Source organism: Oncorhynchus mykiss, chromosome 3, assembly GCF_013265735.2.
Source record: "Oncorhynchus mykiss isolate Arlee chromosome 3, USDA_OmykA_1.1, whole genome shotgun sequence".
NCBI classification, from domain to species: domain Eukaryota; kingdom Metazoa; phylum Chordata; class Actinopteri; order Salmoniformes; family Salmonidae; genus Oncorhynchus; species Oncorhynchus mykiss.
The window spans coordinates 84646547-84790725 of NC_048567.1; the positions used below are offsets into that span (position 1 = coordinate 84646547).

At 43.9% G+C, this 144179-nt stretch overlaps 1 protein-coding gene across 2 annotated transcripts; it reads left to right on the top strand.

Moving 5' to 3' along the window:
- The first annotated feature begins 30588 nt into the window (after positions 1-30588).
- Positions 30589-115247, top strand: igf2bp2a (insulin-like growth factor 2 mRNA binding protein 2a). 2 transcript variants are annotated; one of them, XM_036975365.1, is made up of 16 exons: positions 30589-31110; positions 31956-32016; positions 44882-44930; positions 53554-53605; positions 72688-72751; positions 78814-79104; positions 79799-79933; positions 86340-86462; positions 94871-95006; positions 98753-98869; positions 99682-99750; positions 108476-108592; positions 110080-110154; positions 110327-110458; positions 110562-110675; positions 110890-115247. In XM_036975365.1, exons 1-16 carry the CDS (start codon positions 30936-30938, stop codon positions 110986-110988), a joined length of 1809 nt encoding a protein of 602 aa, XP_036831260.1. In that variant the 5' UTR covers positions 30589-30935; the 3' UTR covers positions 110989-115247. The 2 variants fall into 2 exon arrangements, with proteins under 2 accessions (XP_036831260.1, XP_036831259.1); XM_036975364.1 differs by having other exon boundaries at positions 30590-31110; positions 108473-108592.
- The last annotated feature ends 28932 nt before the right edge of the window (positions 115248-144179 follow it).

The following is a 144179-nucleotide window of genomic DNA, read 5'->3' on the forward strand; positions in this document are numbered from 1 at the left end:
ACCAGGTTTAATCTGTTATCCTCACGTTAACCAGGTTTAATCTGTTATCTTCACGTTAACCAGGTTTAATCTGTTATCCTCACGTTAACCAGGCTTAATCTGTTATCCTCACGTTAACCAGGCTTAATCTGTTATCTTCACGTTAACCAGGCTTAATCTGTTATCTTCACGTTAACCAGGCTTAATCTGTTATCTTCACGTTAACCAGGCTTAATCTGTTATCTTCACGTTAACCAGGCTTAATCTGTTATCTTCACGTTAACCAGGCTTAATCTGTTATCTTCACGTTAACCAGGCTTAATCTGTTATCCTCACGTTAACCAGGCTTAATCTGTTATCTTCACGTTAACCAGGCTTAATCTGTTATCTTCACGTTAACCAGGCTTAATCTGTTATCTTCACGTTAACCAGGCTTAATCTGTTATCCTCACGTTAACCAGGTTTAATCTGTTATCCTCACGTTAACCAGGCTTAATCTGTTATCCTCACGTTAACCAGGCTTAATCTGTTATCTTCACGTTAACCAGGCTTAATCTGTTATCTTCACGTTAACCAGGCTTAATCTGTTATCCTCACGTTAACCAGGTTTAATCTGTTATCCTCACGTTAACCAGGTTTAATCTGTTATCTTCACGTTAACCAGGTTTAATCTGTTATCTTCACGTTAACCAGGTTTAATCTGTTATCCTCACGTTAACCAGGTTTAATCTGTTATCCTCACGTTAACCAGGTTTAATCTGTTATCCTCACGTTAACCAGGTTTAATCTGTTATCTTCACGTTAACCAGGCTTAATCTGGTATCTTTACGTTAACCAGGCTTAATCTGTTATCTTCACGTTAACCAGGCTTAATCTGTTATCTTCACGTTAACCAGGTTTAATCTGTTATCCTCACGTTAACCAGGTTTAATCTGTTATCCTCACGTTAACCAGGTTTAATCTGTTATCTTCACGTTAACCAGGTTTAATCTGTTATCCTCACGTTAACCAGGCTTAATCTGTTATCCTCACGTTAACCAGGCTTAATCTGTTATCTTCACGTTAACCAGGCTTAATCTGTTATCTTCACGTTAACCAGGCTTAATCTGTTATCTTCACGTTAACCAGGCTTAATCTGTTATCTTCACGTTAACCAGGCTTAATCTGTTATCTTCACGTTAACCAGGCTTAATCTGTTATCTTCACGTTAACCAGGCTTAATCTGTTATCTTCACGTTAACCAGGCTTAATCTGTTGTCTTCACGTTAACCAGACTTAATCTGTTATCTTCACGTTAACCAGGCTTAATCTGTTATCCTCACGTTAACCAGGTTTAATCTGTTATCCTCACGTTAACCAGGCTTAATCTGTTATCCTCACGTTAACCAGGCTTAATCTGTTATCTTCACGTTAACCAGGCTTAATCTGTTATCTTCACGTTAACCAGGCTTAATCTGTTATCTTCACGTTAACCAGGCTTAATCTGTTATCTTCCCGTTAACCAGGCTTAATCTGTTATCTTCACGTTAACCAGGCTTAATCTGTTATCTTCACGTTAACCAGGCTTAATCTGTTATCTTCACGTTAACCAGGCTTAATCTGTTATCTTCACGTTAACCAGGCTTAATCTGTTATCTTCACGTTAACCAGGTTAAATCTGTTATCTTCACGTTAACCAGGTTTAATCTGTTATCCTCACGTTAACCAGGTTTAATCTGTTATCCTCACGTTAACCAGGTTTAATCTGTTATCTTCACGTTAACCAGGCTTAATCTGTTATCTTCACGTTAACCAGGCTTAATCTGTTATCTTCACGTTAACCAGGCTTAATCTGTTATCCTCACGTTAACCAGGCTTAATCTGTTATCCTCACGTTAACCAGGTTTAATCTGTTATCCTCACGTTAACCAGGTTTAATCTGTTATCCTCACGTTAGCCAAGCTTAATCTGTTATCTTCACGTTAACCAGGTTTAAGCTGTTATCCTCACTTTAACCAGGTTTAATCTGTTATCCTCACGTTAACCAGGTTTAATCTGTTATCCTCACGTTAACCAGGCTTAATCTGTTATCTTCACGTTAACCAGGTTTAATCTGTTATCCTCACGTTAACCAGGTTTAATCTGTTATCTTCACGTTAACCAGGCTTAATCTGTTATCCTCACATTAACCAGGTTTAATCTGTTATCTTCACGTTAACCAGGTTTAATCTGTTATCCTCACATTAACCAGGCTTAATCTGTTATCCTCACGTTAACCAGGTTTAATCTGTTATCTTCACGTTAACCAGGTTTAATCTGTTATCCTCACGTTAACCAGGTTTAATCTGTTATCCTCACGTTAACCAGGTTTAATCTGTTATCCTCACGTTAACCAGGCTTAATCTGTTATCCTCACTTTAACCAGGTTTAATCTGTTATCCTCACGTTAACCAGGTTTAATCTGTTATCCTCACGTTAACCAGGCTTAATCTGTTATCCTCACTTTAACCAGGTTTAATCTGTTATCCTCACGTTAACCAGGTTTAATCTGTTATCCTCACGTTAACCAGGTTTAATCTGTTATCCTCACGTTAACCAGGTTTAATCTGTTATCTTCACGTTAACCAGGTTTAATCTGTTATCCTCACGTTAACCAGGCTTAATCTGTTATCTTCACGTTAACCAGGCTTAATCTGTTATCTTCACGTTAACCAGGCTTAATCTGTTATCCTCACGTTAACCAGGTTTAATCTGTTATCCTCACGTTAACCAGGTTTAATCTGTTATCCTCACGTTAACCAGGCTTAATCTGTTATCCTCACGTTAACCAGGTTTAATCTGTTATCCTCACGTTAACCAGGTTTAATCTGTTATCCTCACGTTAACCAGGTTTAATCTGTTATCTTCACGTTAACCAGGTTTAATCTGTTATCCTCACGTTAACCAGGTTTAATCTGTTATCCTCACGTTAACCAGGTTTAATCTGTTATCTTCACGTTAACCAGGTTTAATCTGTTATCCTCACGTTAACCAGGCTTAATCTGTTATCCTCACGTTAACCAGGCTTAATCTGTTATCCTCACGTTAACCAGGTTTAATCTGTTATCTTCACGTTAACCAGGCTTAATCTGGTATCTTCACGTTAACCAGGCTTAATCTGTTATCTTCACGTTAACCAGGCTTAATCTGTTATCTTCACGTTAACCAGGCTTAATCTGTTATCCTCACGTTAACCAGGTTTAATCTGTTATCCTCACGTTAACCAGGTTTAATCTGTTATCTTCACGTTAACCAGGTTTAATCTGTTATCCTCACGTTAACCAGGCTTAATCTGTTATCCTCACGTTAACCAGGCTTAATCTGTTATCTTCACGTTAACCAGGCTTAATCTGTTATCTTCACGTTAACCAGGCTTAATCTGTTATCTTCACGTTAACCAGGCTTAATCTGTTATCTTCACGTTAACCAGGCTTAATCTGTTATCTTCACGTTAACCAGGTTTAATCTGTTATCCTCACGTTAACCAGGCTTAATCTGTTATCCTCACGTTAACCAGGCTTAATCTGTTATCTTCACGTTAACCAGGCTTAATCTGTTATCTTCACGTTAACCAGTCTTAATCTGTTATCTTCACGTTAACCAGGCTTAATCTGTTATCTTCACGTTAACCAGGCTTAATCTGTTATCTTCACGTTAACCAGGCTTAATCTGTTATCTTCACGTTAACCAGGCTTAATCTGTTATCCTCACGTTAACCAGGCTTAATCTGTTATCTTCACGTTAACCAGGCTTAATCTGTTATCTTCACGTTAACCAGGCTTAATCTGTTATCTTCACGTTAACCAGGCTTCATCTGTTATCCTCACGTTAACCAGGTTTAATCTGTTATCCTCACGTTAACCAGGCTTAATCTGTTATCCTCACGTTAACCAGGCTTAATCTGTTATCTTCACGTTAACCAGGCTTAATCTGTTATCTTCACGTTAACCAGGCTTAATCTGTTATCCTCACGTTAACCAGGTTTAATCTGTTATCCTCACGTTAACCAGGTTTAATCTGTTATCTTCACGTTAACCAGGTTTAATCTGTTATCTTCACGTTAACCAGGTTTAATCTGTTATCCTCACGTTAACCAGGTTTAATCTGTTATCCTCACGTTAACCAGGTTTAATCTGTTATCCTCACGTTAACCAGGTTTAATCTGTTATCTTCACGTTAACCAGGCTTAATCTGGTATCTTTACGTTAACCAGGCTTAATCTGTTATCTTCACGTTAACCAGGTTTAATCTGTTATCCTCACGTTAACCAGGTTTAATCTGTTATCCTCACGTTAACCAGGTTTAATCTGTTATCTTCACGTTAACCAGGTTTAATCTGTTATCCTCACGTTAACCAGGCTTAATCTGTTATCCTCACGTTAACCAGGCTTAATCTGTTATCTTCACGTTAACCAGGCTTAATCTGTTATCTTCACGTTAACCAGGCTTAATCTGTTATCTTCACGTTAACCAGGCTTAATCTGTTATCTTCACGTTAACCAGGCTTAATCTGTTATCTTCACGTTAACCAGGCTTAATCTGTTATCTTCACGTTAACCAGGCTTAATCTGTTATCTTCACGTTAACCAGGCTTAATCTGTTGTCTTCCCGTTAACCAGACTTAATCTGTTATCTTCACGTTAACCAGGCTTAATCTGTTATCCTCACGTTAACCAGGTTTAATCTGTTATCCTCACGTTAACCAGGCTTAATCTGTTATCCTCACGTTAACCAGGCTTAATCTGTTGTCTTCACGTTAACCAGGCTTAATCTGTTATCTTCACGTTAACCAGGCTTAATCTGTTATCTTCACGTTAACCAGGCTTAATCTGTTATCTTCCCGTTAACCAGGCTTAATCTGTTATCTTCACGTTAACCAGGCTTAATCTGTTATCTTCACGTTAACCAGGCTTAATCTGTTATCTTCACGTTAACCAGGCTTAATCTGTTATCTTCACGTTAACCAGGCTTAATCTGTTATCTTCACGTTAACCAGGCTTAATCTGTTATCTTCACGTTAACCAGGTTAAATCTGTTATCTTCACGTTAACCAGGTTTAATCTGTTATCCTCACGTTAACCAGGTTTAATCTGTTATCCTCACGTTAACCAGGTTTAATCTGTTATCTTCACGTTAACCAGGCTTAATCTGTTATCTTCACGTTAACCAGGCTTAATCTGTTATCTTCACGTTAACCAGGCTTAATCTGTTATCCTCACGTTAACCAGGCTTAATCTGTTATCCTCACGTTAACCAGGTTTAATCTGTTATCCTCACGTTAACCAGGTTTAATCTGTTATCCTCACGTTAGCCAAGCTTAATCTGTTATCTTCACGTTAACCAGGTTTAAGCTGTTATCCTCACTTTAACCAGGTTTAATCTGTTATCCTCACGTTAACCAGGTTTAATCTGTTATCCTCACGTTAACCAGGCTTAATCTGTTATCTTCACGTTAACCAGGTTTAATCTGTTATCCTCACGTTAACCAGGTTTAATCTGTTATCTTCACGTTAACCAGGCTTAATCTGTTATCCTCACATTAACCAGGTTTAATCTGTTATCTTCACGTTAACCAGGTTTAATCTGTTATCCTCACATTAACCAGGCTTAATCTGTTATCCTCACGTTAACCAGGTTTAATCTGTTATCTTCACGTTAACCAGGTTTAATCTGTTATCCTCACGTTAACCAGGTTTAATCTGTTATCCTCACGTTAACCAGGTTTAATCTGTTATCCTCACGTTAACCAGGCTTAATCTGTTATCCTCACTTTAACCAGGTTTAATCTGTTATCCTCACGTTAACCAGGTTTAATCTGTTATCCTCACGTTAACCAGGCTTAATCTGTTATCCTCACTTTAACCAGGTTTAATCTGTTATCCTCACGTTAACCAGGTTTAATCTGTTATCCTCACGTTAACCAGGTTTAATCTGTTATCCTCACGTTAACCAGGTTTAATCTGTTATCTTCACGTTAACCAGGTTTAATCTGTTATCCTCACGTTAACCAGGCTTAATCTGTTATCTTCACGTTAACCAGGCTTAATCTGTTATCTTCACGTTAACCAGGCTTAATCTGTTATCCTCACGTTAACCAGGTTTAATCTGTTATCCTCACGTTAACCAGGTTTAATCTGTTATCCTCACGTTAACCAGGCTTAATCTGTTATCCTCACGTTAACCAGGTTTAATCTGTTATCCTCACGTTAACCAGGTTTAATCTGTTATCCTCACGTTAACCAGGTTTAATCTGTTATCTTCACGTTAACCAGGTTTAATCTGTTATCCTCACGTTAACCAGGTTTAATCTGTTATCCTCACGTTAACCAGGTTTAATCTGTTATCTTCACGTTAACCAGGTTTAATCTGTTATCCTCACGTTAACCAGGCTTAATCTGTTATCCTCACGTTAACCAGGCTTAATCTGTTATCCTCACGTTAACCAGGTTTAATCTGTTATCTTCACGTTAACCAGGCTTAATCTGGTATCTTCACGTTAACCAGGCTTAATCTGTTATCTTCACGTTAACCAGGCTTAATCTGTTATCTTCACGTTAACCAGGCTTAATCTGTTATCCTCACGTTAACCAGGTTTAATCTGTTATCCTCACGTTAACCAGGTTTAATCTGTTATCTTCACGTTAACCAGGTTTAATCTGTTATCCTCACGTTAACCAGGCTTAATCTGTTATCCTCACGTTAACCAGGCTTAATCTGTTATCTTCACGTTAACCAGGCTTAATCTGTTATCTTCACGTTAACCAGGCTTAATCTGTTATCTTCACGTTAACCAGGCTTAATCTGTTATCTTCACGTTAACCAGGCTTAATCTGTTATCTTCACGTTAACCAGGCTTAATATGTTATCTTCACGTTAACCAGGCTTAATCTGTTATCCTCACGTTAACCAGGCTTAATCTGTTATCTTCACGTTAACCAGGCTTAATCTGTTATCTTCACGTTAACCAGGCTTAATCTGTTATCTTCACGTTAACCAGGCTTAATCTGTTATCCTCACGTTAACCAGGTTTAATCTGTTATCCTCACGTTAACCAGGCTTAATCTGTTATCCTCACGTTAACCAGGCTTAATCTGTTATCTTCACGTTAACCAGGCTTAATCTGTTATCTTCACGTTAACCAGGCTTAATCTGTTATCTTCACGTTAACCAGGCTTAATCTGTTATCTTCACGTTAACCAGGCTTAATCTGTTATCTTCACGTTAACCAGGCTTAATATGTTATCTTCACGTTAACCAGGCTTAATCTGTTATCTTCACGTTAACCAGGCTTAATCTGTTATCTTCACGTTAACCAGGCTTAATCTGTTATCTTCACGTTAACCAGGCTTAATCTGTTATCTTCACGTTAACCAGGCTTAATCTGTTATCCTCACGTTAACCAGGTTTAATCTGTTATCCTCACGTTAACCAGGTTTAATCTGTTATCCTCACGTTAACCAGGCTTAATCTGTTATCCTCACGTTAACCAGGCTTAATCTGTTATCTTCACATTAACCAGGCTTAATCTGTTATCCTCACGTTAACCAGGTTTAATCTGTTATCCTCACGTTAACCAGGTTTAATCTGTTATCCTCACATTAACCAGGTTTAATCTGTTATCCTCACTTTAACCAGGTTTAATCTGTTATCCTCACGTTAACCAGGTTTAATCTGTTATCCTCACGTTAACCAGGTTTAATCTGTTATCCTCACTTTAACCAGGTTTAATCTGTTATCCTCACTTTAACCAGGTTTAATCTGTTATCCTCACGTTAACCAGGTTTAATCTGTTATCCTCACGTTAACCAGGTTTAATCTGTTATCCTCACGTTAACCAGGTTTAATCTGTTATCCTCACGTTAACCAGGTTTAATCTGTTATCCTCACGTTAACCAGGTTTAATCTGTTATCCTCACGTTAACCAGGCTTAATCTGTTATCCTCACGTTAACCAGGTTTAATCTGTTATCCTCACGTTAACCAGGTTTAATCTGTTATCCTCACATTAACCAGGTTTAATCTGTTATCCTCACGTTAACCAGGTTTAATCTGTTATCCTCACGTTAACCAGGTTTAATCTGTTATCCTCACGTTAACCAGGTTTAATCTGTTATCCTCACGTTAACCAGGTTTAATCTGTTATCCTCACGTTAACCAGGTTTAATCTGTTATCCTCACTTTAACCAGGTTTAATCTGTTATCCTCACGTTAACCAGGTTTAATCTGTTATCCTCACATTAACCAGGTTTAATCTGTTATCCTCACTTTAACCAGGTTTAATCTGTTATCCTCACGTTAACCAGGTTTAATCTGTTATCCTCACGTTAACCAGGTTTAATCTGTTATCCTCACTTTAACCAGGTTTAATCTGTTATCCTCACTTTAACCAGGTTTAATCTGTTATCCTCACGTTAACCAGGTTTAATCTGTTATCCTCACGTTAACCAGGTTTAATCTGTTATCCTCACGTTAACCAGGTTTAATCTGTTATCCTCACGTTAACCAGGTTTAATCCGCTATCCTCACGTTAACCAGGTTTAATCTGTTATCCTCACTTTAACAAGGTTTAATCTGTTATCCTCACATTAACCAGGTTTAATCTGTTATCCTCACGTTAACCAGGTTTAATCTGTTATCCTCACGTTAACCAGGTTTAATCTGTTATCCTCACGTTAACCAGGTTTAATCTGTTATCCTCACGTTAACCAGGTTTAATCTGTTATCCTCACGTTAACCAGGTTTAAGCTGTTATCCTCACTTTAACCAGGTTTAATCTGTTATCCTCACGTTAACCAGGTTTAATCTGTTATCCTCACGTTAACCAGGTTTAATCTGTTATCCTCACGTTAACCAGGTTTAATCTGTTATCCTCACATTAACCAGGTTTAATCTGCTATCCTCACGTTAACCAGGTTTAATCTGTTATCCTCACTTTAACGAGGTTTAATCTGTTATCCTCACTTTAACCAGGTTTAATCTGTTATCCTCACGTTAACCAGGTTTAATCTGTTATCCTCACGTTAACCAGGTTTAATCTATTATCCTCACGTTAACCAGGTTTAATCTGTTATCCTCACTTTAACCAGGTTTAATCTGTTATCCTCACGTTAACCAGGTTTAATCTGTTATCCTCACGTTAACCAGGTTTAATCTGTTATCCTCACGTTAACCAGGTTTAATCTGTTATCCTCACGTTAACCAGGTTTAATCTGTTATCCTCAGGGTAGTACATTGGTGGTTTGAAGATATCCCTCTCGTGGTGTGTGGGGCAGTGCTTTGGCAAAGTGGGTGGGGTTATATCCTGCCTGTTTGGCCCTGTCCAGGGGTATCGTTGGACGGGGCAACAGTGTCTCCCGACCCCTCTTGTCTCAGCCGCCAGTATTTATGTTGCAGTAGTTTACGTGTCGGGGGGCTAGGGTCGGTTTGTTATATCTGGAGTATTTCTCCTGTCTAATCCGGTGTCCTGTGTGAATTTAAGTATGCTCTCCCTAATTCTCTCTCTCTCCCTCCCCTTCTGAAGGACCTGAGCCCTGGGACCTTGTCTCAGGACTACCTGGCCTGATGCTCCTTGCTGTCCCCAGTCCACCTGGTTCTGCTGCTGCTCCAGTTTCAACTGTTCTGCCTGTGGCTATGGAATCCTGACCTGTCCACCGGACGCGCTACCCTGTCCCGGACGCATATAAGGCCCTGCCCCGCCCCCCCTTTCGGAAAAGCTGACCACGACTCCATTTTGTTGATCCCTGCCTACAGACAGAAACTAAAACAAGAGGCTCCCACGCTGAGGTCTGTCCAACGCTGGTCCGACCAAGCTGACTCCACACTCCAAGACTGCTTCCATCACGTGGACTGGGACATGTTTCGTATTGCGTCAGACAACAACATTGACGAATACGCTGATTCGGTGTGCGAGTTCATTAGAACGTGCGTTGAAGATCGTCGTTCCCATAGCAACGATTAAAACATTCCCTAACCAGAAACCGTGGATTGATGGCAGCATTCGCGTGAAACTGAAAGCGCGAACCACTGCTTTTAATCAGGGCAAGGTGTCTGGTAACATGACCGAATACAAACAGTGCAGCTATTCCCTCCGCAAGGCTATGAAACAAGCTAAGCGTCAGTACAGAGACAAAGTAGAATCTCAATTCAACGGCTCAGACACAAGAGGCATGTGGCAGGGTCTACAGTCAATCATGGACTACAGGAAGAAATCCAGCCCAGTCACGGACCAGGATGTCCTGCTCCCAGGCAGACTAAATAACTTTTTTGCCCGCTTTGAGGACAATACAGTGCCACTGACACGGCCTGCAACGAAAACATGCGGTCTCTCCTTCACTGCAGCCGAGGTGAGTAAGACATTTAAACGTGTTAACCCTCGCAAGGCTGCAGGCCCAGACGGCATCCCCAGCCGCGCCCTCAGAGCATGCGCAGACCAGCTGGCCGGTGTGTTTACGGACATATTCAATCAATCCCTATACCAGTCTGCTGTTCCCACATGATTCAAGAGGGCCACCATTGTTCCTGTTCCCAAGAAAGCTAAGGTAACTGAGCTAAACGACTACCGCCCCGTAGCACTCACTTCCGTCATCATGAAGTGCTTTGAGAGACTAGTCAAGGACCATATCACCGACACCCTACCCGACACCCTAGACCCACTCCAATTTGCTTACCGCCCAAATAGGTCCACAGACGATGCAATCTCAACCACACTGCACACTGCCCTAACCCATCTGGACAAGAGGAATACCTATGTGAGAATGCTGTTCATCGACTACAGCTCGGCATTCAACACCATAGTACCCTCCAAGCTCGTCATCAAGCTCGAGACCCTGGGTCTCGACCCCGCCCTGTGCAACTGGGTACTGGACTTCCTGACGGGCCGCCCCCAGGTGGTGAGGGTAGGCAACAACATCTCCCCCCCGCTGATCCTCAACACTGGGGCCCCACAAGGGTGCGTTCTGAGCCCTCTCCTGTACTCCCTGTTCACCCACGACTGCGTGGCCACGCACGCCTCCAACTCAATCATCAAGTTTGCGGACGACACAACAGTGGTAGGCTTGATTACCAACAACGACGAGACGGCCTACAGGGAGGAGGTGAGGGCCCTCGGAGTGTGGTGTCAGGAAAATAACCTCACACTCAACGTCAACAAAACTAAGGAGATGATTGTGGACTTCAGGAAACAGCAGAGGGAACACCCCCCTATCCACATCGATGGAACAGTAGTGGAGAGGGTAGCAAGTTTTAAGTTCCTCGGCATACACATCACAGACAAACTGAATTGGTCCACTCACACAGACAGCATTGTGAAGAAGGCGCAGCAGCGCCTCTTCAACCTCAGGAGGCTGAAGAAATTCGGCTTGTCACCAAAAGCACTCACAAACTTCTACAGATGCACAATCAAGAGCATCCTGTCGGGCTGTATTACCGTCTGGTACGGCAACTGCTCCGCCCTCAACCGTAAGGCTCTCCAGAGGGTAGTGAGGTCTGCACAACGCATCACCGGGGGCAAACTACCTGCCCTCCAGGACACCTACACCACCCGATGTCACAGGAAGGCCATAAAGATCATCAAGGACATCAACCACCCGAGCCACTGCCTGTTCACCCCGCTATCATCCAGAAGGCGAGGTCAGTACAGGTGCATCAAAGCTGGGACCAAGAGACTGAAAAACAGCTTCTATCTCAAGGCCATCAGACTGTTAAACAGCCACCACTAACATTGAGTGGCTGCTGCCAACACACTGACACTGACTCAACTCCAGCCACTTTAATAATGGGAATTGATGGGAAATGATGTAAATATATCACTAGCCACTTTAAACAATGCTACCTTATATAATGTTACTTACCCTACATTATTCATCTCATATGTATATGTATATACTGTACTCTATATCATCTACTGCATCTTTATGTAATACATGTATCACTAGCCACTTTAACTATGCCACTTTGTTTACATACTCATCTCATATGTATATACTGTACTCGATACCATCTACTGTATCTTGCCTATGCTGCTCTGTACCATCACTCATTCATATATCCTTATGTACATATTCTTTATCCCCTTACACTGTGTACAAGACAGTAGTTTTGGAATTGTTAGTTAGATTACTTGTTATTACTGCATTGTCGGAACTAGAAGCACAAGCATTTCGCTACACTCGCATTAACATCTGCTAACCATGTGTATGTGACAAATAAAATTTGATTTGATTTGACCTGCAGTTTTCGACTCTCTCTCTCTACCGCATCTGCTGTTTCTAACTCTGAATGATCGGCTATGAAAAGCCAACTGACATTAACTCCTGAGGTGCTGACCTTTGCATCCTCTAAAACCACTGTGATTATTATTATTTGACCCTGCTGGTCATCTATGAAAGTTTGAACATCTTGGCAAGGTACTGTTATAATGTCAACCCGGCACAGCCAGAAGAGGACTGGCCACCCCTCAGTGTCACGATCGTTTGTAGAAACGGACCAAGGCGCAGCGTACATAGAGTTCAGCATGTTTAATCAAATGAAACTCACAAAAACAATAACCGATACCTGACGCTCAAGCAGTGCTCACAGGCAACTACACAGAACACAATATCCCACAAACACAGCTGGGAACAAACACTACTTAAATATGATCCACAATTAGAGATACCAACTGCCTCTAATTGGGAATCATACAAATCACCAACATAGAAACATGAAAACTAGAACACCCACATAGAAATTATAAACTAGATTATAAACACCCTGACCGACTCCGCCGTAGAAAGTAAGGACTCTCTATGGTCAGGACGTGACACTCAGAGCCTGGTTCCTCTCTAGGTTTCTTCCTAGGTTCTTGCCTTTCTAGGGAGTTTTTCCTAGCCACCGTGCTTCTACATCTGCATTTCTTGATGTTTGGGGTTTTAGGCTGGGTTTCTGTACAGCACTTTGTGACATTGGCTGATGTAAAAAGGGCTTTATCAATACATTTGATTGATTGATTGATTGAGTGACGTTAATCAGGTGTCATGACGTTGGCCTGTTGGGGGAGGTTTATGACCCCCATAAATACCTTTCCCCTTTTCTCTCTCTCTACTCTATAGAGTTGTAAAGCCTTTGTAACAGAGAGTCTGGGAACATCGGAAGGTGGGAAATGGAACCATACTTCGGTAATCCAACCAGTTGAAAATATGTGTTGGTACTTAATGAATATGATCTCAGATCAGCTGATGTCTGAGACATTACTACTAATGACAGGATGACATAAACTGTATCTTGGAAAGCCGACACTGTAAAGGCAGATTTCCTCCTCTTCGTATGAAGAGGAGTAAGGATCGGACCAAGATGTGGCGTGGTAAGTGTTCATGACTAATTTTAATAAGAAAAGCCTGAACACTATGAAATACAAAACAATAAACGATAACATGAAATAAACCAAACCAAAACAGTCCCGTGTGGTGACAAGCACAGACACTGAAACAAACACCCACAAACCAACAGTGCTACCTAAGTATGATTCTCAATCAGAGACTACTAACGACACCTGCCTCTGATTGAGAACCATACTAGGCCGAAAAAGAAACCAAACACAGAAACACAAAACATAGACTGCCCACCCCAACTCACGCCCTGACCATACTAAATAAAGACAAAACAAAGGAAAATAAAGGTCAGAACGTGACAGACACATTCTGTGGGGGCTGTGGTGTGGGGGCTGTGCTTTGGCAAAGTGGGTGGGGTTATATCCTTCCTGTTTGGCCCTGTCCGGGCGTGTCATCGGATGGGGCCACAGTGTCTCCTGACCCCTCCTGTCTCAGCCTCCAGTAGTTTATGTGTTGGGTGGCTAGGGTCAGATTGTTATATCTGGAGTACTTCTCCTGTCCTATCCGGTGTCCTGTGTAAATTTAAGTATGCTCTCTCTAATTCTTTCTCTCTCTTTCTTTCTCTCTCTCTCTCTCTCGGAGGACCTGAGCCCTAGGACCATGCCTCAGGACTACCTGACATGATGACTCCTTGCTGTCCCCAGTCCACCTGACTGTGCTGCTGCTCCAGTTTCAACTGTTCTGCCTTATTATTATTCGACCATGCTGGTCATTTATGAACATTTGAACATCTTGGCCATGTTCTGTTATAATCTCCACCCGGCACAGCCAGAAGAGCACTGGCCACCCCACATAGCCTGGTTCCTCTCTAGGTTTCTTCCTAGGTTCTGGCCTTTCTAGGGAGTTTTTCCTAGCCACCGTGCTTCTACACCTGCATTGCTTGCTGTTTGGGGTTTTAGGCTGGGTTTCTGTACAGCACTTTGAGATATCAGCTAATGTACGAAGGGCTATATGAATACATTTGATTTGATTTGAGTCTAGTTATCAGATTCACATGGGATTGTTGTGCAATTTAAATGTTTAAATATGAAACTATTTGTAAAAATATTAAATGTAATTTTAGCTTTTAAATGAGAGAACAGTTTGTCATAGAGAAATAATTCATATTAATTACAGATAAATTATTTTATAGAATAGCATGTCATATCACTTATTCCGGCATAGCCAAAGACACGACACAGGTTTAATCTGTTATCCTCACGTTAACCAGGTTTAATATGTTGCTTCCCAAAAGCCTTTGAGTTCATTTTCCTCCTGAATCCAAGAAGATACGGGAGACAAGTGCTTTAATCCTCCGAATCATTATAATACAGCAGTCAGTCTCACTGACCTGTCCTTCCCCTGGGATCAGAAATAGAGATAAATCCTCATAAAATAAATCAAATAATAACTTGAATGACTTCCAGGTGGCTCTGACAGATTGTGCCACGTGAGCAATGTGAATAAATGTCCTCTATTTGGAACACAATGATAGGTGGATGTTTTCCTTTTGAAAAATCTAATCTATCAATCTTTGTGTCTACAGTGGGGATGAAGACGACCTGTGTGTCTACAGTGAGGATGAAGACGACCTGTGTGTCTACAGTGGGGATGAAGACGACCTGTGTGTCTACAGTGGGGATGAAGACGACCTGTGTGTCTACAGTGGGGATGAAGACGACCTGTGTGTCTACAGTGGGGATGAAGACGACCTGTGTGTCTACAGTGGGGATGAAGACGACCTGTGTGTCTACAGTGGGGATGAAGACGACCTGTGTGTCTACAGTGGGGATGAAGACGACCTGTGTGTCTACAGTGGGGATGAAGACGACCTGTGTGTCTACAGTGGGGATGAAGACGACCTGTGTGTCTACAGTGGGGATGAAGACGACCTGTGTGTCTACAGTGGGGATGAAGATGACCTGTGTGTCTACAGTGGGGATGAAGACGACCTGTGTGTCTACAGTGAGGATGAAGACGACCTGTGTGTCTACAGTGGGGATGAAGACGACCTGTGTGTCTACAGTGGGGATGAAGACGACCTGTGTGTCTACAGTGGGGATGAAGACGACCTGTGTGTCTACAGTGGGGATGAAGACGACCTGTGTGTCTACAGTGGGGATGAAGACGACCTGTGTGTCTACAGTGAGGATGTTGTTAGCTGTATCAGAACACGAAGTCGTAGGATAAGCTGCTTTTCTGTTATAAAATAATCAAGATTGAGTCAGAGAGAAGCCTCTTTCTCATTTGACAACCTGAGTTGACCTGCACTATGAATTCAACCTCTTTATCTCCCTGCGTTCTTTTTCACTAAACAGTTTGTCTTGAATTTAGCAGAATACAATTAATCTGATAAAACCAGATGCCACCAGATCAGAAGTAAATGTAAAGACATTCCATATACTCCTCCTACTTGACCCAAATGTTTCACATCCGATGGTCAAAGTCTGAGAAATAGACTGTGATTTCAAATCAAATCAAATTGTATTAGTCACAGACGCCGAATACAACAGGTGTAGCTTACAGTGAAATGCTTACTTGAGAGCACCAAACCAACAGTGCAGTTTTAAAAAAATAAGAGCTAAAAGTAACAAGTAATTAAAGAGAAGCAGTAAAATAACAATAGCGAGACTATATACAGGGAGGTACCGGTACAGAGTCAATGTGCGGGGGGCACCGGTTAGTTGAGGTAGTATGTACATGTAGGTAGAGTTATTAAAGTGACAATGCATAGATGACAACAAAGAGTACCCATGGTGTAAAGGTGGGGTGGGGGGGAAGGGGCACTACAAATAGTCTGGGTAGCCATTTGACTAGATGTTCAGGAGTCTTATGGATTGGGGGTAGAAGGTGTTTAGAAGCCTCTTGGACCTAGACTTGGCGCTCCGGTACCACTTGCCGTGCGGTAGCAGAGAGAACAGTCTATGACTAGGGTGGCTGGAGTCTTTGACAATTTTTAGCGCCTTTCTCTGACACTGCCTGGTATAGAGGTCCTGAATGGCAGGAAGCTTGGCCCTAGTGATGTACTAGGCCGTACGCACTACCCTCTGTAGTGCCTTGCGGTCGGAGGCCGAGCATTTGCCATACCAGACAGTGATGCAACCAGTCAGGATGCTCTCGATGGTGCAGCTCTAGAATCTTTTGAGGATCTGAGGACCCATACCAAATCTTTTCAGTCTCCTGAGAAGGATTAGGTTTTGTTGTGCCCTCTTCACGACTGTCTTGGTGTGCTTGGACCATGTTAGTTTGTTGGTGATGTGGACACCAAGGAACTTGAAGCTCTCAACCTGCTCCACTGTAGCCGCGTCGATGAGAATGGGGGCGTGCTCGGTCCTCATTTTCCTGTAGTCCACAATCATCCCCTTTGTCTTGATCACATTGAGGGAGAGGTTGTTGTCCTAGCCCAACATGGCTGAGCTGTAGTCAATGAATTACATTCTCACATAGGTGTTCCTTTTGTCCAGGTGGGAAAGTGCAGTATGGAGTGCAATAGAGATTGCATCATCTGTTGGGGCGGTATGCAAATAGGAGTGGGTCTAGGGTTTCTGGGATGATGGTGTTTATGTGAGCCATGACCAGCCTTTCAAAGCACTTCATGGCTACAGACTTGAGTGTTACGGGTCAGTAGTCGTTTAGGCAGGTTAGTGGTCTTGGGCACAGGCACTATGGTAGTCTGCTTGAAACATGTTGTTATTAAAGACTCGGACAGGGAGAGGTTGAAAATGTAAGTGATTACACTTACCAGTTGGTCAGCGCATGCACGCAGTACACGTCCTGGTAATCCGTCTGGCCCTGCGGCCTTGTGAATGTTGATCTGTTTAAAGGTCTTACTCACATCAGCTGTGGAGAGCGTAATTACACAGTCTTCCATAACAGCTGGTGCTCTCATGCATGCTTCAGTGTTACTTGCCTCGAAGAGAGCATAGAAGTAGTTTAGTAGGCTTGTCGTCTGGTAGGCTTGTGCACTGGCAGCTCTCGACTGTGCTTCCCTTTGTAAGTCTGTAATGGTTTGCAAGCCCTGCCACATCCGATGATCATCAGAGCCGGTGTAGTACGATTCGATCTTAGTTCTGTATTGATGCTTTGCCTGTTTGATGTTTCATCAGAGGGCATAGCGGCATTTCTTATAAGCTTAGGGTTAGAGTCCCACTCCTTGAAAACGGCAGCTCTAGCCTTTAGCTCAGTGGTGATGCTTACCTGTAATCTATGGCTTCTGGTTGGGGTATGTACGTATGGTCACTGTGGAGACGACATCATCAATGCACTTATTGATAAAGCCAATGACTGATGTGGTGTACTCCTCAATGCCATCGGAGGAATCCCAGAAAATATTCCAGTATGTGCTGCAAAACAGTCCTGTAGCATCTGCTTCATCTGACCACTTTTTTTTATTGATCTAGTCACTGGTGCTTCCTGCTTTAATTTTAGCTTGTAAGCAGGAATCAGGAGGATAGAATTATGGTCAGATTTGCTAAATGGAGGGCGAGGGAGATCTTTGTATGCGTGTCTATGTGTGGAGTATAGGTGGTCCAGAGTTCTTTTCTCTCTGGTTGCATATTTAACATGCTGATAGAAATTTGGTAAAACTTGGATTTACGTTTCCCTGCAATAAAGTTACTACTAGGAGCGCCGCCTCTGGGTGAACGTTTTCTTGTTTGCTTATGGTGGAATACAGCTCATTCAATGCTGTATTAGTGCCAGCCTCTGATCGTGGTGGTATGTAAACAGCTACAAAGAATACAGATGAAAACTCTCTAGGTAGATAGTGTGGTCTACAGCTTGTCATGAGATACTCTACTTCAGGCGAGCAATAGCTTCAGACTTCCTTAGATATCAGCTGTTGTTTCCAAAAATAAATACATAGACCGCCGCCCCTTGTCTTACCAGAGGCCGCTGTTCTATCCTGCCGGTACATCGTATAACCAGCCAGCTGTATGTTGATGTTGTCGTAGTATCAGTGTCAGGGCTCTGGGCCCGTATTCATAAAACTTCTCAGAATAGGAATGCTGTTCTTGGATCAGGTCACCCCTGTCCATATAAACTTAATCATTTGATCTAAAAGCCTAATCTGATCCTAGATCAGCATTGCTACACTGAGACACTTCATGAGTATTGATGTACCGATTAGGTACAGGTAGGTACAGGAACAATCAGAGCTGTACCTGTCTCAGTGCCAAGTAGGTATAGGAACTATCAGAGCTGTACTTACCTCAGTGCTAGGAAGGTATAGGAACAATCAGAGCTGTATCTGTCTCAGTGCCAGGTTGGTATAGCTGTCTTAGGCGTCTCACAGTACAGACATTGCCATTTATTGCCCTTTATATCTTATCAGCCACCTGGTGGAAGGGACTGTATGGATCTGATGCTCTTTCACCTGCTGCCTCCATCATGCTCCAAATTCAACCATCATCCACCTCAGAGTGCAACTTGTTTGGGAACATACACACCAAAGCCCGCAACAGGCTGACCAATACAAGGCTTGAAAAATGGGTGGCCATCCAGGCAAATTTCAGGCTTTTTGAGCCTGACAACGAGCCATCCTCAACAGTGAAGATGAGGCCTCAGAGTCTGATGTTCAAGAGGTGGACATTGAGGAGGTCCAGGGAGAAGACATGGAAGCCTACATGAGTTTTCATAGACTACTGTTATATTACACAAAGACAAACCCAGTTGGTCAGATCATCAGTTTTCCCTGGATATTGCTCAGCACACATTCAATCTTCGCATTGAACACATTTAAAGATGCTTTCTGGAACCCATAGTTCTAAAGGTGGCACTTCAAAGACTAAATCTGTCCTTCACAGTTGCACATTGTTCTCTCACTGTCTGTGCTTTGCCCCCTTCCCTGTATCAAAGGGCTGGTAACAACACCTGACTCCATACTTCAGGCCACTGCCACAGATCAGATCCCCAAAGATTATTTTTCTGCTTTACACAACCCATTGGAGCCATACGTTTACCTCGGAAACACTGAGTCAATCTTGTTGTAAGCTGTAACTGAGAATTTCCCTCCTTTTTCTGTATTTCCTGTTATGCAGAATAAAAATAACACCTCCCCCTAGTGGCTAAGACATAAACAGCAAGGCTCCATGAGATCACCACGTGGGATTTAGAAATATATGTAATATGAATTACAATAACTACAGTAGGTACATCAAACCTACATCCAAAGTACATTAACCTCCAGTATCAGTATTTCCTTTTTCCTGAGGTAATAGACTCAACTGTTCAACACTTACAGCCAAATGTTTAATAGCCAGGGTATTCCCAGAACACATTCTGGAAAGTCTCTAGTCACAGTGGTCAGTTTATTAGGTACAACCCCCCATGCATCTGGAGCAGCGTGAATTCAGAACAACTGATGAAGCTGGGAAAGGAGATAGACTGTTTAAGTCCAGTTGGAGTTACAGTCAGTAAAAGCTGAGTGTTGGAATTATTTAAAAAAAAACAGATGTGAAACTTTTCTGAGTTACAAAACACCATCACAGACGGTGCTGTCATTTTGCACATTATAAAGTTCAAACAAACAGAATACCTGAATACTTCTCTGCATGCTTCAGTGTCCAGCAAGCCAAGACCACGGGACTTGATGTATGTAGGAGCAGTTTATTATCGCAAATAGGGTGGTGAACCTAATAAAGTGTCAACTGAGTGTAGATATCACAAACAACTCCTTGTGAGCACTGTCTGTTATATGTTTGATCAATGGGTATAATGGTCAATCTGATCCCCAAGGTCCTCAGACTCACTTGGATATATGAGTTGGAGATAAAGGAGAAAATATGGAACTAGGACATTAAAACACTGGCAGAATTCTTTCATCCATTCACATAAAATGTATTTTAAAGTATAAATACCCTTCTAAGACCACTGTCTTTCTGGATGTTTTAAAAGGTTTGCAAATAGTTATTTCTGCAAGGAATGTGAATTGAAAGGGATTTGGTAATACCTATGTAGGTGACGTAGTTTCTCCACTGGTACAATGTGTGGTAGTTGCACACCTCCCTGCTGAATTATGTAGAGCTGATTTGGCCCAGTTGACTTGTATTTATTTATTTTTTATTTTTCTTTTTTGGACAAACCACATTTTCACGTAGGCTTTGTGCTAGCAGTTTAAAAGAGAGAGAGCAAATAGCATACGGACCGCCTGGTTGAAGTCCTAGTTTTTAATGGTTAGTGCCAGTAGATTGCAGAGGGGTTCACATACAGTTCAGAGGTCAATTATAATGTATACATCTAGGCCAAAAACAAAACATGTACCTTCCATTAAATTAGTGCTTTTTTTGTTATCCACCCTCTGGTATCTTTCAATACTCATGCTAATATATATGTATATATAACACACACAGTAAATACTATGTTATGGTTAACTCTTAGTTTTCCTTATCTCCACTCTGCTTCTGTGGAATGTCTTTGTTGATCCTCTTGGTTATCTTGATCCATCCACCTGTCTTCCTTGTTAGTCAGTCCTGACCCCTTCATCGCGTAGTTTTTTCCTGTAATCTAATTTAATGACTGAAGAAGCAAAATCTTCTGCCAGGTCCCTTCTAGTAGGGTACAACAGATTCGTTAAAACTTCGACCACACGCCCTCTAGACGGACTACATGCCCTCTATCGAATCAAAACGAAAGTGATAAAAGAATGCTAGACATTTTATGGAATATATCATACCTAGTTTGTGACAAACTGTGAATTAGTTATTCATTTTTACTTTTTTAAATGGCTTTTGGATGTCTGAATGTGTGAATATAAAGCCAACTCACCCTCGGTCTTTATCTCTGGGTGGAGGGCGCACAGGCTGCAACGCAGCTTCCAGCGTTTCTACGTGAATATAATAAATCAGTCTCGTGAATATAATAAAAAGTTTAACTTTCTCTTAAATACTTACCGTGATCCAGTCGTGGTGGTTTCGCAAGCCAATTTAACCGTTTCCGAAGTTACTGCTGCTATACGATGTAAAAGTTGGGATTAAACCATTTGAAAATAAAGCAAAAGAGAAAATGTATATTTTTTAAAACATTCTCTGTCGCCGTCGGAGCATGTGCCAGTGTATGCGCTTTCCCCAGTGATTGCCCCGATGCGCTCGACCATTTGGGAGAGCTCCGACGTGCCCCCCTCCCGGTGCCTTAATGCTGCGGTTATGTAGGGCCATTCTTTTCCCTTGCAGTTTAAGGTCAGACAATTTCTTTCTCACATCAGCCACAGTTCTGTCTTGCTGCCCCACCTCGTTCACTGCAGCTCCCATGCTACCTGTTGTGGTTTTGGAATGTCTGATGAATGGCTGTTGAATGTGTAAAACCAACTTCACCTCGGTGGGATAAAGTGCGTGAGGCTCCCAAATCAGCAGGTACCAGGAGTGAAGGGGAATGTTTGACCACAGGTGTCGAGGGTCCATCCACATCTGTGTCCATGTCCTCTGTTCGCGTGTTGACCGCCTTAATCCTGCAAACCCAGAACGAGTTGAACACATCGGTTGGGCAGATTGTGACTGAACTCAGAAGAATACGTAGGGTTTTGATTCATTTACATAATGTAATTGTTGAACGTTTGAGTTGTGGGTAGACCCTGGCCACATTGAGTAGTTGCATACGGGCATCGCAGATCTTAACATTCAATGAATGGAAATTCTTCCTGTTAACGTCCACATGTACATCTACAGACGGTGAGTGTAAGGCAATATGCGTGCAGTCAACTGCACCGATGACCCATGGGAAATTAAATGAGCGGACAAACTCGATTTTGACGCGCGCCTGTTCGTCGGCTGTAAATGGGAAACTAATGTATCTCGTGGACAATATGTGTAGAATCGCCTCGATCACTTGTGGCAGGATGCGGCTGAATGATGGCTGTGATATACCCGACCTGTCACTAATTTCCCTCTGGAATGTCCCAGTAGCGAGGAATCCCAGAGTGGACAGAGTGGACAGTACTTGGACAGATACGGGTATGGTATGCTTACAGGTGTCTTCCTTTCCAGACTAGGGGCTTAATCCGCGCACAAAACTAACAGAACATTTATTGGGAGTCTATAGCGATTTATAAACCATGGATCATAATGCGCAACAAAAAGTAATTCCGGTCTCTGAAAACTCTCTTCCTTCTAAAAGCACGGTTTTCAATGTCTTCCAATAAAACAAGAACAACCATGGTTATGTTTTCTAATTTGACACACTATTTATAGAACACCGCATCCTGTTTTTAATTCAACACACCTTGTGTCTGGCAATTAATTCCTCACACTGATAATTCCGAACAAATTGTTCATAAAGCTAATACAAAGTTCACCACAGGCTTGGATGCATATGCGTCCCAAACTGCAATAACCCGTACATAACCAGCAGGAAAATCACTTCAAGTCCAGACTTTGCATAGAGATAAGATAATTTCCATGTCAAAGTAAAGTTTTATAAATGACTACTTATACAGTGGTTTTCTGCATAAATCCGTTTTATAAATGAGGCCCCTGAAGTGCTGGTACTGCCTGATCTGTGGCAGTGGCCTGAAGTATGGAGTCAGGTGTTGTTACCAGCCATAGCTTTCCACCAGCACCATACCATCCTCCAATCCAAACAGCTGTGAGATGTTGACCCTTGTCACAGTGCTGTCCTTCACAACACCAGCAATCTCAGACAAAGTGTTGACTCTGGTCTTTCTGAAGCGCTGCTTGATGAGGCCGAAGCACCAGATAAACTTGGTGTGGCCTGTGATTAGGAATTTGATTGTATTTGTATTCATTTAACCTTTATTTAACTAGGAAAGTCAGTTAAGAACAAATTATTATTTACAATGACGGCCTACCAAAAGGCAACAGGCCTCCTGCGGGGACGGGGGACTAAAAATAATCAAATAAAAATTTAGGACAAAACACACATCATGACAAGAGAGACAACACTACATGAAGAGAAACCTAAGACAACAACATAGCATGGCAGCAACACATGACAACACAGCATGGTAGCAACACCACATGACAACAACATGGTAGCAACACAACACGGCAACAGCACAAATATGGTACAAACATTATAGGGCACAGACAACAGCACAAAAGGCAAAAAAAAGTAGAGACAACAAAGAAGTGAAGTTCAAGACTGTAGTGGAGCTTGTGTATGGTCTGCCAGTCACAATATCAGAACACAAAAGTGTTCTTGTTTTGGCCACTGCAGTTATCACAATTCAGGTCCCCACATGTTCCCCCAACTCCGTAGTTGGTGAAGAAATGGTGCATGTAGTTGATGACCTTGCTGCATAGTGTCAGAACGATAGTGCATCTGCAAACAACAAGAACATTAAGATAAATAACGCTGTTTATATAATAGCCCCAGATATGAGGTTTACATCTAATTGTTGCTAAAGATGAATGAGTGAGTATGATACTGTTTACACAATTGTTCAATGTGATTTTGGACTGTTTAATGAAGGAAAACTCAAAAAAGGAATTGGATTTGAACTAAATCAGAGGTCTGTCCCTGAGCCCAGCTAGGGTCAGGCATCCTGGGACAGCGCTTTTCTGCCATTCCGAATAAAACCCCCACTCGGGTTTTCGATCAGCAGACCGAGTTTACTTCAATTACGAGATGGCTAAAGGTTGCAGACCTGGTTTTTCTCCATTAGGAAGACAAAGGTTGTAGACCATTACTGAATCTTTTAACCAAACCACGTGGTTAAACTCTTAGACTATCGATTCCGACAGAATAAGAACAAGTCTTTGATATTAATTACTAGTCTGCAGCTAGGAATTCGGCATCATTGAACGCGAAGAACGACAACCGCCGAAACATCCATTCTATAACGAATGTCACTCTGAACTAACCACTATAACCACGACAGAGAGAGAGAGAGGGAGAGAGACGGGCAATTCTACAAAAGAAATTAACTTTTCACCATCAATCAAGACGACGCACTGAGCGTAAACATATTGATTGCAATTGTTCCCGAATGAGTGAGAGTTCATTTCAGTTGTTATAATTATCACTTTGTAGTGATTTCTTAGTCGACCCCCACTTCCCCTTTTGTCTAACAAGCCACCATGCCGGTTCAGCCCACTAGGGCACATTCTCATTTCATTACATGTAACCACATTTACCTTGTTTGTTTGTTTGTTTATGCATTTCTGTAAATTACTTAGTTAGTAATAAATAAATGATTTAAGACAATTGATGTATGGACGACTCATAGTGAAGACTGGGTTCGTGCAGATACCCAACAATTTAAGACGTTTGGAATGAGACTAAGGTGAGGTAAAGTAAATAATTCATTAATTCGAAGACTAATTGATCAGATAAAATATCTGAAAAGTTATTTTAGGAAATGATAACTTTGAAATCTGAATATTTTTCCTTGGTGCCCCGACATCCTAGTAATTACGGTTACATGATTAATCAGTCTAATCGTGTAATAACTAATTACAGGGAATCTTTGATAAAAACTACTTTCCATGTCTCTTGTTGTACCATCTAGTGGTGGTTCTGTCTCTTGTTGTCCCTTCTAGTGGTGGTTCTGTCTCTTGTTGTCCCATCTAGTGGTGGTTCTGTCTCTTGTTGTCCCATCTAGTGGTGGTTCTGTCTCTTGTTGTCCCATCTAGTGGTGGTTCTGTCTCTTGTTGTCCCATCTAGTGGTGGTTCTGTCTCTTGTTGTCCCATCTAGTGGTGGTTCTGTCTCTTGTTGTCCCATCTAGTGGTGGTGGGGGACGTGGCCTTAGCAGTGGCCGAAGGTGTCACGTGGCTACGATCGAGAATATGACCGAGGCTACGATCGCTATGACAACAGGGACTACTACCAGTCATAGAGGTGTGGTATACACCTGTTCTGGATTATTGGACCTGAATAAAAAGGGAATGACAATGGAAAATACTATTTTACCTCGATAGGGAAGTGAATTTCCTGTTCAACTTGCAACAGTATGATTTTGTCCAAGTAAATGAAAATAAAAGCACCATTGAGGACCACTTTGGAAATAAGTATTTTCAGTAATGCTTTCAATTAAATACGGATTAAATTCATAATACTTAATTTATCCCACAAGTGGCAATAATGTAGGCAGCAGTGCAGATATAAAAACATTTCATCCTGCACATGCCTGCCAGACATGAAAACCACAAATACATGCTAATCATCAGCAGCATGACCGCCAGACATGAAAACCACAAATACATGCTAATCATCAGCAGCATGACCGCCAGACATGAAAACCACAAATACATGCTAATCATCAGCAGCATGACCGCCAGACATGAAAACCACAAATACATGCTAATCATCAGCAGCATGACCGCCAGACATGAAAACCACAAATACATGCTAATCATCAGCAGCATGACCACCAGACATGAAAACCACAAATACATGCTAATCATCAGCAGCATGACCGCCAGACATGAAAACCACAAATACATGCTAATCATCAGCAGCATGACCGCCAGACATGAAAACCACAGATACATGCTAATCATCAGCAGCATGACCGCCAGACATGAAAACCACAAATACATGCTAATCATCAGCAGCATGACCGCCAGACATGAAAACCACAAATACATGCTAATCATCAGCAGCATGACCACCAGACATGAAAACCACAAATACATGCTAATCATCAGCAGCATGACCGCCAGACATGAAAACCACAAATACATGCTAATCATCAGCAGCATGCCTGCCAGACATGAAAACCACAAATACATGCTAATCATCAGCAGCATGACCGCCAGACATGAAAACCACAAATACATGCTAATCATCAGCAGCATGACCACCAGACATGAAAACCACAAATACATGCTAATCATCAGCAGCATGCCTGCCAGACATGAAAACCACAAATACATGCTAATCATCAGCAGCATGACCGCCAGACATGAAAACCACAAATACATGCTAATCATCAGCAGCATGACCGCCAGACATGAAAACCACAAATACATGCTAATCATCAGCAGCATGACCGCCAGACATGAAAACCACAAATACATGCTAATCGTCAGCAGCATGACCGCCAGACATGAAAACCACAAATACATGCTAATCATCAGCAGCATGCCTGCCAGACATGAAAACCACAAATACATGCTAATCATCAGCAGCATGACCGCCAGACATGAAAACCACAAATACATGCTAATCGTCAGCAGCATGACCGCCAGACATGAAAACCACAAATACATGCTAATCATCAGCAGCATGCCTGCCAGACATGAAAACCACAAATACATGCTAATCATCAGCAGCATGCCTGCCAGACATGAAAACCACAAATACATGCTAATCATCAGCAGCATGACCACCAGACATGAAAACCACAAATACATGCTAATCGTCAGCAGCATGACCGCCAGACATGAAAACCACAAATACATGCTAATCATCAGCAGCATGACCGCCAGACATGAAAACCACAAATACATGCTAATCATCAGCAGCATGCCTGCCAGACATGAAAACCACAAATACATGCTAATCATCAGCAGCATGACCACCAGACATGAAAACCACAAATACATGCTAATCAGCAGCAGCATGACCGCCAGACATGAAAACCACAAATACATGCTAATCATCAGCAGCATGACCACCAGACATGAAAACCACAAATACATGCTAATCGTCAGCAGCATGACCGCCAGACATGAAAACCACAAATACATGCTAATCATCAGCAGCATGACCGCCAGACATGAAAACCACAAATACATGCTAATCATCAGCAGCATGACCGCCAGACATGAAAACCACAAATACATGCTAATCGTCAGCAGCATGACCGCCAGACATGAAAACCACAAATACATGCTAATCATCAGCAGCATGACCGCCAGACATGAAAACCACAAATACATGCTAATCATCAGCAGCATGACCGCCAGACATGAAAACCACAAATACATGCTAATCATCAGCAGCATGCCTGCCAGACATGAAAACCACAAATACATGCTAATCAGCAGCAGCATGACCGCCAGACATGAAAACCACAAATACATGCTAATCATCAGCAGCATGACCGCCAGACATGAAAACCACAAATACATGCTAATCATCAGCAGCATGCCTGCCAGACATGAAAACCACAAATACATGCTAATCATCAGCAGCATGACCGCCAGACATGAAAACCACAAATACATGCTAATCATCAGCAGCATGACCACCAGACATGAAAACCACAAATACATGCTAATCAGCAGCAGCATGACCGCCAGACATGAAAACCACAAATACATGCTAATCATCAGCAGCATGACCGCCAGACATGAAAACCACAAATACATGCTAATCATCAGCAGCATGCCTGCCAGACATGAAAACCACAAATACATGCTAATCAGCAGCAGCATGAAAATACATGGTGTCTGGATATTTAAAGAGTGACACTTGTTTTATTATTACATTTATTTGACAATATAAAAGGACATCTCAAAAGGAATGTAATTGTTACGGCTTCTATGAATGGTGAGTGGAGTTGAGAGAGCAGGTAAGCAGGTAATTCCGTATGTGGATATTTTATTCCAACGACAGCGGAGACGCGGACATGCGAAACACAAGGGACAGCGGAGACACGGACATGCGAAACACAAGGGACAGCGGAGACACGGACATGCGAAACACAAGGGACAGCGGAGACACGGACATGCGAAACACAAGGGACAGCGGAGACACGGACATGCGAAACACAAGGGACAGCGGAGACACGGACATGCGAAACACAAGGGACAGCGGAGACACGGACATGCGAAACACAAGGGCGCATGAAACAACCCGTCCAAATACAAAGGACTAAAACTGTCCAGAAAAATATAGATCACACTAATACACCAACACCAAATAACAGAGAACAAGCCCACACAAATACCCAGTGGGCCTAGTGCCCTTAAATAGCCTACAAACAAACCCTAATACAAAACAGGTGTACCCAATTACCCAATAAACAGAAACAAACGGAAAGGGAATCGATGGCAGCTAATAGGCCGGCGACGACGACCGCCGAGCGCCGCCCGAACAGGAAGAGGCACCATGTGACAGTAATGGATTATTGCCCCAATGTTTGAGAATCCATGGTCAACTGTTGATAATACTGTATGTTCTATTTTTACCAGAACTCATGATAAGACCCAGATGCAGACAGCTAGAGTAACAGACGTTTATTGACCCAAACAGGGGGCAGGCAGAAGACAGGTCATAGGCAGGCAGAGGTCCGTAATCCAGGGCAGAGTCAATAAGGTACAGAACAGCAGGCAGGCTCGGGGTCAGGACAGGCAGAGGTTGGTAAATGGGTCAGAGTCAGGCAGGTGCAGAACGGCAGGTACAGAACGGCAGGCAGGCTCGGGGTCAGGCAGGCAGAATGGTCAGAACCGGGGAAACAGAACTTGAGAAAGCAGGGAGATGGGAAAACACGCTGGTAAGACAAGACCAACAGAGAACAAAGGTATAAATGCACCGGGGATAATGAGAAAGATGGGCGACACCTAGAGGAGGGTGGAGACAAGCACAAAGACAGGGGAAACAGATCAGGTTGTGACAATTTTAGTAATAAATGTTGTTTTCACAGATGGTTATTGAACATCAGAATATTGCCCTAAGAATGGAACCGTATCAAGGATGTGAGTTTGGCTGATTTCAGAAGATGGAAGTGTCTCATCATCTTTATGCGTTGTTAGTTAGTGCACAATGAGATCCCTTGTAGTAAATTAGGTCCTATAAATGGTTTGCTTTTCGAATGAACTTTGATCTCTCTTCTCTCCCATGTTTCATTTGGTCATTCTGTACCTATTTGAGCTCTCTTCTCTCCCATGTTTCATATATATTCTCTCCCATGTTTCATATATATTTTCTCCCATGTTTCATCCTTGGTAAAAGCCAGGAATGTTTTGGTACAGAGATTGTAGTTCAGCAGCTCCAATGTACAGTATATGTTTTAGTCTGCCAGTTACTCTGCAATAAACAAACTGCTTCTTTAAACTTATTTGTCCTGTCATCAATACTTGTTCTAAAATTAAGATGAGAATATTCCTGTTTTTAAATGTCCTGTTATATTCCTTGATATGAGTACTTTGGTAATAAGTTCAGTTATTTAGGTGCTTAGCATTGTGTGCAATGGTACAAGAGATATATACCAGTAATTACTTTACATTATATTTTCAATCATTCTGCAATTCTGTAACATTTATATTTTGTACTGGAGAGTCACTACTATGTATTCGTTATATCTACTCATTGGGCAACATGAACATTCTCCTGTGTATTGCTTCCCCATACAGTACATGACAGCATGTGCAGTAGCATGCACAACAAGTTTGTTACTCTCAGGGAGTTGCTGGGTTCCAAACCAGCCAACCTGCAATATCTTGAGTATAGGTGTTACAATGTTTCCACACATTGCGATAAAGATTAGCACAGTAATCATTAAATGCAATGATTCCATCATCATTTTCACCATTATGCTTTCTCTGAAATGATTGTAGAAATGGAAGAACAATCCAAATGAATGAAAACATTATCAGCATAATGACAGAGGGAGTGCTAATCAATATATCCCAATTTAAAAATACATCGTAGAGTACAACTGATAATTTAAAAACTTTTTTTTTTTTTTAATTTAAAAAAACTTAAGGCCTGAAACTGAAAGACTACAAAATCTTAAATTGTCCATGCCATGGCAGGTGTTCATTCAATTGAACTATAGGCCTACACAGAGCAGTGTTTGGGCCTAGCCAGTCTACATAATCCACCTGGACCTCTCAACTACTACCATAAACATGTCAGTACTTTACCATGCGTGTGGGCGTGTTCCTCTGTAAAGGAGAGTCGCCCGTGACTGGCCTGCGAGACGTCAGTAAGGGCTAGGGGCAAGCAGCTCCATCCCTTCTCCTGTGCCTTCATCAATAGAGCCGGTCTAACCAGGGGTTATTCATTTATGTATTGAATGGTCCAGATTATCCAACATCCGGCCAGGTGTGAACATTAATGCCAGCCATCTCCAGACAACGTCCATCAGAGGAATACTTTTTGGAGGACACGTTTAGCAGTCAAACCCATATGTTTGTGATTTAAGTAATTGACCTTTTATTTCCCTCTGCTCCTCTCATGGGAGTCAGTGTCATAATGTGACGCATGTTATTAATCCAGGACTGATTGTTTTAGTAGCCTACCGTACCTGCCACGTTTCACTATAGCCCAGGCGTAGCAGTGGAGGGGTTTACAGCCCCTCCAGGCGCTACTGATCCAACCCCATAGTTAACCTTCCACATGGTCCTGATGCCACCTTTATACCTGCCTGCTGGCCATGATGTGGAAGCGCTGATGCTCCGGTCTAACAAACATCTCCAAACAATTGTTTTTATATTTCAGTCAGATTTTATTTAGAGGCGGCGCTTGTTGGCTCTAGAGTGGCGTCGTAACGACACTTTTCAATCCCAGTAAAAAGAGTTTGTCCAGAGCACATTTCGAGCTGGGGGTCGACTGCATCTGGGGGGGTGATTGCTTTTTTCTGCCAGATTTTTCTATTTTATTTTGTATTTTCTTATTTAAAAAAATACTTTACAGTTGAATTTAATTTCCTTGTGATTTGATTCCATATCAAAGATTTGCCTTAAGATCATGAACAAACTATATGTGGGGAATTTGAGTCCTTTGGTCACTGTCGAGGATTTGAAGGAGCTCTTTGGCGAGAAGAAGCTTCCTGGGGCCGAGCAGGTTCTGCTCAAATCCGGCTATGCTTTTGTGGACTTCCCCGACCAAAACTGGGCCATAAAAGCTATTGAGACACTCTCTGGTAAGTGTCTATCTGCAGGGGCTGATGCAGGAATGTCTCCGCGACTGGGCTGAAACGCTCAAAACAATTAGTGGGAAAATAAAGGATCAATTATTATTATTACCTAACCCGTTTTTGGCTCGGGACTGTATTGGATACGCGCTGTTACATCAGTGCCAGAGTTGACTCACACTCACTCCGTCATGGTCAAACAAATATATCGCAAATTACAGATCATATACACTCACCAATGTCATCCCTGTATGCGTAACTAAAACAGGACTCATTGTAACGTAATTATCGCATAATAGTTATATTTTGTAAATTACAGAGGGGTGCTACTTTGTAATCAACCATTGGAATGTACGGGATGCTCTGATGTTCGGGAAGGCATCATTATTTCTCAGTATATTTTTCTTGATTTTATTGAAAAGAACCGACCAAAGTAACCGAAGTGAATGTGTCAAAGCCATGTTCCTATGATGCCTGGGTATGTTTTTACGAGGTGTCTTAAAGGTAGGTGATGGGGGTCCGGAGATAAGAGCGAATAAACAGGTAGCTGGGGGGACGAGGTGAGAGGCTTATTCTGAGCTGCGCCAGGCCACTAAAACAACGCTGCTAGAAGAGGGAAACATGTCGGAGTTTAGTAGTTCTACACAGAAACACAACCGATTTATGGACGTAAAGAACACATAGGAGAGCAAGGCATTCCTCTCTCTCTCAGGCTCACCTCTAATCTTACATTCTTTACAAAGAAAAGCAGATCCTTATTGCCTACATTATCAGTCTTGTCAATGGCAACATGCTACAGTAGCCATATGCAATATTACATTGTTAACAATGCCATATTCGTCTCATCCTTACAGGTCAAGTTGAATTACATGGGAAGGTGCTTGAGGTAGACTACTCTGTTCCCAAAAAGCTACGGTAATGATTTATTTCTTAATGTTTCTTTATATCTGATCACCTGGTCTTATCTGTCTGTTGTCCCTGTCTGTTTTATTTTTTATTTGTATTGAAACTTTATTTAACAAGTCAGTTCAGAACAAATTCTTATTTACAATGACGCCTACACAGGCCAAACCCTAACCAGGACGACTCTGGGACAACTGTCCTCAAACCTGTAGCATAGCTGTAGTATAGCTGTGCAACGGTGTGACATGTTGTTTTTGTTGCTTTGTGTTGTTTGTAATGCAAATATGATCTAAGTATTTGTATCAGTCCAGAAGTTGTTTTAAATATAACATTTTCGATGTAAATGCAATGGAATAAAACTTTATACATTTATTATATATAAAATGGGTGAAGTGTAGCACTTCCTGTTTCAATGGCCTCGCTGAATTATGTAATCCATGTTCAGAGCCTACTCCTGGTTTTAGGTGGCCCATACAAATACTAGATGATAAACACATATGCATACATTTGTCAACACTTTGTAGTTCATTTTGTGTGCTGTTTTTTTGTAGTTGGTTTTGATTTATTGGCTCAGGAACACTGATTGATTCATTGGTTCAGAAACACGGGATTGATTCATTGGTTCAGAAACACTTGATTGATTCATTGGCTCAGAATCACTGATTGATTAATCACGTTTGAAGCAACAATTCCCTTCCTCATGCACCACCTCAGGGATTTCCAAAAGACGGCATTGTTTGACATTAAGGTAAATATTCAAACCCCTTGTTTGGGAAGTGACCTCTGCTTTATGTGTTTCCTCCCCCACCTCCCCCTCTCACCGATGCTGGTAGCCTCTCCTGCATGCAGAATACCCCTCTGACATGGCCAGGGTCAAGGCAGGGCCGTGCACGGACCTTTTTGGGAGCAGGTTAAAAATAAAAAAAAGTAAAGAATAATTAAAGAGCAGCAGTAAAATAACAATAGCGAGGCTATATACAGGGTGCTACGGTACAGAGTCAATGTGGAGGCTATATACAGGGGGTACCGGTACAGAGTCAATGTGGAGGCTATATACAGGGTGTTACGGTACAGAGTCAATGTGGAGGCTATATACAGGGGGTACCGGTACAGAGCCAATGTGGAGGCTATATACAGGGTGTTACGGTTCAGAGTCAATGTGGAGGCAATATACAGGGTGTTACGGTACAGAGTCAATGTGGAGGGTATATACAGGGGGTACCGGTACAGAGTCAATGTGGAGGCTATATACAGGGGGGTACCGGTACAGAGCCAATGTGGAGGCTATATACAGGGGGTACCGGTACAGAGTCAATGTGGAGGCTATATACAGGGGGTACCGGTACAGAGTCAATGTGGAGGCTATATACAGGGGGTACCGGTACAGAGTCAATGTGGAGGCTATATACAGGGGGTACCGGTACAGAGTCAATGTGGAGGCTATATACAGGGTGTTACGGTACAGAGTCAATGTGGAGGCTATATACAGGGGGTACCGGTACAGAGCCAATGTGGAGGCTATATACAGGGTGTTACGGTTCAGAGTCAATGTGGAGGCAATATACAGGGTGTTACGGTACAGAGTCAATGTGGAGGGTATATACAGGGGGTACCGGTACAGAGTCAATGTGGAGGCCATATACAGGGGGGTACCGGTACAGAGCCAATGTGGAGGCTATATACAGGGGGTACCGGTACAGAGTCAATGTGGAGGCTATATACAGGGGGTACCGGTACAGAGTCAATGTGGAGGCTATATACAGGGGGTACCGGTACAGAGTCAATGTGGAGACTATATACAGGAGGTACCGGTACAGAGTCAATGTGCGGGGGCACCGGTTAGTCGAGGTAATTGAGGTAATATGTACATGTAGGTAGAGTTAAGGTGATTATGCATAGATTATAAACAGAGAGTAGCAGCAGAGGGGTCTGGGTAGCCCTTTGATTAGCTGTTCATGTCAGAGTCTTATGGCTTGGGGGTAGAAGCTGTTTAGAAGCCATTTTGACCTAGACTTGGTGCTCCGGTACCGCTTGCCGTGCGGTAGCAGAGAGAACAGTCTATGACTAGGGTGGCTGGAGTCTTTGCCAATTTTTAGGGCCTTCCTCTGACACCGCTTGGTATAGAGGTCCTGGATGACAGGAAGCTTGGCCCCGGTGATGTACTGGGCCGTACGCACTACCCTCTGTAGAGCCTTGCGGTCGGAGGCCGAGCAGTTGTCGTACCAGACAGTGATGCTCTTGATAGTACAGCTGTATAACTTTTTGAGGATCTGAGGTCAAAAGTTTGGACACACCTACTCATTCAAGGGATTTTCTTTATTTGTACTATTTTCTACATTATAGAATAATAGTGTAGATGTCAACTATGAAATAACACATATGGAATCATGTAGTAACCAAAAAAGTAGTAACTCTGCAGTCCAACTCATCCCAAACCATCTCAATTGGGTTGAGGTCGGGGGATTGTGGAGGCCAGGTCATCTGATGCAGCACTCCATCACTCTCCTTCTTGGTCAAATATGTTCCTTATATATAAGTATATTTTGATTTGTTTAACACTTTTTTTGTTTACTACATGATTCCATTGTGTGTTATTTCATGGTTATTCTACAATGTAGAAAATAGTAAAAATAAAGAAAAACCCTTGAATGAGTAGGTGTGACCAAACTTTTGACTGGGACTGTATATATATATATATATACATACAGTGCCTTGCGAAAGTATTCGGCCCCCTTGAAATTTGCGACCTTTTGCCACATTTCAGGCTTCAAACATAAAGATATAAAACTGTATTTTTTTGTGAAGAATCAACAACAAGTGGGACACAATCATGAAGTGGAACGACATTTATTGAATATTTCAAACTTTTTTTAACAAATCAAAAACTGAAAAATAAGGCGTGCAAAATTATTCAGCCCCCTTAAGTTAATACTTTGTAGCGCCACCATTTGCTGCGATGACAGCTGTAATAAGTCGCTTGGGGTATATCTCTATCAGTTTTGCGCATCGAGAGACTGACATTTTTTCCCATTCCTCCTTGCAAAACAGCTCGAGCTCAGTGAGGTTGGATGGAGAGCATTTGTGAACAGCAGTTTTCAGTTCTTTCCACAGATTCTCGATTGGATTCAGGTCTGGACTTTGACTTGGCCATTCTAACACCTGGATATGTTTATTTTTGAACCATTCCATTGTAGATTTTGCTTTATGTTTTGGATCATTGTCTTGTTGGAAGACAAATCTCCGTCCCAGTCTCAGGTCTTTTGCAGACTCCATCAGGTTTTCTTCCAGAATGGTCCTGTATTTGGCTCCATCCATCTTCCCATCAATTTTAACCATCTTCCCTGTCCCTGCTGAAGAAAAGCAGGCCCAAACCATGATGCTGCCACCACCATGTTTGACAGTGGGGATGGTGTGTTCAGCTGTGTTGCTTTTACGCCAAACATAACGTTTTGCATTGTTGCCAAAAAGTTCAATTTTGGTTTCATCTGACCAGAGCACCTTCTTCCACATGTTTGGTGTGTCTCCCAGGTGGCTTGTGGCAAACTTGAAACTACACTTTTTATGGATATCTTTAAGAAATGGCTTTCTTCTTGCCACTCTTCCATAAAGGCCAGATTTGTGCAATATACGACTGATTGTTGTCCTATGGACAGAGTCTCCCACCTCAGCTGTAGATCTCTGCAGTTCATCCAGAGTGATCATGGGCCTCTTGGCTGCATCTCTGATCAGTCTTCTCCTTGTATGAGCTGAAAGTTTAGAGGGACGGCCAGGTCTTGGTAGATTTGCAGTGGTCTGATACTCCTTCCATTTCAATATTATCGCTTGCACAGTGCTCCTTGGGATGTTTAAAGCTTGGGAAATCTTTTTGTATCCAAATCCGGCTTTAAACTTCTTCACAACAGTATCTCGGACCTGCCTGGTGTGTTCCTTGTTCTTCATGATGCTCTCTGCGCTTTTAACGGACCTCTGAGACTATCACAGTGCAGGTGCATTTATACGGAGACTTGATTACACACAGGTGGATTGTATTTATCATCATTAGTCATTTATGTCAACATTGGATCATTCAGAGATCCTCACTGAACTTCTGGAGAGAGTTTGATGCACTGAAAGTAAAGGGGCTGAATAATTTTGCACGCCCAATTTTTCAGTTTTTGATTTGTTAAAAAAGTTTGAAATATCCAATAAATGTCGTTCCACTTAATGATTGTGTCCCACTTGTTGTTGATTCTTCATAAAAAAATACAGTTTTATATCTTTATTTTTGAAGCCTGAAATGTGGCAAAAGGTCGCAAAGTTCAAGGGGGCCGAATACTTTCGCAAGGCACTGTATATTATTATCTTGTGTAGCCCTTTCAAAAACCTTCCTTTTGCACCAGTGCTTAGAGGACTGTCTCTATATGATTTGCAGGCCTGTGTCATGGACGCATCAATGCTGCCTATGTTCTCTTCTATGCCACTCCCTGGAATAAGCACATGGTATGGAACGCCAGACTGTCTGCACATGTATTCACATCTCACTACTTTCATTCAGACTTGATCAAAACGTTAGAGAAAAGTGAGCGTCTGATTTTCAACTTTGATTTGGTAAAATAGGAAAACATTTGTATGTATGTATTTTCAGGACTGTTATGACAGTAATTATGGTGGATTTGTAGTGAAACTTCTGGGATTATCAAGTTTATTTCACCACACCACATGCCATTTCAATCCCTGCTTGTTGTCAAGAAAGGATTGTTAGTTTATTTCACCACACCACATGCCATGCGCTTTCGTGACTCCTGTGGCGGTCACCAGGTGTATGGTGTTTCTTCTGATACAAAATGTTTTTTTTGTGGATGGTTATAATTTGTACGTATAAAATGTATAGTAGTAATATTTAAAATGGCTAAATCGGATAACTCTGTATACATTTATTTAAATTTGCATCGGGCCGCTTCTGGGGGGATGCTGGAAAGATGCCGGCAACGTCGGCTGAATTCCGGTAGACGGAAACGACCCGATGTACAGTACTTGGGCCGACTCTGGGCAGTCATTCATTTTGATTCCGGGCCGAGTCCGACACCCGATTCCGGGCCGATTCAATCAGTTCCGGACCCCGGAAGAGAGCAGCTTCTGGGCTGATTCCTCATTGCTAGTTGGGTAAGCATCACAAGTTACTTAGCCTACTTACATTTCTGATCCGTCCAAAGTCTGCGGTGTGTGTGTGCTGGAGGCGAGCGACGCTCGGGAGAGAGGGGGAGTGTGGCAGGGGTACCAGACAGGGGGAGATAGGCAGGACAGACGATGAACAGATCGACAGGTGGAATCAAAGCAGCAGTGCAGCAGGCAATGGGAGTAGGTGTCACACCTGCTTGGGAGAAGCTTTTTTTCAGGAGGCAGATTCCTTGTGGAAAATCACAGCTAGCTAGCTAATGTAGCTAGCAAGTCTCTGTCCACTGTTTTTTTCCCACTTGCAAAGGGAGGTTGTTAGCTAGCTGTGTCTCTTCAGTTTTGGCGAATAGTCCTTTACGAACGTCCAAACAAAGTTGTATTGTGGCTGTTGTATTTTGGAGATTGCGAGGAGGATATCTTCTGATGTGATCAAAGCAACAATATTGTTTCTTATTGAGGTAATTTACAGTTGAAGTGTCCTGGGTGCATATCAGTTCAAAATGATACTCTGTTCTGATTAGATTTCTGGTTAAAATGAAAATTGTATTGATATTTTCATTACATTTTCCATTTCCCCAATTGTAAATAAAGGTACACCCACCTGACAGTAAAATAAGACATACATTTATTTAACCGTTAAGACGGACATGAATACCCGTGAGACTCTACTAATGGGTCACTACTGGAAGAACTTCCCAGCGGATGAATGTACTTATCAAAACAAACTAAACCACGTATGCTTTCAACAAAATGCTTTTATCTCGATTGAAACCATGTGCGTAAAGAATCAGACAAGCTCAGTGAATATAGTTGATTTCATTAAAACACGTAGGATGTGTCAATATATGGAAAAATACATGTTTAAAAATGTCAACCAATCGATTGGTCAAAAGAACAGAAAACTCTTGGTCGACCAAGATTTGTTTTAGTCTTGGACAGCCCTGTTATATTTACCACCTGGATCCGGTTTCAGTAATGGTGAAATCAGACCTTCTTGCTGAGTATCTGATTGTCAACCATTTATGTAGGAGTGCTTAAAACATGCTAATAATGGTCCTCTGAGTACATCGAAAAGGTCTGATATTCCTCTACTGGTATGCCATCCAGCCCTGGAGTTTGGTAAACCTCTACTGGTATGCCATCCAGCCCTGGAGTTTGGTAAACCTCTACTGGTATGCCATCCAGCCCTGGAGTTTGGTAAACCTCCACTGGTATGCCATCCAGCCCTGGAGTTTGGTAAACCTCTACTGGTATACCATCCAGCCCTGGAGTTTGGTAAACCTCTACTGGTATACAATCTAGCCCTAGAGTTTGGTAAACCTCTACTGGTATACCATCCAGCCCTGGAGTTTGGTAAACCTCTACTGGTATACCATCCAGCCCTGGAGTTTGGTAAACCTCCCCTGGTATACCATCCAGCCCTGGAGTTTGGTAAACCTCTACTGGTATACCATCCAGCCCTGGAGTTTGGTAAACCTCCACTGGTATACCATCCAGCCCTGGAGTTTGGTAAACCTCCCCTGGTATACCATCCAGCCCTGGAGTTTGGTAAACCTCCCCTGGTATGCCATCCAGCACTGGAGTTTGGTAAACCTCTACTGGTATACCATCCAGCCCTGGAGTTTGGTAAACCTCCCCTGGTATACCATCCAGCCCTGGAGTTTGGTAAACCTCAACTGGTATGCCATCCAGCCCTGGAGTTTGGTAAACCTCTACTGGTATACCATCCAGCCCTGGAGTTTGGTAAACCTCTACTGGTATACCATCCAGCCCTGGAGTTTTCCCAGACTTAAAGGCTTTAATTGCATCAAGAAGTTCCTTCTCTGTAATTCACCTTCACATGAGTCTTTCTGTATGGCTGTTAATGTTACATTATTAATATAAACTAATTCTGGCAGTTACCTTCAGTTAGTGGAAATTGAGGAGACTGAAATGAAAACATTTGCTTAAAGTACTTTGCTTCCTCTTTCTAAATATTGTTTGGTGAATCATGGGTGACTCCGTCATTTGTAACAAGTTTCTGTAAATTATATTTGGTAGCATTTAAAAAAAAAACATTTTAAAGGTTTTGCTGTGGGATCCTCTCACAGAGCCTTGACTCTGACACTGATTCCTAGCTGACAACAGGGAGCCACAGATGTGAGTCGGTCTTGTGGAATTGGCTTTTTCACTACGGGAATGATGGAGCGTCAGAGAGAGACTTGTTATTTCACATGATTCCGTCCTCTCTCCCGTGAGCTACATGGTTGTTGCCCCATTGGTTCCATCTCACGTAGACCAAGTCAGTTAGTAGTTATGTGTGTCGTGTTTTTCTGGGCAAAGTTATTTAACCGCCAGAAATGAATTCATAATAAGTGTGAGATTGTTTCCCAGCACCTTTAGCGCTCTGTTGTCACACCAAATCCTCATTGTGTTGCTGTTTTTGGTAGTTACTGTTGTGTTGCTGTTTTGGTAGTTACTGTTGTGTTGCTGTTTTTGGTAGTTACTGTTGTGTTGCTGTTTTTGGTAGTTACTGTTGTGTTGCTGTTTTTGGTAGTTACTGTTGTGTTGCTGTTTTTGGTAGTTACTTTTGTGTTGCTGTTTTTGGTAGTTACTGTTGTGTTGCTGTGTTGGTAGTTACTGTTGTGTTGCTGTTTTGGTAGTTACTGTTGTGTTGCTGTTTTGGTAGTTACTGTTGTGTTGCTGTTTTTGGTAGTTACTGTTGTGTTGCTGTTTTTGGTAGTTACTGTTGTGTTGCTGTTTTTGGTAGTTACTGTTGTGTTGCTGTTTTTGGTAGTTACTGTTGTGTTGCTGTTTTTGGTAGTTACTGTTGTGTTGCTGTTTTTGGTAGTTACTGTTGTGTTGCTGTTTTTGGTAGTTACTGTTGTGTTGCTGTTTTTGTTAGTTACTGTTGTGTTGCTGTTTTTGGTAGTTACTGTTGTGTTGCTGTTTTGGTAGTTACTGTTGTGTTGCTGTTTTGGTAGTTACTGTTGTGTTGCTGTTTTGGTAGTTACTGTTGTGTTGCTGTTTTTGGTAGTTACTGTTGTGTTGCTGTTTTTGGTAGTTACTGTTGTGTTGCTGTTTTTGGTAGTTACTGTTGTGTTGCTGTTTTGGTAGTTACTGTTGTGTTGCTGTTTTTGGTAGTTACTGTTGTGTTGCTGTTTTGGTAGTTACTGTTGTGTTGCTGTTTTTGGTAGTTACTGTTGTGTTGCTGTTTTGGTAGTTACTGTTGTGTTGCTGTTTTTGGTAGTTACTGTTGTGTTGCTGTTTTTGGTAGTTACTGTTGTGTTGCTGTTTTTGGTAGTTACTGTTGTGTTGCTGTTTTTGGTAGTTACTGTTGTGTTGCTGTTTTTGGTAGTTACTGTTGTGTTGCTGTTTTTGGTAGTTACTGTTGTGTTGCTGTTTTTGGTAGTTACTGTTGTGTTGCTGTTTTTGGTAGTTACTGTTGTGTTGCTGTTTTTGGTAGTTACTGTTGTGTTGCTGTTTTTGGTAGTTACTGTTGTGTTGCTGTTTTTGGTAGTTACTGTTGTGTTGCTGTTTTGGTAGTTACTGTTGTGTTGCCGTTTTGGTAGTTACTGTTGTGTTGCTGTTTTGGTAGTTACTGTTGTGTTGCTGTTTTTGGTAGTTACTGTTGTGTTGCTGTTTTTGGTAGTTACTGTTGTGTTGCTGTTTTTGGTAGTTACTGTTGTGTTGCTGTTTTGGTAGTTACTGTTGTGTTGCTGTTTTTGGTAGTTACTGTTGTGTTGCTGTTTTGGTAGTTACTGTTGTGTTGCTGTTTTTGGTAGTTACTGTTGTGTTGCTGTTTTTGGTAGTTACTGTTGTGTTGCTGTTTTGGTAGTTACTGTTGTGTTGCTGTTTTTGGTAGTTACTGTTGTGTTGCTGTTTTTGGTAGTTACTGTTGTGTTGCTGTTTTTGGTAGTTACTGTTGTGTTGCTGTTTTTGGTAGTTACTGTTGTGTTGCTGTTTTTGGTAGTTACTGTTGTGTTGCTGTTTTTGGTAGTTACTGTTGTGTTGCTGTTTTTGGTAGTTACTGTTGTGTTGCTGTTTTGGTAGTTACTGTTGTGTTGCTGTTTTTGGTAGTTACTGTTGTGTTGCTATTTTGGTAGTTACTGTTGTGTTGCTGTTTTTGGTAGTTACTGTTGTGTTGCTGTTTTTGGTAGTTACTGTTGTGTTGCTGTTTTTGGTAGTTACTGTTGTCTTGCTGTGTTGGTAGTTACTGTTGTGTTGCTGTTTTTGGTATTTACTGTTATGTTGCTGTTTTGGTAGTTACTGTTGTGTTGCTGTTTTTGGTAGTTACTGTTGTGTTGCTGTTTTTGGTAGTTACTGTCAGTCTGAGCAGCAGTCCTGTGTCCATCCTCCATCCAGGTAGAATTCACTGAGTACATCACTCTCCAGCCATCCATCCAGGTAGAATACAATGAGTGCATCACCATCCATCCATCCCTCCATCCATCCATCCATCCCTCCATCCATCCATCCATCCCTCCATCCCTCCATCCATCCATGTAGTATACACTGAAACATCACTCTCCAGCCATCCCTCAATCCAGGTAGAATACACTGAGTGCATCACTCTCCAGCCATCCATCCATCCAGGTAGAATTCACTGAATACATCACTCTCCAGCCATCCATCCAGGAAGAATACAATGAGTACATCACTCTCCATCCATCCATCCATCCCTCCATCCCTCCATCCATCCATGTAGTATACACTGAAACATCACTCTCCAGCCATCCATCCATCCAGGTAGAATTCACTGAGTACATCACTCTCCAGCCATCCATCCAGGTAGAATTCACTGAGTGCATCACTCTCCAGCCATCCATCCATCCAGGTAGAATTCACTGAGTACATCACTCTCCAGCCATACACCCATCCAGGTAGAATTCACTGAGTGCATCACTCTCCAGCCATCCATCCATCCAGGTAGAATTCATTGAGTGCATCACTCTCCAGCCATCCATCCATCCAGGTAGAATTCACTGAGTGCATCACTCTCCAGCCATCCAGGTAGAATTCACTGAGTACATCACTCTCCAGCCATCCACCCATCCAGGTAGAATTCACTGAGTGCATCACTCTCCAGCCATCCAGGTAGAATTCACTGAGTACATCACTGTCCATCCACCCAGGTAGAATTCACTGAGTACATCACTCTCCATCCACCCAGGTAGAATTCACTGAGTACATCACTCTCCATCCACCCAGGTAGAATTCACTGAGTACATCACTCTCCAGCCATCCATCCAGGTAGAATACAATGAGTGCATCACCATCCATCCATCCCTCCATCCCTCCATCCATCCATGTAGTATACACTGAAACATCACTCTCCAGCCATCCCTCAATCCAGGTAGAATACACTGAGTGCATCACTCTCCAGCCATCCATCCATCCAGGTAGAATTCACTGAATACATCACTCTCCAGCCATCCATCCAGGAAGAATACAATGAGTACATCACTCTCCATCCATCCATCCATCCCTCCATCCCTCCATCCATCCATGTAGTATACACTGAAACATCACTCTCCAGCCATCCATCCATCCAGGTAGAATTCACTGAGTACATCACTCTCCAGCCATCCATCCAGGTAGAATTCACTGAGTGCATCACTCTCCAGCCATCCATCCATCCAGGTAGAATTCACTGAGTACATCACTCTCCAGCCATACACCCATCCAGGTAGAATTCACTGAGTGCATCACTCTCCAGCCATCCATCCATCCAGGTAGAATTCATTGAGTGCATCACTCTCCAGCCATCCATCCATCCAGGTAGAATTCACTGAGTGCATCACTCTCCAGCCATCCAGGTAGAATTCACTGAGTACATCACTCTCCAGCCATCCACCCATCCAGGTAGAATTCACTGAGTGCATCACTCTCCAGCCATCCAGGTAGAATTCACTGAGTACATCACTGTCCATCCACCCAGGTAGAATTCACTGAGTACATCACTCTCCATCCACCCAGGTAGAATTCACTGAGTACATCACTCTCCATCCACCCAGGTAGAATTCACTGAGTACATCACTCTCCATCCACCCAGGTAGAATTCACTGAGTACATCACTCTCCATCCATCCAGGTAGAATTCACTGAGTACATCACTCTCCATCCATCCAGGTAGAATTCACTGAGTACATCACTCTCCATCCATCCAGGTAGAATTCACTGAGTACATCACTCTCCATCCACCCAGGTAGAATTCACTGAGTACATCACTCTCCATCCATCCAGGTAGAATTCACTGAGTACATCACTCTCCATCCATCCAGGTAGAATTCACTGAGTACATCACTCTCCAGTGCATTCGGAAAGTGTTTAGACCCCTTGACCTTTTCCACACTTTGTTGTGTGGATGCAATAAGAACCAATAAGAACCAATGCAATAAGAACCAATAAGAACCAATAAGAATAGAGACAACCTTGTCCTCTTTCAATTACAAATCTAATGACATGGCTAGGAGATATACTGTAGTAAAGTATCTAGGGGGATTTTTATTTAGCTGAGCCTGCTAGCTAAATTTGATATAGCTAGCTAATGCTGCTAACGTGCAACTGACTTGGTATCCCCTTTCCCTAACAACTGAATGCATTCAACCGAAATATGTTTTCTGCATTTAACCAAATCTTTCTGAATCATCAGCACCCAGGGAGGTGGGGGTTAACTGCTTTGCTCAAGGGCAGAACGGAACATTAGTCCACCTTGCCAGCTCGGGGATTCAAACAAGTAACCGTTTGGTTAATACCTCACCGCTTTAACAGGCTACCTACCTCCTCTAATGCTAGCTAGCTAGCAGTTGTTATGAAAGTATCTTAAATAACGATTAAGGTAGACATGTAATCTTGCTGAACACTTCACTAATTTACATTTCCAGGAATAAAGGTTAATTCACCCATTGTTCGCTGGTCAGTGGCATCACTACCAAACAGTAGTGCACATTTGAATTAAAGGAAAAATACAAATTTCTTACATTTTTCCCAGACCACAGAAATGGTCCCTTGGTGTAGGGACAGAGGTTGTGGTTCAGCTGTTAACACCTTCTCTCCTGATTGACCCTGTGGTTCAGCTGTTAACACCTTCTCTCCTGATTGACCCTGTGGTTCAGCTGTTAACACCTTCTCTCCTGATTGACCCTGTGGTTCAGCTGTTAACACCTTCTCTCCTGATTGACCCTGTGGTTCAGCTGTTAACCCCTTCTCTCCTGATTGACCCTGTGGTTCAGCTGTTAACCCTTCTCTCCTGATTGACCCTGTGGTTCAGCTGTTAACCCTTCTCTCCTGATTGACCCTGTGGTTCAGCTGTTAACACCTTCTCTCCTGATTGACCCTGTGGTTGAGCTGTTAACCCTTCTCTCCTGATTGACCCTGTGGTTCAGCTGTTAACACCTTCTCTCCTGATTGACCCTGTGGTTCAGCTGTTAACCCCTTCTCTCCTGATTGACCCTGTGGTTCAGCTGTTAACCCCTTCTCTCCTGATTGACCCTGTGGTTCAGCTGTTAACCCTTCTCTCCTGATTGACCCTGTGGTTCAGCTGTTAACACCTTCTCTCCTGATTGACCCTGTGGTTGAGCTGTTAACCCTTCTCTCCTGATTGACCCTGTGGTTCAGCTGTTAACACCTTCTCTCCTGATTGACCCTGTGGTTGAGCTGTTAACCCTTCTCTCCTGATTGACCCTGTGGTTCAGCTATTAACTCATTTTTATCCTTCCCCTCCACCTCTGTAATCTCTGCAGGAGTCGCAAGATCCAGATCAGGAACATTCCCCCTCATCTACAGTGGGAGGTGAGTCAGTCAGTCAGTCAGTCTGTGCCTGGTGTTATAGTCTTTGGGGGTTTGCTCGATTTCATTTTGGATTTCAAGTTTGAGGTTAGTTCTGTTTAGGTGTGGCTTGCCCTGATTGTAATCATCCTCATTGGCCAGGATGTGTAGGACCTGTCGCCTCGTTAGTTAGTATTTTGTTTCAGCTGTGCTGGCCCAGAGCGGCTGGCCATGAGAGTTTCAGCTGTGCTGGCCCAGAGCGGCTGGCCATGAGAGTTTCAGCTCTGCTGGCCCAGAGCGGCTGGCCATGAGAGTTTCAGCTGTGCTGGCACAGAGCGGCTGTGAAAGATGTTAGTTTTGTGGGATCCCTGTTTAGCGTGTCCTCTGTGTGTGATTAAAACAAAGTGTGGTGAGGGCTTGGACAGTGTCCCTGTGTGGTGGTGTGGTAAGGGCTAGGACAGTGTCCCTGTGTGGTGGTGTGGTGAGGGCTAGGACAGTGTCCCTGTGTGGTGGTGTGGTGAGGGCTAGGACAGTGTCCCTGTGTGGTGTTGTGGTGAGGGCTAGGACAGTGTCCCTGTGTGGTGGTGTGGTGAGGGCTAGAACAGTGTCCCTGTGTGGTGGTGTGGTGAGGGCTAGGACAGTGTCCCTGTGTGGTGGTGTGGTGAGGGCTAGGACAGTGTCCCTGTGTGGTGTTGTGGTTAGGGCTAGGACAGTGTCCCTGTGTGGTGGTGTGGTGAGGGCTAGGACAGTGTCCCTGTGTGGTGGTGTGGTGAGGGCTAGGACAGTGTCCCTGTGTGGTGTTGTGGTGAGGGCTAGGACAGTGTCCCTGTGTGGTGGTGTGGTGAGGGCTAGGACAGTGTCCCTGTGTGGTGTTGTGGTTAGGGCTAGGACAGTGTCCCTGTGTGGTGGTGTGGTGAGGGCTAGGACAGTGTCCCTGTGTGGTGGTGTGGTGAGGGCTAGGACAGTGTCCCTGTGTGGTGTTGTGGTGAGGGCTAGGACAGTGTCCCTGTGTGGTGGTGTGGTGAGGGCTAGGACAGTGTCCCTGTGTGATGGTGTGGTGAGGGCTAGGACAGTGTCCCTGTGTGGTGTTGTGGTTAGGGCTAGGACAGTGTCCCTGTGTGGTGGTGTGGTGAGGGCTAGGACAGTGTCCCTGTGTGGTGTTGTGGTTAGGGCTAGGACAGTGTCCCTGTGTGGTGGTGTGGTGAGGGCTAGGACAGTGTCCCTGTGTGGTGGTGTGGTGAGGACTAGGACAGTGTCCCTGTGTGGTGGTAATGGTGAGGGCTAGGACAGTGTCCCTGTGTGGTGAGGACTAGGACAGTGTCCCTGTGTGGTGTTGTGGTTAGGGCTAGGACAGTGTCCCTGTGTCGTGAGGGCCAGGACAGTGTCCCTGTGTGGTGGTGAGGGCTTGGACAGTGTCCCTGTTTGGTGAGGCTAGGATAGTGTCTCTGTGTGGTGAGGGCTAGGACAGTGTCCCTGTGTGGTGGTGTGGTGAGGGCTAGGACAGTGTCCCTGTGTGGTGGTGTGGAGAGGGCTTGGACAGTGTCCCTGTGTGGTGTTGTGGTGAGGGCTTGGACAGTGTCCCTGTGTGGTGTTGTGGTGAAGGCCTGGACAGTGTCCCTGTGTGGTGGTGTGGTGAAGGCTTGGACAGTGTCCCTGTGTGGTGGTGTGGTGAAGGCGAGGGACAGTGTCCCTGTGTGGTGAGGACTAGGACAGTGTCCCTGTGTGGTGGTATGGTGAGGGCTAGGACAGTGTCCCTGTGTGGTGTTGTGGTTAGGGCTAGGACAGTGTCCCTGTGTCGTGAGGGCCAGGACAGTGTCCCTGTGTGGTGGTGTGGTGAGGGCTTGGACAGTGTCCCTGTGTGGTGGTGTGGTGAGGGCTTGGACAGTGTCCCTGTGTGGTGTTGTGGTGAAGGCTTGGACAGTGTCCCTGTGTGGTGGTGTGGTGAAGGCTTGGACAGTGTCCCTGTGTGGTGGTGTGGTGAGGGCTAGGACAGTGTCCCTGTGTGGTGTTGTGGTGAAGGCGAGGACAGTGTCCCTGTGTGGTGTTGTGGTTAGGGCTAGGACAGTGTCCCTGTGTGGTGGTGTGGTGAGGGCTAGGACAGTGTCCCTGTGTGGTGTTGTGGTTAGGGCCAGGACAGTGTCCCTGTGTGGTGGTGTGGTGAGGGCTAGGACAGTGTCCCTGTGTGGTGGTGTGGTGAGGACTAGGACAGTGTCCCTGTGTGGTGGTAATGGTGAGGGCTAGGACAGTGTCCCTGTGTGGTGAGGACTAGGACAGTGTCCCTGTGTGGTGGTATGGTGAGGGCTAGGACAGTGTCCCTGTGTGGTGTTGTGGTTAGGGCTTGGACAGTGTCCCTGTGTGGTGTTGTGGTGAGGGCTTGGACAGTGTCCCTGTGTGGTGTTGTGGTGAAGGCTTGGACAGTGTCCCTGTGTGGTGGTGTGGTGAAGGCTTGGACAGTGTCCCTGTGTGGTGGTGTGGTGAAGGCGAGGGACAGTGTCCCTGTGTGGTGGTGTGGTGAGGGCTAGGACAGTGTCTCTGTGTGCTGGTGTGGTGAAGGCGAGGGACAGTGTCCCTGTGTGGTGGTGTGGTGAGGGCTAGGACAGTGTCTCTGTGTGGTGGTGTGGTGAAGGCGAGGGCCAGTGTCCCTGTGTGGTGGTGTGGTGAGGGCTAGGACAGTGTCTCTGTGTGCTGGTGTGGTGAAGGCGAGGGACAGTGTCCCTGTGTGGTGGTGTGGTGAGGGCTAGGACAGTGTCTCTGTGTGGTGGTGTGGTGAAGGCGAGGGCCAGTGTCCCTGTGTGGTGGTGTGGTGAGGGCTAGGACAGTGTCCCTGTGTGGTGGTGTGGTGAGGGCTAGGACAGTGTCCCTGCGTGGTGTGGGCTTGGACAGTGTCCCTGTGTGGTGGTGTGGTGAGGGCTAGGACAGTGTCCCTGTGTGGTGGTGTGGTGAGGGCTAGGACAGTGTCCCTTTGTGGTGTTGTTGTGAGGGCTTGGACAGTGTCCCTGTGTGGTGGTGTGGTGAGGGCTTGGACAGTGTCCCTGTGTGGTGAAGCTAGGATACTGTCTCTGTGTGGTGTTTTAGTGAAGGCTTGGACAGTGTCCCTGTGTGGTGAGGGCTAGGACAGTGTCCCTGTGTGGTGAGGGCTAGGACAGTGTCCCTGTGTGGTGTTGTGGTGAAGGCTTGGACAGTGTCCCTGTGTGGTGGTATGGTGAAGGCTAGGACAGTGTCTCTGTGTGGTGGTGTGGTGAAGGCTAGGACAGTGTCCCTGTGTGGTGGTGTGGTGAAGGCTAGGACAGTGTCTCTGTGTGGTGGTGTGGTGAGGGCTAGGACAGTGTCCCTGTGTTGGTGTGGTGAGGGCTAGGACAGTGTCCCTGTGTGTTGGTGTGGTGAAGGCTTGGACAGTGTCCCTGTGTGGTGAGGCTAGGATAGTGTCTCTGTGTGTTGAGGGCTAGGACAGTGTCCCTGTGTGGTGGCGTGGTGAGGGCTAGGACAGTATCCCTGTGTGGTGGTGTGGTGAGGGCTAGGACAGTGTCCCTGTGTGGTGTTGTGGTTAGGGCTAGGACAGTGTCCCTGTGTCGTGAGGGCCAGGACAGTGTCCCTGTGTGGTGAGGCTAGGATAGTGTCTCTGTGTGGTGAGGGCTAGGACAGTGTCCCTGTGTGATGGCGTGGTGAGGGCTAGGACAGTATCCCTGTGTGGTGGTGTGGTGAGGGCTAGGACAGTGTCCCTGTGTGGTGTTGTGGTTAGGGCTAGGACAGTGTCCCTGTGTCGTGAGGGCCAGGACAGTGTTGGCGAGGCAGGTAGCCTAGTGGTTAGAGTTTTGGGGAGGCAGGTAGCCTAGTGGTTAGAGTGTAGGGACGGCAGGTAGCCTAGTGGTTACAGTGTAAGGGGCGGCAGGTAGCCTAGTGGTTAGAGCGTTGGGGCGGCAGGTAGCCTAGCGGTTAGAGTGTAGGGGCGGCAGGTAGCCTAGCGGTTAGAGTGTAGGGGCGGCAGGTAGCCTAAATCAAATCAAATTTATTTATATAGCCCTTCGTACATCAGCTGATATCTCAAAGTGCTGTACAGAAACCCAGCCTAAAACCCCGAATAGCAAGCGATGCAGGTGTAGAAGCACGGTGGCTAGGAAATACTCCCTAGAAAGGCCAAAACCTAGGAAGAAACCTAGAGAGGAAGGCTATGTGGGGTGGCCAGTCCTCTTCTGGCTGTGCCGGGTGGAGATTATAACAGAACATGGCCAAGATGTTCAAATGTTCATAAATGACCAGCATGGTCGAATAATAATAAGGCAGAACAGTTGAAACTGGAGCAGCAGCACGGTCAGGTGGACTGGGGACAGCAAGGAGTCATCATGTCAGGTAGTCCTGGGGCATGGTCCTAGGGCTAAGGTCCTCCGAGAGAGAGAAAGAAAGAGAGAATTAGAGAGAGCATATGTGGGGTGGCCAGTCCTCTTCTGCCTGTGCCGGGTGGAGATTATAACAGACTATGGCCAAGATGTTCAAATGTTCATTAATGACCAGCATGGTCGAATAATAATAAGGCAGAACAGTTGAAACTGGAGCAGCAGCACGGTCAGGTGGACTGGGGACAGCAAGGAGTCATCATGTCAGGTAGTCCTGGGGCATGGTCCTAGGGCTCAGGTCCTCCGAGAGAGAGAAAGAAAGAGAGAAGGAGAGAATTAGAGAACGCACACTTAGATTCACACAGGACACCGATTAGGACAGGAGAAGTACTCCAGATATAACAAACTGACCCTAGCCCCCCGACACATAAACTACTGCAGCATAAATACTGGAGGCTGAGACAGGAGGGGTCAGGAGACACTGTGGCCCCATCCGAGGACACCCCCGGACAGGGCCAAACAGGAAGGATATGATGAATGCCAGCCTAGCCATTGGTTAGAGTGTAGAGGTGGCAGGTAGCCTAGTGGTTAGAGCGTTGGGCTAGTAACCGAAAGGTTGCTAGATTGAATCCCTGAGCTAACAAGGTAAAAAAATCTGTCGTTCTGCCCCTGAACAAGGCAGTTAACTCACTATTCCAAGGCCGTCATTGTAAATAACAATTTGTTCTTAACTGACTTGCCTAGTTAAATAAAGGTTAAATTAAAAATAAAAATCTCTGCAACTCCCCAACGGGCTCGGTGGAGGCGAAGGTCATGCGTCATCCGAAGCATGACCTCTTAACCCAGAAGCCAGCTACACCAATGTGTCGGAGGAAACACCGTTGAACTGACGACTGAAGTCAGCCTGCAGTTGTCCGACCCGCCACAAGGAGTTGCTAGAGTGTGATGAGCCAAGTCAAGCCCCGCCCCCGGAAAAACCCTCCCCTAACCCTGGTGACGCTGGGCCAATTGTGTGCCGACTTATTGGACTCCCGGCCACGGCCAGTTGTGACACAGCCTGTACTCGAACCCGGGTCTGTAGTGACACCTCAAGCACAGCGATGCACTTGGGAGGCTTTAACCTCTTTTTTTGGGGGGGGGGGCAGTAACCTACTTTCATATATATTTCCTTTCATGCTTTGATTCTAAAGTATGTCATCTTGAGAAGATTTGAAAATAGGATGCTGCCCCTTTAAGATCAAGTACAGTAGGCTAGCCAAGATGAATGCTAGCTTTCTTTCTGTAGCTTTCTTTTAGCAGACTAAGTATCAACAGTAATTAGCATATTGATAGTATGTTCACTATAGAAGGTTTACTTTTGTAAATCACTTTCCCTAAAATAAATAAGCTCAGCGAGTAGATTGATGGCCGCTTCAGTACTCATGTACTGCTCAAGAAGTTGACTGGCGGGTGGTGGTGCTTCACTGAATGGCCAATCATATTGCTCAAATACAAATGGCATGCCATTTAAGTGTGGTCTTCAATGGTTTTTAATGGTAGACTGCGACAGAGCAGGTAAATGTTGAGCTGGAAATCGGGCCAGTAACTCACGAGATCCACTTTCTCTACACTGTTTTTACTGGCCCCAGCGGGGTCATTAATGTCGGACCTCAAAAGAAAATAGGTGAATCTTCCAGAAAACAATAGGTAAGTGGATTTGGACTCGTTACCACATTATATGGGATGTGCAAATTTATGCTCTTTCCCTCCGTGTATAAATTTGACTGCTCCCCGAGTGGTGCAGTGGTGAGGCGTCACTATAGACCCGGGTTCGATCACAGGCTGTTTCACAGCCGGCCGCGGCCGGGAGACCCATTTGACGGCATACAATTGGCCCAGTGTCGTCTGGGTTAGGGGATGGTCTGGCTGGCCTGGATGTCCATGTCCCATCGTGCTCTAACGACTCTTTGTGGCGGGCCGCATGCACGCTGACTTCGGTCACCAGCTGTACGGTGTTTCCTCCGACACATTGGTGCGGCTGGCGTCCGGATTACGCGAGCAGTGTGTCAAGAAGCAGTGAGGCTTAGCAGAGTCATGTTTCGGAGGACGCATGGCTCACGACCTTCTCCTCTCCATGGTGTCATCTGCATAGAGGTAGATCAGGGAATCACCAGCAGCAAGAGCGACATCGTTGATATATACTGAGAAAATAATTGAACCCTGTGACACCCCCATAGATACTGCCAGAGGTCCGGACAACAGGCCCTCCGATTTGACACACTGAACTCTGTCTGAGAAGTAGTTGGTAAACCAGGCGAGGCAGTCATTTGAGAAACCAAGGCTGTTGAGTCTGCTGATAAGAATGTGGTGATTGACAGTCGAAAGCCTTGGCCAGGTCGATGAAGACTGCTGCACAGTACTGTCTTTTATCGATGCCATTTGAGATTTCGTTTAGTACCTTGAGAGTGGCTGAGGTGCACCTATGACCAGCTCGTAAACTGGATTGCACAGCGGAGAAGGTATGGTGGGATTCGAAATGGTCAGTGATCTGACAGCAGAGAGGAGGTCTCTTATTCTCCATGGACTTTACAGTGTCCCAAAACTTTTCAGAGTTAGAGCTACAGGATGCACATTTCTGAATGAAAAAGTTAGCCTTTACTTTCCTGACTGACTGCGTGTATTGGTTCCTGACTTCCCTGAAAAGTTGCATATCGCGGGGACTATTCGATGCTAGTGCAGTCCACCACAGGATGTTTTTGTGCTGGTCAAGGGCAGTCTGGTCTGGAGTGAACCAAGGGCTATATCTGTTCTTAGTTCTAAATTTTTTGAAAGGGGCATGCTTATTTAAGATAGTGAGGAAATTACTTTCAAAGACTGACCAGGCATCCTTTACTGGCGGGATAAGGTCAATATCCTTCTAGGATACCCGGACCATGTAACGACGTTCGTCTGTAGAAGGAGAAGCGGACCAAAAAGCAGCGTGGTGGTTACTCATGTTCTTTAATGGAAAACTGAACAATACATGAAATAACTCAAATCTACAAAACAACAAACGGAACGTGAAAACCTATACAGCCTATCCTGTGACAACAAACACAGAGACAGGAACAATCACCCACAAACACACAGTGAAACCCAGGCTACCTAAGTATGATTCTCAATCAGAAACAACTAATGACACCTGCCTCTGATTGAGAACCATACTAGGCCGAAACATAGAAATCCCCAAATCATAGAAAAACAAACATAGACTGCCCACCCAACTCACGCCCTGACCATACAAACTACATACAAAACAAAGGAAATAGAGGTCAGAACGTGACAGACCAGGTCGATTATAAAGGCCTGCTCGCAGAAGTGTTTTGACAGTGATGAGGGTTGGTCATTTGACCGCAGACCCATAGTGGATGCAGGTAATGAGGCAGTGATCGCTGAGATCCTGATTGAAAACTGCAGAGGTGTATTTGGAGGGAAAGTTGGTCAGGATAATATCTATGAGGGTGCCCATGTTTACAGATTTAGGGTTGTACCTGGTGGGTTCCTTGATAATTTGTGTGAGATTGAAGGCATCTAGCTGTCTCTGACATCATGACATCAGCCTAACAGTAACACTAACCCAGCAGTCAAGGGCTCTAACACACTAACCCAGACGAGCAGACAGCCACCCAGGGCTAACAGTAACTCAGCCCTAACCCAGGGCTAACAGTAACTCAGCCCTAACCCAGGGCTAACAGTAACTCAGCCCTAACCCAGGGCTAACAGTAACTCAGCCCTAACCCAGGGCTAACAGTAACTCAGCCGTATCCCAGGGCTGACAGTAACTCAGCCGTATCCCAGGACTGACAGTAACTCAGGCGTATCCCAGGACTGACAGTAACTCAGCCGTATCCCAGGACTGACAGTAACTCAGCCGTATCCCAGGACTGACAGTAACTCAGCCCTAACCCATGGCTGACAGTAACTCAGCCGTATCCCAGGGCTAACAGTAACTCAGACCTAACCCAGGGCTAACAGTAACTCAGCCGTATCCCAGGACTGACAGTAACTCAGCCGTATCCCAGGACTGACAGTAACTCAGCCGTATCCCAGGACTGACAGTAACTCAGCCGTATCCCAGGGCTGACAGTAACTCAGCCGTATCCCAGGGCTGACAGTAACTCAGCCGTATCCCAGGGCTGACAGTAACTCAGCCGTATCCCAGGGCTGACAGTAACTCAGCCGTAACCCAGGGCTGACAGTAACTCAGCCGTAACCCAGGGCTGACAGTAACTCAGCCGTAACCCAGGACTGACAGTAACTGTGTGTGTGTAATTGATTGTGTTCCGTCTTTCCCTCAGGTTTTGGACGGCCTTCTAGCTCAGTATGGTACTGTAGACAACGTGGAACAAGGTGAGACATTACAATACATTATCTTTTATATCATTATAATCTCTTCAACTGTTTTTTTTCCTTAAATATTATCAATATGCTTTTTTAAATACACAAAAGTAAGTCGACACCCCTTCACATTAGTGGATTTGGTTATTTCAGCCACACCCTTTGCTGACAGGTGTATAAAATCGAGCACACAGCCATGCAATCTCCATAGACAAACATTGGCAGTTGAATGGCCAGTACAGAAGAGCTCAATGACATTCAAAGTGGCACTGTCATAGGAGTCAGTTCGTCAAATGTATGCCCTGCTAGATCTGTCCCAGTCAAATGAAAGTGCTGTTATTGTGAAGTTGGAACGTTTAGGAGCAACAACGGCTCAGACGCAAAGTGGTAGGCCACACAAGCTCACAGAACGGGACTGCAGAGTGCTGAAGTAACGTCAGCACAAGAACTGTTCGCTTCATGAAATCAGTTTCTATGGCCAAGCAGCTGCACACAAGCCTAAGATCACCATGCACAATGTCAAGTGTCGGCTGGAGGGGTGTAAAGCTCACCGCCATTGGACTCTAGAGCAGTTGAAATGCGTTCACTGGAGTGATGAATCACGCTTCACCATCTGGCAGTCCGACGGATGAATCTGGGTTTGACAGATGCCAGGAGAATGCTACCTGCCCGAATGCATAGTGCCAACTTTAAAGTTTGGTGGATGAGGAATAATGGTCTAGGGCTGTTTTTCATGGTTGGGACTTTGCCCCTTAGTTCCCCTTACATTGTAAACGCTACAGCATACAATGACATTCTAGACTATTCTGTGCTTCCAACTTTGTGGCAAAACTTTGGGGAAGTCCTGTTTCAGCAATGCACCTGTGCAGAAAGCGAAGTCCCTACAGAAATGGTTTGTCGAGATCTACCTCTATCACTACCTCATACTCCACCACTACCTCTGCCACTAAATCTACCTCTGCCACTAAATCTACCTCTGCCAATACCTCTACCACTACCACTAAATCTACCACTACCACTAAATATACCTCTACCACTACCTCTACCTATACCAGTACCACTAAATCTACCTCTACCACTAAATCTACTTCTACCACTAAATCTACTTCTACCTCTACCACTAAATCTACTTCTACCACTAAATCTACTTCTATCTCTACCACTAAATCTACCTATACCACTAAATCTACTTCTACCACTACCTCTACCTATACCACTAAATCTACCTCTACCACTAAATCTACCTCTACCTCTACCACTAAATCTACCTCTACCACTATCACTAAATCTACCACTACCACTAAATCTACCTCTGCCACTAAATCTACGTCTGCCACTAAATCTACCTCTGCCAATACCTCTACCACTACCACTAAATATACCTCTACCTCTACCTATACCAGTACCACTAAATCTACCTCTACCACTAAATCTACCTCTACCACTAAATCTACTTCTACCTCTACCACTAAATCTACTTCTACCACTAAATATACTTCTACCTCTACCACTAAATCTACTTCTACCACTAAATCTACTTCTATCTCTACCACTAAATCTACCTCTACCACTAAATATACTTCTACCTCTACCTATACCAGTACCACTAAATATACCTCTACCACTAAATCTACTTGTACCACTAAATCTACCTCTACCACTAAATCTACTTCTACCACTAAATCTACTTCTACCACTAAATCTACCTCTACCACTAAATCTACTTCTACCACTAAATCTACCTCTACCACTACCTCTACCACTAAATCTACCTCTACCACTATCACTAAATCTACCTCTACCACTAAATCTACCTCTGCCACTAAATCTACCTCTGCCACTAAATCTACCTCTGCCAATACCTCTACCACTACCACTAAATCTACCACTACCACTAAATATACCTCTACCTCTACCTATACCAGTACCACTAAATCTACCTCTACCACTAAATCTACCTCTACCACTAAATCTACTTCTACCTCTACCACTAAATCTACTTCTACCACTAAATATACTTCTACCTCTACCACTAAATCTACTTCTACCACTAAATCTACTTCTATCTCTACCACTAAATCTACCTCTACCACTAAATCTACTTCTACCACTACCTCTACCAGTACCACTAAATCTACCTCTATCACTAAATCTACTTGTACCGCTAAATCTACCTCTACCACTAAATCTACTTCTACCACTAAATTTACCTCTACCACTAAATTTACCTCTACCACTAAATCTACCTCTACCACTAAATCTACCTCTACCTCTACCACTAAATCTACCTCTACCACTAAATCTACCTCTACCACTACCTCTACCACTAAATCTACCTCTACCACTACCACTAAATCTACCACTACCACTAAATCTACCTCTACCACTAAATCTACCCCTACCTCTACCACTACCACTAAATCTACCTCTACCACTACCTCTGCCTGTACCACTAAATCTATGTCTACCTCTACCACTAAATCTACCTCTACCACTAAATCTACCTCTAAATCTACCTCTACCACTAAATCTACCACTAAATCTACCTCTACCACGACCAATACCACTAAATCTACTTCTACCAGTACCACTAAATCTACCTCTACCACTACCACTAAATCTACCTCTACCACTACCACTAAATCTACCTCTACCACTACCACTAAATCTACCTCTACCACTACCACTAAATCTACCTATACCAGGACCACTAAATCTACCTATACCAGGACCACTAAATCTACCTCTACCTCTAAATCTACCACAACCACTAAATCTACCTCTACCACTAAATCAAATTAAATTGTATTTGTCACATACTTAGCAGATGTTAATGCGAGTATAGTGAAATGCTTATGCTTCTAGTTCCGACCATGCAGTAATATCAAACAAGTAATCTAACAATTTCACAACAACTACCTTATACACATAAGGTTAAAGGAATGAATAAGAATATGTGCATATAAATATATGGATGAGCGATGGCCGAACGGCATAGGCAAGATGCAGTAGATGGTATAGAGTACAGTATTCATATGAGATGAGTAATGTAGGGTATGTAAACATTATATTAAGTGGCATTGTTTAAAGTGGCTAGTGATACATTTATTACATCAAATTTGTCATTATTTAAGTGGCTGGAGATGAGTCAGTATGTTGGCAGCAGCTACTCAATGTTAGTGATGGCTGTTCAACAGTCTGATGACCTTGAGATAGAAGCTGTTTTTCAGTCTCTCGGTCCCAGCTTTGATGCAACTGTACTGACCTCGCCTTCTGGATGATAGCGGGGTGAACAGGCAGTGGCTCGGGTGGTTGTTGTCCTTGATGATCTTTACCTTCCTGTGACATCGAGTGGTGTAGGTGTCCTGGAGGGCAGGTAGTTTGCCACCGGTGATGCGTTGTGCAGACCTCACTACCCTCTGGAGAGACTTACGGTTGTGGACAGAGCAGTTGCCGTACCAGGCGGTGATACAGCCCGACAGGATGCTCTCGATTGTGCATCTGTAAAAGTTTGAGTGTTTTTGGTGACAAGCCAAATTTCTTCAGTCTCCTGAGGTTGAAGAGGCGCTGTTGCGCCTTCTTCACCACGCTGTCTGTGTGGGTGGACCATTTCAGTTTGTCAGTGATGTGTACGCTGAGGAACTTAAAACTTTCCACCTTCTCCACTACTGTCCCGTCGATGTGGATAGAGGGCTGCTCCCTCTGCTGTTTCCTGAAGTCCACGATAATCTCCTTTGTTTTGTTGACATTGAGTGTGAGGTTATTTTCGTGACACCACACTCCGAGGGCCCTCACTTCCTCCCTGTAGGCCGTCTCGTCATTGTTGGTAATCAAGCCTACCACTGTAGTGTTGTCCGCAAACTTGATGACTGAGTCGGAGGCGTGCATGGCCACGCAGTCATGGGTGAACAGGGAGTACAGGAGAGGGCTGTGAATGCACCCTTGTGGGGCCCCAGTGTTGAGAATCAAAGCGAGCAAAGAAGTTGTTTAGTTTGTCTGGGAGCAAGCCATAGTGGTCAGGGCTGGCTTTCCTTTTGTAGTCTGTGATTGACTGTAGACCCTGCCACATACCTCTCTTGTCTGAGCCATTGAATTGCGACTCTATGTAACAGTATAGACTTTACGTCCGTCCCCTCTCCTTGATCTGGGCGCGAACCAGGGACGCAGGGAATTCTACCTCTACCACTAAATCTACCTCCACCACTGTTAGCAGATGTTATTGCGGGTGTAGCGAAATGCTTGTGTTTATAGCAGCAACACTACAGTAATATCTAACAATTCACAACCATACACAAATCTAAAAGTAAAAGAATGGAATTAAAAATATATAAATATTAGGACGAGCAATGTTGGAGTGGCATTGACTATAATACAGTACCAGTCAAACGTTTGGACACACCTACTCATTCAAGGGTTTTTCTTTATTTTTACTATTTTTTTCATAGTATAATAATAGTGAACACATATAAAATCATGTAGTAACCAAAACTGCTTTTCCAACAGTCTTGAAACAGTTCCCACATATGCTGAGCACTTGTTGGCTGCTTTTCCTTCACTTCACTCCAACCCATCCCAGACCTTCTTAATTGGGTTGAGGTCAGGGGATTGCGGAGGCCAGGTCATCTGATTTTATTTTTATTTCACCTTTATTTAACCAGGTAGTCCAGTTGAGAACAAGTTCTCATTTACAACTGCGACCTGGCCAAGATAAAGCAAAGCAGTGCGACACAAACAACAACACAGAGTAACACATGAAATTCACAAATGTACAATCAATAACACAATAGAAAAAATGTATATACAGTGTGTGCAAATGAGGTAAGATTAGGTTATGTGCAATGGTGATTAGGTAGTTGGATGGGCTATTTACAGATGGGCTATGAACAGGTGCAATGATCTGTGAGCTACTCTGACAGCTGATGTTTAAAGTTAGTGAGGGAGATATGAGACTCCAGTTTCAGTGATTTTTTTCAATTCGTTGCCGTCATTGGCAGCAGAGAACTGGAAGGAAAGACGGCCAAAGGAGGAATAGGCTTTGGGGGTGACCAGTTAAATCTACCTGCTGGAGCGCGTGCTACGGGTGGGTGTTGCTATGGTGACCAGTGAGCTGAGATAAGGCGGGGCTTTACCTAGCAGAGACTTATAGATGACCTGGAGCCAGTGGGTTTGGCAATGAATATGAAGCGAGGGCCAGCCAACGAGAGCATACAGGTCGCAGTGGTGGGTAGTATATGGGGCTTTGGTGACAAAACGGATGGCACTGTGATAGACTGCATCCAATTTGCTGAGTAGAGTCTTGCAGGCTATTTTGTAAATTACATCGCCGAAGTCAAGGATCGGTAGGGTAGTCAGTTTTTTGAGGGTATGTTTGGCAGCATGAGTGAAGGAGGCTTTGTATGCGAAATAGGAAGCCGATTCTAGATTTAATTTTGGATTGGAGATTTTTATTTTTAATTTTTTTATTTCACCTTTATTTAACCAGGTAGACTAGTTGAGAACAAGTTCTCATTTGCAACTGCGACCTGGCCAAGATAAGGCATAGCAGTGTGAACAGACAACACAGAGTTACACATGGAGTAAACAATTAACAAGTCAATAACACAGTAGAAAAAAGGGGAGTCTATATATACATTGTGTGCAAAAGGCATGAGAAGGTAGGCAAATAATTACAATTATGCAGATTAACACTGGAGTGATAAATGATCAGATGGTTATGTACAGGTAGAGATATTGGTGTGCAAAAGAGCAGAAAAATAAATAAATAAAAACAGTATGGGGATGAGGTAGGTGAAAATGGGTGGGCTATTTACCAATGGACTATGTACAGCTGCAGCGATCGGTTAGCTGCTCAGATAGCAGATGTTTGAAGTTGGTGAGGGAGATAAAAGTCTCCAACTTCAGCAACTTTTGCAATTCGTTCCAGTCACAGGCAGCAGAGAACTGGAACGAAAGGCGGCCAAATGAGGTGTTGGCTTTAGGGATGATCAGTGAGATACACCTGCTGGAGCGCGTGCTACGGATGGGTGTTGCCATCGTAACCAGTGAACTGAGATAAGGCGGAGCTTTACCTAGCATGGACTTGTAGATGACCTGGAGCCAGTGGGTCTGGCGACGAATATGTAGCGAGGGCCAGCCGACTAGAGCATACAAGTCGCAGTGGTGGGTGGTATAAGGTGCTTTAGTGACAAAACGGATGGCACTGTGATAAACTGCATCCAGTTTGCTGAGTAGAGTGTTGGAAGCAATTTTGTAGATAACATCGCCGAAGTCGAGGATCGGTAGGATAGTCAGTTTTACTAGGGTAAGTTTGGCGGCGTGAGTGAAGGAGGCTTTGTTGCGGAATAGAAAGCCGACTCTTGATTTGATTTTCGATTAGAGATGTTTGATATGGGTCTGGAAGGAGAGTTTAGAGTCTAGCCAGACACCTAGGTACTTATAGATGGCCACATATTCAAGGTCGGAACCATCCAGGGTGGTGATGCTGGTCAGGCGTGCGGTTGAACGGTTGAAAAGCATGCATTTGGTTTTACTAGCGTTTAAGAGCAGTTGGAGGCCACGGAAGGAGTGCTGTATGGCATTGAAGCTCGTTTGGAGGTTAGATAGCACAGTGTCCAAGGACGGGCCGGAAGTATATAGAATGGTGTCGTCTGCGTAGAGGTGGATTAGGGAATCGCCCGCAGCATGAGAAACATCATTGATATATACAGAGAAAAGAGTCGGCCCGAGAATTGAACCCTGTGGCACCCCCATAGAGACTGCCAGAGGACCGGACAGCATGCCCTCCGATTTGACAGACTGAACTCTGTCTGCAAAGTAATTGGTGAACCAGGCAAGGCAGTCATCCGAAAAACCGAGGCTACTGAGTCTGCCGATAAGAATACGGTGATTGACAGAGTCGAAAGCCTTGGCAAGGTCTATGAAGACGGCTGCACAGTACTGTCTTTTATCGATGGCGGTTATGATATCGTTTAGTACCTTGAGCGTGGCTGAGGTACACCCGTGACCGGCTCGGAAACCAGATTGCACAGCGGAGAAGGTACGGTGGGATTCGAGATGGTCAGTGACCTGTTTGTTGACTTGGCTTTCGAAGACCTTAGATAGGCAGGGCAGGATGGATATAGGTCTGTAACAGTTTGGGTCCAGGGTGTCGCCCCCTTTGAAGAGGGGGATGACTGCGGCAGCTTTCCAATCCTTGGGGATCTCAGACGATATGAAAGAGAGGTTGAACAGGCTGGTAATAGGGGTTGTGACAATGGCGGCGGATAGTTTCAGGAATAGAGGGTTGGAGTTGGAGCTACAGGATGCAAACTTCTGCCTGAAGAAGTTGGCTTTAGCTTTCCTGACTGACTGTGTGTATTGGTTCCTGACTTCCCTGAACAGTTGCATATCGCGGGGGCTATTCGATGTTAGTGCAGTCCGCCACAGGATGTTTTTGTGCTGGTCGAGGGCAGTCAGGTCTGGAGTGAACCAGGGGCTATATCTGTTCTTAGTTCTGCATTTTTTGAACGGAGCATGCTTATCTAAAATGGTGAGGAAGTTACTTTTAAAGAAAGACCAGGCATCCTCAACTGACGGGATGAGGTCAATGTCCTTCCAGGATACCCGGGCCAGGTCGATTAGAAAGGCCTGCTCACAGAAGTGTTTTAGGGAGCGTTTGACAGTGATGAGGGGTGGTCGTTTGACTGCGGCTCCGTAGCGGATACAGGCAATGAGGCAGTGATCGCTGAGATCCTGGTTGAAGACAGCGGAGGTGTATTTGGAGGGCCAGTTGGTCAGGATGACGTCTATGAGGGTGCCCTTGTTTACAGAGTTAGGGTTGTACCTGGTGGGTTCCTTGATGATTTGAGTGAGATTGAGGGCATCTAGCTTAGATTGTAGGACTGCTGTTAAGCATATCCCGGTTTAGGTCACCTAACAGAACAAACTCTGAAGCTAGATGGGGGGCGATCAATTCACAAATGGTGTCCAGGGCACAGCTGGGAGCTGAGGGGGTCGGTAGCAGGCGGCAACAGTGAGAGACTTATTTCTGGAGAGAGTAATTTTCAAAATTAGTAGTTCGAACTGTTTGGGTATGGACCTGGAAAGTATGACATTACTTTGCAGGCTATCTCTGCAGTAGACTGCAACTCCTCCCCCTTTGGCAGTTCTATCTTGATGGAAGATGTTATAGTTGGGTATGGAAATCTCAGAATTTTTGGTGGCCTTCCTGAGCCAGGATTCAGACACGGCAAGGACATCAGGGTTAGCAGAGTGTGCTAGAGCAGTGAGTAAGACAAACTTAGGGAGGAGGCTTCTGATGTTGATATGCATGAAACCAAGGCTTTTTCGATCACAGAAGTCAACAAATGAGGGTGCCTGGGGACATGCAGGGCCTGGGTTTACCTCCACATCACCCGCGGAACAGAGAAGGAGTAGTATGAGGGTGCGGCTGAAGGCTATCAAAACTGGTCGCCTAGGGCGTTGGGGACAGAGAATAAGAGGAGCAGGTTTCTGGGCATGGTAGAATATATTCAGGGCATAATGCGCAAACAGGGGTATGGTGGGGTGCGGGTACAGCGGAGGTAAGCCCAGGCACTGGGTGATGATGAGAGAGGTTGTATCTCTGGACATGCTGGTTGTAATGGGTGAGGTCACCGCATGTGTGGGGGGTGGGACAAAGGAGGTATCAGGGGTATAAAGAGTGGAACTAGGGGCTCCATTGTAAAGTAAAACAATGATAACTAACCTGCACAACAGTATACAAGGCATATTGACATTTGAGAGAGACATACAGCGAGGCATACAGTAATCACAGGTGTTGAATTGGGAGAGCTAGCTAAAACAGTAGGAGAGACAACAACAGCTAATCAGCTAGCACAACAACAGCAGGTAGAATGGCGATTGACTAGGCAGAGAGGGTCGGATTAACTACACACAGAGCCTGAGTGCGGCTGGGGCCGACAGATAAAACATAAACAAGCAGAATGGATTACCGTGATTAATGGACAGTCCAGCATGCATCAGATATGTAGCCAAGTGATCAGTGTCCAGGGGGCAGCGGTGGATGGGGCAGGGAAGCTGGACTGGCGAGTGTTATCCAGGTTAGAAAACTAACAATGACTAAATAGCTTGTAGCCAGTTAGCTGGTTAGCTTCTGGAGGTTCTTGAATGTGTTCTAAAAATGTAAAAATAATAGCGGTTCCGTATCACATTGGGTGAGGCAGGTTACCGGAAGGTATAAACAAATTAAAAATCGAAAAGGGATAGAAAGTAAATATGGGTTCAGTGAGTGTTTGGGACGCGGCGATTCAGACGGTTAGCAGGCCTGTGCTAACAAGCTAACAGTTAGTGGACGGTGCTAAACACGGTAGCAGTTAGCGGACCGGGCTAAACAAGCTAGCAGTTAGCAGGCCGAATTTGCAAGCAAGGAGATAGCAAGGGCTAGAGAGTTAGCCTTTGGGGACGTCGCGATGGGGGGAGTCTGTTTATTCCTCTTCATGCGGTGACATCGATGGACCGGTCGCGGGTCCGGATATTGTAGCCCAGGAGCTCAAAATGTTCCGTTTGCGGTGGGAATCCGGGGATGAAAAATAAAAATAAAATAAATAAATAAGTCCTTTATGCTCTGGTTAGAGTCGCGTTGTTCGAACTGGCGAGAGCTTTCCGAGCTAAAGGTTAGCTGATGACCGGTTAGCTGAAGACCGCTAGCAATGTTTTGCTGAAGCTGGTAGTTAGTTGGCTAGCTTCAGTTGAGGGGTTCCAGATCCGAAGTAAATATATATACATTAGGAAAAATAGCTACGTTGGGTGAGGCGGGTTGCAGGAGAGTATTTAGAAGAAGTTGAGGTTCAGCAAAATGTTTTAAAGATATGCAAAGAAAAAAACGAAAACAAACGATATATACAAGGGACACGACACGACAACACGTCCTACTGCTACGCCATCTTGGATTCCAAGGATGCTTCTTGTGAGTCTGGAAGGAGGGTTTACATTCTAACCAGACACCTAGGTATTTGTAGTTGTCCACATATTCTAGGTCAGAACCGTCCAGAGTAGTGATGCTGGACGGGCAGGCAGGTGTGGGCAGCGATCGGTTGAAGAGCATGCATTTAGTTTTACTTGCATTTAAGAGCAGTTGAAAGCCATGGAAGGAGAGTTGTGTGGCATTGAAGCTCGTCTGGAGGTTTGTTCACACTATCCAAAGAAGGGCCAGAAGTATACAGAATGGTGTTGTCTGCGTAGAGGTGTATCGGAGGAAATTCTCAATTATCTCAGATTTATCGGTGGTGACAGTGTTTCCTAGCCTCAGTGCAGTGGGCAGCTGGGAGGAGGTGTTCTTATTCTCCATGGACTTTAGTGTCCCAGAACTTTTTGGAGTTTGTGCTACAGGATGCAAATTTCTGTTTGAAAAAGCTAGCCTTTGCTTTCCTAACTGCCTGTGTATATTGGTTCCTAACTACCCTGAAAGGTTTCATTTCGCGGGGGATATTTGATACTAATGCAGAACGCCACAGGACGTTTTTGTGCTGATCAAGGGCAGTCAAGTCTGGAGTGAACCAAGGGCTATATCTGTTCCTGGTTCAATTTTTTTTTGAATGGGGCATGCTTATTTAAGATGGTGAGGAAAGCACATTTAAAGAATAACCAGGCATCCTCTACTGACGGAATGTGGTCAATATCCTTCCAGGATACCCGGGCCAGGTCGATTAGAAAGGCCTGTTTACTGAAGTGTTTTAGGGAGCGTTTGACTGTGATGAGGGGTAGTCGTTTGACTGCAGACCCATTACGGACGCAGGCAATGTGGCAGTGATCGCTGAGATCCTAGTTGAAGACAGCAGAGGTGTATTTGGAGGGCAGGTTAGTTAGGATGATATCTATGAGGGTGCCCATGTTTACGGATTTGGGGTTGTACCTGGTGGGTTCATTGATAATATGTGTGAGATTGAAGACATCAAGCTTAGATTGTAGGATGTCCGGGGAGTTAAGCATGTCCCGGTTTAGGTCACCTAACAGCACGAGCTCTGAAGATAGATGGGGGTAAATCAATTCACATATGGTGTCCAGGGCACAGCTGGGGGCAGAAGGTGGTCTATAGCAAGCGGCAATGGTGAGAGACTTGTTTCTGGAAAGGTGGATTTTTAAAAGTAGAAGCTCAAATTGTTTGGGTACAGACCTGAACTACAATAAATGCGGCCTCAGGGTATGTTGTTTCCACTATCTCCACCACTATCTCTACCACTACCTCCATCACTACCTCCACCTCCACCACTACGTCCACCACTACCTCCACCACTACCTCTACCTCTACATCCACCACTACCTCCACCACTAACTCTACCTCCACCACTACCTCCATCACTACCTCCGCAACCACCACTACCTCTACCACTACCACCACCTCCACCACTACCTCCAGCACCACCACCACTACCTCCACCACTATCTCCATCACTACCTCCACCACCACCACTACCTCCACCTCCACCACTACTTCCAGCACCACCACCACTATCTCCAGCACCACCACAACTCACTTTACCACTACCACTACCTCCACCACCACTACCTCCACCTTCACCACTACCTCCACCATCACTACCACTACCTCCACCATCACTACCACTACCTCTACCTCCACGACTACCTCCACCACCAGCACCACTACCTCCCCCACCAACTCTCCCACTACCTCCACCACCACCACCACTACCTCCACCACTACCTCCACCTTCACCACTACCTTTACCTCGACCACCAGCACAACTACCTCCACCACCAGCACCACCAACTCCACCACTACCGCTACCTCCACCACTGCCTCCACCACCTCCACCACTACCTCCACCACTACCTCCACCACCACCACTTCCTCCACCACTACCTCCACCACCACCACTACCTCCACCACTACCACTACCTCCACCACTACCTCCACCACTACCTCCACCACCAGCACCACTAACTCCACCACTACCTCCACCTCCACCACCACCTCCACCACTACCTCCACCACCACCACCTCCACCACTACCTCCACCACCACCATCACTACCTCTACCACCACCTCTACCAGGTAGTCGTAGATAGTCTAGCATAGCATTTAAGTGCGTTGGGCCAGTAACCGAATGGTTGCTGGTTCGAATCCCTGAGCCGACTATGTGAAAAATCTGTTATTGTGCCCTTGACCAAGGCACGTAACCCTAATTGATCCTGTTAGTCTGCAAAATTACTAAAATGTTAAATTTACTACTACCTGCACTGACACAAATGACGGATGATTGGTTGAAAGAAATTGATAATACGATTGTGGGAGGTGTACTGTTAGATTTCAGTGCAGCCTTTGATATTATTTACCATAACCTGTTGTTGAAAAAAACATGTGTTTTATCACTTTTGAACCTCTGCCATATCGTGGATTCAGAGTTATCTATCTAATAGAACGGAGTTTTCATTAATGGAATCTTCTCTAATGTCAAACATGCCACAGGGCAGCTCTCTAGGTCCTATACTTTTTATGTTTTTAGCAAACATGTGTGTCAATGTATGCTGATTCAACAAATATACACATCAGCAACCACAGCTAATGAAGTCACTGAAACCCTTAACAAAGAATTGCAGTCTGTTTTGGATGGGTAACCAGTAATAAACTGGTCCTGAACATCTCTAAAACTGAGAGCATTGTCTTTGGAACAAATCATTCCTTAAGTTCTAGACCTCAGCTGAATCTGGTAATGAATGGTGTGGCTGTTGAACAAGTTGAGGAGACTCAATTACATGATGTTACCTTAGAATGTAAACTGTCATGGTCAAAACATATAGATTCAATGGTTGTAAAGATGGGGAGAGGTCTGTCCGTAATAAAGAGATGCTCTGCTTTTTTGCAGAGTCAACTTACACACACCCCAGCAGACATGCCACCAGTGTCCCCAATCACTGCCCTGGGGCATTGGGATATTTTCTTTAGACCAGAGGAAAGGGTGCCTCCTACTGGCCCTCCAACACCACTTCCAGCAGCATCTGGTCTCCCATCCAGGGACTGACCAGGACCAACCCTGGTTGCCATTTGGGATGCATGAATTCTCAATTGCTCTCTTCCCAACAGGGCTTAATAATGGACTGGAGGAGACAGGACTTAATAATGGACTGGAGGAGACAGAGCTTAATAATGGACTGGAGGAGGCAGGGCTTAATAATGGACTGGAGGAGGCAGGGCTTAATAATGGACTGGAGAAGGCAGGGCTTAATAATGGACTGGAGGAGGCAGGGCTTAATAATGGACTGGAGGAGGCAGGACTTAAAGGGGATGGACTGGAGGAGGCAGGGCTTAATAATGGACTGGAGGAGGCAGGATTTAAAGGGGATGGACTGGAGGAGGCAGGGCTTAATAATGGACTGGAGGAGGCAGGACTTAAAGGCGATGGACTGGAGGAGGCAGGGCTTAATAATGGACTGGAGGAGGCAGGGCTTAATAATGGACTGGAGGAGGCAGGGCTTAATAATGGACTGGAGGAGGCAGGGCTTAATAATGGACTGGAGGAGGCAGGGCTTAATAATGGACTGGAGGAGACGGGGCTTAATAATGGACTGGAGGAGGCAGGGCTTAATAATGGACTGGAGGAGACAGGGCTTAATAATGGACTGGAGGAGACAGGGCTTAATAATGGACTGGAGGAGACAGGGCTTAATAATGGACTGGAGGAGACAGGGCTTAATAATGGACTGGAGGAGACAGGGCTTAATAATGGACTGGAGGAGACAGGGCTTAATAATGGACTGGAGGAGGCAGGGCTTAATAATGGACTGGAGGAGGCAGGGCTTAATAATGGACTGGAGGAGGCAGGGCTTAATAATGGACTGGAGGAGTCAGAGCTTAATAATGGACTGGAGGAGACGGGGCTTAATAATGGACTGGAGGAGGCAGGGCTTAATAATGGACTGGAGGAGGCAGGGCTTAATAATGGACTGGAGGAGGCAGGGCTTAATAATGGACTGGAGGAGACGGGGCTTAATAATGGACTGGAGGAGGCAGGGCTTAATAATGGACTGGAGGAGACAAGGCTTAAAGGCGATGGACCGGAGGAGTCAGGGCTTAATAGTGGACTGGAGGAGGCAGGGCTTAATAATGGACTGGAGGAGGCAGGGCTTTAAAGGGGATGGACTGGAGGAGGCAGGGCTTTAAAGGGGATGGACTGGAGGAGGCAGGGCTTTAAAGGGGATGGACTGGAGGAGGCAGGGCTTTAAAGGGGATGGACTGGAGGAGGCAGGGCTTTAAAGGGGATGGACTGGAGGAGGCTGCATCACTTACAGTAGTGGTCCTCTACATCTCCCCTACAGTAGTGGTCCTCTATATCTCCCCTACAGTAGTGGTCCTCTATATCACCCTACAGTAGTGGTCCTCTATATCTCCCCTACAGTAGTGGTCCTCTATATCTCCCCTACAGTAGTGGTCCTCTATATCTCCCCTACAGTAGTGGTCCTTTATATCTCCCCTACAGTAGTGGTCCTCTATATCTCCTCTACAGTAGTGGTCCTACAGTAGTGGTCCTCTATATCTCCCCTACAGTAGTGGTCCTCTATATCTCCTCTACAGTAGTGGCCCTCTATATCTCCCTACAGTAGTGGTCCTCTATATCTCCTCTACAGTAGTGGTCCTCTATATCTCCCCTACAGTAGTGGTCCTACAGTAGTGGTCCTACAGTAGTGGTCCTCTATATCTCCCCTACAGTAGTGGTCCTCTATATCTCCCCTACAGTAGTGGTCCTTTATATCTCCCTACAGTAGTGGTCCTACAGTAGTGGTCCTCTATATCTCCCCTACAGTAGTGGTCCTCTATATCTCCCCTACAGTAGTGGTCCTCTATATCTCCCCTACAGTAGTGGTCCTTTATATCTCCCCTACAGTAGTGGTCCTTTATATCTCCCTACAGTAGTGGTCCTACAGTAGTGGTCCTCTATATCTCCCCTACAGTAGTGGTCCTCTATATCTCCCCTACAGTAGTGGACCTCTATATCTCCTCTACAGTGGTGGTCCTACAGTAGTGGTCCTCTTATCCCCGACAGTAGTGGTCCTCTATATCTCCCCTACAGTAGTGGTCCTCTATATCTCCCCTACAGTAGTGGTCCTCTATATCTCCTCTACAGTAGTGGTCCTCTATATCTCCCCTACAGTAGTGGTCCTCTATATCTCCTCTACAGTAGTGGTCCTCTATATCGCCCTACAGTAGTGGTCCTCTATATCTCCCCTACAGTAGTGCTCCTACAGTAGTGGACCTCTATTTCCCCCTACAGTAGTGGTCCTACAGTAGTGGTCCTCTATATCTCCCTACAGTAGTGGTCCTACAGTAGTGGTCCTCTATATCCCCCTACAGTAGTGGTCCTCTATATCCCCCTACAGTAGTGGTCCTACAGTAGTGGTCCTACAGTAGTGGTCCTCTATATCCCCCGACAGTAGTGGTCCTCTTATCCCCCGACAGTAGTGGTCCTACAGTAGTGGTCCTACAGTAGTGGTCCTCTATATCCCCCGACAGTAGTGGTCCTCTTAACCCCCGACAGTAGTGGTCCTCTATATCCCCCGACAGTAGTGGTCCTCTATATCCCCCTACAGTAGTGGTCCTCTTATCCCCCGACAGTAGTGGTCCTCTTATCCCCCGACAGTAGTGGTCCTCTATATCCCCCGACAGTAGTGGTCCTCTATATCCCCCTACAGTAGTGGTCCTCTTATCCCCCGACAGTAGTGGTCCTCTTAACCCCCGACAGTAGTGGTCCTCTATATCCCCCGACAGTAGTGGTCCTCTATATCCCCCTACAGTAGTGGTCCTCTTATCCCCCGACAGTAGTGGTCCTCTATATCCCCCGACAGTAGTGGTCCTCTATATCCCCCTACAGTAGTGGTCCTCTATATCCCCCGACAGTAGTGGTCCTCTTATCCCCCGACAGTAGTGGTCCTCTTAACCCCCGACAGTAGTGGTCCTCTATATCTCCCCTACAGTAGTGGTCCTCTATATCTCCTCTACAGTAGTGGTCCTCTATATTGCCCTACAGTAGTGGTCCTCTATATCGCCCTACAGTAGTGGCCCTCTATATCCCCCTACAGTAGTGGTCCTCTATATCCCCCAACAGTAGTGGTCCTCTATATCTCCCGACAGTAGTGGTCCTCTATATATCCCCTACAGTAGTGGTCCTCTATATCTCCCCTACAGTAGTGGACCTCTATATCCCCCGACAGTAGTGGTCCTCTTATCCCCCGACAGTAGTGGTCCTCTATATATCCCCTACAGTAGTGGTCCTCTATATCTCCCCTACAGTAGTGGTCCTCTATATCACCCTACAGTAGTGGCCCTCTATATCCCCTACAGTAGTGGTCCTCTATATCTCCCCTACAGTAGTGGTCCTCTATATCACCCTACAGTAGTGGCCCTCTATATCCCCCTACAGTAGTGGTCCTCTATATCTCCCCTACAGTAGTGGTCCTCTATATCTCCCCTACAGTAGTGGTCCTCTATATCACCCTACAGTAGTGGCCCTCTATATCCCCCTACAGTAGTGGTCCTCTATATCTCCCCTACAGTAGTGGTCCTCTATATCTCCCCTACAGTAGTGCCCCTACAGTAGTGGTCCTCTATATCTCCCCTACAGTAGTGGTCCTCTATATCTCCCCTACAGTAGTGCCCCTACAGTAGTGGTCCTCTATATCTCCTCTACAGTAGTGGTCCTCTATATCGCCCTACAGTAGTGGTCCTCTATATCTCCCCTACAGTAGTGCCCCTACAGTAGTGGTCCTCTATATCTCCCCTACAGTAGTGGTCCTCTATATCCCCCCTACAGTAGTGGTCCTCTATATCTCCCCTACAGTAGTGGTCCTCTATATCTCCTCTACAGTAGTGATCCTCTATATCGCCCTACAGTAGTGGACCTCTATATCTCCCCTATAGTAGTGCTCCTACAGTAGTGGTCCTCTATATCCCCCTACAGTAGTGGTCCTACATTAGTGGTCCTCTATATCTCCCTACAGTAGTGGTCCTACAGTAGTGGTCCTCTATATCCCCCTACAGTAGTGGTCCTCTATATCCCCCTACAGTAGTGGTCCTACAGTAGTGGTCCTCTATATCGCCCTACAGTAGTGGTCCTACAGTAGTGGTCCTCTATATCTCCCCTACAGTAGTGATCCTCTATATCTCCCCTACAGTAGTGGTCCTCTATATCTCCTCTACAGTAGTGGTCCTGTATATTGCCCTACAGTAGTGGTCCTCTATATCTCCACTTCAGTAGTGCTCCTACAGTAGTGGTCCTCTATATCTCCCTACAGTAGTGGTCCTACAGTAGTGCTCCTCTATATTCCCCTACAGTAGTGGTCCGTATATCTCCTCTACAGTAGTGGTCCTCTATATCTCCTCTACAGTAGTGCTCCTACCGTAGTGGTCCTCTATATCTCCCCTACAGTACTGGTCCTCTATATCTCCCCTACAGTAGTGGTCCTCTATATCCCCCTACAGTAGTGGTCCTCTATATCCCCCTACAGTAGTGGTCCTACAGTAGTGGTCCTACAGTAGTGGTCCTACAGTAGTGGTCCTCTATATCTCCCCTACAGTAGTGGTCCTACAGTAGTGGTCCTACAGTAGTGGTCCTCTATCTCCCCTACAGTAGTGGTCCTACAGTAGTGGTCCTACAGTAGTGGTCCTCTATATCTCCCTATTGTAGTGGTCCTATAGTAGTGGTCCTCTATATCTCCCCTACAGTAGTGGTCCTCTATATCTCCCCTACAGTAATGGTCCTCTACATCTCCCCTACAGTAATTGTCCCCTATATCTCCCCTACAGTAGTGGTCCTCTATATCTCCTCTACAGTAGTGGTCCTCTATATCTCCTCTACAGTAGTGGACCTCTATATCTCCTCTACAGTAGTGGTCCTCTATATCTCCTCTACAGTAGTGGTCCTCTATATCTCCTCTACAGTAGTGATCCTCTATATCTCCTCTACAGTAGTGGTCCTCTATATCTCCTCTACAGTAGTGGTCCTCTATATCTCCTCTACAGTAGTGGTCCTCTATATCTCCTCTACAGTGGTGGTCCTACAGTAGTGGTCCTCTATATCTCCTCTACAGTAGTGGTCCTCTATATCTCCTCTACAGTAGTGGTCCTACAGTAGTGGTCCTCTATATCTCCTCTACAGTAGTGGTCCTCTATATCTCCCCTACAGTAGTTGCCCTCTATATCTCCTCTACAGTAGTGGACCTCTATATCTCCCCTACAGTAGTGGTCCTACAGTAGTGGTCCTCTATACCTCCTCTACGGTAGTGGTCCTACAGTAGTGGTCCTCTATATCTCCCCTACAGTAGTGGTCCTACAGTAGTGGTCCTACAGTAGTGGTCCTACAGTAGTGGTCCTCTATACCTCCTCTACAGTAGTGAGCCTCTATATCCCCCTACAGTAGTGGTCCTCTATATCAACCCTACAGTAGTGGTCCTACAGTAGTGGTCCTACAGTAGTGGTTCTCTATATCCCCCTACAGTAGTGGTCCTCTATATGCCCCTACAGTAGTGGACCTCTATATCTCCCTACAGTAGTGGTCCTACAGTAGTGGACCTCTATATCCCCCTACAGTAGTGGTTCTCTATATCTCCCCTACAGTACAGCAGAGAAATGACAGAACCCCTCTCTCTCTCTCTTGGTCTCCATCCACAGTTACCATGGACACAGAAACAGCGGTGGTGTTTCTAACCCTAACCCTTTCTCTCTCTCTCTCATTCTCCATCCACAGTTACCATGGACACAGAAACAGCGGTGGTGTTTCTAACCCTAACCCTTTCTCTCATTCTCCATCCACAGTTACCATGGACACAGAAACAGCGGTGGTGTTTCTAACCCTAACCCTTTCTCTCTCTCTCTCATTCTCCATCCACAGTTACCATGGACACAGAAACAGCGGTGGTGTTTCTAACCCTAACCCTTTCTCTCTCTCTCATTCTCCATCCACAGTTACCATGGACACAGAAACAGCGGTGGTGTTTCTAACCCTAACCCTTTCTCTCATTCTCCATCCACAGTTACCATGGACACAGAAACAGCGGTGGTGTTTCTAACCCTAACCCTTTCTCTCTCTTTCATTCTCCATCCACAGTTACCACGGACACAGAAACAGCTGTGGTGAATGCCACATACTCAACCAAGGAGGAGGCCAAAGTGTGAGTAGAGTCATCTGTTGGTGGTATTACTGTGTTTAAATTATGTCCCACCTGTCACTATCAGTATGGCAGAAACGTTAGAATATTTTTTCAACGAGGGGATAATTAATCTAAGACTAGTCAGATATGCTCAGACTGTGTTTTGGCACTGAAGAAGAGTATCAGAGCCACCCTAACCCTTTTAATATTTTTTTAACCTTTATTTACCTCGGCAAGTCAGAGCCCTTGCCCTCTCCTCCCCTCTCCCCTCACAGAGCCATAGAGAAGTTGACTCTCCTCTCCCCTCACAGAGCCATAGAGAAGTTGACGGGTCAGCCGTTTGAGGGCTAACCCTCTCCCCTCTCAGAGCCATAGAGAAGTTGACTCTCCTCTCCCCTCACAGAGCCATAGAGAAGTTGACTCTCCTCTCCCCTCACAGAGCCATAGAGAAGTTGACTCTCCTCTCCCCTCACAGAGCCATAGAGAAGTTGACTCTCCTCTCCCCTCACAGAGCCATAGAGAAGTTGACTCTCCTCTCCCCTCACAGAGCCATAGAGAAGTTGACTCTCCTCTCCCCTCACAGAGCCATAGAGAAGTTGACGGGTCAGCAGTTTGAGGGCTAACCCTCTCCCCTCACAGAGCCATAGAGAAGTTGATTCTCCTCTCCCCTCACAGAGCCATAGAGAAGTTGACGGGTCAGCAGTTTGAGGGCTAACCCTCTCCCCTCACAGAGCCATAGAGAAGTTGACTCTCCTCTCCCCTCACAGAGCCATAGAGAAGTTGACTCTCCTCTCCCCTCACAGAGCCATAGAGAAGTTGACTCTCCTCTCCCCTCACAGAGCCATAGAGAAGTTGACGGGTCAGCCGTTTGAGGGCTAACCCTCTCCCCTCTCAGAGCCATAGAGAAGTTGACTCTCCTCTCCCCTCACAGAGCCATAGAGAAGTTGACTCTCCTCTCCCCTCACAGAGCCATAGAGAAGTTGACTCTCCTCTCCCCTCACAGAGCCATAGAGAAGTTGACTCTCCTCTCCCCTCACAGAGCCATAGAGAAGTTGACTCTCCTCTCCCCTCACAGAGCCATAGAGAAGTTGACTCTCCTCTCCCCTCACAGAGCCATAGAGAAGTTGACTCTCCTCTCCCCTCACAGAGCCATAGAGAAGTTGACTCTCCTCTCCCCTCACAGAGCCATAGAGAAGTTGACGGGTCAGCCGTTTGAGGGCTAACCCTCTCCCCTCTCAGAGCCATAGAGAAGTTGACTCTCCTCTCCCCTCACAGAGCCATAGAGAAGTTGACTCTCCTCTCCCCTCACAGAGCCATAGAGAAGTTGACTCTCCTCTCCCCTCACAGAGCCATAGAGAAGTTGACTCTCCTCTCCCCTCACAGAGCCATAGAGAAGTTGACTCTCGTCTCCCCTCACAGAGCCATAGAGAAGTTGACTCTCCTCTCCCCTCACAGAGCCATAGAGAAGTTGACTCTCCTCTCCCCTCACAGAGCCATAGAGAAGTTGACTCTCCTCTCCCCTCACAGAGCCATAGAGAAGTTGACTCTCCTCTCCCCTCACAGAGCCATAGAGAAGTTGACTCTCCTCTCCCCTCACAGAGCCATAGAGAAGTTGACTCTCCTCTCCCCTCACAGAGCCATAGAGAAGTTGATTCTCCTCTCCCCTCACAGAGCCATAGAGAAGTTGACTCTCCTCTCCCCTCACAGAGCCATAGAGAAGTTGATTCTCCTCTCCCCTCACAGAGCCATAGAGAAGTTGATTCTCCTCTCCCCTCACAGAGCCATAGAGAAGTTGACTCTCCTCTCCCCTCACAGAGCCATAGAGAAGTTGACTCTCCTCTCCCCTCACAGAGCCATAGAGAAGTTGACTCTCCTCTCCCCTCACAGAGCCATAGAGAAGTTGACTCTCCTCTCCCCTCACAGAGCCATAGAGAAGTTGACGGGTCAGCAGTTTGAGGGCTAACCCTCTCCCCTCACAGAGCCATAGAGAAGTTGATTCTCCTCTCCCCTCACAGAGCCATAGAGAAGTTGACGGGTCAGCAGTTTGAGGGCTAACCCTCTCCCCTCACAGAGCCATAGAGAAGTTGATTCTCCTCTCCCCTCACAGAGCCATAGAGAAGTTGACTCTCCTCTCCCCTCACAGAGCCATAGAGAAGTTGACTCTCCTCTCCCCTCACAGAGCCATAGAGAAGTTGACTCTCCTCTCCCCTCACAGAGCCATAGAGAAGTTGACTCTCCTCTCCCCTCACAGAGCCATAGAGAAGTTGATTCTCCTCTCCCCTCACAGAGCCATAGAGAAGTTGACGGGTCAGCAGTTTGAGGGCTAACCCTCTCCCCTCACAGAGCCATAGAGAAGTTGATTCTCCTCTCCCCTCACAGAGCCATAGAGAAGTTGACTCTCCTCTCCCCTCACAGAGCCATAGAGAAGTTGACTCTCCTCTCCCCTCACAGAGCCATAGAGAAGTTGACTCTCCTCTCCCCTCACAGAGCCATAGAGAAGTTGACTCTCCTCTCCCCTCACAGAGCCATAGAGAAGTTGACTCTCCTCTCCCCTCACAGAGCCATAGAGAAGTTGACGGGTCAGCAGTTTGAGGGCTAACCCTCTCCCCTCACAGAGCCATAGAGAAGTTGATTCTCCTCTCCCCTCACAGAGCCATAGAGAAGTTGACGGGTCAGCAGTTTGAGGGCTAACCCTCTCCCCTCACAGAGCCATAGAGAAGTTGACTCTCCTCTCCCCTCACAGAGCCATAGAGAAGTTGACTCTCCTCTCCCCTCACAGAGCCATAGAGAAGTTGACTCTCCTCTCCCCTCACAGAGCCATAGAGAAGTTGACGGGTCAGCCGTTTGAGGGCTAACCCTCTCCCCTCTCAGAGCCATAGAGAAGTTGACTCTCCTCTCCCCTCACAGAGCCATAGAGAAGTTGACTCTCCTCTCCCCTCACAGAGCCATAGAGAAGTTGACTCTCCTCTCCCCTCACAGAGCCATAGAGAAGTTGACTCTCCTCTCCCCTCACAGAGCCATAGAGAAGTTGACTCTCCTCTCCCCTCACAGAGCCATAGAGAAGTTGACTCTCCTCTCCCCTCACAGAGCCATAGAGAAGTTGACTCTCCTCTCCCCTCACAGAGCCATAGAGAAGTTGACTCTCCTCTCCCCTCACAGAGCCATAGAGAAGTTGACTCTCCTCTCCCCTCACAGAGCCATAGAGAAGTTGATTCTCCTCTCCCCTCACAGAGCCATAGAGAAGTTGACTCTCCTCTCCCCTCACAGAGCCATAGAGAAGTTGACTCTCCTCTCCCCTCACAGAGCCATAGAGAAGTTGACTCTCCTCTCCCCTCACAGAGCCATAGAGAAGTTGACTCTCCTCTCCCCTCACAGAGCCATAGAGAAGTTGACTCTCCTCTCCCCTCACAGAGCCATAGAGAAGTTGACGGGTCAGCAGTTTGAGGGCTAACCCTCTCCCCTCTCAGAGCCATAGAGAAGTTGATTCTCCTCTCCCCTCACAGAGCCATAGAGAAGTTGATTCTCCTCTCCCCTCACAGAGCCATAGAGAAGTTGACTCTCCTCTCCCCTCACAGAGCCATAGAGAAGTTGATTCTCCTCTCCCCTCACAGAGCCATAGAGAAGTTGATTCTCCTCTCCCCTCTCAGAGCCATAGAGAAGTTGATTCTCCTCTCCCCTCACAGAGCCATAGAGAAGTTGATTCTCCTCTCCCCTCACAGAGCCATAGAGAAGTTGACTCTCCTCTCCCCTCACAGAGCCATAGAGAAGTTGACTCTCCTCTCCCCTCACAGAGCCATAGAGAAGTTGACTCTCCTCTCCCCTCACAGAGCCATAGAGAAGTTGACTCTCCTCTCCCCTCACAGAGCCATAGAGAAGTTGACTCTCCTCTCCCCTCACAGAGCCATAGAGAAGTTGACGGGTCAGCAGTTTGAGGGCTAACCCTCTCCCCTCTCAGAGCCATAGAGAAGTTGATTCTCCTCTCCCCTCACAGAGCCATAGAGAAGTTGATTCTCCTCTCCCCTCACAGAGCCATAGAGAAGTTGACTCTCCTCTCCCCTCACAGAGCCATAGAGAAGTTGACTCTCCTCTCCCCTCACAGAGCCATAGAGAAGTTGACTCTCCTCTCCCCTCTCAGAGCCATAGAGAAGTTGACTCTCCTCTCCCCTCACAGAGCCATAGAGAAGTTGACTCTCCTCTCCCCTCACAGAGCCATAGAGAAGTTGACTCTCCTCTCCCCTCACAGAGCCATAGAGAAGTTGATTCTCCTCTCCCCTCACAGAGCCATAGAGAAGTTGACTCTCCTCTCCCCTCTCAGAGCCATAGAGAAGTTGACTCTCCTCTCCCCTCACAGAGCCATAGAGAAGTTGATTCTCCTCTCCCCTCACAGAGCCATAGAGAAGTTGACTCTCCTCTCCCCTCTCAGAGCCATAGAGAAGTTGACGGGTCAGCAGTTTGAGGGCTAACCCTCTCCCCTCTCAGAGCCATAGAGAAGTTGATTCTCCTCTCCCCTCACAGAGCCATAGAGAAGTTGATTCTCCTCTCCCCTCACAGAGCCATAGAGAAGTTGATTCTCCTCTCCCCTCACAGAGCCATAGAGAAGTTGACTCTCCTCTCCCCTCTCAGAGCCATAGAGAAGTTGACGGGTCAGCAGTTTGAGGGCTAACCCTCTCCCCTCTCAGAGCCATAGAGAAGTTGATTCTCCTCTCCCCTCACAGAGCCATAGAGAAGTTGATTCTCCTCTCCCCTCACAGAGCCATAGAGAAGTTGACTCTCCTCTCCCCTCACAGAGCCATAGAGAAGTTGATTCTCCTCTCCCCTCACAGAGCCATAGAGAAGTTGACTCTCCTCTCCCCTCACAGAGCCATAGAGAAGTTGACTCTCCTCTCCCCTCACAGAGCCATAGAGAAGTTGACTCTCCTCTCCCCTCTCAGAGCCATAGAGAAGTTGACTCTCCTCTCCCCTCACAGAGCCATAGAGAAGTTGACTCTCCTCTCCCCTCACAGAGCCATAGAGAAGTTGACTCTCCTCTCCCCTCACAGAGCCATAGAGAAGTTGACTCTCCTCTCCCCTCACAGAGCCATAGAGAAGTTGACTCTCCTCTCCCCTCACAGAGCCATAGAGAAGTTGACTCTCCTCTCCCCTCACAGAGCCATAGAGAAGTTGACTCTCCTCTCCCCTCACAGAGCCATAGAGAAGTTGACTCTCCTCTCCCCTCACAGAGCCATAGAGAAGTTGACTCTCCTCTCCCCTCACAGAGCCATAGAGAAGTTGACTCTCCTCTCCCCTCACAGAGCCATAGAGAAGTTGACTCTCCTCTCCCCTCACAGAGCCATAGAGAAGTTGATTCTCCTCTCCCCTCACAGAGCCATAGAGAAGTTGACTCTCCTCTCCCCTCACAGAGCCATAGAGAAGTTGACTCTCCTCTCCCCTCACAGAGCCATAGAGAAGTTGACTCTCCTCTCCCCTCACAGAGCCATAGAGAAGTTGACTCTCCTCTCCCCTCACAGAGCCATAGAGAAGTTGACTCTCCTCTCCCCTCACAGAGCCATAGAGAAGTTGACTCTCCTCTCCCCTCACAGAGCCATAGAGAAGTTGACTCTCCTCTCCCCTCACAGAGCCATAGAGAAGTTGACTCTCCTCTCCCCTCACAGAGCCATAGAGAAGTTGACTCTCCTCTCCCCTCTCAGAGCCATAGAGAAGTTGACTCTCCTCTCCCCTCACAGAGCCATAGAGAAGTTGACTCTCCTCTCCCCTCACAGAGCCATAGAGAAGTTGACTCTCCTCTCCCCTCACAGAGCCATAGAGAAGTTGATTCTCCTCTCCCCTCACAGAGCCATAGAGAAGTTGACTCTCCTCTCCCCTCTCAGAGCCATAGAGAAGTTGACTCTCCTCTTCCCTCACAGAGCCATAGAGAAGTTGATTCTCCTCTCCCCTTACAGAGCCATAGAGAAGTTGACTCTCCTCTCCCCTCTCAGAGCCATAGAGAAGTTGACTCTCCTCTCCCCTCACAGAGCCATAGAGAAGTTGACTCTCCTCTCCCCTCACAGAGCCATAGAGAAGTTGACTCTCCTCTCCCCTCACAGAGCCATAGAGAAGTTGACGGGTCAGCCGTTTGAGGGCTACTCCTTCAGGGTGTCGTACATCCTGGATATGGATGCAGCTCCGCCCCTACCTGCCCCGCGGATGCGTCGGGGACGTCGGTCGTCCAGGGACCAGGACGGGCCCCAGCCAGGGCCCTCGGGGGGCTTCGGGGGACCCCGACCCAAACAGCATGACTTCCCCCTCCGCATGCTGGTCCCCACACAGTTCGTAGGAGCCATCATCGGCAAGGAGGGCCAAACCATCAAGAACGTCACTAAACAGACACAGTCCAAGTACGTTGTTGGATCAGAATGGGTCGATCTGCAATAGACACAGTCCTTTGTTGGTCAAATATCCAATATGAAGTATGGGGTTAATTACATTTCAGTTAAATCAGTTGCTGAATTAACATGGCATTGACCCCATTCTTGAATATGATTATGTATGCAGTCTCACCCTTTCAGTGACCTGTCTGTCTGTCTGTCTCTATCAGGGTGGAAAGCCTTTCAGTGACCTGTCTGTCTGTCTCTATCAGGGTGGAAAGCCTTTCAGTGACCTGTCTGTCTCCCTCCGGGTGGACAGCCTTTCAGTGACCTCTTGTCTCTCTCCATCAGGGTGGACAGCATTTCAGTGACCTGTCTGTCTCTCTCCATCAGGGTGAACAGCCTTTCAGTGACCTGTCTGTCTCCCTCCGGGTGGACAGCCTTTCAGTGACCTCTTGTCTCTCTCCATCAGGGTGGACAGCATTTCAGTGACCTGTCTGTCTCTCTCCATCAGGGTGAACAGCCTTTCAGTGACCTGTCTGTCTCTCTCCATCAGGGTGGACAGCATTTCAGTGACCTGTCTGTCTCTCTCCATCAGGGTGGACAGCATTTCAGTGACCTGTCTGTCTCTCTCCATCAGGGTGAACAGCCTTTCAGTGACCTGTCTGTCTCTCTCCATCAGGGTGAACAGCCTTTCAGTGACCTGTCTGTCTCTCTCCATCAGGGTGGACATCCATCGTAAGGAGAATGTGGGAGCAGCAGGGAAGCCCATCACCATCCACGCCACCCCAGAGGGCTGCTCCTCTGCCTGCCGCATGATCCTGGACATCATGCAGAAAGAGGCCAACGAGACCAAGGAGTGAGTCTACTATAGCATCCCTACTATACCTTTACTACACCCCAACACCCTCACTACAACACCTCAACACTCCACCATTTGGTAGGCCTACATCAGAGCTCAACGTATGTTGAACACTGAACGAGAGACCTCGGTTCGTTGTTTTTGTAAAGTTGTGACAGGTTGATTTGTTTGTTTTCTTTGATTTGTGTTGCTGTTTATATTCAGAACCACATTCCTGTAAAGCTTAGAGAGGATGTCATGTTAAATACTGTTGAAGTCATATGGCTACAGGTTCATCTGCCTCACTTAAAGCCCATTCTGGTGGGAAGCTGCTATAGACAGTCAGTATCTGGATAATGTTAAATACTGTTGAAGTCATATGGCTACAGGTTCATCTGCCTCACCTAAAGCCCATTCTGGTGGGAAGCTGCTACAGACCACCAAGTTGCTAACAGTCAGCATCTGGATAACATGTGTGAAATGGTTGATAATATATGTGATATCAACAGAGGTATATTTCCTGGGGGATTTAAATATTGACTGGCTTTCATCAAGCTGTCCACTCAGGAAAAAGCTTCTAACTGTAACCAGTGCCTCCAACCTGGATCAGGATATCAGTCAACCTACCAGGGTAGTTACAAACAGCACAGGAATTAAATCATCAACATTCATTGATCACACCTTCACTAATGCTGCATAAATCTGCTTTAAAGCAGTATCCAGATGCATAGGTTGTAGTGATCACAATATAGTAGCCATATCTAGGAAAACCAAAGCTCCAAAGGCTGGGCCTAAAGTGTACAAAAGGTCATACAATAAGTTTTGTAGTGATTCATATGTTTGTTGGTCCGTGGTGTAGGAGCAAACAGACGCACGATGCACTTGACACATTATTCCATGAAGAAAATGACTCTAAAAACTGAAATCCTGTTCAATTGATGTGGCATTGAAAAATGTTATGGTTGAGAGCAATACGGCATTTACATGTTATATTATAGTCATTTAGCAGACGCTCTTATCCAGAGCAACTTATAGTAGTGAGTGCATGCATTTCCATACTGGTCCCCCTTTGGAATCGAACCGACAACCCTGGCGTTGCAAGTGCTAGCCACTTTAATAATAAAAAACTGGATGTAATAAATGTATCACTAGTCACTTTAAACTATGTAACTTTATATAATGTTTAGATACCCTACATTACTCATCTCATATGTACAGTGGGGAGAACTAGTATTTGATACACTGCCGATTTTGCAGGTACTCCTACTTACAAAGCATGTAGAGGCCTGTAATTTTTATCATAGGTACACTTCAATCCAGAAAATCACATTGTATGATTTTTAAGTAATTAATTTGCATTTTATTGCATGACATAAGTATTTGATCACCTACCAACCAGTAAGAATTCTGGCTCTCACAGACCTGTTAGTTGTTCTTTAAGAAGCCCTCCGCCCTCCACTCATTACCTGTATTAACTGCACCTGTTTGAACTCGTTACCTCTATAAAAGACACCTGTCCACACACTCAAACAGACTCCAACCTCTCCACAATGGCCAAGACCAGAGAGCTGTGTAAGGACATCAGGGATAAAATTGTAGACCTGCACAAGGCTGGGATGGGCTACAGGACAATAGGTAAGCAGCTTGGTGAGAAGGCAACAACTGTTGGCGCAATTATTAGAAAATGGAAGAAGTTCAAGATGACGGTCAATCATCCTCGGTCTGGGGCTCCATGCAAGATCTCACCTCGTGGGGCATCAATGATCATGAGGAAGGTGAGGGATCAGCCCAGAACTACACGGCAGGACCTGGTCAATGACCTGAAGAGAGCTGGGACCACAGTCTCAAAGAAAACCATTAGTAACACACTACGCCGTCATGGATTAAAATCCTGCAGCGCAAGCAAGGTCCCCCTGCTCTAGCCAGCGCATGTCCAGGCCCGTCTGAAGTTTGACAATGACCATCTGGATGATCCAGATCCATCTGCTAACCATGTGCATGTGACAATTACATTTGATTTGGTTTGATTTCCTATGCTCTACCAACTGAGCCACATGGGTATGGCAAACGTACTGCAAATTGAGAAATCATGTGACTAAACTGAATAAAAAGAAACTATATTATGAAACAAAGATAAATTATATAAAGAATGATAGTAAAAAGCTTTGTAGCACCTTAAATTATATTTAAAAAACTCAGCACCATCATTAATTGAATCAGATGGCTCATCACAAAACTTACTGATATTGCCAACTTCTTTAATACTTTTTTTAATTGCCAAGATTAGCAAACTTAGGCATGACATGCCAGCAACAAACACTAACACTACACATCCAAGTATATCTGACCACATTATGAAAGACAAACATTGTAATTTTGAATTCCGTAAAGTTAGTGTGGAAGAGGTGAAAAGTATTGTTGTCTATCAACAATGACAAGCCACCGGGGTCTGAAGACTTAGAAAATGACTGAGGATAATAGAGTACGGTATTGCACATCTTCAATTGAAGCCTAATGGAGTGTGTGCCCTCAGGCCTGGAGGAAGCTAAAGTCTTTCTGCTACCTAAGAATAGTAAAGCCCCCTTTACTGGCTCAAACAGCCGACCAATCAGCCTGATACCAACCCTTAGTAAACTTCTGGAAAAAATGTTTGACCAGATTCAATGGTATTTCACAGTAAACAAATTTACAACAGACTTTCAGCACACATGTAGGGAAGGACATTCAACAAGCACAGCACTTACACAAATGACTGATGATTGGCTGAGAGAAATTGGTATAAAAATGATTGTGGGGGCTGTTTTGCTAGACTTTAGTGTGGCTTTTGACATTATCATAGTCTGCTGCTGGAAAAACATGACATAATACAGAACATTAAATAGACAAGAACAGCTCCAGGACAGAACTCGATAAATAAAAAGGCACACGTAGTAATTGAGTCTCCTCAACTTGTTCAACAGCCACACCATTCATTACCAGGTTCAGCTGAGGTCTCGAACTTAGGGAAGGATTTTTACCAAATGCTCTTACTTTAAGAGATGTTCAGGACCAGTTTATTACTAGCCACCCATTCCAAAACAGACTGCAACTCTTTGTTATTTCACACATATGATTTAGATACTGACCGTTCGCAACACCCCAAAAGGAAAAGGCTTTAGATGTGCCAAGTGAACCTGCAACCACAACACTTCAATAACACTTAAGATCTTCTCTAAGCATTACAGGGATATGGCTCTGAATATATACAGCAACACCTCCCCTATAAACATTACAGGGATATGGCTCTGAATATATACAACACCTCCCCTATAAACATTACAGGGATATGACTGAATATATACAGCAACACCTCCCCTATAAACATTACAGTGATATGACTGAATATATACAGCAACACCTCCCCCATAAGCATTACAGGGATATGACTGAATATATACAACACCTCCCCTATAAACATTACAGGGATATGACTGAATATATACAGCAACACCTCCCCTATAAACATTACAGGGATATGGCTCTTAATATATACAACACCTCCCCTATAAACATTACAGGGATATGGCTCTTAATATATACAACACCTCCCCTATAAACATTACAGGGATATGGCTCTTAATATACAACAACACCTCCCCTATAAACATTACAGGGATATGACTGAATATATACAACACCTCCCCTATAAACATTACAGGGATATGACTGAATATATACAACACCTCCCCTATAAACATTACAGGGATATGGCTCTTAATATATACAACACCTCCCCTATAAACATTACAGGGATATGGCTCTGAATATATACAACAACACCTCCCCTATAAACATTACAGGGATATGACTGAATATATAAAGCAACACCTCCCCTATAAACATTACAGGGATATGACTGAATATATACAGCAACACCTCCCCTATAAACATTACAGGGATATGACTGAATATATACAACACCTCCCCCATAAGCATTACAGGGATATGACTGAATATATACAGCAACACCTCCCCTATAAACATTACAGGGATATGACTGAATATATACAGCAACACCTCCCCCATAAGCATTACAGGGATATGACTGAATATATACAGCAACACCTCCCCCATAAGCATTACAGGGATATGACTGAATATATACAGCAACGCCTCCCCTATAAACATTACAGGGATATGACTGAATATATACAGCAACGCCTCCCCTATAAACATTACAGGGATATGACTGAATATATACAGCAACACCTCCCCTATAAACATTACAGGGATATGACTGAATATATACAGCAACACCTCCCCTATAAACATTACAGGGATATGACTGAATATATACAGCAACACCTCCCCCATAAGCATTACAGGGATATGACTGAATATATACAGCAACGCCTCCCCTATAAACATTACAGGGATATGACTGAATATATACAGCAACACCTCCCCCTTAAGCATTACAGGGATATGACTGAATATATACAGCAACACCTCCCCTATAAACATTACAGGGATATGACTCTGAATATATACAGCAACACCTCCCCCATAAGCATTACAGGGATATGACTGAATATATACAGCAACACCTCCCCTATAAGCATGTCTGTCTCTTCTATAGATTTTATATCCTTGTATTGCTACTGCAGTATCATCAAATTAATTATCTTAGTGAGTCTCAGAAATGGCTAATATATGAATGTTATCTGATGTTAGCAAGTTATTGATTTCATGAACCTTATTTCTAAAGTTACATATATGTCTTTGCACCCCCTGCTATATTGTGGATATAGGGTTACCTTTGTAACAGAACACAGAGGCTGTTCTTTCATGGAAGCCTCTCCAAAAATGATCCAGGCAGAATCAGGAAATCCCCAGGGCCCTTGCTTTTTTCAGTCTTTACTTACTTCCAACATGCCAAAGCCATTCTGTCTATGCATGTGGATGACTCGACACTATACATGTCAGCTACTACAGCGACTGAAATGACTGCAACACTCAACAAAGAGCTGCAGTTAGTTTCAGAGTGGGTGGCAAATAATAAGTTAGTCCTAAATATTTCTAAAACTAAAAGCATTGTATTTGGGACTAATCATTCACTAAACTCTAAACCTCAACTAAATCTGGTAATGAATAATGTGGAAATTGAGCAAGTTGAGGTGACTAAACTGCTTGGAGTAACCCTGGATTGTAAACTGTCATGGTCAAAACATATTGATACAACAGTAGCTAAGATGGGGAGAAGTCTGTCACCCTCACTACTACACCTACACTACACCCCTACACCATTACTACACCCCTACTACACACTACACCCTCACTACTACACACTACACCATTACTACACCCCTACTACACCATTACCACACCCTCACCACTACATCTACACTACACCCCACACCATTACTACACCTCTACTACACACTACACCATTACTACACCCTCACTACTACACCCCTACTACACCATTACTACCACCCAACACCCTCACTACCACACCATTACTACCCCAACACCCTCACTACTACACCCTACTACCCCAACACCCTCACTACTACAAACCTACTACACCTTTACTACCACCCAACACCGTCACTACTACACCATTAATACTACACCCCTACTACACCATTACTACCCCCAACACCCTCACTACTACAAACCTACTACACCATTACTACCACCCAACACCCTCACTACTACACCATTACTACCCCAACACCCTCACTACTACACCCTACTACCCCAACACCCTCACTACTACAAACCTACTACACCATTACTACCCCCCAACACCGTCACTACTACACCATTAATACTACACCCCTACTACACCATTACTACCCCAACACCCTCACTACTACACCCTCACTACTACAAACCCATACTACACCATTACTACCCCAACACCCTCACTACTACAAACCTACTACACCATTACTACCCCCCAACACCGTCACTACTACACCAACACCCTCACTACTACACCATTACTACCCCCCAACACCGTCACTACTACACCATTACTACCCAAACACCATCACTACTACAAACCCCCTCTCTCCCTCCTCTCCACCCCTCTCCTCTACCCCCACCTCCTCCCCTCTACTCCCACCTCCTCCCCTTCTTCTTTCACCTCTATCCTCTCCTCCACCCCCTCCTCTAACACCTCCTCCTCCTCCCTATCCCCCCTCTCTGTCTCCTCTCCTTCCTCCCTCAGCCCTCATGAAGCTTTCACATTCTAATCAGTGTTTCACTTCCCAGCCAGTTCATTCTGACACACACAAGCGTGTGTGCACGCACACACATGCCAACTCATCCCACCCCAACATTACATTCCTCATGCCACATCAATGGTCTGGAGCCGTGGCCTTTTATTCAATGCAGCTGTTATTGATTCACAAACCCTAACCCTCTCTTCCTACAGGGAGGAGGAGATTCCTCTGAAGATCCTGGCCCACAACAGTCTGGTGGGACGACTGATCGGTAAGGAGGGAAGAAACCTGAAGAAGATAGAAGAAGAGACAGGGACCAAGATTACTATCTCCTCGTAAGAGCCAGCTACCTCTCTCTCTGTGTTTGGTTTCACTGTGCTGTTCTTCCCACAGTGTTGCATGTAAAGTAATGCTCAATTCACTTCAGCCGTTTATACATCCTAAATCAACTTACACACACACACACACACACACGCACGCACGCACATACACACACACCAGTCACTATAGCAAGTCACAACTACCGAGTGTACAGACTCAGTCACCAACTACCTCAATCAAATGAATTTATAAAGCCCTTCTTACATCAGCTGATGTCACAAAGTGCTGTACAGAAACCCAGCCTAAAACCCCAAACAGCAAGCAATGCAGGTGTAGAAGCACGGTGGCTAGGAAAAACTCAGTAGAAAGGCCAGAACCTAGGAAGAAACCTAGAGAGGAACCAGGCTATGAGCGGTGGCCAGTCCTCTTCTGGCTGTGCCGGTTGGAGATTATAACAGAACATGGCCAAGATGTTCAAATGTTCATAGATGACCAGCAGGGTCAAATAATAATAATCACAGTAGTTGTCGAGGGGGCAACAGGTCAGCACCTCAGGAGTAAATGTCAGTTGGCTTTTTATAGCCGATCATTCAGAGTATCTCTACCGCTCCTGCTGTCTTTAGAGAGTTGAAAACAGCAGGTCTGGGACAGGTAGCACGTCCAGTGAACAGGTCAGGGTTCCATAACCGCAGGCAGAACAGTTGAAACTGGAACAGCAGCACGACGAAAGAAAGAAAGAAAGAGAATTAGAGAGAGCATACTTAAATTAACACAGGACACTGGATAAGACAGGAGAAATACTCCAGATATAACAGACTGACCAGCATAAATACTGGAGGCTGAGACAGGAGGGGTCCTGAGACACTGTGGCCCCATCCAACGATACCCCCGGACAGGGCCAACCAGGCAGGATATAACCCCACCCACTTTGTCAAGGCACAGCCCCCACACCACTAGAGGGATATCTTCAATCACCAACTTACTATCCTGAGACAAGGCCGAGTATAGCCCACGAAGTTCTCCCCCACGGCACGAACCCGAGGGGGGCGCCAACCCGGACAGGACGATCATGTCAGTGACTCAACCCACTCAAGTGACGCACCCCTCCTAGGGACGGCAAGGAAGAGCACCAGTAAGCCAGTGACTCAGCCCCTGTAATAGGGTCAGTGGCAGAGAAGCCCAGTGGAAAGAGGGGAACCGGCCAGGCAGAGACAGCAAGGGCGGTTCGTTGCTCCAGAGCCTTTCCGTTCACCTTCACACTCCTGGGCCAGACTACACTCAGTCATAGGACCTACTGAAGAGAGGAGTCTTCAATCAAGACTTAAAGGTCGAGACTGAATCTGCGTCTCTCACATGGGTAGGCAGACCATTCCATAAAAATGGAGCTCTAGAGGAGAAAGCCCTGCCTCCAGCTGTTTGCTTAGAAATTCTAGTGACAGTAAGGAGGCCTGCATCTTGTGACCGTAGCGTACGTGTAGGTATGTACGGCAGGACCAAATCAGAGAGATAGGTAGGAGCAAGCCAATGTAATGCTTTGTAGGTTAGCAGTAAAACCTTGAAATCAGCCCTAGCCTTAACAGGAAGCCAGAGGCTAGCACTGGAGTAATATGATCACATTTTTTGGTTCTAGTCAGGATTCTAGCAGCCGTGTTTAGCACTAACCAAAGTTTATTTACTACTTTATCTGGGTAGCCGGAAAGTAGAGCATTGCAGTAGTCTAATCTAGAGGTGACAAAAGCATCGATTCATTTTTCTACATCATTTTTGGACAGAAAGTTTCTGATTTTTGCAATGTTACATAGATAGAATAAAGCTGTCCTTGAAACAGTCTTGATATGTTCTTCAAAAGAGAGTTCAGGGTCCAGAGTAACGTCGAGGTCCTTCACAGTTTTATTTGAGAAGACTGTACAACCATCAAGATTAATAGTCAGATCCAACAGAAGATCTCTTTGTTTCTTGGGACCTAGAACTAGCATATCTGTTTTGTCCGAGTTTAAAAGTAAAACATTTGAAGCCATCCACTTCCTTATGAAACACAGGCTTCCAGGGGGGGCAATTTTGGAGCTTCACCATGTTTCATCGAAATGTACAGCTGTGTGTTGTCCGCATAGCAGTGAAAGCAGATCGATGGTAACAAAAGCAGCACTAAGGTCTAGGAGCACGAGGACAGATGCAGAGCCTTGGTCTGATGCCATTAATAGGTCAGTTACCACCTTCACGAGTGCAGTCTCAGTGCTATGATGGGGTCTAAAACCAGACTGAAGCGTTTCGTATACATTGGTTGTCTTCAGGAATGCAGTAAGTTGCTGCGCAACAGCTTTTCAAAATGTTGAGAGGAATTGGATATTCGATATAGGCCAATAGTTTTTTATATTTTCTGGGTCAAGGTTTGGCTTTTTCAAGAGAGGCTTTATTACTGCCACTTTTAGTGAGTTTGGTACACATCCGGTGGATAGAGAGCCGTTTATTATATTCAACATAGGAGGGACAAGCACAGAAAGCAGCTCTTTCCGTAGTTTAGTTGGAATAGGTTCCAGCATGCAGCTTGAAGGTTTAGAAGCCATGATTATTTTTGTCAATGTGTCAAGAGATCTAGTATTACAAATTTGAGTGTCTCCCTTGATCCTAGATCCTGGCAGTGATGTGCAGACTCGGGACAACTGAGCTTTGGAGGAATACATAGACTGAAAGAGGAGTCTGTAATTCGCCTTCTTGAGATCATGATCTTTTCGTCAAAGAAGTTCATGAATTTATCACTGCTGTGAAAGCCATCCTCTCTTGGGGAATGCTGCTTTTCAGTTAGCTTTGCAACAGTGTAATTTTTTTGGGGGGGGGATTGTTCTTATTCTCCTCAGTTAAGTTGAAAATATAGGATGATCGAGCAGCAGTAAGGGCTCTTCGACACTGCACGGTACTGTCTTTCCAAGCTAGTCAGAAGACTTCCAGTTTGGTGTGGCGCCATTTCCGCTCCAATTTTCAGGAATCTTGCTCAGAGCTCGGGTATTTTCTGTATACCAGGGGGACAGTTTCTTATGACAAATGCATCTTGGGTATTACGCAACGTTAAATTGAGTTCCTCAGTTAGTTGGTTGACTGATTTTTGTACTCTGACGTCCTTGAGGAGGTGGAGGGAGTCTGGAAGGGCATCTAGGACTCTTTGGGTTGTCCGAGAATGTATAGCATGGATATTGATGATCCTTGGTTGGGGTCTGAGCAGATTTGTTTTGCGATTGCAAACATAATAAAATGTTGGTCTGATAGTCCAGGATTATGAGGAAAAACATTACAACATTTATTCCACAGGACAAAACTAGGTCCAGAGTATGACTGTGGCAGTGAGTAGGTCCGGAGACATGTTGGACAAAACCCACTGAGTCGATGATGGCTCCGAAAGCCTTTTGGAGTGAGTCTGTGGACTTTTCCATGTGAATATTAAATCCACCAAAAATGTGAATATTATCTGCCATGACTACAAGGTCCGATAGGAATTCAGGGAACTCAGTGAGGAACGCTGTATATGGCCCAGGAGGCCTGTAAACAGTACCTATAAAAAGTGATTGAGTTGAGCTGCATAGATTTCATGACTAGAAGCTCAAAAGACGAAAACGCAGTCGTTTTTTTTTGTAAATTGAAATGTTCTATCGTAAATGTTAGCAACACCTCCGCCTTTGCGGGATGCACGGGGGATATGCTCACTAGTGTAACCAGGAGGTGAGGCCTCATTTAACACAGTAAATTCATAAGGCTTAAGGTCTTTATTCTAGTGAGATTCCTAAGGCGAACACCGCCATGTTTTGTTTTGCCCAATCTAGATAGATGCACAGACACTCAATGGGGATAGCTGAGCTGACTACACTGACTGTGCTAGTGGCAGACTCAACTAAGCTGGCAGGCTGGCTAACAGTTTGCTGCTTGGCCTGCACCCTATTTCATTGTGGAGCTAGGGGAGTTAGAGCCCTGTCTATGTTGGTAGATAAGATGAGAGCACCCCTCCAGCTAGGATGGAGTCCGTCACTCCTTAGCAGGCCAGGCTTGGTCCTGTTAGTCGGTGAGTCCCAGAAAGAGGGCCAATTTATCTACAAATTCTATATTTTGGGATGGGCAGAAAACAGTTTCAATCAGCGATTGAGTTGTGAGACTTCTGTAGAGCTCATCACTCCCCCTAACTGGGAGGGGGCCAGAGACAATTACTCGATGCCGAAACATCTTTCTAGCTGATTTACACGCAGATGCTATTTTGTGCTTGGTGACCTCTGACTGTTTCATCCTAACATCGTTGGTGCCGACGTGGATAACAATATCTCTATACTCTCTACACTCGCCAGTTTTAGCGTTAGCCAGCACCATCTTCAGATTAGCCTTAACGTTGGTAGCCCTGCCCCCTGGTAAACAGTGTATGATCGCTGGATGATTTGTTTTAAGTGTAATACTTAATGGTAATGGTTTCGCCAATGACTAGAGTTTTCAATTTGTCAGAGCTAATGGTGGGAAGCTTCGGCATCTCAGACCCCGTAGCGGTAGGAAGAGAGACCAGAGAAGGCTCGGTCTCTGACCTGTTGCTTAATGAGGAGAACCGGTTGAAAGTTTATTTTGGCTGAATGAGCGACACCGGTTGAGCATTCCTACAGCAATTAAAAAAATATATAAAACGGTAATTAAAAAGTAAAAACCGATAAGTTGGCAGGTAGCAAAGTAAGGTTAGCAACACGCCGCACAGCAGCATGTAAACAAGTCTACAAGTTGTGACCGGAAATGACGTCCCAACTGAGTCTGTTCACTACCTAGTGTACAGACTCAGTCACAGACTACCTAGTGTACAGACTCAGTCACAGACTGCCTAGTGTGCAGACTCAGTCACAGACTGCCTAGTGTACAGACTCAGTCACAGACTGCCTAGTGTACAGACTCAGTCACAGACTACCTAGTGTACAGACTCAGTCACAGACTGCCTAGTGTACAGACTCAGTCACAGACTACCTAGTGTACAGACTCAGTCACAGACTGCCTAGTGTACAGACTCAGTCACAGACTGCCTAGTGTACAGACTCAGTCACAGACTGCCTAGTGTACAGACTCAGTCACAGACTACCTAGTGTACAGACTCAGTCACAGACTGCCTAGTGTACAGACTCAGTCACAGACTGCCTAGTGTACAGACTCAGTCACAGACTGCCTAGTGTACAGACTCAGTCACAGTGATGGAAAAATGTTCATACTCAAGTAAAAGTGAAAGTCACCCAGTAAAATATTACTTGAATAAAAGTCTAAAAGTATTTGGTTTTAAAATGTACTTAAGTATAAAAAGTTAAAGTACAGTATATATATATTAAACAAACCAGATGGCCCCATTTTTATTGACGGATAGCCAGGTGAATGTGGCGACAAACAAAAAACATTCAGTCAGTGGCAGTCCTATGGGTGAAAACAGCTTGTTGATGAGAAGGACAAGAATTGTGTTAACAGGCGGGCCACAAACAGGCAAATAATGGAGCTGTACAACAATGTGCAGAATGGCATCTCGGAACATACAACTTGTCGGTCCTTGTCACGGATGGGCTATTGCAGCAGACGACCACACCGGGTTCCACTCCTATTAGCAAGAACAAGTAGCTCCTATGGGCACGCGAGTGGAAAAACATTGCCTGGTCTGACAAATCACAGTTCCTGTTCCTGCCTAAATGATTACCGCACCATAGCACTCACGTCAGTAGCCATGAAGTGCTTTAAAAGGCTGGTCATGGCTCACATCAACACCATCATCCAAGAAACCCCAGACCCACTCCAATTCGCATACCGCCCAGATCCACAGGTGACACAATCTCAATCGCACTCCAAACTGCCCTTTCCCACCTGGACAAAAGGAACACCTATGTGAGAATGCTGTTCATTGACTACAGCTCAGCATTCAACACCATAGTGCCCACAAAGCTCATCACTAAGCTAAGGACCCAGGACTAAACACCTCCCTCTACAACTGGATCCTGGACTTCCTGATGGGCCGCCCCCAGGTGGTAAGGGTAGGCAAAAACACATCCGCCACACTAATCCTCACACGGGGGCTCCTCAGGGGTGCGCGTTTAGTCCCCTCCTGTACTCCCTGTTCACGCACGACTGCTTGGTCAGGCACGACTCCAACACCATCATTAAGTTTTGGTCAGACACAGCAGTAGTAGGCCTGATCACCGACAACGATGAGACAGCCTATAGGGAGGAGGTCAGAGACCTGGCAGTGTGGTACCAGGACAAAAACCTCTCCCTCAACGTGATCAAGACAAAGGAGCTGATCATGGATTACAGGAAAAGGAGGACCGAGCACGCCCCCATTCTCATCGAGGGGGCTGCAGTGGAGCAGGTTGAGAGCGTCAAGTTCCATATCCACATCACCAACAAACTAACATGGTCCAAACACACCAAGACAGTCGTGAAGAGGGCACGACAACACCTTTTCCCCCTCAGGAGACTGAATAGATTTGGAATGGGTCCCCAGATCCTCAAAAAGTTCTACAGCTGCACCATCAAGAGCATCCTGACCAGTTGCATCACCGCCTTGTATGGCAACTGCTCGGCATTCAACCGTAAGGTGCTACAGGGGGTAGTGCATACGGCCCAGTACATCACTGGGGCCAAGCTTCCTGCCATCCAGGATCTATATGCTATGCGCTACAAAGGTTAACAGCTTCTACCACCAAGCCATTAAACTGCTGATCAAAATGGCCACCAGGACTATTTACATTGACACCCCACCCCCCCGCCCTTTGTTTTTACACTGCTGCTACTCACTTTTTATTATCTATGCATAGTCACTTTACCCCTACCTATGTGGAAAAATGTAATTGACTAACCTGTACCCCCACACATTGAATCGGTACTCCCTGTTTATAGCCTCGTTGTTTTATTTTTTACTTTAGTTGACTCTGTATCATTGTGTTGGGGGGGTAATGAATGGCTCTGTATCATTGGGTTGGGGGGGGGGGGGGTAATGAATGGTTCTGTATCATTGTGTTGGGGGGGGGGTAATGAATGGCTCTGTATCATTGTGTTGGGGGGGGGGTAATGAATGGCTCTGTATCATTGTGTTGGGGGGGGGGGTAATGAATGGCTCTGTATCATTGTGTTGGGGGGGTAATGATTGGCTCTGTATCATTGTGTTGGGGGGGGTAATGAATGGCTCTGTATCATTGTGTTGGGGGGGGGTAATGAATGGCTTTGTATCATTGTGTTGGGGGGGTAATGAATGGCTGTGTATCATTGTGTTGGGGGGAGGTAATGAATGGCTCTGTATCATTGTTTTGGGGGGGGTAATGAATGGCTCTGTGTCATTGTTTTGGGGGGGTAATGAATGGCTCTGTATCATTGTGTTGGGGGGGGGGGGTAATGAATGGCACTGAATCATTGTGTTGGGGGGGGGGTAATGAATGGGAGGGTGTGTGACAGAGAGGGTGTGTGACAGAGAGGGTGTGAGCGCGACTGAGTGTTCTGAGAAGGGTTTCTACTCTCCATCCTTTCCTCCTGTAGTGACATCACAATCCAGATGTGTCTGTGACCATCTGTCACCCAAACAGGACCATCGATAAGGGAATCCAGATGTGTCCAGGACCATCTGTAACCCAGAGAAGACCATCTATAAGGGACTCCAGATGTGTCTGGACCATCTAACCCAGAGAGGACCATCTATAATGGAATCCAGATGTGTCTGGACCATCTAACCCAGAGAGGACCATCTATAATGGAATCCAGATGTGTCCAGGACCATCTAACCCAGAGAGGATCATCTACAAGGGAATCCAGATGTGTCTTGACCATCTAACCCAGAGAGGACCATCTATAAGGGAATCCAGATGTGTCTGGACCATCTAACCCAGAGAGGACCATCTATAAGAGAATCCAGATGTTTCTGGACCATCTGTAACCTAGAGAGGACCATCTATAAGGGAATCCAGATGTGTCTGGACCATCTGTAACCCAGAGAGGACCATCTATAAGGGAATCCAGATGTGTCTGGACCATCTGTAACCCAGAGAGGACCATCTATAAGGGAATCCAGATGTGTCTGGACCATCTAACCCAGAGAGGACCATCTATAAGGGAATCCAGTTGTGTCTGGGCCGGCCATCTGTAACCCAGAGAGGACCATCTATAAGGGAATCCAGATGTGTCTGGACCATCTAACCCAGAGAGGACCATCTATAAGAGAATCCAGATGTGTCTGGACCATCTAACCCAGAGAGGACCATCTATAAGGGAATCCAGATGTGTCTGGACCATCTGTAACCCAGAGAGGACCATCTATAAGGGAATCCAGATGTGTCTGGACCATCTAACCCAGAGAGGACCATCTATAAGATAATCCAGATGTGTCCAGGACCATCTGTAACCCAGGGAAGCGTTAGGGTTACTTGCTGACTTGATGTATGTGTTCCAGGTTACAGGACATAACCATCTGTAACCCAGAGAGGACCATCACAGTGAAGGGCAGTATGGAGGCGTGCTGTAAGGCTGAGGGGGAGGTCATGAGGAAACTGAGGGACGCCTACGAGAACGACATCGCTGCTGTTAACGTAAGGCTTCATGTAAACACTGGCTGTCTGTCAGTCTTGCTGTCTGTCTGGCTGTGTCAGTTGGTTAGCTTGGCCTCTGACTCATTCTTATAGCAGCACAAACTCTAACACTTCACTTCCCACCCCACCCACCCGATACCACAGCCCTGTCTCACCCAGCCCCAACACACATGATCTGATACCTCAGCCCTGTCTCACCCAGCCCCAACACACATGATCTGATACCTCAGCCCTGTCTCACCCAGCCCCAACACACATGAGCTGATACCACAGCCCTGTCTCACCCAGCCCCACACACATGATCTGATACCTCAGCCCTGTCTCACCCAGCCCCAACACACATGAGCTGATACCACAGCCCTGTCTCACCCAGCCCCACACACATGATCTGATACCTCAGCCCTGTCTCACCCAGCTCCAACACACATTATCTGATACCTCAGCCCTGTCTCACCCAGCCCCAACACACATGAGCTGATACCACAGCCCTGTCTCACCCAGCCCCACACACATGATCTGATACCTCAGCCCTGTCTCACCCAGCCCCAACACACATGAGCTGATACCACAGCCCTGTCTCACCCAGCTCCACACACATGATCTGATACCACAGCCCTGTCTCACCCAGCTCCAACACACACAGAGACATAACTGGTGACTTGATTATGTTATGCAACATTGAGAATAATTCATTCTGAAAACAGTATTTCATAAATATAGCTGTGAGCAGCTCAGTTGGGTAACAAAGCAGGCACTCTATCATGTAGTCTCTCTCTCTCTCTCTCTCTCTGCTGATTGCGCAAGTGGTAGTAGGACTTCCAGTTTCACATTTTCCACAATACAATATACATTTTTCACTACGTTAAGACTGTTTTTCAGCAACAATATGTGATATATATATAGATAACACATAATTTCACATTGGTCATCGGCATAATTAAAATCTAACATAAATTTGCATAAGACAAAGTCCAATTGATCAACAGTTATTGTTCTAGTATCCCATTGTGCCACTGGTGCCAATGACCTCTACAGTGCCACTAGCTGGTGTGGTGCAGCCATCTAACTTGTTTTTCAAGTCGGTTAGGACATCTACATGACACAAGTAATTTTTCCAACAAATGTTTACAGACAGATTATAATTCACTGTATCACAATTCCAGTAGGTCAGAAGTTTACATACACTAAGTTGACTGTGCCTTTAAACAGCTTGGAAAACTCCAGAAAATGCTGTCGTGGCTTTAGAAGCTTCTGATAGGCTAAATTACATCATTTGAGTCAAATGGAGGTGTACCTGTGGATGTATTTCAAGGCCTACCCTCAAACTCAGTGCCTCTTTGCTTGACATCATGGGAAAATTAAAAGAAATCAGCCAAGACCTCAGAAAAAAAAATTGTAGACCTCCACAAGTCTGGTTCATCCTTGGGAGCAATTTCCAAACGCCTGAAGGTACCACGTTCATCTGTACAAACAATAGTACGCAAGTATAAACACCATGGGACCACACAGCCGTCATACCGCTCAGGAAGGAGACGCGTTAAATCTCCTAGAGATGAACGTACTTTGGTGTGAAAAGTTCAAATCAATCCCAGAACAACAGCAAAGGACCTTGTGAAGATGCTGGAGGAAACGGGTACAAAGCCACGTCTCCAAAACTGCCATAAAAAAACAGACTATGGTTTGCAATGTCCACATATTTCTGATCAATTTGAATGGACCTTTTTTTTTGGCTTTTCTTTCATAAACAAGGAAATTCCTATGAGACCCCAAACTTTTGAAAGGTAGTGTACATGTACTGTAGGTAGAGTTAAAGTGACTATGCATAGATAATTAGAAAGTAGCAGCAGTGTAAGATGGGGGGGGGGGCGGGGGGGGGGCAATGAAAATAGTCATTGGTAGCCATTTGATTATCTGTTCAAGAGTCTTATGGTTTGGGGGTAGAAGCTGTTAAGAACCCTTTTGGACCTAGACTTGCCGTGCGGTAGCAGAGAGAACAGTCTATGACTAGGGTGGCTGGAGTCTAACAATTTTTAGGGCCTTCCTCTGACACCGCTTGGTATAGAGGTCCTGGATGGCAGGAAGCTTGGCCCCATACCAGGTAGTGATGCAACCAGTCAGGATGCTCTCGATGGTGCAGCTGTAGAACTTAAGGATCTGAGGACCCATGCCAAATCTTTTCAGTCTCCTGAGGGGGAATAAGCTTTGTTGTGCCCTCTTCACAACTGTCTTAGTATGTTTGGACCATGATAGTTTGTTGGGGATGTGGACACCAAGGAACTTGAAGCTCTCAACCTGCTCCACTACAGCCCCTTCGATGAGAATGGGGGAGCGCTCGGTCCTCCTTTTCCTGTAGTCCACAATCATCTCCTTTGTCTTGATCACAGTGAGGGAGAGGTTGTTGTACTGGCACCACACGTCCAGGTCTCTGACCTCCTCCCTATAGGCTGTCTCGTCGTTGTCGGTGATCAGGCCTACCACTGGCAAACTTAATGATGGTGTAGGATTTGTGCCTGGCCGTGCAGTCATGAGTGAACAGGGAGTACAGGAGGGGCTGAGCACACACCCCTGAGGGGCCCCCGTGTTGAGGATCAGTGTGGCTGATGTGTTGTTACCTACCCTTACCACCTGGGGGTGGCCTGTCAGGAAGTCCAGGATCCAATTGCAGAAGGAGGTGTTTAGTCCCAGGGTCCTTAGCTTATTGATGAGCTTTGAGGGCACTATGGTGTTGAACGCTGAGCTGTAGTCAATGAACAGCATTCTCACATAGGTGTTCCTTTTGTCCAGGTGGGAAAGGGCAGTGTGGAGTGCAATGGAGATTGTGTCATCTGTGGATATGTTTGTTGGGTTGGTGTGCAAATTGGAGTGGGTTTAGGGTTTCTGGGATGATGGTGTTGATGTGAGCCATGACCAGCCTTAGGGACTACTTACCAAAGTTGGTGTTATTTGGACTTAAGGTTCATGAGAATATATTTTTTTAAAGATTTTCTAAAATTTAAAAGATCGAGGAAAACCTATCCTGATGGACCTCATGGGTCCTTGAGGCAAATGTGTTCAGCATGAGGAAAATCTCCTACATACAAAGTTTAAAGTCTATAGGTCAAACAGGGCGAAGAAGATGAGGGTTTAAGTGAGACTGCTTACAGCAGCGCCACCTATAGTCTGATCGGTGCCATTATTTTTGACCAAGTTACTTGTGGCCTCTGGTCACTTTTTTTTTCAAATTTGGCACACAAAAACAAATCTATGCTTGTTAAATTCTAAAGAATAATAGTAGTTTCACAGTGACCTCTAATGATACATTTCCTGGCACAAGATGCATTTTGTAATTAAGATGTCATAAAATATAATCTTCAGTCATATTTATGCCAGATCTATGACATTTACATAAAGATGTTTTAATGATAAAACATTACTGCTCAGTGTGTTTGCTAAATGATATCAAGCTTTCTAAAGCATGAAGTAGACTGGTCAGACGGACATCTGGCCAGACACCAGGGTTACTACACAATATGGCTTTATGAAGATGGTCTCAAGTTTCCAGCATTTCAGGTACAGTGAAATGCTTAACTCTCTGGGAGATTAAATAAAAAATGGATCTGTCACACACATACACACACACACACACACACACACACACACACACACACACACACACACACACACACACACACACACACACACACACACACACACACACACACACACACACACACACACTCCTGTGTGCCTCTGTTCATCTCTTCTAGCAACAAACCAACCTTATCCCGGGGCTGAACCTGAATGCTCTGGGAATCTTCTCCACTGGTTTGTCTGTTTTACCACCAGCAACAGGCCCCCGAGGAGCACACCCCGGACCCTTCCTAGTGAGTACACTACACACTACAGCCCCTTCCTAGTGAGTACACTACACACTACAGCCCCTTCCTAGTGAGTACACTACACACTACAGCCCATTCCTAGTGAGAACACACTACAGCCCCTTCCTAGTGAGTACACTGTACACTACAGCCCCTTCCTAGTGAGTACACTACTACACTACAGCCCCTTCCTAGTGAGTACACTATTACACTACAGCCCCTTCCTAGTGAGAACACTACACACTACAGCCCCTTCCTAGTGAGAACACTACACACTACAGCCCCTTCCTAGTGAGTACACACTACAGACCCTTCCTAGTGAGTACACTACACACTACAGCCCCTTCCTAGTGAGTACACTACTACACTACAGCCCCTTCCTAGTGAGTACACTATTACACTACAGCCCCTTCCTAGTGAGAACACTACACACTACAGCCCCTTCCTAGTGAGTACACTATTACACTACAGCCCCTTCCTAGTGAGAACACTACTACACTACAGCCCCTTCCTAGTGAGTACACACTACAGCCCCTTCCTAGTGAGTACACACTACTGCCCCTTCCTAGTACACTACACTAATCTACAGGCCCTTCCTCGTGAATACACTCCATGGCATGACATTCTGTATACAATGTGGAGGAGCAGAAATCATTTTATTTTTACAGAGAAATGAATCAATCTTGAAGCAGGTAAATTGGTGTGAGTGAGATCTGTGCATGTACGTGATTTAATAAATGACTCACAGTGCTTATATACAAGGAGGGGAAGAGATGTGTCCTCTGTACATCCCATCTCATCCCAGTCTGTCTCCACAGTGTCCCTCTTCACATCTTGGTGGTTTGTATGGGGTTCTACCAGCCAGTGCCATACAGTGCCAGCACTCAGTAAGTCCTCATTTCACACACATTTTAGGTCCTCACTTTATTTCTGAACAGTGACATGCAACTCCAAGATAATTAGCCTTTGTTTCAACAAGGTTATTATTGTTTTGTGATTGAATATTCGTTTTTATTAGTTTTTTTATTTATAGTCATTTTTTATTTTTTTATAGTCATTCTATTTGAAGTTCAGTTTCAGTTAGTTTTCAGACTGGATTGACTAGTTTTATTAAAAACCTTTCTATTTAGTTATCAGTTTTAGTGTTTAGTTTTAGAAAGTAGCCTATGGGAGGCTAGGAACCATTTACTGTATGTGTTGTAGGCCTATAGTTAGTTTTTTGGGGGGGATGTCACTTCCTGCCATTGGGTAGACATAACATATTTGTATCGGTGTCATGATGATGTCTGTGAGACGGGAATGAGGGACCAGCTGGGTAGACATAACATCTTTGTATCGGTGTCATGATAGTGTCTGTGAGAAGGGAATGAGGGACCAGCCAGTGAAGTTGGAAGTCCCGCCCAGTTGACTAAATCAAAATGACTCGTATCCAATGGCTCTGCCCATGCTAAACACAGACTTCTGGCCACTAGAGGACTCCATACAACTCCAAACGATAAATAAATCCTAATGTGACTTCGATTTAAAGGATAAGCACCTAGACTGGTACAATAAATATGGCAGGAAGTAAACTCTTGCCCATGTTTACACCAATCCAATGCTTTAACTTTAGTAGCAGATGTAAGAAGAATCAAGTACCTTTAATCTTATGTCCTCGGTTGCAACACTGACAACCGAGTTCCAAACTGCCTCTGGAAGCAATGTTAGCACAAGAACTTCCAAGTCCGAGCAGACACACACTTAGATCGCTTAGCATTGCGCATGGTGTCGGCTGGAAAGCTCGCCACCATTGGACTCTGGAGCAGTGGAAATGCGTTCTTTGGAGTGATGAATCACGCTTCACCATCTGGTAGTCCGACAGACATCTGGGTTTGGCGGATACCAGGAGAATGCTACTTGCCCGAATGCATAGTGTCAACTGTAAAGTTTGGTGGAGGAGGAATAATGGTCTATGGCTGTTTTTCATGGTTCGGTGAAGGGAAATCTTAATGCTACAGCATACAATGACATTCTAGACGATTCTGTGCTTCCAACTGTGTGGCAACAGTTTTGGGAAGGCCCTTTCCTGTTTCAGCATGACAATTCCCTCGTGCACAAAGCGAGGTCCATACAGAAATGGTTTGTTAAGATCTTGACTGGCCTGCACAGAGCCCCTACCTCAACCCCATAGAACACCTTTGGGATGAATTGGAACGCCGACTAAGAGCCTTAATCGCCCAACATCAGTGCCCGACCTCACTAATGCTCTTGTGGCTGAATGGAAGCAAGTCCCTGCAGCAATGTTCCAACATCTAGTGGAAAGCCTTCCCTGAAGAGTGGAGGCTGTTATAGCAGCAAAGGGGGGGTCCAACTCCACATTAATGCCCACGATTTTGGAATGGGATGTTCAACGAGCAGGTGTCCACAAACATACTTTTGGTCATGTAGTGTAAGTAATATGAAAACTTGCATCACTGAGGGTTAATAAAAACAGCTGCAAGGTATTTCCACAGCTCACACAGGCACTTAATGCCCTGCCAGGTTGACCATCAGGCTAGACAGTGGTCTCAGACACAATCTTTGATGCGAGGAAGCTATATTTCTGAAGCACTGTGGTTGAGATGCTTGCTGAATTCATTGTGCTATCATCTTCCTGGGGACCTGCTGCTCCACTGCTGTACTTTCTGATTTGCTGAAGTACAAAAGACTGCTTCCCTTAGTGGCTCCATCTCTGTTGAGCGAAGTGCCAGAGACACTTGGATCCATCAGGCATACTGGTGTAGGGGTTGGATCGAAGTTGACTGCCAGAGGATTCAGTATGCATGCGAAGCCCTCATTCAGTGACTTCAGGAGGACCTGTGCCAACGGTTTTGCAACAGTAGTTGACTGCAAGTCTGCCTCAAGATTGAGAAGGCACGGCATCGCGTCAGACAGCTGCTGGCTTTCAGTTGGAAGTTGGTCGGTGTGTTCTAACTTGGCCCATTCACTGGTCAGCATGCTGTTCTAGCTTGGCCCGTTCACTGGTCAACAAGCTGTTCTAGCTTGGCCCGTTCACTGGTCAACAAGCTGTTCTAGCTTGGCCCGTTCACTGGTCAGCAAGCTGTTCTAGCTTGGCCCGTTCACTGGTCAACAAGCTGTTCTAGCTTGGCCCGTTCACTGGTCAACAAGCTGTTCTAGCTTGGTCCGTTCACTGGTCAACAAGCTGTTCTAGCTTGGCCCGTTCACTGGTCAGCAAGCTGTTCTAGCTTGGCCCGTTCACTGGTCAGCAAGCTGTTCTAGCTTGGCCCGTTCACTGGTCAACAAGCTGTTCTAGCTTGGCCCGTTCACTGGTCAACAAGCTGTTCTAGCTTGGCCAGTTCACTGGTCAGCAAGCTGTTCTAGCTTGGCCCGTTCACTGATCAGCAAGCTGTTCTAGCTTGGCCCGATCACTGGTCAGCAAGCTGTTCTAGCTTGGCCCGTTCACTGGTCAACAAGCTGTTCTAGCTTGGCCCGTTCACTGGTCAGCAAGCTGTTCTAGCTTAGCCCGTTCACTGGTCAACAAGCTGTTCTAGCTTGGCCCGTTCACTGGTCAGCAAGCTGTTCTAGCTTGGCCCGTTCACTGATCAGCAAGCTGTTCTAGCTTGGCCCGTTCACTGGTCAGCAAGCTGTTCTAGCTTGGCCCGTTCACTGGTCAGCAAGCTGTTCTAGCTTGGCCCGTTCACTGGTCAACAAGCTGTTCTAGCTTGGCCCGTTCACTGGTCAACAAGCTGTTCAGTGTCACGCTCTGTGTTCTCCCTCAGATGTCTTCTCTGTTAGCTACTGATAGCTAGTGATGCACAGCTACTGTAGGTGTATTTGAAACATTGGCATCTACTGTCAGCATTTACCCGCCAGATTCAGAAGCTTGAAGATAAAACGGCGCCGTACTGGATGGCCGCCGTTTTGCAGGCTCCGACCCAACTTTGCTATTTTGTCAGCCACCTCTTCATTCCATTCTATTGGCTAATGTACATTCACTAGATAATAAGATGGACCTCTGATCGTCCCTCCATTCTACTGGCCAATGTACAGTCACTAGATAATAAGTTGGAGGACCTCTGATCGTCCCTCCATTCTACTGGCTAATGTACAGTCACTAGATAATAAGATGGACCTCTGATCGTCCCTCCATTCTACTGGCTAATGTACAGTCACTAGATAATAAGATGGAGGACCTCTGATCGTCCCTCCATTCTACTGGCTAATGTACAGTCACTAGATAATAAGATGGAGGACCTCTGATCGTCCCTCCATTCTACTGGCTAATGTACAGTCACTAGATAACAAGATGGACCTCTGATTGTCCCTCCATTCTACTGGCTAATGTACAGTCACTAGATAATAAGTTGGACCTCTGATCGTCCCTCCATTCTACTGGCTAATGTACAGTCACTAGATAATAAGATGAAGGACCTCTGATCGTCCCTCCATTCTACTGGCTAATGTACAGTCACTAGATAATAAGATGGAGGACCTCTGATCGTCCCTCCATTCTACTGGCTAATGTACAGTCACTAGATAATAAGATGGAGGACCTCTGATCGTCCCTCCATTCTACTGGCTAATGTACAGTCACTAGATAATAAGATGGAGGACCTCTGATCGTCCCTCCATTCTACTGACTAATATACAGTCACTAGATAGTAAGATGGAGGACCTCCGATCGCAGATTTGCTACCAATGGGACTATTGAAACTGCAATAATATCTGCTTTTCTGAAACAAGATACCGACATGGCTATCGAACTCAATGGCTTCTCCATTCACCGGGTGGTCAGGACAGTAGAGTCAGGGAAATCAAGGGGGGGAGGGGTTTGCCTCTACATCAACTGGTGTGCTAACTCCAGAGCGGTGGAAGTGTCGACCAATTGTTCACCCATCTTGGATTACATGATGGTCAAATGCCGACCCTTCTACCTCCCGAGGGAGTTTTCAGCTGTTATTGTGACTGTTGTAGACATTCCACTTCAGGACAAGAAAAATAACAAGCTGATACTTAAACTGTACAAAGCTATAAACAAGCAAGAAAACCTTCATCCAGAGTCTGCTTTTGTGTTTGCCGGCAATTTTTATTCCGTGTCACTAATACACATGGGGAGATAAAGTTCTAGACCACTGTTATTCTACCAACACGCAAGCATACAAGGCCCTCCCTTTTCCATCATTCGGCAAATCAGATCATGACTCCGTACTCCTGCTTCCTGTTTACAAGCAGAAACTCCCAACAGGAAGTACCCATGACTCGCTCCGTTGAGAATTGGTCACCAGAATCAGAGATTATGCTACAGGACTGCTTTGTAGCGCTGATTGGGATATGTTGTTTCGAGACTCCGTCAATAACATTGACGCACTAACCACCTCCGTCACTGGCTTCATTACAAAATGTATCAGCGACGTTGTCCCCATGGTGAGGGTTTGCCGCATCACCAATCAGAAGCCCTGGATTAACAGAGGTTGGTGCTAAACTAAAGGCTACTGCACACAGAGCTATTGAAGACAACCCCGAGGCTACGACCGAAGACAGGAATAAGTAAAAGTCCAGCTATGTTCTCCGCAGAGTCAATGATGCCTCTCTACCAGACGAACTCAATGCATTTTATGCACGCTTTGGCAACATCGTGCCGGGTATGAGGGCCGTCACCGACCCAGAAGATTGGCTTATGGCACACATGAACTCCACCATCCCAGACACCCTAGACCCACTACAATTTGCATACCACCCCAATAGATCCATAGATGGTGCAATTGCTCTCCCCCCTGCCCTCACCCACCTAGATAAGAATGCTGTTCATTGATTACAGCTCAGCGTTCAACACCATTGTCCACTCCAAGCTTGTCACCAAGCTTAGGACCCTGGGTCTGAACACCACCCTCTGAAACTGGATCCTGGACTTCCTGACAGACGGCCCCCAGGTGGTTAGGGTAGGTAACACCACATCCGCCACGCTGATCCTCAACACAGGGGCCCCTCAGGGGTACGTGCTCAGTCCCCCCCCCCCCCCCCCCCCCCCCCGTACCCCCTGGTCACCGACAACGATGAGACAGCCTATAGGAAGGAGGTCAGAGACCTGTGCCAGGACAACAACCTCTCCCTCAACGTGATCAAGACAAATTAGATCATTGTGGACTACAGGAAAAGGAGGACCGAGCACGACCCCATTGTCATCGACGGGGCTGTAGTGGAGCAGGTTGAGAGCTTCAAGTTCCTTGGTGTCCACATAGCCTCCCCATTGACTCTGTACCGATGCCCCCTGTATATAGCCTCCACATTGACTCTGTACCGGTACTCCCTGTATATAGCCTCCACATTGACTCTGTACCGGTACCCCCTGTATATAGCCTCCACATTGACTCTGTACCAGTACCCCTGTATATAGCCTCCACATTGACTCTGTACCGATACCCCCTGTATATAGCCTCCACATTGACTCTGTACCGGTACCCCCTGTATATAGCCTCCACACTGACTCGGTAACAACCCCCTGTATATAGCCTCCACATTGACTCTGTACCAGTACCCCTGTATATAGCCTCCACATTGACTCTGTACCGGTACCCCCTGTATATAGCCTCCACATTGACTCTGTACCGGTACCCCCTGTATATAGCCTCCACACTGACTCGGTAACAACCCCCTGTATATAGCCTCCACATTGACTCTGTACCGGTACCCCCTGTATATAGCCTCCACATTGACTCTGTACCGGTACCCCCTGTATATAGCCTCCACATTGACTCAGTACTGGTACCCCCTGTATATAGCCTCCACATTGACTCTGTACCGGTACCCCCTGTATATAGCCTCCACATTGACTCTGTACTGGTACCTCCTGTATATAGCCTCCACATTGACTCTGTACCGGTACCCCCTGTATATAGCCTCCACATTGACTCTGTACCGGTACCCCCTGTATATAGCCTCCACATTGACTCTGTACTGGTACCCCCTGTATATAGCCTCCACATTGACTCTGTACCGGTACCCCCTGTATATAGCCTCCACATTGACTCTGTACTGTAATACCCTGTATATAGCCTCCACATTGACTCTGTACCAGTACCCCCTGTATATACCCTCCACATTGACTCTGTACCGGTACCCCCTGTATATAGCCTCCACATTGACTCTGTACCGGTACCCCCTGTATATAGCCTCCACATTGACTCTGTACTGGTACCCCCTGTATATAGCCTCCACATTGACTCTGTACTGGTACCCCCTGTATATAGCCTCCACATTGACTCTGTACCGGTACCCCCTGTATATAGCCTCCACATTGACTCTGTACCGTAACACCCTGTATATAGCCTCCACATTGACTCTGTACCGTAACACCCTGTATATAGCCTCCACATTGACTCTGTACCGTAACACCCTGTATATAGCCTCCACATTGGCTCTGTACCGGTACCCCCCTGTATATAGCCTCCACATTGACTCTGTACCGGTACCCCCTGTATATACCCTCCACATTGACTCTGTACCGTAACACCCTGTATATTGCCTCCACATTGACTCTGAACCGTAACACCCTGTATATAGCCTCCACATTGACTCTGTACCAGTACCCCCTGTATATACCCTCCACATTGACTCTGTACCGGTACCCCCTGTATATAGCCTCCACATTGACTCTGTACCGGTACCCCCTGTATATAGCCTCCACATTGACTCTGTACTGGTACCCCCTGTATATAGCCTCCACATTGACTCTGTACTGGTACCCCCTGTATATAGCCTCCACATTGACTCTGTACCGGTACCCCCTGTATATAGCCTCCACATTGACTCTGTACCGGTACCCCCTGTATATAGCCTCCACATTGACTCTGTACCAGTACTCCCTGTATATAGCCTCCACATTGACTCTGTACCAGTACCCCCTGTATATAGCCTCCACATTGACTCTGTACCGGTACCCCCTGTAAATAGCCTCCACATTGACTCTGTACTGGTACCCCCTGTATATAGCCTCCACATTGACTCTGTACTGGTACCCCCTGTATATAGCCTCCACATTGACTCTGTACTGGTACCCCCTGTATATAGCCTCTACACTGACTATGTACCGGTACCCACTGTATATAGCCTCCACATTGACTCTGTACCAGTACCCCCTGTATATAGTCTCCACATTGACTCTGTACTGGTACCCCCTGTATATAGCCTCCACATTGACTCTGTACCGGTACCCCCTGTATATAGCCTCCACATTGACTCTGTACCAGTACCCCCTGTATATAGTCTCCACATTGACTCTGTACTGGTACCCCCTGTATATAGCCTCCACATTGACTCTGTACTGGTACCCCCTGTATATAGCCTCCACATTGACAAATACAATTTGATTTGACATTATAAATATGGTACTGGAACTGACCCTGTACCGTAATACCCTGTATATAGCCTCCACACTGACTCTGTACCGTAATACCCTGTATATAGCCTCCACATTGACTCTGTACCGTAATACCCTGTATATAGCCTCCACATTGACTCTGTACCGTAATACCCTGTATATAGCCTCCACATTGACTCTGTACCGTAATACCCTGTATATAGCCTCCACATTGACTCTGTACCGTAATACCCTGTATATAGCCTCCACATTGACTCTGTACCGTAATACCCTGTATATAGCCTCCACACTGACTCTGTACCGTAATACCCTGTATATAGCCTCCACACTGACTCTGTACCGTAACACCCCTGTATATAGCCTCCACACTGACTCTGTACCGTAATACCCTGTATATAGCCTCCACACTGACTCTGTACCGTAATACCCTGTATATAGCCTCCACACTGACTCTGTACCGTAATACCCTGTATATAGCCTCCACACTGACTCTGTACCGTAATACCCTGTATATAGCCTCCACATTGACTCTGTACCGTAATACCCTGTATATAGCCTCCACACTGACTCTGTACCGTAATACCCTGTATATAGCCTCCACACTGACTCTGTACCGTAATACCCTGTATATAGCCTCCACATTGACTCTGTACCGGTACCCCCTGTATATAGCCTCCACATTGACTCTGTACCGTAATACCCTGTATATAGCCTCCACATTGACTCTGTACCGTAATACCCTGTATATAGCCTCCACACTGACTCTGTACCGTAATACCCTGTATATAGCCTCCACACTGACTCTGTACCGTAATACCCTGTATATAGCCTCCACACTGACTCTGTACCGTAATACCCTGTATATAGCCTCCACACTGACTCTGTACCGTAATACCCTGTATATAGGATGCTTACTTACTTTGTTCTTCATATTTCTTTGTGTTTTTTCTAGTAGTACATTGTTATTGATTATTACATTGTTGGGTTTCGAGTTTGAAAGAAAGGCTTGTGTATGTGACATTGAAACTTGAAAACCCCATTAGGAAAAAAAGCTTAACCCCATTTGGATTTTTTTCCCACAGTTTAGAAGTTCAAAAACTAAACATAATGTATGATTTTTATTTTTTTTTAGTTAATTTTCAGTTTAATCTAATAACCTTGGTTTTAATTTTGTATAATTATAGAAGCAAGAGCAGAGGTGAACTTTAAATGTGAAAATGATAGAGAGACACGTTCTGTGTGTTGTCTCTCAGCAGTCTCCAGAGCAGGAGGTGGTGTATCTCTTAATACCAACCCAGGCGGTAGGTGCTCTGATCGGGAAGAAGGGGCAGCACATCAAACAGCTAGCACGCTTCGCTGGGGCCTCCATCAAGGTAGGAGGACATCTCCTTTTTTAATAACATAGAAATATTTATTTTCTTCTTACAGCAAATCATAAACTATTTACATTAGAAAATGTTACTGCGACTAAGGAAAGGGTTAGGGGTTAGGGTTTGGGATCTATTTACATTAGAAAATGTTACTGCGACTAAGGAAAGGGTTAGGGGTTAGGGTTTGGGGTCTATTTACATTAGAAAATGTTACTGCGACTAAGGAAAGGGTTAGGGGTTAGGGTTTGGGGTCTATTTACATTAGAAAATGTTACTGCGACTAAGGAAAGGGTTAGGGGTTAGGGTTTGGGGTCTATTTACATTAGAAAATGTTACTGCGACTAAGGAAAGTAAAGGGCCTTGAAAGCATCCCTGGATCATCCAACTCTTGAATCTCACTGTTCTGTGGTCAGGGTTGGTTGAGTCACTGTTCTGTGGTCAGTGTTGGTTGAGTCACAGGGACTTTCTGGACTCCTGCTGAGGATCTTAAGACTCCTGTATCTCTACAAACGGTCTCTGTTGACAGCTGACTAACAGACCAGGCATCCTAAAGATCCTCTCTAACCATAACAGACCAGGCATCCTAAAGATCCTCTCTAACTGTAACAGACCAGGCATCCTAAAGATCCTCTCTAACCATAACAGACCAGGCATCCTAAAGATCCTCTCTAACCGTAACAGACCAGGCATCCTAAAGATCCTCTCTAACCGTAACGGACCAGGCATCCTAAAGATCCTCTCTAACCGTAACAGACCAGGCATCCTAAAGATCCTCTCTAACCGTAACAGACCAAGCATCCTAAAGATCCTCTCTAACCATAACAGACCAGGCATCCTAAAGATCCTCTCTAACCGTAACAGACCAAGCATCATAAAGATCCCCTCTAACCGTAACAGACCAGGCATCCTAAAGATCCTCTCTAACCGTAACAGACCAGGCATCCTAAAGATCCTCTCTAACCGTAACAGACCAGGCATCCTAAAGATCCTCTCTAACCGTACGGACAAGGCATCCTAAAGATCCTCTCTAACCGTAACAGACCAGGCATCCTAAAGATCCTCGCTAACCGTAACAGACCAGGCATCCTAAAGATCCTCTCTAACCGTACGGACAAGGCATCCTAAAGATCCTCTCTAACCGTAACAGACCAGGCATCCTAAAGATCCTCGCTAACCGTAACAGACCAAGCATCCTAAAGATCCTCTCTAACCGTAACAGACCAGGCATCCTAAAGATCCTCTCTAACTGTAACAGACCAAGCATCCTAAAGATCCTCTCTAACCGTAACAGACCAGGGATCCTAAAGATCCTCTCTAACCGTAATGGACCAGGCATCCTAAAGAGGAAGGCATGTTCTCTCAACAGCTTTGGCTCAGGTCTGGCTGTGAATATTGCAATGTGGTCAACTTGGGCCATAACACTGCATGACTCAGAGTTTCTTCGAGGCATGATTGAGGTGGTGACCCTCTAACCTCTCCCTGTCCCCAAGATCGCCCCAGCAGAGAACCCTGGCGTCACTGAGAGGATGGTCATGATCACCGGACCTCCAGCAGCTCAGTTTAAGGTAAACACACGTCTATGTCACCATCTTCAGCCATCAGCATTCAGCAGTACTGGCCTGTAGCCATGTCAGACTCAGTTCCATTCCAGGTCAGCAGCCTGGTAGACCCTTAACATCTGCTCACCTGTACCAGCCTGTAGTTTCCATATGTCTTCTCCTGTGTTGTGTCTTCCAGGCACAGGGCAGGATATTTGGGAAGCTGAAAGAGGAGAACTTCTTCACAGCGAAGGACGAAGTGAAGCTAGAGACACATATCAAAGTTCCCTCGAATGCAGCCGGACGCGTCATCGGCAAAGGAGGCAAAACCGTGAGTAACAACTGTACATGCAGTCGGAGTCACAGCGCCATGCCGGGTGCTCTTTGAAATGCGCTCAGTGTCTTTCCAGTCATGATCTCTGTGTCCTCTCTAGGTCAATGAGCTGCAGAACCTGACCAGTGCGGAGGTCATCGTGCCACGAGACCAAACGCCAGACGAGAACGATGAGGTCTTCGTAAAGATCAGCGGGCATTTCTTCGCCAGTCAGGTGATATCATGTATTTTCTGCTCTAGTCATATATAATATATCATAATATGCCATTTAGCAGACACCTTTTTTCCAATGCAACTTACAGGTGTCTGTGCATACATTTTCCTATGGCTGCCATGCTCTACCAACTGAGCCACACAGGACCAGTGTAATGTTCAAGTCAAAACACTTTGACATGATTCCATCCTAAAATACAGTATGTTTCTTCCAGTCTGCTCAGAGGAAGATCCGTGAGATCATCCAGCAGGTGAAACAGCAGGAACAGAAACACCAGCAGCAGGGAGCTCCCAGCATGCACCACTCTAAGTGACCAGCAGGTAGAGCGGTGCGGCTCCCTCCCCCTCTCTCTCTCCAGCGGGCTCAAGCCAATGAATGTAGCCCTCCCACCTGGACGGACGACCAGACCAGCCAATGGGACAAGGCAAAGCAGAACAGCAGAACCGGGAACAAAACCAAAGAACTTAATTGATCGGGGGGGGGAAAGTGATGAGAGTCAAATGCTTGGGGCATTATGTGCACTGCCAGCCCAGAGCGGAGAGAGAGGACGGGGAGAGGAAACGGACATGTCAAAATACAATATATATAAAAAAACAAGATGAAGTAGGCTAACTAACATACAGTAGGCCTAACAGACAGTAGGCTAACTAACATACAGTAGGCCTAACAGACAGTAGGCCTAACAGACAGTAGGCCTAACAGACAGTAGGCTAACTAACATACAGTAGGCCTAACAGACAGACAACATCAAAACAGACATGATGGCATTAGGAAGGTAGTTCTGTAGTTTAGTAGAAGGATGAGTATGATGGTGTGATTCAGGGAGAAGGACTGTCTGAGACGCTTGTGGTTCACATTAATAATAAAAGTCAGTATCCTTAACAGTACTAAGACAGAGTAGAACACATGGTGCCTTCCAAGTGGCACCCTATTCCCTACATAGTGCACCACTGTTGACCAGAGCCCCGTAGACATACAATGGTATATACTAAACTATGGCCTGGTATTCGGTTACACAGCAGATGGAATGACAGCGCATGTTGTGGCTTAATATCTAACAAAACTGGATATTTCCTAGATTGAAATGGGCTTTCAGTAGAACGGGGAACTTTAGACCGGGGCCCTATAGGCCCGTATATGGAATAAGGAGAAAAGTGTCATTTTCAGCAGTGTGAACAGACAGCAGTGTGAACAGCAGTGTGAACAGCAGTGTCAACAGCAGTGTGAACAGCAGTGTGAACAGCAGTGTGAACAGCAGTGTCAACAGCAGTGTGAACAGCAGTGTCAACAGCAGTGTCAACAGCAGTGTGAACAGCAGTGTCAACAGCAGTGTGAACAGCAGTGTCAACAGCAGTGTCAACAGCAGTGTCAACAGCAGTGTGACCAGCAGTGTGAACCGCCAGGGGCTAAGGGCATCCCCTCCGCCAGGGGCTAAGGACATCCCCTCCGCCAGGGGCTAAGGACATCCCCTCCGCCAGGGGCTAAGGACATCCCCTCCGCCAGGGGCTAAGGACATCCCCTCCGCCAGGGGCTAAGGACATCCCCTCCGCCAGGGGCTAAGGACATCCCCTCCTCCAGGGGCTAAGGACATCCCCTCCGCCAGGGGCTAAGGACATCCCCTCCGCCAGGGGCTAAGGACATCCCCTCCGCCAGGGGCATCCCCTCCGCCAGGGGCTAAGGACATCCCCTCCGCCAGGGGCTAAGGACATCCCCTCCGCCAGGGGCTAAGGACATCCCCTCCGCCAGGGGCTAAGGGCATCCCCTCCGCCAGGGGCTAAGGGCATCCCCTCCGCCAGGGGCTAAGGGCATCCCCTCCGCCAGGGGCTAAGGGCATCCCCTCCGCCAGGGGCTAAGGGCATCCCCTCCGCCAGGGGCTAAGGGCATCCCCTCCGCCAGGGGCTAAGGGCATCCCCTCCGCCAGGGGCTAAGGACATCCCTTCCGCCAGGGACTAAGGACATCCCCTCCACCAGGGGCTAAGGACATCCCCTCCACCAGGGGCTAAGGGCATCCCCTCCCCTCCCCTCCGCCAGGGGCTAAGGACATCCCTTCCGCCAGGGGCTAAGGACATCCCTTCCGCCAGGGGCTAAGGACATCCCCTCCGCCAGGGGCTAAGGACATCCCCTCCACCAGGGGCTAAGGGCATCCCCTCCCCTCCCCTCCGCCAGGGGCTAAGGACATCCCTTCCGCCAGGGGCTAAGGACATCCCCTCCGCCAGGGGCTAAGGGCATCCCCTCCACCAGGGGCTAAGGGCATCCCCTCCGCCAGGGGCTAAGGACATCCCCTCCGCCAGGGGCTAAGGACATCCCCTCCGCCAGGGGCTAAGGACATCCCCTCCGCCAGGGGCTAAGGGCATCCCCTCCGCCAGGGACTAAGGACATCCCTTCCTCCAGGGGCTAAGGACATCCCTTCCTCCAGGGGCTAAGGACATCCCTTCCTCCAGGGGCTAAGGACATCCCTTCCTCCAGGGGCTAAGGACATCCCCTCCGCCAGGGGCTAAGGACATCCCCTCCGCCAGGGACTAAGGACATCCCTTCCTCCAGGGGCTAAGGACATCCCCTCCGCCAGGGACTAAGGACATCCCTTCCTCCAGGGGCTAAGGGCATCCCCTCCCCTCCGCCAGGGGCTAAGGACATCCCCTCCGCCAGGGGCTAAGGACATCCCCTCCGCCAGGGGCTAAGGACATCCCTTCCTCCAGGTGCTAAGGACATCCCCTCCGCCAGGGGCTAAGGACATCCCTTCCTCCAGGGGCTAAGGACATCCCCTCCGCCAGGGGCTAAGGACATCCCCTCCGCCAGGGGCTAAGGACATCCCCGCCGCCCATTTCTTACTGTTCATATCTGATTTGACTTTCTGCTTTTCCTTCCTGCATCTCTGCTTCCTTCATTTTCACATCTCTCTCTCATCTGGGTTTGTGTTTGTTTTTTACATTATAATTATTTTTTACAGCCTTTTATTCCATATACAGGGCCCATAGGGCCACGGTCTAAAGTAGTGCACTATATATAGGGAATAGGGTGCCATAGGGTCGCGGTCTAAAGTAGTGCACTATATATAGGGAATAGGGTGCCCATAGGGCCACGGTCTAAAGTAGTGCACCATATATAGGGAATAGTTGCTGGGACTGCTTGTCTCTTTCCTGTGATCCTGCCGACCAAGGATGGGTCTGAGGAGCTATTTGGCGTCTCAGCTAGCCTAGCTGCTAGCCTAGCTGCATATCAAGTTAGCGGGGTGTTATTGAACGCAGTTCGCGACACGGTTAGCCATTGTGGCTGGGACCGCTGATTGACCCGGGTTTGTGGCTGTCTCGATCCCTGCTGTTTGTTGCTTTCAATCTTCCCTGTGACCTGCCCTGTCTGGAACTGAGAGGAGTAACAGCATAACCTACGTTGCTAGCTACCATGACAAAGACCAAAGCCGATGGGAGTACCGTTGAGGACAGTGCCAGTGGTGTCTCTCTATCACACGTGAAGGATCTTTTAAAATGAAAAAATACCTACAAGCAGTCGTTACAACAAGAAAATAGCTTCAAATGTTTTGCCCAAATACTTGTGGATTCTACTAATAAAAGAATGGACGACCTGACCAGAGAGGTCCAAGACCTGAAGAACCGTTTGCAGTTCTCCCAGGGTCAGCTCGACGAGTTGAAACAGGAGAACGGCAAGATGACAGCAATCTGAAAGTCATTGAGAGAGGACATCAGTTCTGTATGTGAATCCATGATAATCAGAGTTTTACATCATCGTTATCTCGAGGGATAATCAAGGCAGAACATGGTTGTGGACGGAATTGCAGAATCTCAACATGAGACCTGGACGGAGTCTGAGGGCAAAGTGAGGGAAATTATTTGAGAAATTGAAGATGGACCACAGGAAAATTGCAGGTGACAGGCCCAGACCGATAGTGGTCAAGTTCCTGATGTTCAAGGACAAGGTAGCTGTTTTGGAAAGAGTCAAGAACTTGAGAGGAACGTATATTTTCCTCAGCGAGGACTATCCTGAAACTGTGCGCCAGAAGAGGAAAGAACTGATCCCAGCCATGAAACTGCCAGAGTGCATGAGGACATTGCGTACATCCACTATGACAGATTAATTGTCCACCCTCCCTCCCAGAAGCCTGGAAGGGATAAGAGAGCCGAGCCTATGGGCTCGTAGCCTCAACCCCGCAGCACACACACACCAACTGATTAATGGACTGCTGAATGTATATGTCTTTCTCTTGCTTTGTTCGCTCTTTTCAGTATTATGTCTATCTCTGATAAGCTACCCAGGAAAGGGCTGAAAATAGCTCATATTAATATATGCAGCTTTAGAAATAAAGTCAATAACTTGATAACATTCATATATTAGCCATTTGAGACTCACTTAAATAATTAATTTGATGTTACAGCAGTAGCAATACAAGGATATAACATTTACAGAAGAGACAGGCATGTTTATGGGGGAGGGGTTGCTGTATATATTCAGTCATATCCCTGTAATGTTTATAGGGGAGGTGTTGCTGTATATATTCAGTCATATCCCTGTAATGCTTATAGGGGAGGTGTTGCTGTATATATTCAGTCATATCCCTGTAATGCTTATGGGGGAGGTGTTGCTGTATATATTCAGTCATATCCCTGTAATGTTTATAGGGGAGGTGTTGCTGTATATATTCAGTCATATCCCTGTAATGCTTATGGGGGAGGTGTTGCTGTATATATTCAGTCATATCCCTGTAATGTTTATAGGGGAGGTGTTGCTGTATATATTCAGTCATATCCCTGTAATGCTTAAGGGGGAGGTGTTGCTGTATATATTCAGTCATATCCCTGTAATGCTTAAGGGGGAGGTGTTGCTGTATATATTCAGTCATATCCCTGTAATGCTTATGGGGGAGGTGTTGCTGTATATATTCAGAGTCATATCCCTGTAATGCTTATGGGGGAGGTGTTGCTGTATATATTCAGTCATATCCCTGTAATGCTTATGGGGGAGGTGTTGCTGTATATATTCAGTCATATCCCTGTAATGTTTATAGGGGAGGTGTTGCTGTATATATTCAGAGTCATATCCCTGTAATGCTTATGGGGGAGGTGTTGCTGTATATATTCAGTCATATCCCTGTAATGCTTAAGGGGGAGGTGTTGCTGTATATATTCAGTCATATCCCTGTAATGCTTATGGGGGAGGTGTTGCTGTATATATTCAGTCATATCCCTGTAATGTTTATAGGGGAGGTGTTGCTGTATATATTCAGTCATATCCCTGTAATGTTTATAGGGGAGGTGTTGCTGTATATATTCAGTCATATCCCTGTAATGCTTATGGGGGAGGTGTTGCTGTATATATTCAGTCATATCACTGTAATTCTTATCGGTGGGGGGGGGGGGGGGGGGGGGAGCCTTTTCTTTGGGGTGTTGCTATAGGCCACCAAGTGCTAACAGTCAGTATCTAAATAATGTGTGAAATGCTTGATAGTGGATGTGATGTAAACAGAGAGGTCTACTTTCTTGGGGACCTGAATATTGACTGGTTTTCATCAAGCTGTCTGCTCAAGAGGAAACTTCTCACTGTAACCAGTGGTTCAGGTTATTAATCAACCTACCAGGGTGTTTACAAACAATACAGGAACAATATCATCCACATGTATCGATCAAATATTTACTAATTCTGTAGAACTTTATTCTAAACCTATATCCATACCCATTGGATGCAGTGATCACAACATAGTGGCTATATGCAGGAAAGCCAAAGTTCCAACCGCTTGGTCTAAAATAGTGTATAAGAGATCATACAAAATATTTTGCTTATGAGGATGATATTAACAATATTTGTTGGTCTGATGTGATTAATAAGCAGCATCCAGACACTGTACTTGATGAATTTATGAAATTGCCTCTTCCAATTATTGATAAACATGAACCTGTTTACGGCTCCATGGATTGTTGAGGAGTTGAAAAACTATATGGTTGAAAGAGATGGGGCAAAAGGAGTGGCTAATAAGTCTGGCTGCACATCTGACTGGCTGACTTACTGCAAATTGAGAAATGATGGGACTAAACTGAACAAAAAGAAGAAGAAACTGTATTATGAAGCCAAGATCAATGTTATAAAGAATTATGGAGAAAAAAAACTTGGAGTATTTTAAATGAAATAATGGACAGAAAGACAAATTCAACTCCATTTTTCATCAAATCAGATGACTTATCACAAAACAATTTGTTGCCAATTATTTTAATGATTATTTCATTTGCAAAATGGGCAAACTTAGGCAGGAAATGCCCACGACAAACAGTGAGCAATTATATTCATGCATAAAAAAATTAAATAATGAAAAACCTCCTGGCATTGACAACTTAGATGGAAAGCTACTAAGGATGGTGGCTGACTCTATAGCCACTCCTACTAAGGATGGTGCCTGACTCTATAGCCACTCCTACTGAGGATGGTGCCTGACTCTATAGCCACTCCTACTAAGGATGGTGCCTGACTCTATAGCCACTCCTATCTGTCATATCTTTAATCTGAGCCTAGAGGAAAGACTTTGTCCTCAGGCCTGAAGGGATGCCAAAGTAATTCCGCTACCTAAGAGTGGTAAAGCTGCCTTTACTGGTTCTAACAGCAGACCTATAAGCTTGCTGCCAGCTCTTAGAAAACTGTTGGGAAAATTGTGTTTGACCAAATACAATGCTATTTCTCTGTAAATTTTATTTTTTTACCCCCCAATTTCATGGTATCCAATTGGTAGTAGTTACAGTCTTGTCTCATCACTGCAACTCCCGTACAGCCTTGGGAGAGGTGAAGGTCAAGAGCCATGCTTCCTCCGAAACACAACCCAACCAAGCCTCACTGCTTCTTGACACAATGCATAACCAACCCAGAAGCCAGCCGCACCAATGTGTCAGAGGAAACACCTGGTCAGCGTGCACTGCGCCCGGCCCAACACAGGAGTGCGCAATGAGACCAGGATATCCCTGCCGACCAAGCCCTCCCTAACCCGGACGACGCTGGGCCAATTGTGCGCCGCCCCATGGTCTCTTACCCAGAATCTCTAGTGGCACAGCTAGCACTGCGATGCAGTGCCTTAGACCACTGCGCCACCCGGGAGGCCCCTCTGTAAACAAATTAACAGACTTTTTGCATGCTTATAGACAATGACCTGCCACTTGCATTAAACAAAGCATGTGTGTCCATGTATGCTGATGATTCAACCATATACGCATCAGCAACCACAGCTAATGAAGTCACTGAAACCCTTAACAGGGTTGTTAAGTCTGTTTTGGAATGCGTGGACAATAATAAATTGGTCCTGAATATCTATTAAACTAAGAGCATTGTATTTGGTACAAATCATTCCCTAAGTTCTAGAATTCAACTGAATCTGGTAATGAATGGTGTGGCTGTTGAACAAGTTGAGGAGACTAAATTACTTGGTGTTACCTTAGATTGTAAACTGTCATGGTCAAAACATATAGATTCAATGGTTGTAAAGATGGGGAGAGGTCTGTCCATAATAAAGAGATGCTGTGATTTTTTGACACCACACTCCACAAAGCAATTCCTGCAGGCTCTAGTTTTGTCTAATCTTGATTATTGTCCAGTCGTGTGCTCCAGTGCTACAAGGAAAGACCTAGTTAAGCTGCAGCTGGTCCAGAACAGAGCGGCACATCTTGCTCTTCATTGTAATCAGAGGGATGATGTAAATACTATGCATGCCAGTCTCTCTTGGATAATAGTTGAGGAGAGACTGACTGCATCACTTATTTTTTACAATAAACAGTGTTGAAAATACCAAAATTGTTTGCATAATCAACTTACATACAGCTCTGACACACACACTTATCCCAGCAGACATGCCACCAGGGGTCTTTTCACAGTCTCCAAATCCAGAACAAATTCAAGAAAGTGTTCAGTATTATATAGAGCCCTTATTGCATGGAACTTGCAAACCTGGTTTCAAAAAACAGATAAAGCAACACCTCACAGCACAACACCTCTCCCCCATTTGATCTAGACAGTTTGTGTGTATGCATTGATATGTAGGCTACGGGCTGATGGTCTGAATACAGACATCTGGGGCTGATGGTCTGAATACAGACATCTGGGGCTGATGGTCTGAATATAGACATCTGGGGCTGATGGTCTGAATACAGACATCTGGGAGGACAGGAGGACAGTCTGTAGACTTCTGGACAGACAGGACTGTCTCCAGGAGGACAGTCTGTAGACGTCTGGACAGACAGGACTGTCTCCAGGAGGACAGTCTGTAGACCTCTGGACAGACAGTACTGTCTCCAGGAGGACAGTCTGTAGACCTCTGGACAGACAGGGCAGTCTGTAGACCTCTGGACAAACAGGACTGTCTCCAGGAGGACAGTCTGTAGACCTCTGGACAGACAGGACTGTCTCCAGGAGGATAGTCTGTAGACCTCTGGACAGACAGGACAGTCTGTAGACCTCTGGACAGACAGGACTGTCTCCAGGAGGACAGTCTGTAGACCTCTAGACAGACAGGACAGTCTGTAGACCTCTGGACAAACAGGACTGTCTCCAGGAGGACAGTCTGTAGACCTCTGGACAGACAGGACTGTCTCCAGGAGGACAGTCTGTAGACCTCTGGACAGACAGGACTGTCTCCAGGAGGACAGTCTGTAGACCTCTGGACAGACAGGACTGTCTCCAGGAGGACAGTTTGTAGACCACTGGACAGACAGGACAGTCTGTAGACCTCTGGACAGACAGGACTGTCTCCAGGAGGACAGTCTGTAGACCTCTAGACAGACAGTACTGTCTCTTCACGCCTAATGTCTCCATAGTGTAAGTGCTGTTTTAGCAGCTCGATGGAGAACGAATGAATAGCTGATATCATCTCACCTGAAAGGTAGGCCTTAAAGGAAACAAGTCAGAAAAACGTTTTGTAATATGAAAATAACAGAGGCATTCAAATACCTTGAATGGCACCCTGTTCTCTATAGAGTCCACTACATGGCCCTGGTCTAAAGTAGTGCACTATATAGGGAATAGGGCTCTGGTCTAAAGTAGTGCACTATTTAGGGAATAGGGTGCCATAGAGTCCTGGTCTAAAGTAGTGCAATACATAGGGAATAGTGTGCCATCGGGCCCTGTCCTAAAGTAGTGCACTATATAGGGAATAGGGTTCCATAGGGCTCTGGTCTAAAGTAGTACACTATATAGGGAATAGGGTTGTATAGGGCTCTGGTCTAAAGTAGTGCACTATATAGGGAATAGGGATCCATAGGGCTCTGGTCTAAAGTAGTGCACTATATAGAGAATAAGATGCCATTTGGGACGTAGACACCATCTTAGGTTATTGGCGTGGCTCAGCTGAGAATTCTAGAGTCGGCTGTAAACAGTGCCACGTTAAGTTGTTTCTGCTTTATTGCGAGTGAGAAAATGATACGAAGAAAGCATGGAATAAGAACTATGGTCATAGACTAGAGTCTGTACAGCAGTTCATTTAATATACTAGTCCATAGGCTAGAGTCTGTACTGCAGTTCAGTCCTAGTTGAGGAGGATCCATTCTTAGACATTGTTTCACAACGGGAGATTCTGTAATACAGCTCACTCACAACCTAACCACAACCCTTACCTCACCCTTTTTAAATTTCAACATCAATGAGATAAAATCAGAGTTGGGATGTCCCAAGGATCCCGGATTGCACCGACCGTTGCTAACCAGCCTGGATCAGAGCAATAAAGAACGTTTTTCAAAAAGTTATTATTCTGGGGTTTCTGTGTTCTAAGAGTTTCTTATTCTGGGTTCTCTTTGTTCTAAGAGTTTCTTATTCTGGGGTTTCTGTGTTCTAAGAGTTTCTTATTCTGGGGTTTCTGTGTTCTAAGAGTTTCTTATTCTGGGGTTTCTGTGTTCTAAGAGTTTCTTATTCTGGGTTCTCTGTGTTCTAAGAGTTTCTTATTCTGGGGTTTCTGTGTTCTAAGAGTTTCTTATTCTGGGTTCTCTTTGTTCTAAGAGTTTCTTATTCTGCGGTTTCTGCGTTCTAAGAGTTTCTTATTCTGGCTTCTCTTTGTTCTAAGAGTTTCTTATTCTGGGGTTTCTGTGTTCTACGAGTTTCTTATTCTGGGTTCTCTTTGTTCCAAGAGTTTCTTATTCTGGGTTCTCTTTGTTCTAAGAGTTTCTTATTCTGGGTTCTCTGTGTTCTAAGAGTTTCTTATTCTGCGGTTTCTGCGTTCTAAGAGTTTCTTATTCTGGGTTCTCTTTGTTCTAAGAGTTTCTTATTCTGGGGTTTCTGTGTTCTAAGATTTTCTTATTCTGGGGTTTCTGTGTTCTAAGAGTTTCTTATTCTGGGGTTTCTGTGTTCTAAGATTTTCTTATTCTGGGGTTTCTGTGTTCTAAGAGTTTCTTATTTTTGGGCCATTTAAAAACATTTAGTGACTGTGAAGCCTCATCAATAATAACAGAAAAAAACACACATTAGGTTGTTTACTTGTTCTTTTCATTGACAAAATGTCCTCATCATGTCCAGACAGAAAACATGTAAATACATTCAATTTTGAAAGTGACAATAGATAGAAAACATGTGGACCGTTAGAAAAGGAACATTAACATAACAACGCTCTTAGAATATACACCTGGTCCATAAGGACCCATATAGAATAGTAGATCTAGCTGCTCTCTCATAATTGAATAGAGACAGTAGATCTAGCTGGACTGTCATAATATAATAGAGACAGTAGATCTAGCTGGTCTGTCATAATACAATAGAGACAGTAGATCTAGCTGGTCTGTCAAAATATAATAGAGACAGTATATCTAGATGCTATGTAACAATATAATAGAGACATAGAGACAGTAGATCTTGCTGGACTGTCATAATATAATAGAGACAGTAGATATAGCTGGTCTAACGTAATAGAGACAGTAGATATAGCTGATCTGTCATAATATAATAGAGACAGTAGGTCTAGCTGGTCTGTCATAATATATTAGAGACAGTAGATCTAGCTGGACTGTCATAATATATTAGAGACAGTAGATCTAGCTGGTCTGTCATAATACAATAGAGACAGTAGATCTAGCTGGTCTGTCATAATACAATAGAGACAGTAGATCTAGCTGGTCTGTCACAATATAATAGAGACAGTAGATCTAGCTGGTCTGTCACAATATAATAGAGACAGTAGATCTAGCTGGTCTGTCATAATATAATAGAGACAGAGACAGTAGATGTAGCTGGTCGGTCATATTATAATAGACACAGTAGATCTAGCTGGTCTGTCATAATATAATAGAAACAGTAGATCTAGCTGGTCTGTCATAATATAATAGAGACAGTAGAACTAGCTGGTCTGTCATAATATAATAGAGACAGTAGATCTAGCTGGTCTGCCATAATATAATAGAGAAAGTAGATTAAGCTGGTCTTCAATAATATAATAGACACAGTAGATCTACCTGGTCTGTCATATGATAATAGAGACAATAGATGTAGCTGGTCTGTCATAATATAATAAAGACAGTAGATCTAGCTGGTCTGTCATAATATAATAGAGACAGTAGAACTAGCTGGTCTGTCATAATATAATAGAGACAGTAGATCTAGCTGGTCTGTCATAATATAATAGAGAAAGTAGATTAAGCTGGTCTTCAATAATATAATAGACACAGTAGATCTACCTGGTCTGTCATATGATAATAGAGACAATAGATCTAGCTGGTCTGTCATAATATAATAGAGACAGTAGATCTAGCTGGTCTGTCATAATATAATAGAGACAGTAGATCTAGCTGCTCTGTCATAATATAATAAAGACAGTAGATCTAGCTGCTCTGTCATAATATATCAGAGACAGTAGATCTAGCTGGACTGTCATAATATATTAGAGACATAGAAACAGTAGATCTAGCTGGTCTGTCATAATATAATAAAGACAGTAGATCTAGCTGGACTGTCATAATATATCAGAAACAGTAGATCTAGCTGGTCTGTCATAATATAATGAAGACAGTAGATCTAGCTGGTCTATCATAATATAATAGAGACATAGAGACAGTAAGTCTAGCTGGTCTGTCATATTATATTAGAGATAGTAGATCTAGCTGGTCTGTCATAATATAATAGAAACAGTAGATCTAGCTGGTCTGTCATAATATAATAGAGACATAGAGACAGTAGATGTAGCTGGTCTGTCATAATATATTAGAGACAGTAGATCTAGCTGGACTGTCATAATACAATAGAGACAGTAGATCTAGCTGGTCTGTCATAATACAATAGAGACAGTATATCTAGCTGGTCTGTCATAACATATTAAAGACAATAGATTTAGCTGGTCTGTCATAATATAATAGAGACAGTAGATCTAGCTGGACTGTCATAATATATCAGAGACAGTAGATCTAGCTGGACTGTCATAATATATTAGAGACATAGAAACAGTAGATCTAGCTGGTCTGTCATAATATAATAGAGACATAGAGACAGTAAGTCTAGCTAGTCTGTCATATTATATTAGAGACAGTAGATCTAGCTGGTCTGTCATAATATAATAGAAACAGTAGATCTAGCTGGTCTGTCATATTGTAATAGAGACAGTAGATCTAGCTGGTCTGTCATAATATAATAGAGGCAGTAGATCTAGCTGCTCTGTAATAATTGAATAGAGACAGTAGATCTAGCTGGTCTGTCAAAATATAATAGAGACAGTAGATCTAGCTGGTCTGTCAAAATATAATAGAGACAGTATATCTAGATGCTCTGTAATAATATAATAGAGACATAGAGACAGTAGATCTTGCTGGACTGTCATAATATAATAGAGACAGTAGATCTAGCTGGTCTAACATAATAGAGACAGTAGATATAGCTGGTCTGTAATAATATAATAGAGACAGTAGACAAAGCTGGTGTATCATAATATAATAGAGACATAACGATAGTAGATATAGCTGGTCTGTAATATTATAATAGAGACAGTAGATCTAGCTGGTCTGTCATAATAATCAGGGACAGTAGATCTAGCTGGACTGTAATAATACAGTGCCTTGCGAAAGTATTCGGCCCCCTTGAACTTTGCGACCTTTTGCCACATTTCAGGCTTCAAACATAAAGATATAAAACTATATTTTTTTGTGAAGAATCTACAACAAGTGGGACACAATCATGAAGTGGAACGACATTTATTGGATATTTCAAACTTTTTTAACAAATCAAAAACTGAAAAATTGGGCGTGCAAAATGATTCAGCCCCTTTACTTTCAGTGCAGCAAACTCTCTCCAGAAGTTCAGTGAGGATCTCTGAATGATCCAATGTTGACCTAAATGACTAATGATGATAAATACAATCCACCTGTGTGTAATCAAGTCTCCGTATAAATGCACCTGCACTGTGATAGTCTCAGAGGTCCGTCAAAAGCGCAGAGAGCATCATGAAGAACAAGGAACACACCAGGCAGGTCCGAGATACTGTTGTGAAGAAGTTTAAAGCCGGATTTGGATACAAAAATATTTCCCAAGCTTTAAACATCCCAAGGAGCACTGTGCAAGCGATAATATTGAAATGGAAGGAGTATCAGACCACTGCAAATCTACCAAGACCTGGCCGTCCCTCTAAACTTTCAGCTCATACAAGGAGAAGACTGATCAGAGATGCAGCCAAGAGGCCCATGATCACTCTGGATGAACTGCAGAGATCTACAGCTGAGGTGGGAGACTCTGTCCATAGGACAACAATCAGTCGTATATTGCACAAATCTGGCCTTTATGGAAGAGTGGCAAGAAGAAAGCCATTTCTTAAAGATATCCATAAAAAGTGTCGTTTCAAGTTTGCCACAAGCCACCTGGGAGACACACCAAACATGTGGAAGAAGGTGCTCTGGTCAGATGAAACCAAAATTGAACTTTTTGGCAACAATGCAAAACGTTATGTTTGGCGTAAAAGCAACACAGCTCATCAGCCTGAACACACCATCCCCACTGTCAAACATGGTGGTGGCAGCATCATGGTTTGGGCCTGCTTTTCTTCAGCAGGGACAGGGAAGATGGTTAAAATTGATGGGAAGATGGATGGAGCCATTCTGGAAGAAAACCTGATGGAGTCTGCAAAAGACCTGAGACTGGGACGGAGATTTGTCTTCCAACAAGACAATGATCCAAAACATAAAGCAAAATCTACAATGGAATTGTTCAAAAATAAACATATCCAGGTGTTAGAATGGCCAAGTCAAAGTCCAGACCTGAATCCAATCGAGAATCTGTGGAAAGAACTGAAAACTGCTGTTCACAAATGCTCTCCATCCAACCTCACTGAGCTCGAGCTGTTTTTCAAGGAAGAATGGGAAAAAATGTCAGTCTCTCGATGTGCAAAACTGATAGAGACATACCCCAAGCGACTTACAGCTGTAATCGCAGCAAAAGGTGGCGCTACAAAGTATTAACTTAAGGGGGCTGAATAATTTTGCACGCCCAATTTTTCCGTTTTTGATTTTTTTTAAAAGTTTGAAATATCCAATAAATGTCGTTCCACTTCATGATTGTGTCCCACTTGTTGTTGATTCTTCACAAAAAAATACAGTTTTATATCTTTATGTTTGAAGCCTGAAATGTGGCAAAAGGTCGCAAAGTTCAAGGGGGCCGAATACTTTTGCAAGGCACTGTATAATAGAGACAGTAAGTCTAGCTGGTCTGTCATATTATATTAGAGACAGTAGATCTAGCTGGTCTGTCATAATTGAATAGAGACAGTAGATCTAGCTGGACTGTCATAATATATTAGAGACAGTAGATCTAGATGGACTGTCATAATATAATATAGACAGTAGATCTAGCTGGTCTAACATAATAGAGACAGTAGATATAGCTGGTCTGTCATAATATAATAGAGACAGTAGGTCTAGCTGGTCTGTCATAATATATTAGAGACAGTAGATCTAGCTGGACTGTCATAATATAATAGAGACAGTAGATCTAGCTGGTCTTTCATAATACAATAGAGACAGTAGATCTAGCTGGTCTGTCATAATACAATAGAGACAGTAGATCTAGCTGGTCTGTCATAATACAATAGAGACAGTAGATCTAGCTGGACTGTCATATTATAATAGAGACAGTAGATTTAGCTGGTCTGTCATAATATAATAGAGACAGTAGATCTAGCTGCTCTCTCATAATATAATAAAGACAGTGGATCTAGCTGGTCTGTCATAATATATTAGAGACAATAGATTTTGCTGCTCTGTCATAATATATCAGAGACAGTAGATCTAGCTGGACTGTCATAATATATTAGAGACATAGAAAGAGTAGATCTATCTGGTCTGTCATAATATAATAAAGACAGTAGATCTAGCTGGTCTGTCATAATATAATAGAGACATAGAGACAGTAAGTCTAGCTGGTCTGTCATATTATAATAGAAACAGTAGATCTAGCTGGTCTGTCATAATATAATAGAAACAGTAGATCTAGCTGGTCTGTCATATTATAATAGAAACAGTAGATCTAGCTGGTCTGACATAACATAATAGAGACAGTAGATATAGATGATCTGTCATAATACAATAGAGACAGTAGATATAGCTGGACTGTCATAATATAATAGAGACAGTAGATATAGCTGGTCTAACATAATAGAGACAGTAGATATAGCTGATCTGTCATAATATAAGAGACAGTAGGTCTAGCTGGTCTGTCATAATATATTAGAGACAGTAGATCTAGCTGGACTGTCATAATATAATAGAGACAGTAGATCTAGCTGGTCTTTCATAATACAATAGAGACAGTAGATCTAGCTGGTCTGTCATAATACAATAGAGACAGTAGATCTAGCTGGTCTGTCACAATATAATAGAGACAGTAGATCTAGCTGGTCTGTCACAATATAATAGAGACAGTAGATCTAGCTGGTCTGTCATAATATAATAGAGACAGAGACAGTAGATGTAGCTGGTCGGTCATATTATAATAGACACAGTAGATCTAGCTGGTCTGTCATAATATATTAGAGACAGTAGATCTAGATGGACTGTCATAATATAATAGAGACAGTAGATCTAGCTGGTCTGTCACAATATAATAGAGACAGTAGATCTAGCTGGACTGTCATAATATAATAGAAACAGTAGATCTAGCTGGTCTGTCATAATATAATAGAGACAGTAGATCTAGCTGGTCTGTCATAATATAATAGAGAAAGTAGATTAAGCTGGTCTTCAATAATATAATAGAGACAGTAGATCTAGCTGGTCTGTCACAATATAATAGAGACAGTAGATCTAGCTGGACTGTCATAATATAATAGAAACAGTAGATCTAGCTGGTCTGTCATAATATAATAGAGACAGTAGATCTAGCTGGTCTGTCATAATATAATAGAGAAAGTAGATTAAGCTGGTCTTCAATAATATAATAGAGACAGTAGATCTACCTGGTCTGTCATATTATAATAGAGACAGTAGATCTAGCTGGTCTGTCATAATATAATAAAGACAGTAGATCTAGCTGCTCTGTCATAATATATCAGAGACAGTAGATCTAGCTGGACTGTCATAATATATTAGAGACATAGAAACAGTAGATCTAGCTGGTCTGTCATAATATAATGAAGACAGTAGATCTAGCTGGTCTTTCATAATACAATAGAGACAGTAGATCTAGCTGGTCTGTCATAATTCAATAGAGACAGTAGACAAAGCTGGTGTATCATAATATAATAGAGACATAACGATAGTAGATATAGCTGGTCTGTAATATTATAATAGAGACAGTAGATCTAGCTGGTCTGTCATAATAATCAGGGACAGTAGATCTAGCTGGACTGTAATAATACAGTGCCTTGCGAAAGTATTCGGCCCCCTTGAACTTTGCGACCTTTTGCCACATTTCAGGCTTCAAACATAAAGATATAAAACTATATTTTTTTGTGAAGAATCAACAACAAGTGGGACACAATCATGAAGTGGAACGACATTTATTGGATATTTCAAACTTTTTTAACAAATCAAAAACTGAAAAATTGGGCGTGCAAAATGATTCAGCCCCTTTACTTTCAGTGCAGCAAACTCTCTCCAGAAGTTCAGTGAGGATCTCTGAATGATCCAATGTTGACCTAAATGACTAATGATGATAAATACAATCCACCTGTGTGTAATCAAGTCTCCGTATAAATGCACCTGCACTGTGATAGTCTCAGAGGTCCGTCAAAAGCGCAGAGAGCATCATGAAGAACAAGGAACACACCAGGCAGGTCCGAGATACTGTTGTGAAGAAGTTTAAAGCCGGATTTGGATACAAAAATATTTCCCAAGCTTTAAACATCCCAAGGAGCACTGTGCAAGCGATAATATTGAAATGGAAGGAGTATCAGACCACTGCAAATCTACCAAGACCTGGCCGTCCCTCTAAACTTTCAGCTCATACAAGGAGAAGACTGATCAGAGATGCAGCCAAGAGGCCCATGATCACTCTGGATGAACTGCAGAGATCTACAGCTGAGGTGGGAGACTCTGTCCATAGGACAACAATCAGTCGTATATTGCACAAATCTGGCCTTTATGGAAGAGTGGCAAGAAGAAAGCCATTTCTTAAAGATATCCATAAAAAGTGTCGTTTCAAGTTTGCCACAAGCCACCTGGGAGACACACCAAACATGTGGAAGAAGGTGCTCTGGTCAGATGAAACCAAAATTGAACTTTTTGGCAACAATGCAAAACGTTATGTTTGGCGTAAAAGCAACACAGCTCATCAGCCTGAACACACCATCCCCACTGTCAAACATGGTGGTGGCAGCATCATGGTTTGGGCCTGCTTTTCTTCAGCAGGGACAGGGAAGATGGTTAAAATTGATGGGAAGATGGATGGAGCCATTCTGGAAGAAAACCTGATGGAGTCTGCAAAAGACCTGAGACTGGGACGGAGATTTGTCTTCCAACAAGACAATGATCCAAAACATAAAGCAAAATCTACAATGGAATTGTTCAAAAATAAACATATCCAGGTGTTAGAATGGCCAAGTCAAAGTCCAGACCTGAATCCAATCGAGAATCTGTGGAAAGAACTGAAAACTGCTGTTCACAAATGCTCTCCATCCAACCTCACTGAGCTCGAGCTGTTTTTCAAGGAAGAATGGGAAAAAATGTCAGTCTCTCGATGTGCAAAACTGATAGAGACATACCCCAAGCGACTTACAGCTGTAATCGCAGCAAAAGGTGGCGCTACAAAGTATTAACTTAAGGGGGCTGAATAATTTTGCACGCCCAATTTTTCCGTTTTTGATTTTTTTTTAAAGTTTGAAATATCCAATAAATGTCGTTCCACTTCATGATTGTGTCCCACTTGTTGTTGATTCTTCACAAAAAAATACAGTTTTATATCTTTATGTTTGAAGCCTGAAATGTGGCAAAAGGTCGCAAAGTTCAAGGGGGCCGAATACTTTTGCAAGGCACTGTATAATAGAGACAGTAAGTCTAGCTGGTCTGTCATATTATATTAGAGACAGTAGATCTAGCTGGTCTGTCATAATTGAATAGAGACAGTAGATCTAGCTGGACTGTCATAATATATTAGAGACAGTAGATCTAGATGGACTGTCATAATATAATATAGACAGTAGATCTAGCTGGTCTAACATAATAGAGACAGTAGATATAGCTGGTCTGTCATAATATAATAGAGACAGTAGGTCTAGCTGGTCTGTCATAATATATTAGAGACAGTAGATCTAGCTGGACTGTCATAATATAATAGAGACAGTAGATCTAGCTGGTCTTTCATAATACAATAGAGACAGTAGATCTAGCTGGTCTGTCATAATACAATAGAGACAGTAGATCTAGCTGGTCTGTCATAATACAATAGAGACAGTAGATCTAGCTGGACTGTCATATTATAATAGAGACAGTAGATTTAGCTGGTCTGTCATAATATAATAGAGACAGTAGATCTAGCTGCTCTCTCATAATATAATAAAGACAGTGGATCTAGCTGCTCTGTCATAATATATCAGAGACAGTAGATCTAGCTGGACTGTCATAATATATTAGAGACATAGAAAGAGTAGATCTATCTGGTCTGTCATAATATAATAAAGACAGTAGATCTAGCTGGTCTGTCATAATATAATAGAGACATAGAGACAGTAAGTCTAGCTGGTCTGTCATATTATAATAGAAACAGTAGATCTAGCTGGTCTGTCATAATATAATAGAAACAGTAGATCTAGCTGGTCTGTCATATTATAATAGAAACAGTAGATCTAGCTGGTCTGACATAACATAATAGAGACAGTAGATATAGATGATCTGTCATAATACAATAGAGACAGTAGATATAGCTGGACTGTCATAATATAATAGAGACAGTAGATATAGCTGGTCTAACATAATAGAGACAGTAGATATAGCTGATCTGTCATAATATAAGAGACAGTAGGTCTAGCTGGTCTGTCATAATATATTAGAGACAGTAGATCTAGCTGGACTGTCATAATATAATAGAGACAGTAGATCTAGCTGGTCTTTCATAATACAATAGAGACAGTAGATCTAGCTGGTCTGTCATAATACAATAGAGACAGTAGATCTAGCTGGTCTGTCACAATATAATAGAGACAGTAGATCTAGCTGGTCTGTCACAATATAATAGAGACAGTAGATCTAGCTGGTCTGTCATAATATAATAGAGACAGAGACAGTAGATGTAGCTGGTCGGTCATATTATAATAGACACAGTAGATCTAGCTGGTCTGTCATAATATATTAGAGACAGTAGATCTAGATGGACTGTCATAATATAATAGAGACAGTAGATCTAGCTGGTCTGTCACAATATAATAGAGACAGTAGATCTAGCTGGACTGTCATAATATAATAGAAACAGTAGATCTAGCTGGTCTGTCATAATATAATAGAGGCAGTAGATCTAGCTGGTCTGTCATAATATAATAGAGAAAGTAGATTAAGCTGGTCTTCAATAATATAATAGAGACAGTAGATCTACCTGGTCTGTCATATTATAATAGAGACAGTAGATCTAGCTGGTCTGTCATAATATAATAAAGACAGTAGATCTAGCTGCTCTGTCATAATATATCAGAGACAGTAGATCTAGCTGGACTGTCATAATATATTAGAGACATAGAAACAGTAGATCTAGCTGGTCTGTCATAATATAATGAAGACAGTAGATCTAGCTGGTCTTTCATAATACAATAGAGACAGTAGATCTAGCTGGTCTGTCATAATTCAATAGAGACAGTAGATCTAGCTGGTCTGTCATAATATAATAGAGACATAGAGACAGTAAGTCTAGCTGGACAGTCATAATATATTAGAGACATAGAAACAGTAGATCTAGCTGGTCTGTCATAATATAATGAAGACAGTAGATCTAGCTGGTCTTTCATAATACAATAGAGACAGTAGATCTAGCTGGTCTGTCATAATACAATAGAGACAGTAGATCTAGCTGGTCTGTCATAATATAATAGAGACATAGAGACAGTAAGTCTAGCTGGTCTGTCATATTATATTAGAGATAGTAGATCTAGCTGATTTGTCATAATATAATAGAAACAGTAGATCTAGCTGGACTGTCATAATATATCAGAGACAGTAGATCTAGCTGGACTGTCATAATATATTAGAGACATAGAAACAGTAGATATAGCTGGTCTGTCATAATATAATAGAGACATAGAGACAGTAAGTCTAGCTAGTCTGTCATATTATATTAGAGACAGTAGATCTAGCTGGTCTGTCATAATATAATCGAAACAGTAGATCTAGCTGGTCTGTCATAATACAATAGAGACAGTAGATCTAGCTGGTCTGTCATATTATATTAAAGACAATAGATTTAGCTGCTCTGTCATAATATATCAGAGACAGTAGATCTAGCTGGACTGTCATAATATATTAGAGACATAGAAACAGTAGATCTAGCTGGTCTGTCATAATATAATAGAGACATAGAGACAGTAAGTCTAGCTAGTCTGTCATATTATATTAGAGACAGTAGATCTATCTGGTCTGTCATAATATAATAGAAACAGTAGATCTAGCTGGTCTGTCATAATATAATAGAAACAGTAGATCTAGCTGGTCTGTCATATTATAATAGAGGCAGTAGATCTAGCTGCTCTGTAATAATATAATAGAGACATAGAGACAGTAGATCTTGCTGGACTGTCATAATATAATAGAGACAGTAGATCTAGCTGGTCTAACATAATAGAGACAGTAGATATAGCTGGTCTGTCATAATATAATAGACACAGTAGATCTAGCTGGTCTGTCATAATATAATAGAAACAGTAGATCTAGCTGGTCTGTCATAATATACGAGACAGTAGATCTAGCTGGTCTGTCATATTATAATAGAGACAGTAGATCTAGCTGGTCTTTCATAATACAATAGAGACAGTAGATCTAGCTGGTCTATCATAATACAATAGAGACAGTAGATCTAGCTGGTCTGTCATAATATAATAGAGACATAGAGACAGTAAGTCTAGCTGGACTGTCATAATATATTAGAGACATAGAAACAGTAGATCTAGCTGGTCTGTCATAATATAATGAAGACAGTAGATCTAGCTGGTCTGTCATAATATAATAGAAACAGTAGATCTAGCTGGTCTGTCATAATATACGAGACAGTAGATCTAGCTGGTCTGTCATATTATAATAGAGACAGTAGATCTAGCTGGTCTGTCATAATACAATAGAGACAGTAGATCTAGCTGGTCTGTCATAATACAATAGAGAAGGTAGATCTAGCTGGTCTGTCACAAAATAATAGAGACAGTAGATCTAGCTGGTCTGTAATAATATAATAGAGACAGTAGACAAAGCTGGTGTATCATAAAATAAAAGAGACATAACGATAGTAGATATAGCTGGTCTGTAATATTATAATAGAGACAGTAGATCTAGCTGGTCTGTCATAATATATCAGGGACAGTAGATCTAGCTGGACTGTCATAATATATTAAAGACAATAGATTTAGCTGCTCTGTCATAATATATCAGAGACAGTAGATCTAGCTGGACTGTCATAATATATCAGGGACAGTAGATCTAGCTGGTCTGTCATATTATATTAAAGACAATAGATTTAGCTGCTCTGTCATAATATATCAGAGACAGTAGATCTAGCTGGACTGTCATAATATATTAGAGACATAGAAACAGTAGATCTAGCTGGTCTGTCATAATATAATAGAGACATAGAGACAGTAAGTCTAGCTAGTCTGTCATATTATATTAGAGACAGTAGATCTAGCTGGTCTGTCATAATATAATAGAAACAGTAGATCTAGCTGGTCTGTCATAATATAATAGAAACAGTAGATCTAGCTGGTCTGTCATATTATAATAGAGGCAGTAGATCTAGCTGCTCTGTAATAATATAATAGAGACATAGAGACAGTAGATCTTGCTGGACTGTCATAATATAATAGAGACAGTAGATCTAGCTGGTCTAACATAATAGAGACAGTAGATATAGCTGGTCTGTCATAATATAATAGACACAGTAGATCTAGCTGGTCTGTCATAATATAATAGAAACAGTAAATCTAGCTGGTCTGTCATAATATACGAGACAGTAGATCTAGCTGGTCTGTCATATTATAATAGAGACAGTAGATCTAGCTGGTCTTTCATAATACAATAGAGACAGTAGATCTAGCTGGTCTGTCATAATACAATAGAGACAGTAGATCTAGCTGGTCTGTCATAATATAATAGAGACATAGAGACAGTAAGTCTAGCTGGACTGTCATAATATATTAGAGACATAGAAACAGTAGATCTAGCTGGTCTGTCATAATATAATGAAGACAGTAGATCTAGCTGGTCTGTCATAATATAATAGAAACAGTAGATCTAGCTGGTCTGTCATATTATAATAGAGACAGTAGATCTAGCTGGTCTGTCATAATACAATAGAGACAGTAGATCTAGCTGGTCTGTCATAATACAATAGAGAAGGTAGATCTAGCTGGTCTGTCACAAAATAATAGAGACAGTAGATCTAGCTGGTCTGTAATAATATAATAGAGACAGTAGACAAAGCTGGTGTATCATAAAATAAAAGAGACATAACGATAGTAGATATAGCTGGTCTGTAATATTATAATAGAGACAGTAGATCTAGCTGGTCTGTCATAATATATCAGGGACAGTAGATCTAGCTGGACTGTCATAATATATTAGAGACATAGAAACAGTAGATCTAGCTGGTCTGTCATAATATAATAAAGACAGTAGATCTAGCTGGTCTGTCATTATATAATAGAGACAGTAGATCTAGCTGGTCTGTCATAATATAATAGAGACAGTAGATCTAGCTGGTCTGTCATAATATAATAGAAACAGTAGATCTTACTGGTCTGTCATATTATAATAGAGGCAGTAGATCTAGCTAATCTGTCATAATTGAATAGAGACAGTAGATCTAGCTGGTGTATCATAATATAATAGAGATATAGCGATAGTAGATATAGCTGGTCTGTAATAGTATAATAGAGACAGTAGTTTTAGCTGGTCTGCCATAATATAATAGAGACATAGAAACAGTAGATCTAGCTGGTCGGTCGTATTATAATAGAGACAGTAGATCTAGCTGCTCTGTCATAATTGAATAGAGAGAGTAGATCTAGCTGGTCTGTCAAAATATAATAGAGAAAGTATATCTAGATGCTCTGTAATAATATAATAGAGACAGAGACAGTAGATCTTGCTGGACTGTCATAATATAATAGAGACAGTAGATCTAGCTGGACTGTCATAATATATTAGAGACATAGAAACAGTAGATCTAGCTGGTCTGTCATAATATAATAAAGACAGTAGATCTAGCTGGTCTGTCATAATATGATAGAAACAGTAGATCTTACTGGTCTGTCATATTATAATAGAGGCAGTAGATCTAGCTGGTCTGTCATAATATATTAGAGACAGTAGATCTAGATGGACTGTCATAATATAATAGAGACAGTAGATCTAGCTGGTCTAACATAATAGAGACAGTAGATCTAGCTGGTCTGTCATAATATAATAGAGACAGTAGGTCTAGCTGGTCTGTCATAATATATTAGAGACAGTAGATCTAGCTGGACTGTCATAATATAATAGAGACAGTAGATCTAGCTGGTCTATCATAATACAATAGATACAGTAGATCTAGATGGACTGTCATAATATAATAGAGACAGTAGATCTAGCTGGTCTGTCACAATATAATAGAGACAGTAGATCTAGCTGGACTGTCATAATATAATAGAAACAGTAGATCTAGCTGGTCTGTCATAATATAATAGAGACAGTAGATCTAGCTGGTCTGTCATAATATAATAGAGAAAGTAGATTAAGCTGGTCTTCAATAATATAATAGAGACAGTAGATCTACCTGGTCTGTCATATTATAATAGAGACAGTAGATCTAGCTGGTCTGTCATAATATAATAAAGACAGTAGATCTAGCTGCTCTGTCATAATATATCAGAGACAGTAGATCTAGCTGGACTGTCATAATATATTAGAGACATAGAAACAGTAGATCTAGCTGGTCTGTCATAATATAATGAAGACAGTAGATCTAGCTGGTCTTTCATAATACAATAGAGACAGTAGATCTAGCTGGTCTGTCATAATTCAATAGAGACAGTAGATCTAGCTGGTCTGTCATAATATAATAGAGACATAGAGACAGTAAGTCTAGCTGGACTGTCATAATATATTAGAGACATAGAAACAGTAGATCTAGCTGGTCTGTCATAATATAATGAAGACAGTAGATCTAGCTGGTCTTTCATAATACAATAGAGACAGTAGATCTAGCTGGTCTGTCATAATACAATAGAGACAGTAGATCTAGCTGGTCTGTCATAATATAATAGAGACATAGAGACAGTAAGTCTAGCTGGTCTGTCATATTATATTAGAGATAGTAGATCTAGCTGATCTGTCATAATATAATAGAAACAGTAGATCTAGCTGGACTGTCATAATATATCAGAGACAGTAGATCTAGCTGGACTGTCATAATATATTAGAGACATAGAAACAGTAGATATAGCTGGTCTGTCATAATATAATAGAGACATAGAGACAGTAAGTCTAGCTAGTCTGTCATATTATATTAGAGACAGTAGATCTAGCTGGTCTGTCATAATATAATCGAAACAGTAGATCTAGCTGGTCTGTCATAATACAATAGAGACAGTAGATCTAGCTGGTCTGTCATATTATATTAAAGACAATAGATTTAGCTGCTCTGTCATAATATATCAGAGACAGTAGATCTAGCTGGACTGTCATAATATATTAGAGACATAGAAACAGTAGATCTAGCTGGTCTGTCATAATATAATAGAGACATAGAGACAGTAAGTCTAGCTAGTCTGTCATATTATATTAGAGACAGTAGATCTAGCTGGTCTGTCATAATATAATAGAAACAGTAGATCTAGCTGGTCTGTCATAATATAATAGAAACAGTAGATCTAGCTGGTCTGTCATATTATAATAGAGGCAGTAGATCTAGCTGCTCTGTAATAATATAATAGAGACATAGAGACAGTAGATCTTGCTGGACTGTCATAATATAATAGAGACAGTAGATCTAGCTGGTCTAACATAATAGAGACAGTAGATATAGCTGGTCTGTCATAATATAATAGACACAGTAGATCTAGCTGGTCTGTCATAATATAATAGAAACAGTAGATCTAGCTGGTCTGTCATAATATACGAGACAGTAGATCTAGCTGGTCTGTCATATTATAATAGAGACAGTAGATCTAGCTGGTCTTTCATAATACAATAGAGACAGTAGATCTAGCTGGTCTATCATAATACAATAGAGACAGTAGATCTAGCTGGTCTGTCATAATATAATAGAGACATAGAGACAGTAAGTCTAGCTGGACTGTCATAATATATTAGAGACATAGAAACAGTAGATCTAGCTGGTCTGTCATAATATAATGAAGACAGTAGATCTAGCTGGTCTGTCATAATATAATAGAAACAGTAGATCTAGCTGGTCTGTCATAATATACGAGACAGTAGATCTAGCTGGTCTGTCATATTATAATAGAGACAGTAGATCTAGCTGGTCTGTCATAATACAATAGAGACAGTAGATCTACCTGGTCTGTCATAATACAATAGAGAAGGTAGATCTAGCTGGTCTGTCACAAAATAATAGAGACAGTAGATCTAGCTGGTCTGTAATAATATAATAGAGACAGTAGACAAAGCTGGTGTATCATAAAATAAAAGAGACATAACGATAGTAGATATAGCTGGTCTGTAATATTATAATAGAGACAGTAGATCTAGCTGGTCTGTCATAATATATCAGGGACAGTAGATCTAGCTGGACTGTCATAATATATTAAAGACAATAGATTTAGCTGCTCTGTCATAATATATCAGAGACAGTAGATCTAGCTGGACTGTCATAATATATCAGGGACAGTAGATCTAGCTGGTCTGTCATATTATATTAAAGACAATAGATTTAGCTGCTCTGTCATAATATATCAGAGACAGTAGATCTAGCTGGACTGTCATAATATATTAGAGACATAGAAACAGTAGATCTAGCTGGTCTGTCATAATATAATAGAGACATAGAGACAGTAAGTCTAGCTAGTCTGTCATATTATATTAGAGACAGTAGATCTAGCTGGTCTGTCATAATATAATAGAAACAGTAGATCTAGCTGGTCTGTCATAATATAATAGAAACAGTAGATCTAGCTGGTCTGTCATAATATAATAGAGAAAGTAGATTAAGCTGGTCTTCAATAATATAATAGAGACAGTAGATCTACCTGGTCTGTCATATTATAATAGAGACAGTAGATCTAGCTGGTCTGTCATAATATAATAAAGACAGTAGATCTAGCTGCTCTGTAATAATATAATAGAGACATAGAGACAGTAGATCTTGCTGGACTGTCATAATATAATAGAGACAGTAGATCTAGCTGGTCTAACATAATAGAGACAGTAGATATAGCTGGTCTGTCATAATATAATAGACACAGTAGATCTAGCTGGTCTGTCATAATATAATAGAAACAGTAGATCTAGCTGGTCTGTCATAATATACGAGACAGTAGATCTAGCTGGTCTGTCATATTATAATAGAGACAGTAGATCTAGCTGGTCTTTCATAATACAATAGAGACAGTAGATCTAGCTGGTCTGTCATAATACAATAGAGACAGTAGATCTAGCTGGTCTGTCATAATATAATAGAGACATAGAGACAGTAAGTCTAGCTGGACTGTCATAATATATTAGAGACATAGAAACAGTAGATCTAGCTGGTCTGTCATAATATAATGAAGACAGTAGATCTAGCTGGTCTGTCATAATATAATAGAAACAGTAGATCTAGCTGGTCTGTCATATTATAATAGAGACAGTAGATCTAGCTGGTCTGTCATAATACAATAGAGACAGTAGATCTAGCTGGTCTGTCATAATACAATAGAGAAGGTAGATCTAGCTGGTCTGTCACAAAATAATAGAGACAGTAGATCTAGCTGGTCTGTAATAATATAATAGAGACAGTAGACAAAGCTGGTGTATCATAAAATAAAAGAGACATAACGATAGTAGATATAGCTGGTCTGTAATATTATAATAGAGACAGTAGATCTAGCTGGTCTGTCATAATATATCAGGGACAGTAGATCTAGCTGGACTGTCATAATATATTAGAGACATAGAAACAGTAGATCTAGCTGGTCTGTCATAATATAATAAAGACAGTAGATCTAGCTGGTCTGTCATTATATAATAGAGACAGTAGATCTAGCTGGTCTGTCATAATATAATAGAGACAGTAGATCTAGCTGGTCTGTCATATTATAATAGAGGCAGTAGATCTAGCTGCTCTGTCATAATTGAATAGAGACAGTAGATCTAGCTGGTGTATCATAATATAATAGAGATATAGCGATAGTAGATATAGCTGGTCTGTAATAGTATAATAGAGACAGTAGTTTTAGCTGGTCTGCCATAATATAATAGAGACATAGAAACAGTAGATCTAGCTGGTCGGTCGTATTATAATAGAGACAGTAGATCTAGCTGCTCTGTCATAATTGAATAGAGAGAGTAGATCTAGCTGGTCTGTCAAAATATAATAGAGAAAGTATATCTAGATGCTCTGTAATAATATAATAGAGACAGAGACAGTAGATCTTGCTGGACTGTCATAATATAATAGAGACAGTAGATCTAGCTGGACTGTCATAATATATTAGAGACATAGAAACAGTAGATCTAGCTGGTCTGTCATAATATAATAAAGACAGTAGATCTAGCTGGTCTGTCATAATATGATAGAAACAGTAGATCTTACTGGTCTGTCATATTATGATAGAGGCAGTAGATCTAGCTGGTCTGTCATAATATAGAGACAGTAGATCTAGATGGACTGTCATAATATAATAGAGACAGTAGATCTAGCTGGTCTAACATAATAGAGACAGTAGATCTAGCTGGTCTGTCATAATATAATAGAGACAGTAGGTCTAGCTGGTCTGTCATAATATATTAGAGACAGTAGATCTAGCTGGACTGTCATAATATAATAGAGACAGTAGATCTAGCTGGTCTATCATAATACAATAGATACAGTAGATCTAGCTGGTCTGTCATAATACAATAGAGACAGTAGATCTAGCTGGTCTGTCATAATACAATAGAGACAGTAGATCTAGCTGGACTGTCATATTATAATAGAGACAGTAGATGTAGCTGGTCTGTCAATATATTTCAGAGACAGTAGATCTAGCTGGACTGTCATAATATATTAGAGACATAGAAACAGTAGATATATCTGGTCTGTCATAATATAATAAAGACAGTAGATCTAGCTGGTCTGTCATAATATAATAGAGACATAGAGACAGTAAGTCTAGCTGGTCTGTCATATTATATTAGAGACAGTAGATCTAGCTGGTCTGTCATAATATAATAGAAACAGTAGATCTAGCTGGTCTGTCATGATATAATAGAAACAGTAGATCTAGCTGGTCTGTCATATTATAATAGAAACAGTAGATCTAGCTGGTCTGACATAACATAATAGAGACAGTAGATATAGCTAGTCTAACATAATAGAGACAGTAGATATAGCTGATCTGTCATAATATAATAGAGACAGCAGGTCTAGCTGGTCTGTCATAATATAATAGAGACAGTAGATCTAGCTGGACTGTCATAATATAATAGAGACAGTAGATCCAGCTGGTCTTTCATAATACATAAGAGACAGTAGATCTAGCTGGTCTGTCATAATACAATAGAGACAGTAGATCTAGCTGGTCTGTCACAATATAATAGACACAGTAGATCTAGCTGGTTTGTCACAATATAATAGAGACAGTAGATCTAGCTGGTCTGTCATAATATAATAGAGACAGAGACAGTAGATGTAGCTGGTCGGTCATATTATAATAGACACAGTAGATCTAGCTGGTCTGTCATAATATAATAGAGACATTAGATCTAGCTGGTCTGTCATAATATAATAGAGAAAGTAGATTAAGCTGGTCTTCAATAATATAATAGAGACAGTAGATCTACCTGGTCTGTCATATTATAATAGAGACAGTAGATCTAGCTGGTCTGTCATAATATAATAAAGACGGTAGATCTAGCTGCTCTGTCATAATATATCAGAGACAGTAGATCTAGCTGGACTGTCATAATATATTAGAGACATAGAAACAGTAGATCTAGCTGGTCTGTCATAATATAATGAAGACAGTAGATCTAGCTGGTCTGTCATAATATAATAGAGACATAGAGACAGTAAGTCTAGCTGGTCTGTCATATTATATTAGAGATAGTAGATCTAGCTGGTCTGTCATAATATAATAGAAACAGTAGATATAGCTGGTCTGTCATAATATAATAGAGACATAGAGACAGTAGATGTAGCTGGTCTGTCATAATATATTAGAGACAGTAGATCTAGCTGGACTGTCATAATATAATAGAGACAGTATATCTAGCTGGTCTGTCATAATATAATAGAAACAGTAGAGCTAGCTGCTCTGTCATAATATATCAGAGACAGTCGATCTAGCTGGACTGTCATAATATATCAGAGACAGTAGATCTAGCTGGACTGTCATAATATATTAGAGACATAGAAACAGTAGATCTAGCTGGTCTGTCATAATATAATAGAGACATAGAGACAATAAGTCTAGCTAGTCTGTCATATTATATTAGAGACAGTAGATCTAGCTGGTCTGTAATAATATAATAGAGACAGTAGATCTAGCTGGTCTAACATAATAGAGACAGTAGATATAGCTGGTCTGTCATAATATAATAGACACAGTAGATCTAGCTGGTCTGTCATAATATAATAGAAACAGTAGATCTAGCTGGTCTGTCATAATATACGAGACAGTAGATCTAGCTGGTCTGTCATATTATAATAGAGACAGTAGATCTAGCTGGTCTGTCATAATACAATAGAGACAGTAGATCTAGCTGGTCTGTCATAATACAATAGAGAAGGTAGATCTAGCTGGTCTGTCACAAAATAATAGAGACAGTAGATCTAGTTGGTCTGTCATAATATAATAGAGACAGTAGACAAAGCTGGTGTATCATAATATAAAAGAGACATAACGATAGTAGATATAGCTGGTCTGTAATATTATAAAAGAGACAGTGGATCTAGCTGGTCTGTCATAATATATCAGGGACAGTAGATCTAGCTGGACTGTCATAATATATTAGAGACATAGAAACAGTAGATCTAGCTGGTCTGTCATAATATAATAAAGACAGTAGATCTAGCTGGTCTGTCATAATATAATAGAGACAGTAGATCTAGCTGGTCTGTCATAATATAATAGAAACAGTAGATCTTACTGGTCTGTCATATTATAATAGAGGCAGTAGATCTAGCTGCTCTGTCATAATTGAATAGAGACAGTAGATCTAGCTGGTGTATCATAATATAATAGAGACATAGCGATAGTAGATATAGCTGGTCTGTAATAGTATAATAGAGACAGTAGTTCTAGCTGGTCTGCCATAATATAATAGAGACATAGAAACAGTAGATCTAGCTGGTCTGTCGTATTATAATAGAGACAGTAGATCTAGCTGCTTGGTCTGTCATAATATAATAGAGACAGTAGATCTAGCTGGGCTGTCATAATATAATAGAGACAGTAGATCTAGCTGGTCTAACATAATAGAGACAGTATATCTATCTGGTCTGTCATAATATAATAGAGACAGTAGGTCTAGCTGGTCTGTCATAATATATTAGAGACAGTAGATCTAGCTGGACTGTCATAATCAAAATAGAGACAGTAGATCTAGCTGGTCTAACATAATAGAGACAGTAGATCTAGCTGGTCTGTCATACTATAATAGAGACAGTAGGTCTAGTTGGTTTGTCATAATATATTAGAGACAGTAGATCTAGCTGGACTGTCATAATATAATAGAGACAGTAGATCTAGCTGGTCTATCATAATACAATAGAGACAGTAGATCTAGCTGGTCTGTCATAATACAATAGAGACAGTAGATCTAGCTGGTCTGTCATAATACAATAGAGACAGTAGATCTAGCTGGACTGTCATATTATAATAGAGACAGTAGATGTAGCTGGTCTGTCATAATATAATAGAGACAGTAGATCTAGCTGCTCTCTCATAATATAATAAAGACAGTGGATCTAGCTGGTCTGTCATAATATATTAGAGACAATAGATTTAGCTGCTCTGTCATAATATATTAGAGACATAGAAACAGTAGATCTATCTGGTCTGTCATAATATAATAAAGACAGTAGATCTAGCTGGTCTGTCATAATATAATAGAGACATAGAGACAGTAAGTCTAGCTGGTCTGTCATATTATATTAGAGACAGTAGATCTAGCTGGTCTAACATAATAGAGACAGTAGATATAGCTGATCTGTCATAATATAATAGAGACAGCAGTTCTAGCTGGTCTGTCATAATATAATAGAGACAGTAGATCTAGCTGGTCTTTCATAATACAATAGAGACAATAGATCTAGCTGGTCTGTCATAATACAATAGAGACAATAGATCTAGCTGGTCTGTCATAATACAATAGAGACAATAGATCTAGCTGGTCTGTCATAATACAATAGAGACAATAGATCTAGCTGGTCTGTCATAATACAATAGAGACAATAGATCTAGCTGGTCTGTCATAATACAATAGAGACAATAGATCTAGCTGGTCTGTCATAATACAATAGAGACAGTAGATCTAGCTGGACTGTCATATTATAATAGAGACAGTAGATGTAGCTGGTCTGTCATAATATAATAGAGACAGTAGATCTAGCTGCTCTCTCATAATATAATAAAGACAGTGGATCTAGCTGGTCTGTCATAATATATTAGAGACAATAGATTTAGCTGCTCTGTCATAATATATCAGAGACATAGAAACAGTAGATCTATCTGGTCTGTCATAATATAATAAAGACAGTAGATCTAGCTGGTCTGTCATAATATAGGAGACAGTAGATCTAGCAGGTCTGTCATATTATAATAGAGACAGTAGATCTAGCTGGTCCCGTCATAATACAATAGAGACAGTAGATCTAGCTGGTCTGTCATAATACAATAGAGAAGGTAGATCTAGCTGCTCTGTCACAAAATAATAGAGACAGTAGATCTAGTTGGTCTGTCATAATATAATAGAGACAGTAGACAAAGCTGGTGTATCATAATATAAAAGAGACATAACGATAGTAGATATAGCTGGTCTGGTAATATTATAATAGAGACAGTAGATCTAGCTGGTCTGTCATAATATATCAGGGACAGTAGATCTAGCTGGACTGTCATAATATATTAGAGACATAGAAACAGTAGACCTAGCTGGTCTGTCATAATATAATAAAGACAGTAGATCTAGCTGGTCTGTCATTATATAATAGAGACAGTAGATCTAGCTGGTCTGTCATAATATAATAGAAACAGTAGATCTTACTGGTCTGTCATATTATAATAGAGACAGTAGATCTAGCTGGTCTGTCATAATACAATAGAGACAGTAGATCTAGCTGGTCTGTCATAATACAATAGAGAAGGTAGATCTAGCTGGTCTGTCACAAAATAATAGAGACAGTAGATCTAGTTGGTCTGTCATAATATAATAGAGACAGTAGACAAAGCTGGTGTATCATAATATAAAAGAGACATAACGATAGTAGATATAGCTGGTCTGTAATATTATAAAAGAGACAGTGGATCTAGCTGGTCTGTCATAATATATCAGGGACAGTAGATCTAGCTGGACTGTCATAATATATTAGAGACATAGAAACAGTAGATCTAGCTGGTCTGTCATAATATAATAAAGACAGTAGATCTAGCTGGTCTGTCATAATATAATAGAGACAGTAGATCTAGCTGGTCTGTCATAATATAATAGAAACAGTAGATCTTACTGGTCTGTCATATTATAATAGAGGCAGTAGATCTAGCTGCTC

Coding starts and splice junctions, on each gene's coding strand:
- igf2bp2a (XM_036975364.1), top strand. CDS start 30,936: ATGAACAAACTATATGTGGGGAATTTGAGTCCTTTGGTCACTGTCGAG. Junction 108,593..110,079: donor TCGCTGGGGCCTCCATCAAG/GTAGGAGGACAT, acceptor CCTGTCCCCAAG/ATCGCCCCAGCAGAGAACCC. Junction 110,676..110,889: donor GGCATTTCTTCGCCAGTCAG/GTGATATCATGT, acceptor TGTTTCTTCCAG/TCTGCTCAGAGGAAGATCCG.